Source organism: Hyaena hyaena, unplaced genomic scaffold, assembly GCF_003009895.1.
Source record: "Hyaena hyaena isolate Hyena2069 unplaced genomic scaffold, ASM300989v1 scaffold_34, whole genome shotgun sequence".
Lineage (NCBI taxonomy): Eukaryota > Metazoa > Chordata > Mammalia > Carnivora > Hyaenidae > Hyaena > Hyaena hyaena.
The window spans coordinates 4,262,389-4,406,176 of record NW_024080665.1 but is presented as its reverse complement, the minus strand read 5'-3'; the positions used below and the strand labels follow the sequence as shown (position 1 = coordinate 4,406,176).

Genomic DNA, 143,788 nt, shown 5'->3' with positions numbered 1-143,788 from the left:
AGGGAAACAGAAGCAAAAATGAACTATTGGGACCTCATGAAAATAAAAGGCTTCTGCACAGTAAACAATCAGCAAAACTAAAAGGCAAATGACAGAATGGGAGAAGATATTTACAAACAACATATCAGATAAGGGTTAATATCCAAAGTCTATAAAGAACTTATCAAACTCAACACCCAAGAAACAAAGAATCCAGTGAAGAAATGGGCAAAAACATGAATAGACACTTCTCCAAAGAAGACATCCAGATGGCCAACCAACACATGAGAAAAATGCTCAACATCATTCATCATCAGGGAAATACAAATCAAAACCACAATGAAATACCACCTCACGCCCATCAGAATGGCTAACATTAACAACTCGGGCAACAACAGATGTTGGTGAGGATGTGGAGAAAGAGGATCTCTTCTGCACTGCTGGTGGGAATGCAAACTGTTGCAGCCACTCTGGAAAACATTTTGGAGGTTCCTCAAAAAACTAATAATAGAACTACCTTTTTACCCAGCTATTGCACTACTAGGTATTTATCCAAAGGATACACGTGTGCTGTTTCAAAGGGCACATGCACCCCAATGTTTATAGAAGCACTATCGACAAGAGCCAAAGTATGGAAAGAGCCCAAATGTCCATCTATGGATGAATGGATAAAGACAACATGGTATATATACAAAATGGAGTATTACTAGGCAATCAAAAAGAATGAAATCTTGCCATTTGCAACTACGTGGATAGAACTGGAGGGTATTATGCTAAGTGAAATTAGTCAGAGAAAGACAAATATCATAGGACTTCACTCATATGAGGACTTTAAGACACAGAGCAGATTAATGTAAGAGAAGGGAAGCAAAAATAAGATAAAAACAGGGAGGGGGACAAAACATAAGAGACTGTTAAATATGGAGAGCAAACAGAGGGTTACTGGAGGGGTTGTGGGGAGGGGGATGGGCTAAGTGGGTAAGGGGCTTTAAGGAATCTACTCCTGAAATCATTGTTGCACTATATGCTAACTTAGATGTAAATTTTTAAAAATAATAAATAAATGTTAATAAAAAAAATCAACTGGACACAGAAGATGAGAGGAATGCACGATACCAGGGACAAGAAAGCTATAGGGTATGTAAAAAAAACAAACGGCACAATGACAGAAGTCCCTCCTGATCCAGTTACTGTAAAAGTAAACAGATTAAACTCTCCAATCAAAAATCAAAGAATGGCAGAATGGATAAAAATACACAATCCAACAATATGCAGTCTATGAGAGACTCACTTCCAATCCAAAGACACAAACAGGTGGAAAGTGAAAAGAAGGAAAAGGATATTCCATGCAAACGAAAACCGGAACAGAGCAGAAGCAGCTTACTAATTCAGACAAAACAGACTTTAAGTCAAAAAAGCTAACAAGAGACAAAGAGGGACTTTATGTATTGATAAAAAGCTCAATATAGTAAAAAGATAATAATTATAAACATTTATGCACCAAATGACAAAACCATCAAATTAGATGAAGCAAACACAGAAAATTAAAGGGAGAAATCAACACTTCTACCATAACAGCTTGAGGCCTCAGTAACCCCACCCACAATCACAGAACAACTAGAAAAAAATAGAGGACTTAGCACAACCACCCAGGTCTAATAGACATAAACAGCAAACTCCACCCAATAGCAGCAGATTATACATTCTCAAGTGCATTGAGACCTTTTCCAGAAAGACTATAAAAGTAGGCCACAAATTAAGTCTCAGTACATTTTAAAATAAAAATATCAAAGTATATTCTCTGACCACACCTGGACAAGCCAAATTCAGTAACAAAGAAAATTAGAAAATTCATGGGGTGTCTGGGTGGCTCAGTCGGTTAAGCATCCAACTTCGGCTCAAGTCATGATCTCACTGTACATGGGTTAAGCCCCGCGTCTGAGCTGGTTGTCAGCACAGAGCCTGGAGCCTGTTTCAGATTCTCTGTCTCCGTCTCTCTCTGAGCCTCCCCTGTGCACGCTGTCTCACTGTCTCTCTCGCGCTCTCTCTCTCTCTCTCTCAGAAATAAATAAAACATTTAAAAAAGTTTTTAAAGAAAAATAGAAAATTCATGAAATTGTGGAAATATGCTTTTTAACAACTAAAGAAAAAGGAAGACATCCCAAGGAAAATTAGAAACTACTTAGATACAAATGAAAACGAGGATACAACATACCAAAATTTATGGGATACAGCAAAAGTAGTAATAAGGGGAAACATAATTATAAATGTTCATATTAAAAAAACAAGCAAGATTTCAGGGGTGCCCGAGTGGCTCAGCCAGTTAAATGTCTGACTCTTGATCTAGGCTCAGGTCATGATCTCAGTTCATGAGTTCAATCTCCACATCAGGCTCAATGCTGACAGCATGGAGACTGCTTGGGATTCTCTCTCCCTGTCTCTTCCCCTCCCCTGCTTATGCTCTTGCTCACTCTCTTTGTCAAAATAAATAAACTTTAGGGTGCCTGGGTGGCTCTGTCGGTTAAGTGTCCAAGTCTTGATTTCAGCTAAGGTTATGATATCCCAAAAAGCATTTGACAAAATTCAACATACTTTTATGATAAGTCTGTTTGGGATTCTCTCTCTCCCCATCTCTGTCCTTTCCCCACTTGTACCTTCTCTCTCTCTCTCTCTCAAAATAAAAAATAAACATTTAAGCAAATAAATACATAAACTTAAAAGATTTTTTTACAAATTAAAAATTAAGAAGATTTTTTTTTACATCAACAACCTAGATACACAACTTAAAGAACTATAAAAAGAACAAACCGAAACCAAAGCTAGAAGGAAGGAAAAGGATTCAAGCAGAGATAAATAAAACAGAAAATGAAAAACAAGGCGGGGGGGGCAGGGAATCAATAAAGCCAAAAGGTGATTCTTCAAAAAGAGCAAAAACATGACAAACATTTAGCTAAGTGGACTAAGGGAAAAAAATACTCAAATTACTAAAATCAGAAAGTAACATGGGGACATTAGTACCAATTCAATTAAAATAAAAAGGATAATAAGAGAGTAATATGAATAGTAGTAGTCTAAACAGACCTAAAATAATTAGGAAATTCAACAGTAATCAATAATCCCCCAACAGATGAGCACTGGGTGTTATATGGAAACCAACTTGACAATACACTATGAAAGAAAAAAAAAAAATCCCCCAACAAAGAAAAGTTCTGGAGCTCACAGCTCTTGAGTAAATTCTACCAATCCTTAAAGAACTAATACCAGTATTTCCCAAACTTTTCTGAAAAACTAAAATGCAAGGAACACTTCCTATTTATTTCCTATTTATTCCTATCAGGTCAGCATAACCCTGATACCAAAGCCAGACAGAGACACTAAAAGAAAACTACAGACTGATACCCTTATGCAAACATCCTCAGCAAAATACTAGCAAACAGAATTCAGTGGCACATTAAAAACATTCTTTTATGTTTTTTAAACATTTTATTTATTTTTGAGAGAAAGAGAGAGAGAGGCAGCATGAGCAGGGGAGGGTCAGAGAGAGAGGGAGACACAGAATCTGAAACAGGCTCCAGGGTCTGAGCTAGCTGTCAGCACAGAGCCTGATGCAGGGCTCGAACCCACAAACCGTGAGATCATGACCTGAGCTGAAGTCGGAGGCTTAACCAACTGAGCCACCCAGGCACCCCACATTAAAAACATTCTGCATTATAACCAAGTAGCATTTATTCCTGGAAAGCAAGGATAGTAAAATGTTCAAAAAAATTAATTATAATATATACACATCACCAGAATAAAGGAGAGAAGCACATGATCACCTCAATTAATACAGAAAAAGTATTTGACAAAATTCAACACACTTTTATGATAAAAAACACTTTACACAATAGAAATTACCACCATGAAATAAAAGCAATAGATTAATAACCCACAGTGAACAAAACACTCAGTGTTGAAAGTCTAAAAGCTTTTCCTCAAGGTAAGAAACAATGCAATGGTGTCTAATTTCACCCCTTCGATTCAAAACAGGACTAAAAGATCTAGCCAGAACAACCACACACACAAATAAAAGTAAAATTATCTGTCACCAGATGATATAATCTTGTATGTAGAAAATCCTAACGACCACAGTAAAAGCTGTTAGAAATAGTAATTCAGCAAAGTAGCAGGATACAAAGTTAACACATCAAAACCAGCTGCATTTTTACACCCTAACAATGAACAATTCAAAAAGGAAATTACGAAAACAATTCCAATTACAATAGCATCAAAAAGAGTAAAATGCTTAGGAATTAACCAAGGAGGTAAAAGATTGCATAATGAAAACTTCACAACAATGCTGAAAGAATTGGAGACATAAATCAATGGAAATACATTCCATGATCATGGATTAAGAATTAATATTGTCAAAATGTGACTATTTCCCAAAGTGATCTACAGATTCAACGCAATCCCTACAAAAATCTAATGACATCTTTTGCAACAGAAAAAAAATTCTAAAATTCATATTGGAATCCCAGGGGATCAGAAATCATGAACAACAATCTTGGAAAAAGATTAACAGAACTGGAGGATTCATACTTCCTGATGTTAAAACCTACTACACAAAAGCTACAGTAATCTAAACACTGGTACTGGCATGAAGACAGACAGAGAGACCAATGGAATGGAAAACAGGTCAAATTATTTTTAACAAAGTGCCAAGATCATTCAATGGAGGAAAGAACAGTCTTTTCAAGAAATGGTACTGGGAAAACTAAATGTCCATAAACAGAAGAATGAAACTGGCCCCTTACCTAACACCATGTACAAAAATCAACTCAGAATGGATCAAGGACCTAAATTTACAACAAAACTCTTGGAAGAAAACATAGAACAAAAGCTTCACAATGGATTTGGCAATGATCTAAGATAGGACACCAAAGGCACAGTCAACAACAAAATTAGACAAACTGGATTTCACAAAAATGTAATAATTTGTGCATAGAGACACCATTCAGGGTTTCACTTCAAGATGGAAGGATCCCGAACTCAACTCCTCTCACAGACACACTAAATATACAGCTACATATGAAACCATTCCCTTTGTAAGAAATCTAAAAACCAGCTGAGCAACTCCTACACATCACATGAAAGAGGAAAAAACCACCATTGGAATGGGTAGGAGAGGTGGAGACAATTTCACCAGAAATCCCACCCCCAGCATGGTGACCCACAATCCATAGGGAAATCACAACCATCAGTTTCTCCATGAGGAGGAAAGAGTTTGAATCCTACATCTGGCACCCTAACTTTTAAAACCTGCACCTGAAGGAGGGCCCCAAGGTATCTATCTTTGAACGTCAATGGGGCGAATGTCCACAGGACCAACAATGATACAGCAAACTGATAAACAGTGTTTAAACGGCTTTCATGGACCAAGCATGGCTAACCTGCCAGGAGCCAGCACAGAGACAGCTGAGTGAATCAAGCCCAGTCTTTCTGGGAAAAAGGTCCATTTGTCTATCTTAAAAGTTCAGCCTGGGGGCAGGCTTCTAATCTAACACACATCTAGGGCCGACTGAAATATTTTCCAAAAGACTGCAGAGGCTAACAGGTGTCATCTCTGCGCTCTTTCTCTGCCTCACTCCAGGTTGCATCTCTGGAGCTTATGCACACATCTGGAGCCCTGTTTTTTGCAGGTGCTACCCAGGGAGCAAGCACCCCTTGAATATCTGGTTCTGTTGGCCAGAGAAGCTTACACATGCAGATCACACAGGGCTGTAACAAATAGAAAACAGCTGGGCTACCATATCAGGGAACAGCAGAGGGGCAGCAGACACAAATGCACAATCTTTCCATTAAAGAGGACTATTAGGTTATCTTCACAGTTAGAAATGCCCATCTCCCAGTCTTCCCCTGAGAAGAGATTTATTTGCATACTTTAAAAGCTGCTACCTGAGGGTCTGGCTTCTAATAAGCCCTGCATTGAGAGGGCCTGAGATCCTCTCCTTTAGGACACTGACAGGTCTTGGCACAGTCTGAACTACCGAGAGCCACTAAGAACAAAGTAGGCTGCTTGGACGATCACAATGGTTTGAGAGACAGCCAAAAAGCAAGGGCTGACTGGGAGACGTGGCTGTTTTATCTAATGCACAGAATCCAACACAGAGAGTCAAAGACAGTGAAGAAACAGAGAACTGTATTCCAAATGAAAGAACAAGATAAAACCGCAGAAAAATGGAGACAAGTGGGATGCCTGGGTGGCTCAGTCGGTTTAAATGGCCAATTTCAGCTCAGGTCATGATCACATGGTTCGGGAGTTTGAGTCCCACAACGGGCTCTGCTTCACATTCTGTGTCTCTCTCTGCCCTCCCCTACTTGTGCTCTCTTCTCTCTCTCAATAAGTAAGTAAACATAAAAAATATTTTTTAAAAAAATGGAGACAAGTGATTTACCAGATAAAGAGTTCACAACAATAGTCATAAAGGTGCTCACCAAGGCCAGGAGAACAGTGCATGAACAAAGTGACAACATGGACAGAGAAATATGAGAAAGTACCAAGTGGAGATCACAAAGCTGATAAACACAGTAAATGTACTGAAAAACACAACAGAAGGATTCAACAGCAGATTACACAAAGCAGAAGAAATCACTAGCAATTCTGAGAAAAGGACAGAATTCCTCCAATCAGATCAGTTAAAAGAAAAAATGAAAAAGAGTGAAGACAACCTAAAGACATTATGGGACAATATTAAGCGGACCAATATTCACAATATAAGGGACCCAGAAGGAGAAGAGAAAGGGATTGAAAACTTATTTGATGAAATAATGGCTGAAAACCTCCTTAAGATCTAGGGAAGTAAACAGACATCCAGATCTGGAAGCTGAGAGCATTCCAAGCAAGTTGAATCCAGAGAGACCTACACTAATATTCCATAATTAAGTTGTCAAAAGTTAAAGACAAAAATAGAACCTTAGAAGTGGCTAGAATAGTGGTATCTCTGCGGCTTAGTCAGTTAAGTATCCAACTTCAGCCCAGGTCATGATCTCATGGTTTGTGAGTTTGAGCCCCACATCAGGCTTTTTTCTGACAGCTCAGAGCCTGGAGTCTGCTTCAGATTCTGTGTCTCCCTCTCTCTGTCCCTCCCCTGCTCATGCTGTCTCTCTCCCTCTCAAAAATAAATATTAAAAAAAAAATAAAGCAGCTAGAATAAAACAACTTGTTACATACAAGAGAACCCTCCTAAGAATAGCAGCGTATTTTCAGGGAAAATTTTACAGACTAGAAAGGAGTCCAAGTGAAATTAAAAAACCTCCTATCAAGAATATTGTACCTAGCAAAGCTGTCCTTCAGAATTAAAGGAGAGATAGTTTTCCATACAAGCAAAAGCTGAAGGAGTTCATCACTACTGTACTGGCTTAACAAAAAATGTTAAAGGGACTGCTTTAAGCTGAAAGGTATAATTAGCGACTGGAAAGTTTATGAAAGTATAAATCTCACTAATAAAGATAAATGTATATTAAAATTCAGAATAATCTAATTTTGCAAAGGTGGTAGATTCATCACTTACAAAGCCAGAGTGAAGGTTAAAGACAAATACAAAGCTAGTGTGAAGGTTAAAGACAAAAGTAGTAAAAAGAATTATAACTACAATAATTTGTTAACAGATATACAAGATAAAAGAAAGTAAATTATGACATCAAAGACATAAAACATGGGGAAGAGTAACAACTAGAGCTTTAGAATGCATTCAAAATTAAGTTATCAATTCAAAACAGACTTATAAATAGGTTATTTTATGTTAGGATAACAACCACAAAGCAGAAACCTACGATACACAAAAGAGAAAAAGAAAGAAATCTAAGCATGCCACTACAGAAAATCATCAAATCACAAAGGAAGAGGGCAAGAGAAGAAAGGAACAAAGGAATTATAAAGCAGCCAGAAAATAATTAGCAAAACAGCATTAAGTATAGGCCTACTAATAATTACTTTAAATGTAAATGGACTACACTCTCTCATCAAAGGACACAGGGTGGCTGTGTGTCCCACAGGGGAGGGGGGGGAGGGGGGAGGGGGAGGGGGAGGGAATACTTCCAAACTCATTTTATAAGGCCAGTGTTACCCTAATACCAAAATCAGACAACACCACAAGAAAATTGTAGGCCAATATCCCTGATGAACAAAGATGCAAAAATCCTCAACAAAATATTAGCAAACCAAATTCAACAATAAACAAAAAGGCTCATACATGACCAAGTGCAATTTATAGAGGAATGCAAAGATGGTTCAACATTCACAAAGCAATATGGCATATCACATAAGAAAATGGATAAAAATCATGACTGTCTCAATACACACATAAAGCATTTGACAAAACTCAAAAAAAGTTGGTATAAAGGAAATTTAACATAATAAAGACCGTCTATGACAAGCTCATAGCTAACAACATACTCGATGAAAACCTGAAAGCTTTTCCTCAAAGATCAGGAACAGGATAAGGATGTGCACTCTCATCACTTTTATTCAACACAGTACTGAAAGTCCTAGCTAATAATTAGGCAAGAAAAATGAAAGGCATCATAATAGGACATGAAGAAATAAAACTGTCTCTATTTGTAGATGACATGATATTACATCTTAAAAAACCCCTAGACTCCCCACCCAAAATACCCTTAGAATAAATGAAATCAGTGAAGTTGCAGGATACAAAAATCTGCTGCATTTCAATACAGTAATAACTATAAGAAAGATAAATTCAAAAACAATCCCATTTACTCTATCAAATTTAATCAAGGAGGTAAAAGACCTATGCAGTAGCCCCCACTTACCTGCAGGAGATATGTTCCAAGACTCACAGTGGATGCCTGAAACTACATAGTACCAAATCCTCTATATACTGTTTTCTCCCATATACACCTATGATGAAGTTTATTTTATAAATTAGGCACTGTAAGACATTAGCAACAACTAATAATAAAATATAATTATAACAATATACTGTAATGTTATATGAACATAGCTTCTCTCTCCAAATATCTTATTGTACTGTATTCACCCTTATTCCTATAATGATGTAAGATGATAAAATGCCTATGTGAAGAGATGAAGCAAACTGAGTGACACAGGCATTGTGACATACGGTTAGGCCACTACCCTGACCTTCTGACAACATATCAGAATGAGGATCACTGATGAAAGAAATTGGAGACACAAATAAATGGAAAAATATTCTATATTGATGGCTTAGAAAAAATAATACTGTTAAAATGTCCATAATACCCAAAGCAACTTAAAATTCAATGAAATCCTTATAAAAATTCCACTGGCATTTTTCACCAAAATAGAACTACCCTAAAATCTGTATGGAACCAGAAGACTTCAAATAGCCAAAGCAGTTTAAAAAAGAAAAAGCTGAAGGCATCAAGATTCCAGACTTCAAACTACATTACAAATCTATAGTTATCAAAACAATATGGTACTGGCATAAAAAGATAAATCAATGGAACAGAAAAGAGTGCCCCAAAATAAACCCATGCTTACATGGTCAATGGATATACAAAAAAGGAGCCAGGAATACACAATGGGGAAAGGACAGTTGTTGGGATAACTGGAAAGCCACATGCAAAAGGACAAAACTGGACCCTTATCTTACACCATACACAAAAATCAACTCAACATGGATTAAAGATTTGCACATAAGACTTGAAACCATCTAACTCCTAAAAGAAAACATAGTGTGGCATGCCTGAATTAAGCATACGACTCTTCATTTTGGCTCAGGTCATCATCTCACAGTTTCATGAGTTGGAGCCCCATGTTCAGGCTCCTTACTAACAGTGCAGAGCCTACTTGGGATTGTTTTCTGCCCCTCCCCCACGTGAGTTTTCTCTCTCTCAAAATAAATAAACTTAAAATTTTTTCAGAAAAAGAATAACATATAATCTATAAGCTCCCTGACATCATCTTGATGATGATTTTTTTTGGATCTGACACTAAAAATAAAGATGATAAAAGCCAAGTAAATAAGCAGGGCTACATCGAACTAAAAAGCTTCTGCACAAAGGAAACCAACAAAATGAAAAGGCATCCTACAGAATAAGAGAAAATATTTGCAGATCACCTATCTGATAAAAGGTTAATATCCAAAATATATAAAAAACTCATACAACACAACAGGAAAAAAGCTATCCTATTAAAAAAAATAGGCAGAAGATTTCAACAACAGAATCTTTAAAGAAGATGGCCAACAGGTGCATGAAAAGGTGTTCAGTATCACTTTCATTAGGGAAATCAAATCCACAGTAAGATATCACCTCGCACCTGTTAGAATCCTACAAGACAAGGAATAATGAGTGTTGGCAAGTATGTGGAACAAAAGTAATCTGTATACAGCTGATGGGAATGTAAACTGATATACCTATTATGGAAAACAGTATGGAGGTTCTTCAAAAAATTAAAAATAGAACTACCTCATGATGCAACATTTCCACATTGGAGTATTTATCCAAAGAAAACAAAAACACTAACTGGAAAAAAATATATGCACCCCAATGTTCACTGCAGCCTATTTACAATAGCCAACATATGGAAACAAACTAAGTGTCCACTGACAAATGAATACAGAAAATACATATAATTCCTTATATGTGTAATGAATATTACTCAGCTATGAGAATGAAGGAAATCCTGCAATTTATAACAATTAGATGAACGTAGAAGGCATTATGCAAGTTGAAATAGGTCAGACAGAAAAACACAAATACTGTGTGATCTCACTCATATGGAATCAAACAAAACAATGATAGATCTAGAGAACAGATTTGTGGTGGTTGCCAGAGGTGGCGAGTGGGTGAAATAGGTGAAGGTGGTCAAAAGGTACACACTTCCAGTTATAATAACAAGTCCTGGGTCATAATGTATAGCACAGTGACTATAGTTAATAATACTGTATTGTGTATTTGGAAGTTAAGAGAAAAAATCTTAAAAGTCCTCACCACAAAAAAGAAAAATTTTAATTGTGTGTGGTGATGGATGTTAACCAGACTTATTGTGGTGAGCATAAGACACACATATATCAGATATATTGTATATCGCAAGTTAATAGAATGTCAAATGTATATCAATAACAAATAAATGCAACTCAACAAAATTTTTAAAAAATATCTGATCATAAAGGCAACACACAGTATGGGAGAAATATTTGCAATTCATATCTGAGAAGAGACTAATATACAGAATACATAAGAATTCCTAAAACTCAACTAACAACCTGATTCAAAATGAGCAAAGGACTTAAATAGAAATTTCCCCCAAAGACGATATACACATGGCCAATGAGCACATGAAAATATGCTCAACATCACTGATCATTAGGAAAATGCAAATCAAAACTACAGTGGGATATTACCTCACACCCACTGGGATGACTACTGTCAAAAAAACAGAAATGTTGGTGAGGATGTGGACAAACTGGAACCCTCGTGCACCGCTGGTGGGAATGCAAACTGGTGCAGCCACTGTGGAAGACCATATGGAGGTTCCTCAAAAAAATTAAAATTACAACTGCCCTAGGACCTATTTCACTTCTAGACATATATGCAGACAAATTCAAAGTAGTATCTCAAAGAGCTATTTGTACACCCATGTTCACAGCAGCATTATTCACGAGAGCCAAAATGTAAAAGCAACACTTGGGTTGCCAGTCTAATAGGGTTGCCAGAGGCTGGGGGAAGGGAGAATGGGAATATGAGAAGTTTATTAAGTATACAGCTTCAGAGGCGCCTGGGTGGCTCAGTCGGTTAAGGGTCCGACTTTGGCTCAGGTCACTATCTCACTGTTTGTGGGTTCGAGCCCCGTGTTGGGCTCTGTGCTGACAGCTAGCTCAGAGCCTGGAGCCTGCTTCAGATTCTGTCTCCCTCTCTCTCTGACCCTCCGCTGCTCACACTTTCTCTCTCTCTCTCAGAAATAAATAAAAACATTAAAATTTCTTTTAAAAAAAGTATAGAGCTTCAGATTTACAAGATGAAAGTTACATGAATGGATGGTGGAAAGCTGCACAATGTGAATGTATTTGATACCACTAATCTGCACAATTAAAATGGTTAATACGGTAAATGCTATGTGCATTTTAAATACACACACACACACACACACAAATTGTAGGAAAAAGAGGTCTACTTCTGTGGCTTAAACATTAAGTGATTTTTAAGCAAGCCTTAAGTTGAATAGGTAGCCATTGACAAAAAAAGTTTTGTTTTAGTAAAGGGAGCAGGGGATGTCTAATACCGGGATAAATGGAAGTTCTATTCAGGAAGACACAACCCATCCAGTAGAAAAATCAGTGATGTTGACCAACCCTGAGCAGAACCCATTCCAGCCCCAGAAGTCCCATCTCAAGTTCCAATTCAGTCTTGACCTACTGCCTTGGCAATGGCCTGGAGCCCACTGGGACTTCTCACCTGCCCCTTCATGTACCCACAGACCTCAGGGGATTATGCCATCAATGCAAACCAAGACCCACCCTCTCCAAACCTCTGCCCCCACCCCATTCACGAGGGAGCCCAAAGGAGAGAAGCAGGGGCAGACAGGAAACTTGAATGCAGCACCTACTCAGAAGCCATGAACAAGGCTTGAAGGATGCTGTTCACGTAGCATGTGTTGCCCAAATTGATTAAACCAATCTTGCCCGTGTCTGACTTGGCCATGAGCCTGGGGTAGAAACCAGCCAGCTCACTCTTCTGCGAGGTCCAGGCATCCTGGCCCAGCAGCTGCTTGATGCGGTCCTCATTGGGAACATGGAGGTCCTGAGGAGAGAACAAGTAAGCAGGATGGTGGGGACCATGGTCAGCTCTCAAACTATCACTTCCTCTGGGAAGTCTTCTGGACTATAGCCTACCCAAGCACACTGCCCACAAATGTTCTTGATATATGCTTCCAACCTTACTCTAGGTTCTCATTTTGACATGTGGGCCTTCTATGTGACCTTCCATGTCACACTATCTTAGGAAGGTATAAAATTCCCATATTATAGATGAAAAAACTTAGACCTGGAGAAAAGAATTTTCCGGGGACAAACAGGCAGTAAGTGAAGAATCCTTATGTTCTTAGAGGGGCCCAGGGTACAGCAGACTCTAAACAATGAACACACAGGCTCACCAGTCAATAGATTCAACAGCATCAAGATCTGAGTCCTACTCCTGACTCTTGTGCTAACTAGCTGCCTGGTCATGGTCAGTAAGCCTCTCAGACTCGGTTTCTTCATATGCATCAAGTGAGGCATATCAATTTGGCACCAGATTCTCACTGTGCTGGCACACAATGATGCTCCCACTTCTTCTACTTTTAGGTTTGCCATCAGGTTTAATTAGTCACCGCCTCCCAGCAAGATCCCACAGACAGGATGGTGGAGGGGCCGGGGGCCTGAGGTATGGGTCCCAGTCACAGACAGGATGGTGGAGGGGCCTGGGGGCCTGAGGTATGGGTCCCTGGTCACAGACAGGATGGTGGAAGGTTCTGGGGGCCTGAGGTATCAGTCCCTGGTCACAGACAGGATGGTGGAGGGGCCTGGGGGCCTGAGATATGTCCCTGGTCAACAGCTCAGGGATTAGCATGCTTTCTTATTTATTCTCCTTTTTTAACATTAAAACAGATGCACCTAAAGGAACATTACCCAGCCTGGATTCTAATGATAATGTATTTTAAAAGAAAACACCTAGGCCTAATACGGGAGTTAACAGATTTAAGTGACATTCCTCAAAGTCCTATCATTTCCAGATCCTGAGCTCAGTCCCTAGATGTGTCCACGCCTCCAGAGTTTCCAACCAGCTGAGCACTGAAAGCTCTGGTCTCCCCAGCGCACATCGTCTGACCACTGCCGAAGGTCCAGCTCAAGCAGTGGTTTAACACTTCTCCTCACTCATTTCCAAAGAACGTTTACCAGACCAGTCAATCATCTCTCACAAATAAAAAAAAAAAAAATATATATATATATATATATATATATATATATATATATATAGGAGCCTCCAGAGCCAAGATAAAAAGGTACAGACTCATTATCTTCTTAGTCCCTTCTTTTTTCTTCCTATTATCCCCTTTTCCTATTATCCCCCATTCAGTTCCCAATCCACACACAACATAAATAGGGACAAAAAGGCGAAAAAGAGCTTCACGCATTCTCTCTCTCTCTCTCTCTCTCTCTCTCTCTCTCTCTCACACACACACACACACACACAGACACACACACAAAACTATCCACACTAGAGAAAAAACATCAAATGCCCTTTTTCCCCAAGAAGGTAACTTGGTACTCTTAGGAACATAAAGCAAAACCATAAAGTAAGTTTCAAACTCCTAATGTTACTGGAAATTTACATACAAAAGCTCTCTTAGCCAATAAATACATATTAGAAAAAAAAATTTTTTAATCCTATGGATACTTTGTGGTCTTGCCTCTGAAACTAGCTTGTACCAAGAGGTATTCAAAGCCAGAGGACAGGGGCACCTGGGTGCCTCAGTCACTTAAGCATCCAACTTCTGCTCGGGTCATGATCTCACGGTTCATGGGTTCAAGCCCCGCATCAGGCTCTGTGCTGACAGCTCGCTCAGAGCCTGGAGCTTGCTTCAGATTCTGTGTCTCACTCTCACTCTGATCCTCCCCTGCTCATGCTGTCTCTCTCTCTCTCTCTCTCTCAAAAATAAAACATTAAAAAAATTTTTTTAAAAAGCCACAGGACAAATATAGCACATCTCCCTTGGAGCTATTTTCCCTAATATTCAAGGAATAAAAATGTTTACACTAAAACAAATGTTTGTCATTACAAAATCCATACTTGCATCCCTGAGATAAAATGAGATTCTAGAGAAACACAGCTTGTGTCAGGCTGCATGGGCAACTCCCTTTTCTGGGCTCAAGGATTCAGAGGAAATGTTTGAGAAGCCCCATCTGCCAGATTGAACAGTCAGTCAGGTTTAAGGCCCTCCAGTCTGATCTTTCTGATGTCCATTCCACTCCGTTGACAAACTGTGCCTTCTCCCACACCCTTCCCTCTGGCACTTCTGGACAGACTTCATCCGGCCAGTCCCCATCCCTCAAAGCCTAACTCCTATATCCCCTCTCTAGAAGACTTTTCGGATCTTCTCAAGTGGCATACACATGTTTCTATACCTTTCTTATAAAGTCTAGCTGCCTGCACCTAGCAGTAAAGGTGTTTACAGACTCATTGTTCCCTGGATCAGACCACAGCCCCTAGTGTGAAAAGCCTGGGTCTCGCTCAGTGTGGGTTTCCCTCCGTACCCAGTGCAGGGCCATGCTCCCTCCTCTTTGTTTACACCTCCAGGACAGCACCCTCCATATGCTCACTCAGATATTTGCAGGGCACAGAGATCAAAACATGGTCCCTGCCCTCCAGAAGCTCACAAGCTAGCAGGAAACAATAACAGTCACTCCCAACAAGTCAAAGCCCTGTCTTCTCTGCTCATCTACCTCCAGTGACAGGCAGCTCATGATCCAGCAAGGTAGCCACTTCTGTTCTAGGCTGGCTCTCTCAAATTCTCATATGAGGTTAGAAAAACTGCCAAGACCCAAGTAAATGGCAGAAGTTTTGTTTATTGCATCTGCTCTCTCTCACTCATGGTGGATTGTTCCCTTGTGTGTTTTGTCATTTTTGGATTATAAACTCATCTTTAGCTTTTTCTTTTCAACAAAGAACTTTATCTTTGTTGAAACTTGAAAGCACTTTCATTTCTGTTTCTGTAAGGCAACTCTTGGGTATTAAAAGTTCATAACTATTTTTAATGTTAGTGCCTAAGATTAGGAGTCCCACAACCACAAAGACAAAGAGAACTCAAACCCTAAACCCGTAAGAGAGCAGGCCAAGGATTACAAATTTCCTTTTTCTCAATCCAGAGTGCAGACCAAGCCGGAAAAGTTTCCTTGACAGCTACTTGACTTACATGTATTTTTTCTAGGTCGCTCATTTGCCAACAATAAAGCCTTTCTTGGATCCTGGTGTATATGGGCCCCTTAGTGTTAAAGCCTTAGTGGCAGCAGGCCCTAATAAGCCTCACCCCCTGTCCCTATAAGCTCAAGCCACCTAGTGACTAAGGTTTCACCCTCCCTCACTCCCTCCCCACCCCAGGGCAAAAATAGCATCATCTCTCACTTACCATTCTGGATTCCAGTTCTGGCTTCCTTTTTGGCCCCTGGGGATTCCCCTTTACTTTCTTGCAAGCTCAGCTACGTACTTAAAAAGATGTTTGTTATATTTTAACAAGCATTTCTAGGTGTTTTGTAGTGGGACGCTTTTCAGGTTATCTGCTGTGACTACAGAAAGTCAGATCAGAGGGTCTATAAGGGCTGCCAGCTACCTAGACATCTTTCACCCACACCTGGACCTGTCCTCTGTATCAAGCAATGGGAAAGGGCTCTGCAACCAAGCACCCTGCTTATGTCCCTCACTCCCTCCTTGATTTTGCACAAGTCACCAAAGCCTCCCAAGTCTCATTTCCCTCATCTATGAAATTCAGGTAACAACAGTACTTGCTTCTGGTTTCTTGTGGGCATTGAAAAACAAAATGTATGGAAAACACTGTCAAATGCGGCACTACCTACAAATGTTACTGTCCCAGCAACCTAGCAAGCCCAGGTCAGAATGCCCTTCTTCCTGGTAGCCTCCCCCTCTAATTGGATGACCCTTCCCACCTCTGGTTCCTCAGAGGTGTTTCCTAAGACGCTTAGATCAGAGGGACTGCTAGGCTGCAGGCTCCTCAGTGGAGGAGACTTGGTCTGTCTCGAGCCGTGTGCCCAGTTCCCAGCCTCGGTCTGGCACAAAGCAGAGCATCAGTAAAACCATGTAAACACTTGAAAACAATCAGTGCTCTGGAGTGCCACAGCTAGAGGGAGACAAACACACAGATAGTGACAACACGTGACACTGGGATGTGGGAGCTGTGGAAGCCCACAGAAGTCCTGACCCAGCCTGCGGTGGGGAGAGGGTTATCGAGAGTTGTCAGGGAATGCTTCCTGAGGGAAGTGACATTTGAGCAGAGCCTTAGTGGAGAAGATTCAATGGATACAGGAGCTATCTGTGCAGATCAAGAGAACAGTTTATAGTTAGAGAGAAGATAGAACAGTATATGCAAAGGCTCGGAACAATCAAGAGAGGTGGCCCATCCAGGGAAATAGCAGGTGGCTCAGTGTGCTTGAAGCACAGGTGGGCCAGGGGAGGTGATGGGAGACAGGCAGAGACCAAATGATGGGGGGCTGTCACTAACCTGTAGTACAGTATTGGGCAAGGCCCAAACCAGCACCCTTTATGGAGCAGGGCAAGGGAGCAGTGGGAGACTGTCACTCACCTTAATGGCCTCCATGACAGGCTCGTACAGATCTGGGAAGCCTGGGAAGCGGAAGACCATGCAGTGGACCAGCTCCGCAAGCTGCTCCAAGCAGCTGGTCCCGGAGTTGGAGTCCTCCTTGACCAGAGAGGCCACCATGGGGGGGATGTGAGGGAGGAGCTGTGAGAACAGAGGAAGATGAGGCTCGATACCATTTACCACTAACCTAAACCATCGGCTGGTGGTCAGTATTGAAAACACCCAGAGCTCCCTGAGGCAGGGACATCTGTCCATCTGCCACTGTCCCCTTATCTACATGGGGCTCTGTGCCGTGCAGGCAAGTGACTCTTTTTACAATACACATGACCTTGGACATCCTGCCACAGTCTCTTCATTTGTCAAATGGGATAAATAATTCCTTCCCCACACTTGACAGGAGGCCTGAGCCCAAGCCCCGGCTGTTAAGCTTCAGCCAAATGGCCTTCCAGGGGAGCCTAGCCTGGATGGCCAGGGCTACTCTTCTTTCTACCAGGATTCTTTCTCCAAAGAATGCTTTGGAATGCTTACGGGTCAAGCCCTTCACCTCACGATGTCTTTATTCGGCAATTATTACCCCCATCTTACAGATGAAGAATTTGAAGTTAAAGAGATTATAGAATTTACCAAGAACTTCCCCCATGTGTTACAGGAGAAACTGAGGTGTCTGTCTGAATCCAAAGCCTGTTTCTTTCCTCAGTGCTACAGAGTGCTAACTTTCAAACCATGGGGGTGCTCTACCATAATGTCCCAGAGATGGACAGAGTCAGCCCACAGGAACTGGGAGCAGGGAGCTTAGGAGAAGGATGAAAAGAAACACAGATCTATCTGTCCAGGCCCTGGGAGGCACCTGTGGCAGGTTCTTGACAAATATCACCTCATATAATGCTCTCCCACCATCCTAGGGAGTTAGCCTGTTCTAAGACCTCAGAGGTAATCACCTGGCCCAGTCACCACATCTGACAAACGGCAGAGATGGGACTCAATCCCAACTACCCCAATCCCTGGTTCTGTGCTTTTCCTGCTGCAGAAAATTACGAAGTGTGAATTTATGCCCTGACCAGGAGCCATCAGTATCTAGGGACCCATCTACAGGTCTGGGGAAGGAAGGCAGGAGCATCCCGCGCCCCAAGGACTACAGGCTGTCCTTCCCAAGGGATGGCCCCAAAGATGGCAGAAAGGGCCCAGAGCTGGAGACTAGCTCACCCAGGTGCTGGTTGGCAGCAAGGTATAAGAAGGACAACAGGCCAGAAGTCAGACCAACTCTGCTAGAATCTTCCCAGTACCACTCACCAGCTGTGTGTCTGGGACAAGTGATTTAACCTCTCTAAATTGCAGTTTCCTCAACTGAAAAATGGAAAAAAAGGACAGACTCTCCCTTAGGAGAATTAGCTATTCTGAGAGCTAATATACGTCCTGTGTTTAGTACTGTGCCTGGCACACAGCAGGCACCCAAAGAACATTAACTGTCATCATTCTAGGGCTGTCACTCTACTATGGGCCTGTTGGGAGGCCATGCAAATTCTCGGGCCTTAGTCTCCTATACAACTCCTGCAAAATGGAGTCTCAGGTCTCCTCCAGTCCTAATGTCCTGGATTTTAAGGTCTTGGGCTTCAAACTTCCGACACCAATAGAGACAGCACGTCTGGTCTCCACCCAAACCAGTGGGGGATGAAGAGCCACCCATACTCCCCAAGCACACAGGGTCCTTACCAGGTGGAAGGCTTCATGGGAGTGCTGGAAGGTCAGGAGCATGTACTTGAGGACAGACAAGGCAGCTCCCCGGACAATGGGGTACAGAAGCTTGGAGAAAACCTAGAAGAAAGTCCCTGGTCAGGAGTCCCCCATGCCCCGGTCCCAGAGGCCAAGTGTAGCCTCAGACCTGAGAGGTAGTCAGAGATGCCAGAGTTGAAGCAGCAGACCCCTGAAGGATCACGAACACTGATATGTCACAGATCTAGTCGATGGACAGATGGGTAGCAAGACAGATACCTGATGGGAGGGATGGATGGACAGACAGACCAAAAGTGAGATACATATTCTCGAATGAGTAGAGAAACCGTTGTGGGAAACCTGAGGCCCACAGAAGGGCAGTGAATTGTCCCAGGTCACAGTTAGCTTAGGTGGGAGCCCCAGTGCTCTGCCTCCCAGACCCACAACTGCCCCTGGCAAGAGAGAGTGGGAAGCGCCGGAAGCCAGGCCTAGGACAGGGGCCCACCAACCTTCTCAATTTTGGCGAGTGAAACCTCAATCAAGATGCTGAACTTCTTAACAGCGGCCAGCCCCTTCAACAGTGCGATGATCCACTTGTCAATGTTCTTGCCCAGGGGCCACGACACCCAGTCGATCATCCTGGTGAGGGGAGTGACAATGACACAAGGGCGGCGGAGGCCCTAAAGCCTGGGAGGGGTAGCCCAGGCACTAGCCATGATGTCCTCAGACCCCACACTGATCCACACCTGCACAGAGCAGCCCTGGGGTCCATGGGATGGACAAGACACCTCTGAGAACTACAAATGAGCCCAGCACAGGCATCTGGCAGAGACTGGGACTCCCAGTGCAGCAGAAGGTGGGGCAGGCCCTCTCGACAGCCCAAACCTCACTCGCCCCACGCACACAAGACTGCAATGGCAGAACAGGGCTTTCAGCGGTCTCTGCCTGGACCATGGGGCCCACCTGCAGGAGCGCTGTCCCCAGGTTGGAAGCTTTGGCTCCAGCAAACCCTTGCCTATGACCTAGACCAAATCACTTTCTCTAGCCTCAGTTTCCTCCTCTGTAAAATGAGGACAATATCTACCTCACAGGGCTGTGGTATGGATTAGAAGAAGTAACAATAGCTAGTTCTTGTAGTATTAATTCTGCACCAAGCACTACTCCATCTGCCTTATATGTATTAATCCATCTGACCCCCACAAGATAATGCTTGTATGCACACAGCATGAAGCTGCCACACAGAGGCACTCAGGAAAATGTCACTACATCATTACTTTTGGACTCAATAAGTAGACTATGCTATAAAGGGGTTGAACAATTAAAGAGTAAAGTCATAATGATTGTGATGATAGTAATTATCACCACTGCTCTAAGCACTTTATACATGTTATTTTATTTAATCCTTGCAACAACCCCATAAAATGGGTTCAATTACACATTTTATAAATGAAGCGGAGACCTACAGAGGTGGAGTAACTTGCCCAAATTCACACAGGCTAGAAGCAGTAGAGCCAGGATTTGCACCCAGACAACTTACCTCTAGAGCCCCACACTCTTACCCACTAAATACAAGAAATTCAGGAAGGCCCAATGGAGATGGTAGATCTATACACAGGTATGAAGAGCATGCGAGGTGAATGGGATCTACAGAGCCTAAAGCCTGCAGGCAGGGGGGTAGGCAGTATATTCTGGGATCATTGTACCAGCAGGTGGGGCTAGATCATAGGTGCGATGACATTCAAATGAGGTGAGATATCCAAAAGCCATGAGCTGAAAAGCACCCAAACTCCTGCCAAACTCGGAATGCACTTCATAATATACTTTAAGCTTCTAGTGTGACCCCATGGAAGCCTAACAACTTCTGACACCACCCTTGCTATTACAGAGGGAGAAACTGAGGCTCAAAGAGTTTATTGACTTGTCCAGGGTCATACAGTTGCCAACCACCCTGACAGCATTGCTAGGGAAGGCTCTCTGCATCTCCCACATCCAGTCCTGGGCTGGGCACAGAGCAGGACTCAAAAAAATATGGATGAATGAAAAAGCATGAGAGCCTGGACCCCCTAACACTAAATCTAGCCAAGCAACTGCACCCAGTCGAAGAAGGGAGACCTGACCACCACCCAGCCCTCAGCCCACCTGCTGATGGCCGTCAGCATCTGAGAGTCTGTCACACTGTCATCATTGCTGAGGTTCCGAACGACACCATCCATTAGCTCCAATGGAAGGTGCTGGACCACGCTGGCCAGGGCACTAGACGGAGGCTCCTCCTCTGGAATGGGGGGACTGGGATGAGCTTAGCAAGACAGGTAGGCCCCTCACCTCCCCCAACACTCCATACCCTCATGATGCCAAGGAACTAGCTAGGCTTCTGCAAGAAGCACAGTGGGGCCACCCCCTTACCTCCTACAGCATCACAGCCGCCAATCCCACCTTAGCTTATTCACTCAACAAACCTTCACGTGCCCTGTATGGGCACAGAGAAAGCACTGACCACCCACCACCACCACCACCACCACCACCACCACCACTTGTGCCTATACAGGCAAAATCTGTAAGAAAGGGTAACACTGGGACTGGCAACAAAAGATAGAAGGGCTGTGCGACTTGAGGGAGGACATTCCAGGTGGAACCACACAAAGGATTCGAGGTGAGAAGAACATTTAGTTATAAAAATCTGTTGTCCAACTGGATAAGGGCTTTTAAACCTGACCTTGCTCTTTGTCCCACCAGGTGAGTTCCTTTCCTCTCAACTGAACAGCCCTGTTATCAGGGAAGGCAAAGATCTTATTTCACTCGTGTATACTGTAGTCCAAGTACCACAATGGCCAATGGAGGCCCAAGTGTTTACATTTCAGAATTGAGATGTTCAGGCTCCATCGCATCTCTAGAACTTTGCCTCTGCCTGCCCAGGACACCTCGCGCCTGCTGCTGCCCAACGTGAATCAAAAGTCACCACTTCTACAAAACCCATCTGACCCAAAGGGCTTGATGACACCCATCCACCCCACTTCCTGTTGTCCGCTCAGCCCCTGGTCCTGCTTCTGGACAGCATGCTCTGAGTCGGTCCCTCTCCTCACCCAGCAGTCTGCTCCTCGGTATGTGCCCATCACCCACCACAGGACAAAATCCACAGCAGGACCCCAGGATAGCCCTGTTACCCTAAGGAACATCGCAATCTCCCACCTGCGCATTAGCCCCTTACACACACCAGGCAGACCTCCCCACGGCCACGCCAAGCACGGGAACCCGCACGTACAGCCACGGCGCGCACGAGCTCCCACGCCACCCGCAGAGCACACACACCTGTGCAGGAGATGACGGCAAACAGCTCCTTCAGGCAGGGCAGGATGGCAGCGGGCTGGGCGCGCCACAGCTGCGCCAGGAGCCCGCTCACCTGCTGGGCCTGCTCCAGGAACTCCACCGCGCCCTCCTCGCCCTCGGCCGGGCAGCGGAAGCGACCCAGGCAGCGCACCAGCTGCTGGCAGAAAAGCAGGCGGTGTGGGCCGTCAGGGACGCAGCGCGGGTGCCTCGCCAGCAGCCGGGCGACTTGCGCGCAGACAGCGGGGCCCGGGCGCTCACACACGGTGCGCAGCACCTCCCGTCGGAGCAGCGCAAACACCTCGTCCGCCGCGGGCCCCTCGGGCAACAGCTGCAGGCCGAGCTGTACGCAGGCGAGAGCACGGGCGCCCGGTGGGCCGGCGCCCCCCTGCAGCAGGCGAAGCACGCGGCGCGCGCTGAAGAACTCGGCAAAGACTTCCGGGTGGTGGCGGCCGGCCACGTGCAGCAGCTGGCAGCCCACGCGGCGCGGCAGCTCCTCGGCGCCGCTCACGTAGAGGCGCGCGCCCAGCGCCAGCAGCGCCAGGCACTGCTCCCGCTCCAGCGGCTGCCGCGCCGCCTCCAGCACGCGCCGCACCAGCCCCTGCTTCACGCTCGCCGGGTACGAGGACGTCACCACCGCCTCCAGGATCTTGTCCATGGTGCCGCTCTGCAGGGAACAGGGAGCAGGGTCACACTCTGCCCAGCAGGTCAAGTTTCCCAAGCGGCCCCCTGCACCAAGACTGGGGGCGAGCAACCATCGTTCTGGACCTCGGTTTTGTCCTTTGTGAAATGGGGCGAGGATACCTGCCTCAAGGGGAGGTGTCGAAATGAGGTAAAGCACATGAATGGCATGTAACGAGCCCCAGGGAGTTGTCGTTATTGCTGATGAGCGACTTTAATCTCACAAAGGCAGGGGCACGTGGGTGGCTCACTCGGTTAAGTGGTTAAGCGTTGGGCTCAGACCATGATACCAGTTTGTGAATTCAAAGCCTGCATGGGGCTCTGTGCTGGCAGCTCAGCCAGCACAGGCCTGGAGCCTCCCGCAGATTCTGTGTCTCCCTCTCTCTGCCCCTCCCCCACTCGTGTTCTCACTCCCTCCCTCTCATAAACACTAAAAATTTTTTTTTAATCTCACAAAGGCATTATCTGCAGCTTCCACCCCTTCCCCTACTCTTCTGCCCTTCTCTCCCCAGGCCTCCCTGATGACCTCATCCACTCTTGGGGCAGGTAGGAGCTGGATATAGAAGCTGTTGTGCAGAACCTTGGCCAAGTCCCATGGGGGGGGAGGGGAGTTGAGAGGGTACACACACACAATCACATCTCCAGGGAGGGAGGGCTTAGGGTCCTAAGGAAGAGCCAACAGAGAGATCCTGGCATACTTTATTCTGCCCCAAATCCACTTTTTGCCGTTTCTCAAGTGCTCGACACCTTTCCAAGACGCCACTTTTTTCTGTATGCTGTGCCTTTTGCCTGAAACCTGTCTCCCAAGACCTCCACCACCACCACACACTCACACAGCCAGCCAAACTCCTATTTTCCTTCAGAGCTTACCTCAAACACCCTGTCTTCAGTTAGAATATCCCTGGACCTCCAGGCCTGAATTCACCCCTCACCCTCCATTCCTGCAGCCACCTGTAGCCTCTTCCTCCATTACAGCTGGGGTCACGTAATTCCCTCCAATAAAGCAGAGCATTTCACGTCTGTGCGGCCCTGGTTCCACAGACTTGCACGCTCAAGGCCCCGCCGCCTCCCCAGCCTGAGCCCACACCAGCCCCTCACCTTGATTCACTGTGTTGTCCCGGACACCACCGGGCCCTTTGCAGATGCTCCTCCCTCCTTGCTTGACTCACCCTGCAGACTTCAGCTCAAACTCACTTCCTCAAGGAAGCCTTCCCTAACCTCTTTGTCTGGGTCGAGCACCCTGTCCTCCTTTATAGCACTTATCATGAACACTTGGTTCAAGTCAGCCTCCTCCACTGTACTCTATAGACTCCTGAGGGCAGGAACCTTGTCAGTTCTGTTCTCTCACTCAGCCCAGTGCCTGATGTATAGTAGGCATTTATTGAAGAAACAAATGCAAAATACAGTGAATTGCTGCTACCTTATTCCTCTGAGCCACAATAGCCTTCCCTTTGCCTTTCTCCTCCCTTTGGGCAGTTTCCTGGAAGCCTTTCTCCCAAGCTGACCCACTTTTCTCCTGCTTCTCATGCCGGTTCACAAAGGTAAAGCTTCTGCCCCTAATATCCAACTTTCAGCTCCTAGAAGACAGTCATTTCTTTACTGCTTCATATAATCCCACTCTAGGCAGGACCTGATACAAGGTTCAGCGTACAGGAGATGTTTAAACTTTTTGGCTTGGTAAAAACTAATCTTGAGAGCTGGAGTTGGTGTGAAGACTAGCCAGACATTTACTAAATGAGGGGCCAGAAACTCCTATTCACAACCACAGATATTGTGGGACCCCGACTCTGTGCCAGGCCCTATGGAGACGCTCCCTTCTCTGTTCTGGCTCTTGACTGAAACCAGGTTTCCATCATGGCATGTGTGACCAAGCAATGGGCCCACTTGTTTAAGTCTCTGTCTCTCGCACCAGGCTGTGAACTCTGCGGAGCAAGGACTAGGGCTTATTTCTCAGTGGCTGGCATCTCTGAGATTACTGGGGGTGAAGCCAGAGTACAGATCAGTGGTCCCCAAACACTGGTTTGTCTGCCTCAGAAGCACCGGGGCACTTAGTACAAATTCAGATGCCCAGGGCCCACTCCAAGCCCCCTGGTATAATGTGTCAAACTCTTTACTCCAAATGAGATTCATCCAGAAATGAAGTCTTCTTACCATCACTGCTCCTTCCTCTCTGAGCCTATTTCCACCCTGCAGGGTTGTTGTTAAAGCAAATATAAAGTCCTCAGCACGGTGCTGGGCACAGAAAAGTGCTCAGAAAGTATCAGTCTCCTTTACTCTAGAAGTAAAGTCCATGTCCTTAGGAACTTCTGATCCCCAGAAGCCTGGGGGTGGAGGCAGACACATTGGTCAAAAGTGCCAGTGCCAGGCATAATCTCCAAAGACCTCTTAAAACTGGTCTCCCTTCATCCCCGGTCCTCTCTTTCCTAGGCAGTGCTTGTGTCCAACCTCCCTTGTACACCATCCTGCAAAACTCTCCCCCTTGCTACTCCAGGGGACGTAATATGCTCTCAGCCCAGGCAGCCAAGAAGAAGCCCTAATTGATGAGATATTGACATCACGTGTGGAGGAAGAGAACCTGAGGGCAGGCAGAAATGGAGTTCTGGAGCTAGGGAAGGTTCTGGAAGTAGAAAAACACTAGGAATGAGGAGTCCTACATTCTAGTGTGACCTTAGGCAAATATTAGTCTTGCAACTCATTATGTGTCCTTGAGCAAATCACATTCACGAGCCTCTTTTCTACAAATGGGGATGAATGATACCAGGTGGAACCACAGGAAAGCAAAGGGTCAGATGTTGGCAATTTCCTATCGTTCTACCTGAAACCTACCACAGAAGATGGTCTGCACCTGGCAGCTGGAAGATCGTCAGTGATGCCATTCTGTGAGGGCTGTGATCTCTGAGGCCAGCCACGCAGCCTCTGTGCAGTCCATGGCCTGGCCACTCCAAGCAAGCCCTGCCCCAACTCCCACACAGGCAGTCTGAGGTCAGCTGTCACCATGGTCACCAACTAAACCCACTCAATATCTTGGGTGCATTCATGCAAAAGGGTTTTAGAGGCTTGGAGCTCACCTGACCTCATCACAGGCCACAGAAGGCAGGCAAGACGAGCCATGATCTCCCTAGGACATGGCTGGGAATGCGGAGGATCGACGAGAGAGGGACACAGCCTTAGCAGGGTGGGATAAGAACCTGCGCTTGGTCTCCCTGGGGGAGGAGGCAGCAGACCGCCAGCACTCCTCAGGGGAGGCTGGATTACCCCTCTAGGCTCTGGACAAGGAGACGGCCTGTCGATGCTGGCTCTGACCCAAGAGACAGCTGCCCCGCACCAAATGCAGCAGCACACAGCAGCCAGTTCCTCCCTCAGAAGAGCCTGCATTAAAAGCACGAGGCCCAGGTTCTCTGCTTCTGAATCACCAGGTGACCTTGGGTGAGTCCCTGTCAGGCTCCTCAGTTTCTTCACTTGCAAAATGATGGCCATTTCAGCCCTGACAGGGAATGGGACAAGGTGTAAAAAAGATGAGGGCTGGGGCCGTCATGAGTCTATTCTCGGGCTATTTTGCACTGAGGGGGGAAACAGACACTGTCCGGGAAGAAGACAAGCAGACACACACTCCGGAACTTGCTGCTTCTACCAGGAATTTTATCCATTAGTCCTCACTGCCAACTTAGCATTTCCATTATCTCCCCCTGAGCTCTAGCAGCACCCAAGATCAGCTTCTCTTTACTTCTTGCCCAGACTGGTGCAGTAGCCTCCTAACTCATCTCCTCATTCCCTGCCTCAATCCATCCTCCAATAGAGGTACGTATTCTGCAGGATAGAGTCCAGGCTTCAAATCTAGCCCAGGCACTACGCATAGTGCCCCCAGCCTTGAGGCAGGTGCCTCTTCATCGCTCTGAGCCTCTGAACCCCAAAATGGGCAATGACCGCCTGACCACCCCTTAGCCTTTCCCCGCCAATGCTGCTGCTCTTCCCCAAGCCCCTGGCTTATACCTCTCATTGCTGGCATGACAGCCTGACAGTCCCAGCAACACCCAGTCTGCTCCAGGGCACACACTAAGCATCACAACCCCTCCCCTGGAAGGCTCAGATCCCTTTATCTGTCCCTCTCGCGTGACCTTCCTCATTTCCACGGTGTATTGACAGGTCTCTGTTCCTGGATGGTGAAGCCTGACTCATCTCCACCACCCCAAAAGCACTGGGTCTGGGTGTGTGTGCACACGTGTACACAATGCCTTGCCCCCACACCCTGGGCCCCAATTCAGGCTTCCTCATCCCTTCCTCGTCTCTCTGACCCACCTACCCTGCTAACATCCTTAGATTAATCTCATTAGATGATAATCTCCATCCTGCCTTGCCCAGAACTCAGGGCCCCCCGGCCCCTTCAGCATAAGATCCAGCTCGACATTCAAGCCCTTTCTGTGATACCTGGCTGGTGGCGGTAAGGGATGGACATGAACTTGACAAACACTGTTTGGTGACACATCTGAAGAATTTTCACAGTGGGCTTTTCCTGCTGGCCGCTTTTTGGTGATGTCTTCTTGCTGGGAAAGGCTTCTCCCTTTTCTCTCCTGGAAAATTCTGACTCATCCTCCAATGCCCAGGTCACATGCCCCCCTCCTCTGGGAAGCCTGTCCTAACACCCCTGCAGTCCAAGTCTCTCTGCTTTTCTCAGCCCTCAGCAGCGCCACTGGATTCTAGGTCTGTCTCCCTCACCAGGCTAGGATCTCCTTTGGAAACAGGTCCAATCCCGTATTCGTGCCCAGCACAAGACCAGGCACAGAGGTGAAGGAGTACTAAGTGCCCAATGATAAACATGTGACAACGAGATGAGATACAACTCAAGATATAACCAGAAAAGCACCTTCCAGAAACTGCCCTCTCATCAGCTGGGTCTGGTCTTTCATATCTAAAACCCTGAGACTCAAACATCAGCCAAGAAGGTCCCTACAGAGGTCACTGGACAGGACCCAGTGAGGCTTTAGCCATTTAAAAATGACTCAAACAACCAAAGCAGAAGAAAAGAAAAACATAAACTGTTTCTGGTTAACCCTCAGGTCAAAGCTCACAGAATCCAATGGAACAGGGGAGGAGGCTTCAGGAAGGTCTCAACTTCTCCCTACCTCAGAGCACAGACAACCCTCCAAGCCCTAACCCAGCACCAAGGAGTAGAGAAACCTATTTCTTCTATCTCTGACCCTCACACCCAGTCTTCCTCCTCTGACTCCCCTGGGTGCCAGAGCTGCCTGGGGAGCACTAAGCTGACCCTCCCAGCACCCTCACCGGCCCTCCATCCAGATCTCTGGACAGCAGCACCTGTCTCTGAATTTTTGTAACTTAATTTCTTCTACCTAAGGCAGCCCTGGAAAGGATCCCCTTGCCCTATTACTGGGAGGCCCTTGTGTGGGCCACCAAACTGTCTCCTAGAAAAAAAGGGGAATAAGAAGGATTTTGCTGGAAAAAGCAACAGCTCTTTTACTGAAGGGAAATGGGAGGAGAGAAAAGAAGGGGGTGGGAGCATATATTCCCTTCTCAGGAACCCACCATAATCACCCATCCCTGCTGGGGCCACCCCTCACATACTCCAGATAGCCATGTCCCTACCCCCACCCCCACCCCAGGCTTTCTAGAAGGGCGGGCACCAGGCTACCACACAAGGAGTCTCATGTCTTGCAAGGGGAGTACGCCGGGGCGAGGATGCTGAGAACAGCAGAAGCCCATTCCAAGCAGTTGCGACCTCTTGCCCGCCCCCCCCCGCAGTGTGTGCCCCATCTTACTCCCCCCCCTCCTTCCAGTTACACCGGTGCACTGACGCCCAGCCCAGGCTGGGGCTGCGGACCCTACGAAAGGCGGTGAGCTTCATGGTTGAGGGGGGAGGGCGGGATCACCTCCAAACACAATTGATGAAAGAGGTTGAAGCCCAGAGAGGGGCAGCTACTCACCCAAGGTCACACAGCGAGGCCCAAGATGCACCTAGACCTCCCTTCTTCCAGCCCCAAACTCTCAGAGCCTTTCGCGCGTGCCCAGGGCTCTCGAACCGCCAGGGTGCGGACACTCCCCACAACCTGCACACACGCCCCGACCTCCTTACCTCTGGGACCCCGGTGGCCCCTGCCTCAGAGCCAGCTCCTGGATGGGGCGCTCAGGCCTGGCAGGACTAGGCTAGGCCAGGCTAGGTCAGGGCGAGTCCTCTGCTCCCCCTGGAGTGGGGACGCCCTTCGCCAGGTCCCGCTCAGCCGGCAGGGATGCTGCTTCAACTGCAAAGTCCAAACTCCCCACCCAGCTCTGTACAAGCTTCTATCCAGCGAGCCCGACTCAGCCGCGCGGGGGCTGGGCTGCGGGGCTGCGGGGCTGCTGGGCTGCGGGACGAAGCGTGGGGAGGGGCGAGGTGCGGGAAACGGGGAGGAGCCGGAGCGGGGGCCACCCTGGGAACCACCACTCAGGCCGCGTCCCCTTTAAGGCCAGCCGGTCTGAGCTCTAGCGGGGGCGAGGCGGGGAGCTGGACGGCTCACTGCAATGCCTCCTGGGAGATGGAGTTTGCGCTAGGCGTGCCGAGCCGCAAAGAGCCCAGGGAGAACTACAAATCCCGGAGCGCAGCGCGCGGGTCCCGGGCCGCCACGCCCCTGGGCTGGGCTCCGGCCCTCCTCCCCCCCCTCGCAAAGCTGCGCTGGCCGCCCGTGGAGGGGAGGCTGCAGAGCGAGGGCAGGAGGTGGGTGCGGTGCGGCGCGGCACAACCGGAGACTCGGGGCGCAGAGACAGCTGGTGAGGGGACGCGGGCCCACCTGGCACCTGCCCTACTATGAGAGGTCGTCTTGCCTATCCTAGCCTCGCCATTCTCATCTGTGCAATGGGGACGGCAACCCCGGAGGTTGCGGGGGAGGGGGCGCTTTTGGGGGAGAGGGGGCGGAGCTGGTGGAAAGAGTCTAGCTGGGTGGGGAAGGTTGGAAAAGCCCGGATTACGAGGGTCGAGACTGTGGGAGGAGTCTGGTGGGTGGGGCAAGGAAGGGCGGAGTCTCTAGGTGAGGACGGGACCTCGAGTGAGATCGGAGGAGCGGGTGGCCAGGGCTGGGGAGTCAGTACTGAGAAAGCCGATAAGGCAGGCCTGGGTTAGACTGGTTGGAATGGGCCAAAAAGCATTGGGGAAAGAAGGGCGGAGACACAGAGATGGAAAGGATCCTTCCCAGCCCTGGAAAGCCCAGGGTCGGCTGCGCGCTGATACGGTTTGGGTACAGTGGTGCCCGAGTGGGCAAACACCCATGAATGCACAGAACAAACACCTTCCTTTCCTTGTGATAGAAATAAAGAGCCCATCCCTTGAACTCAGTGCGTCACACACATGATCTCATTCAACGCTCATACCCTGTAGAGGCGGCACCGTATCTGTTTACAGGTGAGGAATAAGAGGCTTGCCCCAAACCTTGCAGGACTCCTTTCTCCATAGACCCGGCTTTATTTGCTGCACCTCACCGAGGCAGAGGTTTGATCTGGACTGGATGGCAGGGAAGAAACAAACGTTTAGGTGTCCTGCCCTATGCAAGTTGTGTGACAGGACCAGCTTTAGTCTTTCTGAATGCCAACCTGTAAGGCAACCCTCCTATGGGTATTGTGAGGATGAAATGAGACGGATTTCAAAGCCCTCTGTGTATACGTTATAATGGTTGTGAGAAGCAGAAAGACCTCAGGAAGAGAGTGGTTGAAATGGAGTGCTTATGTCTGAGGAAAACCACAAGAGGAAGCCTGAGAGTAAGCTGAGAGGATGAAGGAAAATTCTGGAAGAGGATGGGGGATGGTGGTGGTTGTTGAGAGTTTGCACCAGGTAAGAGAATACTTTGCTGTGCAAATGGGGAGGCTGGGTTGTCAGGTCAACTGGCTTCCCTCCAGCTTGCCTTTCCCTGTCTGTGCCCTAACTGGGCAGCTCACCGCAGGGCACCTGTGTGTCACTTGAGTTTAGAAAGCACCTTTTCCCCCTATAGTGTGGGCTGTGGGGTATTGAGCAGCCTGTGGGCTTCTTACAGATATGAACTGCGCAAAACAGAGCTGAAGAAGATAAAGCTGTTGGGTGTGGGGACGCCAGAAACAGGGAGGTGAAGGGTGGGGCTCCCATATGGTCCCCAGGGCTGTGAGCCAGTCTTTATCTTGGTGGACTGAGTAAGGGGCAGGGGGGAGGGCACGGAATCTCATCCAGTTTACTGGGAGACACATTTCTCACTCTTAAGTACTGTCACCCTTGAAAGTTACCCAGCCATGTTCAATCTATCTCCTACACAGTGGGAACTCCTCCATTTACTTTCAGGCAGGCACCTGGGCTTGGCTTAGATTCTAAACTGAAACGTCAAGAAAGTGTTTTTGAAATAGTAAGTTTTTAAGATTCTGGAGGTGGTGACAAACCTCCTTATTTGTAGATGTCAGTCTGGGATGAAGAAAATGGATCTAAGCAGGGGAAGAAATTTCTTCCTCTTCCCCTACTCTGCCTGCTTCTGGGGGGTACAAAAAGGCAAGATCTCAGCCCCAACAGAGTGGCCAGGCACTGTCTACGGAAGCAAAGCAGGCTTTTGGTAAGGGGTGAAAATAAAATGTTCTGAAGATATAGAGAAGGAAGAAAGGAATTGCATCTGAAAATGGGATTTTCCTTCAGAGTGCAGGCAGAAGGGATGGCAGATAGCAACTTGCAGAGATCAGAGAGGGCCTGGCGTGGATAATAATAGTATCTACTTCATCTATGAAATCAACATGCAGAAGGTGCCTAGCGCAATAATAACTGCTCAATTATTCTTGCCTCTTGTTGCGATTGCCATCTATTCGGAATTGGTCCAGGCCCACACAGCTAGTTAAGTGTCAGAGCCTAGTTCAAACATAGATGTAGGTGATACCAAAGTCCCTCGGAGCCTTTTTGCCCATCCACAACATTCCTGAGGCCCAGAATGGGCCCCACTTTGTGAACATGACAGCAGTTTCTTTCCTGCTGTAGGAAGAAAGGCTCTGGAGGCGGCAGGGGGAAAAAGGCCTGAACAGCCATCTTCTGCCAGCCTCGACCCCAGCTCAGAGACCGGCAGGCCTAGCGCTGTGGTTTCTGTGAGCGGTGGGTCTATGGAGGGAGACCACTCAGGTTTAAATTCTATCCCCTCCACCAGCTGTGAGCTATTTTAGCTTAGCCCTGGTTGGCTCCCTCATCCTCCAAAGCATGGCAACACATGGAGAGGAAAATTACCAAATTATAATGCTCCTTGGTAGTAGTAATAACAAAGTATTTATTGAACCTGGCTGGTTTTGGGGTCGGGCACGCTGGCTGGAATTTTAGATCTATAGTCCCATGAGGGAAGCATTCTTTTCCTCCCTCTTTCAAAATAAAAATATTTTTAGAACTCTCAAGGCTACAGATAAGTTTAAAGAATAGCCTTTCACCTACATGCACCAGTTCATCCTTTGCTGATTTTCCTTTTACACACACAAACACACATACTTTTTTGCTAAACTGTTTTACAAATTACAGTTGTCTTGACACTTGACCCCTAAATTCGTCAGCGTGTATCTCCTAGTTACACAATTCTCCTACATAACCATTATACTAGTGTCATGGTATTATGAAAATTTGAAAAAAGTCAATATTATCTAGTAAACAGCATACTCACATTTCTCCAACTGCCAAAAAATACCTCACATAGTTTTTTTTTGTCAGATGTAGTCAAGATTCATCATCATATTTAGTTATATCTCTTTAAGCAACTAACTCATTTACTCTAGATAGAGCCTCTTCTACCTGTATAAATTTGGTTACTTTATAAATGATTATGCAGGGCTTTGTTTTGTTTTGTTTCCCCCTTTCTGGCAATGTTGTGTACTTCTTATTGCATCCCATCAGGAAGGGTGTGATATCAGGGTCCTACTATCCATGAATGCTAAATTTGATTGCTGGTTAAGGTCATGACTGCCTGATCTCTCCATCGGTGTAATTTTCCCCCATATCATCAGTCTTTGCTGTGATTCTTTGAGACTGTCGAAATTGTGTGTTCCCAGTAACCTTTCACTACATCCAGTGATGATCCTTGCCCGAGTTGCAACATTGAAAGTTGCAAAGTGGTAATTTTCTAACTATGCCATTCTTTTCTATTTATTAGCTGGTATTCTTTGTTATAGAATAATTTTTTGCACTGTTTGTGTGTGTCTTTCTCTCCTATCCTTGTCTTTTTTTGGAGTAACACAGAGTCATGATTTTTTTTTTAATTCAATGTGTTATAACCCGTTATCATCATTAATTTTTTTGGTATTCAAATTATTCCAGATTTGGCCAAGGAGAGTTCCTTCAAGCCAGCTCCTGTGTTTTATTTTGTTTTAATTGAGATATGATTGACGTGTAACATTGTATTAGTTTTAGGTGTACAACATAATGATGTGATATATGTATATATGTGAAATTATTACCACAGTAAGTTTAGTTACCATCCACCAGAACACATAGTTATGAAAATTTTTTTTTTCCTTTGAAGATCTTTGAAGATCTTCTGTGTTGTTTTGACAACATCTCATTAATCTTTAATTGCTTCTTTGCTGTCTGGCAGGAGATGTTCCAGGCTCACCTCGTATTCTTTCTGTCAAAGTCCTGGAGCCGTCAATTTCCCCAGGAACCCTGGTTTCTTGTTGTAAGAGATGACATTTAGAAACCAAGATCTGGAGTCAGGTGTGCTCATTGATGCTGGGTTGCTACTAGTAGGCTCTTTGAGCAGAGCTAAGAAATGATGAATGGATGGAGGACAGATAGAGAAGTCATTATCAATAGATTTATTGTTGTTACAACTGGGCCTCACTGTGTAGAAGGAATAGATTGCATGGCAAGTAGTTTCCTTATGGAAGCTCAGTGGGCAGTAATGTAGGAAATTGAACAGAAAGTCCATGCCTATTCTAAGACTCTATGAGTGTACAGACTGTTGGCTAAAACCTCTGTGGCTGGGTTCAATCTTTTGCTCAAGACCCAGATTAGAGGAGACCCCAGGCTGCCTCCGAAGGACTGTTCTCTGAGCAATGTCCAAGCTCGGAACTTCTTACAGGCCATGACTCAGAAATCAAGAATGCACATGCAGCCCTGGGCCATGGATTCATTCACTGTGCATGGGTGAAATAAAGATAATGTGATCTGTTCTGCCAGGGTCCCAGAGTTGTTGTAAGGATCAATATATATTTTTTTGTTTAACTGCTGATCAGTCTTTTCAGTACATGTATTACAAATTTCCTTCTCCTTTTTATTGTTTTAATACCACAGCTTGTAATGCCATTGCTTTTTAATCCTGTGTAATTAGGTACTAGTAGTTACTAGTTATCTTAACCAGCACTTAAGGTGATTACTCTTTTTCAAATATTCTTTCAAGTTGTCACTCATCAATTTTTCCAAAGTAAGATCTTAATCTTTTTTTTTTTTAATCCTTTGAAAAAATACTATTGGGATTCGGACTAGGACAGCATAACAACTGTAGTTAATTTTAGAACAAGTTTAAGATATTTCATCTCTTTCAGTAGCATTACGATTCTCTATTCAAATCCTCTTTATGCTCCTTAACAAAATATTATGTCTTGTATTACTGGAAGGGACACAGGCTTAGGAGAAAGACCTCATTTGGAATTCTAGCTCTGCTGCCTCTAGCTGTGCGGTCTTCAGCAGCTATCTTCACTACTCTGGGCATCAGTTGTATAACCCTAAAAGTTGGGACAACACTTGTACCTACCTCAGAGCAGCAGTGTGGTGTTTTAATGAAACAAGATATAGGAAAGTGCCTCACATAGCATAAGGCATGTCCACCGTTCTCAGGAAACGTTGAGTCTCTACACCCTGGTCTTTATGGAGGTCAGAATCAAGTTGAGGCACCTGGTAGGAGATAGGAGGGGCACAAGTGACGGAGTCCCTCCAACGGCCTTTGTTTACAACCCAGACTTTGCAGTTAGACAGGCCTAGACTTCAATCCTGGCTCTGCCGCTGTTTGGGGCAAGTTCCCTACCTCTTAGAGCCCGAGGTTCTCATTTGTAAAGTGCAGATAATACTTTTCTTGAAGGGGTGTTACAGGGCTTAAATGAGCTCATATGTGTAACACAGCTAGCAGGTATGGTACACAGCAGGTACTCAGTGAGCATTAGCTGTGTCCTGCATGAGGACAGCAGGGACACGTGGGTGCCTGGACCGCGTTTTAAAGCAGGACTCTAGAGCAGTGTCTCGGCTGCACTTCCTCACAGGACATCTGCTCTCAAAGACTTCTATTTTCTGTGACACAGAAAGGTACAGGTTGCAGCCAGGTCATTTCCAGGCCCCAGACTGGAATTGTCCTTTACTTGGTACCAGGCTGGGTCTCAAGGCCCCCTCTCATTTGGGCCACAGACCCATTCTGGAGAGGAGAGAACTCCAGCAGCAACTCCCACGGCCCCCTGGCCTCCCCTCCCCAACTCAGTCAGGCAGTCTGGGGATCCACCTACCATGATTTCCTGGTTGATGGTTTGATACCAGACCTTTTCTCAAACAGAAAAATAGGGCTGATCTCTTTCTTGGTTTTTTAGTCGAGAGGCAGTCTTGGAAAGCCTCCTGCTGAAGAAAAACAATTTGTTCAGAAATGGTGGTGGGATTTCTTTTATCTCCCTTCTGGTCCTGTGTGAGTTCTCATTCATCCTTTCTAACCTGGCTTTGAAAAGCCTGGGTTTTTGTGTTTTGTGGCTTTGTCATTAGACATCATCAGCTGCTGCTGAAATAGAAGGGCTTGGGCTTCTCAGTGGACTTGTCTTGTGTCAGCCATGTAGGCGCTCTGGGCCGTCCTTGGGTCCTGTCCCCACTCCATCGATGGGAGCGGCAGAGCCTGAGGCTGGCCGTGGACCCACCACCCGAGGACACTGTCCCTCTGGTCTGGATGGAGAATAGGGAATGTGCATCTCTCACTCACATTGAGACCCTGTGGTAGGAAGGAGGAATGATCACAGGTGTTCGACCCACAAAGAACTAGATTCAGATCCCAGCTCCTCCACTGACTCCTACATTTTCTGAGCCTCAGTTTCCTCATCTGTAAAGTGGAGATGAGAACAGTCTGTCTCACAGGGTGCTTATGAAGACATCGCATGAGGAAATGAGAGAATGCATGTGCGGCATTTAGCACAATAGTATCATTTTCTGTACTTTTCTATATGTTTTTATTGCAAATAAATAAAATGCTACTGAGTGTTACGGGAAGCTCCTCACATGGTGAGAGCAAGAGGTGTGCGTTAGGGAAGTGGCAACCGTCTTGCCAAGCAGGCTACAGAGCGGTGTTTTAAAGGCTGTTTCAGAGATTCCCAAACTTGTTTGAAGCTCTTACAGCCTTGTGTTGCTCTTACAGCTCTGCAGCCTGGGTGGGCTGAGAACGGGCTCTCCGCCAGCAGGCTGTTGTGTCCCGAGCAGTCACCGGTCTTTCCGAGCCCCCTTTCCTATCTGCCGAAAGAGTGAGAATGATGCCTACTTTGTAGGATCCGTCCAAGAATTTAAAAGGCTGACGAGTGTAAAGGCCTTGGATGTAGTAAAACGCCCAGTAAATGTTCATCCGTTCCCTGTCTCCATCCCTCCCCGCCGCCCACACCCCCATCCCCGCGTCACTAGCACCCACTGTACCCTAGGCAGTGCCTGTGCTCTCAGGAAGATCACAGCCTAGACAGTGGTTTTCACAAACGTTTTTTGTCACAGTCCACAGTATGAAGACATACTTTAGATCACCATCCAGCTCATGCACAAATGCACACAACTGAAACAAAAGTTTCCCAATAATATGTGTAGCTGGTCACAACCCACAATATTGATTTCATGACACGATCCCAATCTTGATTCTTTTTCCAGTTTAGGAAGTCATAATTTACATACAGTGAAACTCACCCTCTTGAGGTCCACTGTTAACATGAATTTTCAGAACTTTTATAACAAGTCATTTGACTACCACCACATCTAGACATAGGCTATTCCCATCACTCCAAGATATCCCCCTTACCTCTTTACAGCCAATCTTTTCCCCAGTCCAGGCCCTAGCAATCATTGGTCTCATTTCTGTCTCTATAGTTTTACCTTTTTTAGAATGCTACATAAATAGGATTACATACCACATAACCTTTTGAGGATAGGTTTTTTTTTTATTTTTTGTACAAGTAGATTTTTTTTATTTTTTTAATGTTTTATTTATTTTTGAGAGAGAGAGAGACCATGAGCAGGGGAGGGTCGGAGAGAGAGGGAGACACAGAATCCAAAGACAGGCTCCAGGCTCTGGGCTAGCTGTCAGCACAGGGCCCGACTCAGGACTCAAACCCGTGAACCGTGAGATCATGAGCTGAGCCAAAGTCGGACACTCACCCTACTGAGCCACCCAGGTGCCCCTGAGATTGGCTTCTTAACGTAAAGCTTTTGAGATTCTTCTGTTGCGGTGTATGTCAGTAGCTAGTCCCTTGTATTCATGAGTCATACTCTGTTATATGGTTGTGTGACAATGTGTTTACCATTTACATTTTAGTTGTTTCCAGGTTTGAGCAATTAGGAATACAGATGCTATAATTATTCAGGTACAGGTGTTTGCACAGACATATGTCCTCATTTCTCATGATGAGGAGTGGGATTGATGGGTCATGTGGAAACTGAATGCCAAACTGCCTTCCAGTGTTGTACCATTTTGCATTCTCACCAGCAGTGCAGGAGATTTTCACTGCTCTGTGTAGTCAGCAGCATTCAGTATGGTCAGATTTTTTTTTAATGTATTTATTTTGAGAGACAGAGAGCATGGGGGAGGGGCAGAGAGGCAGGGAGAGAATCCCAAGCAGGCTCCGCACTGTCAGCACAGAGTCCAGTGTGAGGCTCAAACTCACAAACCATGGAGATCATGCCCTGGGCAGAAATCAGGAGTCGGGTACTTAAACGATGGAGCCACCCAGGTGCCCTGCTTTGGTCAGATTTTTTATTGGAGCCATTTTAATAGGTAAGCAGTGGTATACCTATTTGTGGTTTTAAGTTTCATGTCTTTCATGACTACTGCTACTGAGCATTTTTTTCAAGCAGTTACTTGCCATCAATATGTCTTCTTTGGTGAAGTGTGTGTTCAGACCATCTGCCCATTTTTTCATTGGGTTGTCTGTTTTCTGGGTTTTGAGAGTTCTTTCTATATTCTTGTTAACAACCTTTTATCAGATCTATGTTTTGTAAATACTTTCTGCCAGCATGTCTTATTTTCCTTTTCTCAACACTGTCTTTTGAAGAGTTTTTCATTTGGTGAAATCCATTGTGTCAATTTTTTTTTACGGTTTGTGCCTTTTGGGTCCCATGCAAGAAATCTTTGCCTAACCCAAAGTCACAAAAGTTTTCTCCCAGAAGTTTTAGTTTTCAAAAGATTTTACCTATAGGTCTATGATCTGCTTGGAGTTAATTTTTCCTACGTGGTATGAGATATGGGTCGAGGTTCTTTTTCTGCATGTGGATGTCCAGTGATCTACACCTTGGAAGAGGGCCATGTGCAAAGCAGTTCATAACATAATGGAGTGGTGGGCACAGCCAGGTGGGCTCTACAAAGGACTAGGAAGCCCCAAGAGGAGAACTGTTAACCTAGTGGAGATCTGGGGATGGCTTTACAGAGGCGGTGGTTCATAGGTGGGGCCTTCAAGTTTGACTGCAGAGAAGGTGGAGAGGGTGGTGTAGGGAAAGCAAAGGCCCGCGAGTGACAGCATGAGGATGTGTGCAGTGCCATCTGGAGTGGCAGAGCATGGAGTAGGGGAGGGGCTGGAGGTGAGCTTGGAAGAGCAAGGTGGTCTGGGCCAGCAGCAGTGCTCCAGTGGAGAGGAAGAAGGCAAGGAGCCAAATAAGGATGTAAAGAGAGCAGAAGTGAAGCCAGAGCTCTGGGAGTGGCTTCAAGGAATGCGTTCAAGGAGACAGACTGAGAAAAATTTTAGGGATGAGGACTCAGAGCTGCCTCCCAGATCTTGGGCTCAGGCAGTTGGGTGGCTGAGAAGAGTTCACTGTGGGTTTGGGGGAAGAGGAATTCTGTGTCAGGCGTTCTGGTACCCGTGGAACATCAAGGTGGAGGTGCCCCGGAGACCACTGAGTATACACAGGGGACCCTAGCTCAGCGACGAGGGCTCATCCCCACCTGACCACAGACCCTTCATCACACAAAGCTTCTCAGTACCCTCCCCCTGCCTCCCCCCTGAGGTGCCAGCTCCTGTCCTCATGTGTCCTTGTGCCATTTACATTGAGGCCTGTACCCCTGTGATGGTGGACACACTGGCACTGCCACTAGAAAATGGGGGCTTGGAGGGCTGAGCTCTGTGACTTGTGGGCATGGGAAACATACCACAGAGAGCACCGTAGACTGAGGGAGGTGCAGGAAACCTAACTTCTAACCAGCCTCCACTCCAAATGTCTATGCAGCTCTCTCCCCGATGATGACAGAGAGTCACACAGCTCGGGGACAGAGGTGGGAAGGTGCTCTTGCTACTTTTGCAAGCAGAGAACTAGTTTGGATACCCACCCAAGAGGCCCTAGGTACACCAGGTGTGTCCTGTGGCTCCTGTCTCCCCCCCCCCCGCACCCCCCCCAGCACTGAGCTCTTCAGCACTAATGTACAGAGGAGATACAGGGTCTGCAACCCACAGAACCATCAGCAAAGACAGCCCAACCTCTCCGACACCTGAGCCTGCTCTTTCCATGAGCTACTGGATAGAGCCTGGGCCTTAAGTCAAGGAGATGGGGGGGGGGGCACCTGGGTGGCTCAGTCGGTTAAGCTTCTGACTTTGGCTCAGGTCATGATCTCATAGTTCGTGGGTTCGAGCCCTGCATCGGGCTCTGTGCTGACAGCTAGCTCAGATCTTGGAGCCTGATTCAGATTCTGTGTCTCCCTCTCTCTCTATGACCCTCCCCTGCTCATGCTGTCTCTCTCTCTCAGAAATAAATAAAAACATTAAAAAAAAAGAGATGGGGCACCAAAGCATCTGACTTTGGCTCAGGTAGTGATCTCACAGTTTGTGAGTTCCAGCCACACATGAGGCTCTCTGCTGTCAGCACAGAGCCTACTTTGGATCCTCTGTCCCCCCCCCCTCTCTCCCCCTCCCTCACGCTCTCTCTCTCTGAAATAAACATTTTTAAAAATTTTTTTTAAAGAAATCAAGGAGAGAGACTGAAAACTAACATATGCAAATTACTACCTAGTAAGAAAGGAAGATTCTGGAATGAGGAAAGGGTGTCACTGGCTCCTGGGTCCGTCTCCTGCCCGGGCTCTCTGCAGAGAGAATTGACCAGTCTCAGCCCTGAAGCCAGAGCAGCTCCCTGCAGTCTCCACACAGCAGCCGCCCCTTCCTCAGCCCTGGCCCCACCCCTTCAGCTGGACCTCCCCGCTGTCTTGCAGCCCATCTGCTCCAGGCTTCTGCTGCCGGTTTTGTAACTTCACCATGGCTCGTTTCTCTTCAGACACTCCAGATGGTTAATGCCTTTCTGCAGTATCAAAGTGTCTTCCCCATTAGATGAGGAAGGAATCATGAGGTGACCCCCTAGATGGTAGAATGGGGCAGCTGAGTCTCCTCCTCCACCTTGTGGCACAAGTCTCGAGCCTCTGGAGTAAGGCGGTCTTGGTGCAGCTAGCCTCCTCAGAAGGTAGGCATGGTAAGGGTAGGAAGTGCTCTGGCCTTCTCACCACCCTTGCTGGGTGACTTTGGGGAGGTTTTCCCATGTGGACAGTAAGCATGCCAGAATTCATTCCTGACCTACTCCCACAGCTCTTGGCCCATCTCCCTGGTCACAGCACCCTCACTGCCCCTTGTCTTGGTCTTCTGCCAGCCTTTTCTTTTTGAGGGCAGCCAATTCTCTGTGGCCCTCACACCCAGCATCAGGGAAGGATTGCTTAATCTGTTTCACAGGTGGGATCTTGGAAAAGTATGTTGGAAGCTAAGAGGGTACATCCCCTCCTTTCTAGAACCTTAAAGAGAAGTTAGACCCCACGACTTCAGGTTGAAGGTGGGGCACCTGGTGGCTCAGTCAGTTAAGCGTCGGACTTCGGCTTAGATCATGGTCTTGCGGTTCATGGGTTCAAGCCCCATGTCGGGCTCTGTGCTGACAGCCAGTTCAGAGCCTGAAACCTGTTTCAAATTCTGTGTCTCCGTCTCTGACCCTCCCCTGCTCACGTTGACTCTCTCTCTCTCTCTCTCAGAAATAAAATTTAAAAAAAAAAATTAAAGAAAAAAAAGACTTCAGGTTGAAGGAGACTCACCAGCCTTAGACACTAGAGGCTGTAAGATCGGAGGGAGAGGAGCCTTGTTAAGGAGCGGGTAGAGAACGGGTGAAGGGTGCTCTGCGCATAGTCCCACATTTGCACTAAAACTCACATTTTTCAGAGGTGGCTGGGGTGCCATCATGATGGGAAAGGGCAGGCCACCAGGAGCCAAGAGCATCTTCATGGCAAGGCTAGTTGTTACAGGAGGATGAGAGTCCAAGAAAGGGTGTCAGAGTCCAGAGGGCTGAGTGGCCCCTTGTAAGCCTTGGAGATTGTTGGAAATGGCAGTAATCATAGCTATTCATTGTAAATTCCTTGAGACAGAACAATGATGAGAAGACATCATTGGTACAGCAGCAGGAATGTGGGCTTGGAGAACTAAATCTCAGAGCATTGGCTAGGTACTTAGAAGGTACCAGTATTTGGTTAGTAAGCATTTACGTATTTTTTGCTCTCACATAAAGGAACCTGGGTTTGAAACCTGGCATGGCCCTTCACCTCTCTGAGCATGGGAAATGAATCCCGAAAGTGTTTTTCATCTGCACGATAGGGATGGATGGTGGTATTATCTAAGTCAAAAGATATATGACCATTATGTAAACAAATGTGTGTAAGAGCAGGTAATAGAGCATTTAGTCCAAGCACATTTTCTTTCCTATTCCTTAGAACAGTGGTTCCGTGTCTTAACTGAACATTTAGAATCACCAAGGGTGCTTTTAAAAAAATACCAATGCCTGGGGTATTAAAGACCAATTACAATAATCTCTGGAGAGTAGAACCCAGGCTTTGTTTTTTCTTTTTTTTTTTTTAACTCCCTAGTGAACCTGCTATGCTTAGATAATGTGGCAATTATCAACCATCCATTTGTTCATCGAACATTCATTCATTTTGACCTCTAGGACTGTAGGCTTGATCTACAATAAGGAGTTGAGAACTGTACGTACATTGATGTTATGGTCTGAATGCTTGTGTCCCCCAGGTTTCTGTGTTGAATTCCTAATCTCCACTGTAATGAATGTAGGACCTTTGGGAGTCTGCATCTAGGCTATGAGAACAGAGCCCTCATGAACAGGATTAGTGCCTTTAAAAGAGACTTCAGAGAGCTCCCTTGCCCCTTCTGTTACACCAGGACACAGTAGGAAGACGACCCTTACCAGACACCAAATCTGCCTACACCTTGATCTTGGACTTACTTCCCAGCCTCCAGAACTGTGAGAGATAAATGCTTAAGCCACCCGGTCTATGGTATTCTTTTATAAACCCCTCAACAGACTAAGACACCAGATATGGTTGGGTAATTTCTCACTTTTCTCCCTCTCTAGGACTACTTTCCAGCACCCCAGCCTCCTGCCATGTCTGACCCCATCACACTGAACGTCGGGGGGAAGCTCTATACGACCTCACTGGCAACCTTGACCAGCTTCCCCGACTCCATGCTGGGCGCCATGTTCAGTGGGAAGATGCCCACCAAGAGGGACAGCCAAGGCAACTGCTTCATTGACCGTGATGGCAAAGTGTTCCGCTACATCCTCAACTTCCTGAGGACCTCCCACTTGGACTTGCCTGAGGACTTCCAGGAGATGGGCCTGCTCCGAAGGGAGGCTGACTTCTACCAGGTGCAGCCCCTGATTGAGGCACTGCAGGAGAAGGAGGTGGAGCTCTCCAAGGCTGAGAAGAATGCCATGCTCAACATCACCCTGAACCAGCGTGTGCAGACAGTCCACTTCACCGTGCGGGAGGCCCCTCAGATCTATAGCCTCTCTTCCTCCAGTATGGAGGTCTTCAATGCCAACATCTTCAGTACCTCTTGCCTCTTCCTCAAGCTCCTTGGCTCCAAGCTCTTCTATTGCTCCAATGGTAATCTCTCCTCCATCACCACCCACTTGCAGGACCCCAACCACCTGACTCTGGACTGGGTGGCCAATGTGGAGGGCCTGCCAGAGGAGGAGTACACCAAACAGAACCTCAAGAGGCTCTGGGTGGTGCCAGCCAACAAGCAAATCAACAGCTTCCAGGTCTTCGTGGAGGAGGTGCTGAAAATTGCTCTGAGTGATGGCTTCTGCATCGATTCTTCTCACCCACATGCTGTGGATTTTATGAACAATAAGATTATTCGATTAATACGGTATAGGTAAAAGGACCCCAGCAACACTAGAGGGGGGGCTCCAAAGAAGCTCCATGTCAGCCAAGGTCCTGGAGAGTGTCTCACCAGTGGCGTGAGGCAGGGCACTATACTAATACGTATTAATCGCTTAGCAGGACTTGATTCCCCCCACAGTGCAGTCTACCTATAGGAATCCATGTGTCCTCTCAACGGAGCTCCCTTTTTCTTTGCCACTTTTGAGCTACAGATGGGCATTTTGTCATAAGTGAAATGTCTGCCAATGTGTCCTAAAGGAGGCCACAGGAGGGCTTTCTGGCTACAAAGGAACGGCAAGTTTTCCACAGTCTGCAGCTCCCTCTGTACCACTAGGTAGTGACTCACTTAGCCATCTGTGAAAGGAGCCAGCCCCTGGTGGAGGGGAAGGGGTGAAAATAAGAGGCTCCCTTCAGTTTCCCAGAACGTAAAGTAACCAGGGATTCCCACCCTGCCTGCTCCTCTGTCCCTAGGACGCAGCCGGGACCTTAGCCTTGTTTGCCCAGGGGCAGCCATGTTTGGCTGGCTTGGAAATGCAGTAGGATTTCAGAGCTGCATTTTGGGCCCCCACTGTGGTGCGAAGAGTGGAGCTGTGGCATGGCCTAGAGGAGTAGGCGTCCAGGCAGTGTTCAGAAGCTGGGGATATCCCTCTGGACTGGGCCAAATGTAAACATTCGGGGATTTCTCACTTCACAAGTGAGCCACTGTCCCTGCGAAGATTTTAAAGTACCTGGAGCCAGTGCAACGAAAGGTGTTTCATAACGTGGACTGTTACGTGAACCTGTAATCCTCTCCCCAAGAATTTGAAGTATCATTGAAAGAGATCATTTTAAACAAATAATATGATGGACTCTCAGGGTTGGAAAATAATTTAGTGGTTGCTTAGCCCACCCTGGCCACCAGCATGCCCCAACCTATTTGGGGCTAAGCGCCTCTCCCCAGCACCTTCAAGTGATCACATCCCTGTTCGCATACTTCCAGCAACAGGAAGCTCATCAATCCCAAGCCAGCCCCCGCCATGGTTGGCCAGTGCTAGCTATCAGAAAGCCCTTCCTTATATTGAACCAAAATCTGTTCTTCCCCTCCCATTTTCTAGTCTTGGATCCAGACCTTCCTTGTCACCCAAATATGCATTTACTCTTTCAGAATAGTCACCTTAAAAGGCCACTTATTCTGAAAATATTACTCGGAATTAGGATTCCCCCTGGGATTTGTCCAGAACCAAGGTTAGCCCCCTTCCCATCCCTTGTAAGTCAGTCCCATTTTGTGATGGCTTCGCTTTGTTTTGTGACCCCTGTTTCACCCACCTCCTCACCATCTGTGGCTCCACATAGCTTCTGACCACCTCCTGTTGGAGGACAAAGATTTGTTGCTCCAAGGAAGTGTTGCCAGAGGAAGGAGACCGGGATCTGGCAGGGCGGATTGCATCAAGGAGCCCCAGAGTCACCATAACACTGCTCTCAGAGTAAGTGTCCAGGCCCTAGGACGTTGCTCAGAAAGACGTGGCCTTCCACTGTGGTACTATTTCTAGTCATAACCAACTTGTGGACCTCCCTGGGATAAGGTCCAAGGCAAGACACCCCAAGCCACCACTTCCGAGGGGGTGATGAACAGTGCAGGCCTCAAAACTGCCCATTATATGATTCATCCCTGAAGTATGGCCAGGGAAGTCCCAGAACCTTCCCCATTGGGCAGGGCCCTTGGACAAAACCAGGGAAGCCTAGTGACACAGGCACCCACAAGAGATGGGCTGAGGAAGGGGCTTCCTATAGTTACATCCTGGGAGCAGGGAGCTTGTCTACTGGGCCGTGGGTAAGGCTGTACCCGTTAGGTAATAAAGGCCTTTTCCCCCTACAGTGGGACCCAGGAGTCTCCAACGGCTGTCCTAGGCGACCAGGCCAGTGGTACTCGGGAAGATCACTTAGGAGAACCCAGGTTAGAACAGACACAGCAGAAGCTGTGACCACAACAAAACAGTTTAAGGAAGAAATCTTGTAAATCACCACTGCCCTTTTCCTTCTCCATAAAAAGTAACTTTCGCCATCTTCTCGGTGCTTCTTAATTCACACGGCTTGACGTTAGAGAAAGTAAAGGACTTGTGAAGCCACTAATGTGCTGTGTGACTTTGTGCAAGTCACTCACCTCACTGAGCCACCTCCATTTCTTCATCTGTGAAATGGGCATAACATAATACATAACCCTACCTACCTCACAGGGCTGTTGTGAGGATCAAATGAAATAATGTATGTGAGAATACAATATAAATGATAATTGGTGTTACTATTTTGTGTCTGCTTATAAGGGGGAAAAAATACGCTGGCCTTGGAGTCAGGCTGACCTGAATTTGAATCCTGGGTCCATCACTTGCTGTGGAACCCCGGACCAGTCACGGGGCCACTCTGTTTCCTCATGAGATAACAACCCCACCTCCTGGTGTTATGTGACTTAAATGAGCTGGTGGCTGTGAAAATTCCTAGCGAGGCCCAGCATACAGGAACTCGGTAGATACTTGCTCTTTCGGGGAGTAATAATGGTGGGCTGCCATGCAGGGAGCACCTTGAGAGGACAATCTGGCAAGCCCATCTGGAGCATCTGGTGTGTGGGCCCTGAGAATGGAAACAGCCACAAGTAAGTTCAATCTGCAAAAGGCTCAGAGGACCACAGAATGTGCTGTGGGAACTTGAAAGCAAGCTCCGGTCTCACAAAGGGCTTAAGGGACGAACAAGTGAGGCATCTGAGGGTAAGTTGGGCTGTGACAGAGCTAAGCAGGGTACCGTGGGTGCAGGAAACAGCACGAGCAGACAGCCGGGAGCCGAGTGGGAAGGGTGAGCCCTCACGACTCCAGCACAATGGGGTGACAGGTGGTGCGTTCAGCACACTCACTGTGGACGCCTTTCAGGTGCGCGCAGCCGTCCGCTTAGCAAAACTGAGAAAGCACATGGGGTGGGAGAGACAGCATCGTGCCAGAGGATGAGGGAGTCAGAGTGAGTGTGCACGGGGAAGCAAGGATGTGCATCTTGCCAGCCCTCCACTGCCCGATGGTGATCCATGATCTCAACCAGACAGTTTAGTCTTTTGCACAGCCAAGAGCTTTGTTCCAACTGAAGGGCAATGCTAGGCACACGTGAGCTTGTTCCCAAGCAAGTAGATGGACAGTCAGAAAGGGAGCCGGCGGGACCCTAAGGCATCTTGGTGTTACTACTTCCTGAGGCCAGCCACTAAATAGGGCCCCTGCATGCTTGAAGGCCATCTCAAGCACTGCTTCCTCTCCCCTTCCTACGACCTCACACCCTCAGGACCATCTCAAGCCCTTTGCCCTTTTATGAAGGGCATGCCTTATGATGCTCTGTTCTGCCTTCAGGCCAGAGCTCCATGTGCAGAGGTGGCCATGGTTCTGTTCCCTCCCCCATAAGTGCCCAACACAGCCTCAGGCCAGGATTGCAGTCACTCTGCTCTGTAAACAGATGTGTGGCCTAAAACACAGGACTTTTGTAACTGCCCCTTTGTTCACCCCAAACGTCCAGCTTTCTTTTACAAATCACTCTTAAAACATGCTACTGTGGTGGAGGGCTTAGCCAAGGTCAGCCTTAGATTTCTCAGCTCCTGTATCTAGACAGCCAGCCCATCCCTTTCCAGCGGTCTCTACCCCACCTGAGTCTGTCTGTGGGGGGAGGAGAGGCAGGGGTGGCCTTCAGGCTGATGGGGTGGCTGGCAAGGAAACGAGGCCCCGAGGTCATCTTGCAGAGCAAAGCAGCCTTGATAACTAGCCGATCAAAGCAAGGGGCGGGGCTTTTTTCCGGGTCCTGCAGAGTCCGGGCTCTGGCAGCTCCATGAGCCCAGTGACCTCAGTCTCCTCTAGAAGCTTCAGGGCAGTGTGGCACCTAGCGGAGAACCATGGAGATGGTGTGATGCCATGTTCACCCCGGTCTGGGCACGGGGACCAACGGGGAAAAGTCGGCCTATGGAAGCCAGAGGTTCACTGAGCAACCCACAGCACCCAGAACCCCAGCCGACACAAAAGGTAACAAACAAGCTGTGTGGTGGTGCTGTCTGGCTTTGATTTCTGGGCCGGAAATGCGTGCCCCGCCAGATGTGTCTGACCCTCACTTAGCCTGGGCCTCTTTCCCACCAACTTCCCTGGCCCTCCAACCCCAACACACAAGGCATCTCAAAGCTTTTGTCAACATTTCTCACTTTACTGGCAGCCCTAGAACCAGGGCCTAGAACAAGTGTCTCCATGGACCTGAGAACTGGATCATCAGGATATTCATATATTCTATTAAGCACCTGCCACATTCTAACCCCAGAGGTGGGCTCTGGGAAATCGAAGCTGAACCCAAACATTCTCCCCTCGGGGAGTGGGAGAGAGACAAATCCCAGTATCATGGGCAGTGCTCAGGTGGAAGTCTGCTCCAGGCGGAGTAGACCTCGAATAGGATGGCCTTCGCAACAACCCCTCACTGTACGCCTCACTTTACAGTTTACAAAGCACTTTGCTTCCTTTTTCTCATTGAATCCCCACAGCACAGCTCTGAAAGAAGCAGCATAGGAAGGGCTTTCTTCAAAGATAAGGAAGGGGCGCCTGGAGGGGCACCTGGGTGGCTTAGTCGGTTAAGCGTCCGACTTTCGCTTAGGTCATGATCTCGCAGTTCGTGGGTTCGAGCCCCGCGTGGGGCTCTGTGCTGACTGCCAGCTCAGAGCCTGGAGCCTGTTTCAGAGTCTGTGACTCCCTCTCTCTCTGACCCTCCCCTCCTCACGCTGTCTCTCTCTCTCTCCTAGAAATAAATAAAAACATTTAAAAAAAGTAAAAAAAAAAAAGATAAGGAAGCTGAAGTGCAGAGAGAAAATTACTTTCCTGTGGCCACACTGCATGTAAGTACATGCCTGGCATATATTAGGCCCTTGGCTATTGAACTAAATGTCATTTAATTCACATTAAATGGCCAAGTGGAGGAGAGAACCCAGTCTGAATCTCCTTCAGGATTATTTCTACTCAACTATGAGGCCAAGAACAGAATTGGTTTCCAAGTGGCAGGATTCTGATTCAGGCTTTTCCACCAGTGTTCTAGGTGACCTTCGGCAAATCCCTTCACTGTCCTGGCCTGAAAGCTTTTTTGGCAAAATGCAGCAAGGTGAAGTTCAGCTCTTCTAGCCAGAGCTGGAGAGAAAAATGATCGTCCTGGCTTGGAACTATGTGAGTAGAGACTAGAAGTCCCTGGATGGTGCCTCAGGGACTGGCCCTGCGTGTCTTCTCCCAGCCTTTCGTCTTGTGAACGGATACTTGGTGATGGAGCAGTCCTGAAACTTTTGTATTTTCCAGTGTGAAATGATGGGACTCTAGTAAGCACTGGGGTTAAAACAACCAGGCAGAGTGAAGTCACTTGGATGGCATGTCACACTACTGGCACTCCCCTGACTGAAGTCAGAAAGCTTTTGTGAGGGTGAGGCTCATTCCCCTTCCTCCTTAGAAGAGGAGGCAGATCAGATGAGATGAGTGCCTATCATTCCTGAGCAGACAGTGGGGCTCCCTTACTGGTCGGTTGAGAGGACTCTTAGAACATGACATCCATTGTCTATTTTTTGGCATAGAATCTGAGAGCGTTGTACTAGAAGGAAACATAACTGACCATCAAAGGCAAAGAGGAAAGAGAACTGGCCTTCAGTCAAGCAGACCAGTCCAAATCTTGGCTCTGCCGTGTGACCTTGGCAAGCACTCTGTCTCAATGACTCCATCTACCAAGTGGGGATAAAAATACCTGAATTACCTACCTGACAAAGTGATTATGAGAACTAAGTGGGGAAACGCATGGAATGTGCCTGGTTCCCTCTTCTTCCCTTCCTCTCTGCACTCCTCACTCTCCACCCTGGACAGAACACTCCTAACTCAAAAACCGCACCTCTCACACTTCTATATCCTCAACCTTGAGCACACTGCCTCCAAGGGGAGATTCTCGGTTCATGTTTGTTGAATGAATAAGTGAACTCCACTGCCTTACCCATGTCACTGCAGATCCATACGCCATTCTTCCCCTGGGCTATTTGGAGGTTTACTTCCCTCTGAGCTCTGCTCCTGGCACTTTCCAATGGGGAAAATGGTCTGGGCCACAAAGCTGGTCAGTGGCAAGCTGGGTCAGCCTCCTGTGGGCTGGACCTGCTCCTCCCCACCTCCCTCCCCAGTGCCCAGCATAAGGCCCTCATTTGATGCCAAGAAATCCGACTGACAACAATAAGGGCTAACACTTATGAGCCAGCAACATTCTAAAGTACTTTATTGTCATGAATATTTTTAATTCTCAGCAGAGCCATGTGAGGTAGGAACAATTTACTGTCTCCGTTTTATAGGTGAGTGTTAAATGATCTATCGTGTCTCCTCCAAAATTCCTATGTCAAAGTTGTAACTCCCAACACCTAACAATGTAACTGTATTAGAGAGTCTTTAAAGAGGAAATTAAGTTAAATGAGATCATTAGGGTAGACCCTAATCCAATATGACTGGTGTCTTTATAAGAAGCAGAAATTTGGAGGCACCTCGGTGGCTCAGTCAGTTAAGTGTCCAACTCTTGATTTCACCTCAGGTCATGATCTCATGGTCATGAGACTGAGCCTGTGTGCTGTGCTCTGTGCTGGACATGGAGCCTGCTTAAGATTCTCTCTCTCCCTCTCTCTGCCCCTCTCAAATAAATGAATAAATAAATAAAATAAGAAGAAATTTGGACACAAACAGACAGGAGGGAACACCCAGTGAAGACACAAGGAGAAGCCACCTGTAAGCCACAGGGGAGGCCTCAGAAGAATACAACCCTTGCCAACACCTTGATTTTGAACTTCTAACCTCCAGAACTGTGAGGAAATGTATCTCTCTTGTCTTAGCCACCCAGTCTGTTGGAGATTTTTAGGGCAGCCCTGGCTGACCAGTACAGTGAGGGAGCTGAGGCACAGACAGGTAAAATGGCCAGGAAGAGGCAGAAGGGGGATTTGTAGGCACCACCACCCAGGCTCTGAACCACCACCTCCCCCACGGCTCCAGCCCAGAGCAGTGCCACTCCCCAAGGCTGCTGCTGCTTCTCAGCCCCCAGGCAGCCTGTCCAGGCTCAGTGGGCTCCTGGTAGCCCCTCCATCTCAGATTCCTCTGGCCGAATGTGGTGAGTAACACTGGGGTGGCCTTGGGGCAGAGAAGAAAAGATGAACCATAATGGTGGGGCTGAGAACAGAAGACACACACACACACACACACACACACACACACACACACAGCGCCTTGTTCCCAGGATCCTTATCTTCTAGAGCACTGTTCTTCTGCCTCTTCACACTGCCTTGGAATTACACCATAATGCAGACACAGTCTGATGCTCAACTCTGGTAGGTATCCTGTCATTAAAAACCCAGTGCCAAGTAACAACTACCACCGGCCAGGCACCATCGGGAGTGTTACCTGTGTGATCTCATTTAATCTTAACCACAGTCTGAGAGGTCACTAGCATAACACCATTTGCAAGTGAAGACACTGAGGCCCACATCGGTTAGACGGCCCATGGGAAGGAAGCCAGAAAGTGGCAGAGCTAAGGTTTGAGACCAAGTCTGTCTGATGCAGAGGCCAGAGCCACCTCGTCACATGACTCCAGGGGCCCTGTTCACACAGAAGAATAGAATACAGTGTGACTACTGCGCCTGGGAATCGTGCAGTTCCCAGCCCTGCAAGCTCCCCTATTCCCAACCTCCTCATGTTTCTAATCTAAGGATGGAGATGCCACCTCCTAAGGCCCAGGGACCCGGACCTGAGTCTGTTCTCCTGGCTGACAGTACCCACTGGGGAAGACAGGCAGGGAAACCAATGATTTCCATCCAGTGAGATTCCTGTTCCATTAGAAGGGCAAAGACGAGAGGCGCGCGGGAGAACTTAGACAACCAGGGACCACACTGGAGAGGAAACAGAGATGAAGATGCCTCGCCAAGTGGGACATCCTTGTGATAGGTATTGGAGGATGAGTAGAAGTCTCCTAGGCAGACAAGGCAAAAGGGCATTTTAGCCATAAAGGACATCATGTGCAAATAATAATAATAGCTAATATTGATTAAGCATTTATTAGATATCAGGCACAATGCTGGGCATCGTACTTACATTATCTCGTTCAGTCCTCACAACAACCTAAGCAACAGGTACTTTAACCAGTTTTACAGATAACAACACTGAAGCTCAGAGAGGGTGATTAATCTACTCAAAGTCACAGCTGGGAAGTGGTAGGATCAGGATTGCTACCCTGATCTGCTTTCTCAAAAGCTTGTGCTCTCACCACTTCCCGTATTTATATAGAAGACTGGAGTTGAGAGTTAGTAAAATAAATTTAATGTTTACTTAATAATTTCTCTGATTTTTCCAACTATGATTAATGTTGATCAGCTCTTTCTCCAGCCTTTTCTGGCCAGAGAATGGGGAGAGTTTCACATCCAGGGATACAGTGGACTCAAATTTGGCAGGATGGGGCAGTGAGTTAGGGCAGAGCTGGTTTACATTTGGAAGCTTCTAGGGCCTTGTGAAATTTTCAATGTTTTTTTCTTTGCCTTAAAGAAAATCCAAACAAACTAGAAAACATTTCCTCTCTACAGCCCCCACCATTTTAAGAAAAGGGAGGAAGATCCCTTTAGTGAATTCCATCCAAGTTGATCTGGTGCCCTGCTGGCCAGAGGCCCCAGCCTGAGTTTTGAGTGTTTTGTTCCGCTGTTTTTGAGGACTGGGTCAGCAAAATACAACCCAGGATTGTTTGTCTATTTTTCTCTGTTGCCTCATGACTCCCAGACAAGACTTGCCAAAACTCACTCTCCCACCAGTATTCTCAAAGAGGTCCTCTTTGGGGTGAGATGTAAGACAGAATTAAGAAAGGCTCAAGCATTCAGGAAGAAGGCTTTCCAGATTTTCCATGCACAGACAAGGTTGTTGTGTACTAGAGAGAGTGAGGCTGGGAGTCAGGACCCTGGGGTCTGGCCTTGGCTCTTTCTCTCACTTGTTTTGTGACGCAGACAAGTCCCTCAGCCTCTTTTCAAGGCTTGTTTCCTTGTATGTGAAATAGTGGGCTCAGTTACTCATTCAACAAACACAAACAAAGGACCTTCCACATACAGGCACGCTGCTGAGGGCTGGGGATACCAAGGCATGATATGGGGGTCACTGTTTCAGGAGAGCTCCCAGTACAGTTCTAAGAGCAAATAGTAAAGGGAACAAGAGAAAAGAGGGGTAGCCTCCCTCGCTGGCTGGAGAAGCAGGTGGGGTTAGAGACAGTATATCTAAGCTGGACTTTAAGGAGCAAGTAGAGTTTGCTAGAGCCAGAAATCAGGGAAAGACATTCCAGCAGAGCTCAGGCTCAGTGACCTCAGAAGCAAAGCCACTTCTGAAACAGACACTAGATGGGGAGGCGGGAGGGGGCTAGGAATGGTTGAGGGTCTAGGCACACTGCCTGACTTCAAGTCCTGGCTCTACTACTTGCTGGCTATCTGACCTTCAGCAAATTATTTCACGTCTCTGAGCCTAATCTCCTCATCATACAACTGGGGAGAATAATTCTACTCACATGATTGAGTTCCGTAAGGATCAGATGAGTCGGTGCATATAGACACTTAGAACAACACCTAGCACTTGTTACATGCTCAATGCACAATAATTTTAATTCTTTTTTTTAATATTTACTTTTGAGAGAGAGAGAAAGAGAGAGAATCAGTGCAAATGAGAGACGAGCAAAGAGAGAGAAAGAGACACAGAATCTGAAGCAGGCTCCAGGCTCTGAGAGGTCAGCAGAGCCCAACGCAGGGATTGAACTCATGAGCTGTGAGATCATGACCTGAGCCAAAGTTGGACACTTAACCCACTGAGCCACCCAGGTACCCCAGCAATGCACAGTGATTATCAATACTGCTATTATTCTATGCAGGCAGTTAAGGCTAGAGACTACCCAGACCATAGGCTAAAGGAATAGACTAAAATGTGCCCTAGAACCAGATAGACTATGAAGGATTTTGTATGGTAGATTTGTTCAGTTCAATCACTGCTTCCTATGCATCTGGCACTGGGGATATGGTGCTAAGCCAGAGACATACCCTGCCTCTAAGTCATTGCCACAGAGAAGGGCTTCCAGGGGGTGTCAAGGAAAGGAAGCAGCAGAGGTTAAATGTAGGAGAAGCAATCCATGAAAGCTTGTGCCTTTCGCCATCAGGCAACCTTTACATAACAGAAAGGGGGCCTGCCCTGATGGAGCCTGCATTCAAACGCGGACAGATACCCTCTCTTCTCATAATTCCATGTGGCATGGCTGTGACCACACATGGTCAGTTAAGACTTGCCCTAGGGCTCAGGGGATGGCAAAACTGAAATAAATATTAAGGACAACAAGAGTTAGATCACCTTCAGGTCAAGTCTACTCTTCAGCTTGGAACACTCTATGGGAGGCTTCATCCTGTGCGTGCATCAGAGGCAATCAAAGGTCCTATTGGGCCCTGTGTAGACTGCTCCAAGTCCCAACCCCCGGAAGGAGACTCAGACAGACAGCTAGTCTTTCACTTGCCTGTCTCAGGCATATCCTTCACACCAATTTTTTCTCTTGTACTTAATTGTTCTCTCACAATTGTCTCTCACAAAGGATCGTCACTCCCTCAAAGAAGAGACCTGTCCTCCCACAAGGATATTCCCATACTCTATGACTTCAGGGCATGCAGTTCCTTAGGAAAAGAGATGACAAACTGACTATAGCAGAGGCTGCTAGTTGTCCCTTGGTATCCATTTTTCCCTACTTCTTTCTATAAGAACTCATGAATCTTAGCCAGGCACTTGTTCACCCAAAAGAAAGACCACATTTCTCAGCCTTCCTTGCAGGTAGGTATGGCCATATGACTAAATCTGGCCAACAAGATATGAGAAGTAATGCAGGTTACCTCTGAGGCATGTCCCTAAATTGAGGGAATGTGCCCTTCTTTGTCCCTCCCTTCTTTAGCTGGCTGGAATAGCAGACATGTGACAGGAGTAGCCATCATGGATCATGATGTGAAGGCCACATGCTGAGGATGGTGGAGCCACAATAGAGAAGTAACCTGGGCCATGGAGTGTTCTATCAGCCCAGGACGGACCTCAACAATTCTGTGAAACAGCCCATGGTTTCTTTTCACATGTAAGCAAACATAATCGAAATAAATACTTCCACCTTATTCATATAAACTCATATATAAGATTGTAGAGGATTGTTTCAGTACACCAAGCCAAGCTGTGCATCAAGAACCCCTTTCTTTTATTTATTTATATTTTTCTTTCATAGTTTATTGTAAAGTTGGTTTCCATATAACACCCAGTGCTCATCCCCACAAGTGCCCTCCTCCATGCCCATCACCCCCCTTCCCCTCTCCCCCACCCCCATCAGCCCTCAGTTTGTTCTCAGTATTTAAGAGTCACTCATGGTTTGCCTCCCTTCCTCTCCTCAACTGTTTTTCCCCTTCTCCTTCCCCATGGTCCTCCATTAAATTTTTCCTAATCCACCTATAAATGAAAACATATGGTATCTGTCCTTCTCTGCCTGACTTATTTCGCTCAGCATAACACCCTCGAGTTCTATCCATGTTGCTACATATGGCTAGATTTCATTCTTTCTCATTGCCATGTAGTATTCCATTGTATAGATAAACCACATCTTCTTGATCCATTCGTCCGTTGATGGACACTTAGGCTCTTTCCATGCTTTGGCTATTGTTGAGAGTGCTGCTATGAACATTGGGGTACATGTGCACCTATGCCTCAGCACTCCTGTATCCCTTGGGTAAATTCCTAGCAGTGCTATTTCTGGGTCCTAGGGGAGTTCTATTGTTAATTTTTTGAGGAACCTCCACACTGTTTTCCAGAGGGGCTGCACCAGTTTACATTCCCACCAACAGTGTAGGAGGGTGCCCATTTCTCCACATCCTCACCAGTATCAATAGTCTTCTGATTTGAAGAACCCCTTTTTGAAAGTTCTCTTGCTGCCCCAAGCCTGGTCCAGTAAGCCTACAAGGAGGCTCTGAGGTCCAGCATTCCCCCTTACCCCTGGGTTGGCTCAGTTCTCCTGCCAGGGTCCAAGGCTTCGTCTGAACCCCACCTTCCTTGCCTGGATCCAGAAAACTTCTAGCTCTGTCAGTCCTTCGATCTACACTCTGGCCACTAGAACAATCTCTCCAGTCATAGGTTGAAACTCTGCTTCATAAGGAAAAGTTCCCTGGAGCAAAGATGTTTCTTGCCACCCCCTATGATATGGGCGCTGCAGGCGAGGTACTTTCAGTACAAATTGGGAAAGCTCTTTGACATGGCTTGCTAAAGTGTTGCCTAAGGAGTCCAAGCTCTCCTGGTAAATTTAGCATTAAGTAGTTAGAGCCTCTGTTGCCTGCATTTTCCCACATATTAAATAAGCATATAAGTCAGAACCCCAGATTGATCCTCATCTGTCCCCTCACTTACATTTGGGATGTATGTAATCATGGTGTTCATGTTATTTACAAACATAATCATTCAATCAAATCCTCACAAGGACCTCATAAGTGTTATTATGTCCATTCTATAGATAAGAAAACTGAGGCTGAGAGAGATGAAGTGCTGTGCCCAAGGTCATAGAGCTGGTAAGTGACTGAGTCAGGATTTGAGCCCAGGTGTACCTACTAACCACTGCAGCACATTCTTTCACTAAAAATTAACTCTTCTTGAAACTGCCCTGGCTCTTTATCTATATGTACACCCTCTATTAGGATGGGATAAATTACGATCCATTCCAGCTTTGGCAGCATCTGATTCTGGGATCATTAGAGGGAGCAGTGAAGGGGACATGAGGCCTCCTTGGTGGCTCTTTGTTGCTGGTTTCACTTCTAAAAGAGTATCTTCTCCCTCCCCCTTCCCCTCAGCCCTTTATGCAGGGTGCAGCTTTAGAATTCCTGGACTCAGCTTCTGAATATCGATTGTTTGCAGGAGCAAGTCAGCAATTTGTGGTTTCCCGACAATGGCCCTGTGTTCTATAATAGAACCCGTCTTGTTTGCATTTCTATCATCAGGCAAGGCACAGGCCTGGGGTCTGGACTGCCCTTTAGCCTGGTGACCTGCAATTATTCTGTCATCTGCCCCAACCCTTCACAGTGGTGGATGCAGGACAGGGCAGAAGGCTGAGCTCTGCTATCCAAAAGCTAAAACCCAAATAAAACTGCAGCTCTTGCCTAGAAATGGGATTGTTATGATGCCTGTTCTTTTAAATAAGTACTTGGCTACTTTAAAAGAAAAATGTGGGTTTAAATCCGGGATGGCCATGTTCATACGGGAGTAGGGAAGCAAGCACCTTCATATATTATTGGTGGGATATAAACCAATGTGATTTCTTTGAAGGACTAGTTAGTACCATTTTTTTTATGTTTATTTATTTTTCAGAGAGAGAGAGAGCACACAAGAAGGGGAGGGGGATAGAGGATCCCAAGCGGGCTCCGCACTGACAGCAGAGAGGCCCCCAACACAGGACTCGAACTAATGAACCACAAGATCATAACCTGAGCCGAAGTCAGACACTCAACAGCCTGAGCCACCCAGGTGCCCCTGGCTGGTACCATTTATTGACATTTCAAATGTGCAAACTCTTTAATGCAGCACTTACAGTTCTAAAAATTTATCTTACAGGCATTCTTGTACATTATGCAAAAGTATATGTACAAAGATGTTTTCTCTTGTATTATTTATAATAAAAATGTTAGGAATCTAACTGGCCATCAGCTAGGGACTTATTAAATAAATAAATTATTGTTTAACCACACAGTGGAACACATTGTGGCCATTTTTTAAAAGATGTATATTTGTATGTGAAGAAAGGAGCATCCTCCAAGATAGACTATAAAACTAAAACAATAAGATTCTTGGTGGGGGTTGGGTGGGGAGAACTGTGTGTGAAAAAGTGTGTGTATGTGCGCACATATAGAAAAAATCTGGGAGAGACATTAGGAAACTATCAACACTGATTATTTCTGAGTAAAAGGCCTGACCATCTGGAGTAGAAGGGAAAGTTACTTTTCAATGACTACCAAGTTGAACTGGTTGGACCCTTTTCCCACGTATTTACATTACTTTTACTTAAAAAGCATCCAGGGGGCACCTGGATGGCTCAGTCAATTAAGGTTCCAACTCTTTTTTCTTTTTTTTTAAAGCTTATTTATTTATTTGAGATACACAGAGAATACAAGAGGGGCAGAGAGACAGGGAGAGAGAGAATCCTAAGCGGGCTCTATGCTGTCAACACAGAGCCCGGCACAGGGACTTGATCCTACCAGTAGTGAGATTATGACCCCAGCCAAAATCTAGAGCCAGAGGCTTAGCTGACTGAGCTACCCAGGAACCCTATAGCCGACTCTTGATTTCTGCAGGTCAAGATCTCATGGTTGGTGAGATCAAGCCCCACACCCAGCTTTGCACTGGCAGTGCAGAGCCTGTTTGGGATTTTCTCTCTCTCCCTCTCTCTCTTCCCCACCCCTTACACACTCTCTCTCACTCTCCTTCTCTCAAAATAAATAAATAAACATTTTTTTAAAAAAGCAGTCAGATTGGAAACGTATATTCTTATCCAAACCAAACCAAATCCTGCCTTTCTAACCTGTTGCTAAGTGTTCCTCAATTATTCCCATAAACTGAGCTGTTACTACATCAAGCGCTATGCCCTCCTTTATGTAAAGTTCTGCTTTCTGTATATTTTCATGTATAGGGTAAGTAAGGCTCAGTATCTCAATTTTATAGCTAAGGGAACTTGAAATTAAGTAAATTCCTAGGATGGCTAGTTCTATGTGCCAATTCAGCTATACTATAGTACACAACTATTTAATTAAAAACGAAATCAAATCAGTGGTGCCTACATAGCTCATTAAGTTGAATGCCAACTCTTGATTTCAGTTCAGGTCATGGTCTCACAGTCTGAGAGTTCAAGCCCCAGGTTGAGCCCTGTGCTGCCAGTGCAGAGTCTGCTTAGGAGTCTCTCTCTCTCCCTTTCTCTCTCCTGCTCGCATGCTCGCTCTCTCTCAAAATAAATAAATAGACTTAAAAAATTAAATCAAATCTAAGGGCCGATGTCAAGATATTTTGTAGATGTGGTTATTAACTTATAATCAGTTGACCTTTAGATAATGGAGACTATCCTCAAAATCTGGATAGGCCCTATCCAATCAGTTAAGGCCTTAAGAGGAAACCTGAGGTTTCCTGGAGGAGGAGGAAATTCACCTCTGGACCATTGCTTCGGCTCCTCCTACTTGAGAATTTCCAGCCTACTGGCCTGCCCTACAGATTCCAGACTTGCCAGCATCCATAATCCCAAAAGGCAATTCCTTGCACTACATCAATCTCTCCCTCCCTTTCTTCCTCCCTCCCTATCTCCTCCATTCCCTCCCTGTCTCGATAGATAGATAGATAGATAGATAGATAGATAGATAGATATGTATATTTGGCTACAGAGAATATATGCATATATAGAGAGATATAGGTTCTGTCTCTCTGATAGAACTCTGACTGATACACTTCCTGAAGTCACAGAGCAAATAAATGACAGAGATGGTGTTTAAATCTATATCCTTCTGTCTTCAGAGTATCTGCTCCCCACCACATACCAGAGCAAGCTTGACAAAACACAAATGGGTTCATGTCACCAGCCCCTGTGAATCCTTTCATTGAATCCATCACCTACAAGATAAAATACAAATTCCTAGCGTGACCACCTCAAAGCCCTTTTGGTTGCAAGTGACAGAAGATGCAACTGGACCTGGCTTGAGAAAACTTACGGCAGAGTAGTATGCCTCACATACTGAGAAGTTAGAAGTGCTGGTTTTACCAGGACTAGTTTCTCTCCAGTGCTTAGCTTTGCTTGACTTTTTTTTTTTTTTTTAATTTGTAATCTCCTTCTTAGTCATGCTGCCCCTTCATAGTGGCAAGACGGTTGCTGTTGCTCCAGCCTGCACACTCCTAGGTCCAATCCTAGGGAAAAAGGGAACCCATTTCTCCCGTATTAAAAGTATAAGGTATAGGAAAAATTGAATTTGGGGGGCCCTGATTGGTCTGATATGACATGTGTCATTGTCAGCAGTGATGTTCTACACATCAGTTGGCCTGGGTCTGCACCATGTGTATGGATGGAGTCTGCCCTACCTAACCATATTGCGCTGAGAATAAGGTAGAGTAGATCCCCAAGTGAAAATCAGGGATTGTTACTGGAAGTAGATGAATGAATGCTGAGCAGTCCAAAATGTCTACTTCAGTGACACCCAAGGTTGGACATCACCTTGCCCTTACCCAACTCCTTCTCATACCTCAAAACTATGCTCAGGCTTTACTCAGTCACTTGCCATTCCTTGAACATACCTCAAACCCTCCTTACTCTATGCCTTTTTCTTGCTATTCTTTTTGCCTAGAATACTATTCCTTCCCACCCTCCTTCTAAAAAAGATTACCTATTTTTAAAGACCATCTCAAACAATAACTTCTCCAGGAGACCTTAGTGGATGCTGCAAAATTAAGTACTCTCTCCCCCTTCTTTGCTATTGTAAACAGTTTTGTCTTTATATAGAAGCATTAGCACATTCTTTCTGACATTATGATGATTTAAGCACCTATCTAGTTTCTCCTAGTCTGTAAATTCCTTGAGGGCAAGGACAATAAATCAATCATGTTCATAACTCAGATAGTGCCTATAATAGAATATTGAATATATTTGTTTGTTTGAGCAAATGTTTATAAGACATCTCTGTTCTACAGCAGGTTCTTTGTTGGGTATTGGAGAAAACACTATAGAAAAACACAACTGGATCACACCTGCTTCTATCTCAAATTGAATGGCAATTCCTTTTGAGAGCCACTTAGGTAGGCATGATGGTAATAAGTGACAGTAAACAAATCCAGAATTTCAACAAAGACAGTCTGACACTGAAGTGTATGATCTCAACCACTGTGTAATACCATCTTCCAATGGTTAGAGTATAGGATATGGAATCCCACAAACCTGGGTTCAATTCCTGACTCCCTCAATTCCTAGAGTATAGCCCTTGGTAAGTTGTTACAGCTTTCCAAAACTGCAATGTCCTCCACGTATAAAGTGGGCATAATAGTTATATCTACCTCATAAGACTGTGGTGAGGATTAAGTGAGTTGATCTACATAAAGCATTTAGCACAGTGCTTGGCACAGAGTAAGTGTTAGGTAAATGTTTCTACTATGACATTTCCCAGAAAATTTGAGCCTCTCATGTATGATTTGGAAGGAAAAGTCTAAACAGAGATAATATAAAATAAGAATTAAATTTTGGATCGGGGAGAAGTGAGAAGAGGAAGAAGGGAGTGAAGGAACTGTGCAATGGAGTGGGAAATCTGAGGAAAAAGTTAGCCAGTGAGAAATTCTGACTGATGGTATTGGCCAATATATAATGATGATGATAATAGTAATCACAGTTACAAAATGTTTACCATGTATGAGGCAATTCTAAGTATTTTCTATATAGTAATTCAGTTCTCAAGACAATACTATGAGATATATACCATTGCTTTCTCATCTTATATAAAGAAACTGAGCTATAGAGAAGTTAAACCACTTGCATGAAGTTTAACAGCTAGTGACTGGCAAAGCCAAGATTGGAAACCCCAGAGCCTGATTCCTAAGTTTTTCTTCTTTTTTTTTTCTTTAAAGATTTTATTTTAGGGACACCTGGGTGGTTCAGTCGATTAAGCATCCATGATGCCAGAGTCATGAGATCAAGCTCCATGTCAGGCTCTGTGCTGAGTGTGGAGCCTACTTAGGATTCCCTCTCCTCTGCCCCTCTCCCCTGTTTACACATGCTCTCTCTAAAATAAATAAAAAGAGAAAATATGTTTAAAAAAAGATTTTATTAAAAAAAATTTTATATATATTTTTTGAGACAGAGAGACTGCGTGCAACTGGGGGAGGGGCAGAGAGAGGGAGACACAGAATCTGAAGCAGGCTCCAGGCTGTCAGCACAGAGCCCAATGCAGGGCTCGAACCCACAGACCGGGAGATCATGACCCAAGCCTAAGTCAGACACTTAATCAACTGAGCCACCCAGGTGCCCCTAAAAGAAAGATTTTATTTTTAAGTAATCTCTATACCCCAACATGGGACTTGAAGTCACAATCCCAAGATCAAGAGTCACATGCTCTAATGACTAAGCCAGCCAGGAGCCCCCCACCCCACCCCAGCAAGTCTTTCTTCTTAATCATTATGCTATACAGCAGAGGGCAATTGGGGAAGTAAAAAAAATTGAGAATTCAATAAAATCATCCAAAATGGGGACCAAGTTTCCTGCAGAAAGATGTCCCATCACAGTGTCATTTATTGAACACCTGCTATGTGCCAAGAGCTGCTTTTGGTGTTTATACCTATCACTCAATCCTCACAGAAACCTTAAGAGACAGGAACTGTTATCCCCATTCTTATTTTTTTAATTTTTTATTATTTTTTAAGAGAGAGAGAGTGTGTGTGTGTGTGTGTGTGCACATGAGAGTGAATGGGAGATGGGGGACAGAGGGAGAGGGAGAAAGAGAATCTCAAGCAGGCTCCATGTCCAGCACAGAGCCCAATTCAGGACTCAATCTCATGATCGTGAGGTCATGACCTGAGCCAAAATCAAGAGTCAGACACTTAACCAAATGAGCCACCTAAGGCACCTCATCACCATTTTTAGATGATGAATTTGAAATTAAGTAATTTACCCAGGGCTACACAGGTAGTAAACAGAATCAAGACTGGAACTCAAGTATGTGTGACTCCAAACCCTCACCCCTGCCCTTACAGAAAAATTTGGCAACAACTTAAATACCCGATAATAGAAGAACAGTTAAGTAAGTTTGGCTTTATCGACTTCTGCAAATTCAGCTACTCAAACCTAGGATTTTAATAACATTGGAAATTTTTCTCATGTTAAATGAATATTTTAAGTGAACAGATAAAATTGTATTTATATGTAACTTCATAGGTTATATAACTCATAGGTTACAATATGCATCAAAAAAAGATGGGGGTTTCAGTATGTAGGTAGCACAGTCCTTTGAGTGGCAGACTTCGGCTCAGGTCATGATCTCATGGTTCTTGAGTTCAAGTGCCACATTGGGCTCTGCGCTGACAGCTAGGAGCGTGAAGCCTGCTTCAGATTCAATGTCTCCTGCTCTCTCTCTCTCTGCCCCTCTCTGCTTGTGTGCTTGCTCACTATCTTCTCTCTCTCTCCCCCTCCCTCAAAAATAAATATTTTTTTAAAAAGACTGGAGGAGCACCTGGTTGTCTCAGTTGGTTGAGCATCCTACTTGACCCTTGATTTTGGCTCAGGTCATGATTCCAGGGTTGTGGGATCAAACCTGCATCTGGCTCTGTGCTGAGCATGGACCCTGCCTGCTTAAGATTCTCTCTCTCTCTCTCTCTCTCTCTCCTTCCCTCCCTCTCTCTCTCTTTCTCTTTTTCTCTCTCTTCCCCTCTCTCCCACTCTCTCTTTCTCTCTAAAGAAAAAACAAAAACAAAAAGGACTGGAAGTAAATATGCCAGTTGCCTCTGGGTAGTATAATTATAGGTGATCGTTTTTTCCATGCCTTTATACTTTTTGGTATTTTTAACTTTTGTACAATGAGCATGTAGTATCTTTATAATCAGAAACTAATAAAGAAGTACTTTTTAAAACTAGGCTCCACATTTTATTTTTTAAAACTTTTTTAAACTTGATTTATTTTGAGAGAGAGAGAGAGAGAGAACGAGCAGTCAGTGGAGGGTCAGAGAGAGAAGGAGAGAGAGAATCCCAAGCAGGCTCCCCGCTGTCAGCACAGAGCCTGACAGGGGCTCCAACTCACGAACTGTGAGATCATGACCTGAGCAGAAATCAAGAGTTGGATGCTCAACTGACTGAGCCACTCAACGTTTTATTTTTTGAGGGCCACCTATTTGCACTGGTGGCAAAGCTGCGAAGAAGACTACATGCACAACCTCTATAATCTCCTATGGGGATGCCAGAGTCCCAGTAGAAAAAGAACAGGACACTAATACCAGAGACAGGGACATTTTAGCAGAGAGACCTTGGAACCTGAAACTTCCAGATTCCCCTTTGATCTCTGTTCCAGCAGAAGCAGGCCGTTCTCTTGCCAAAAGAAAGCAGTCTCCTCATCTGGAGACGCTACGAAAGCTGAACTGAGGCAAGTACTTGATAAGATGACACCTGCTCTACTCAGTACCTGCCTCATCGCCCTCTCGGCCACCAGGATAACACCAGAATCGGGTACTGGCCTGGGCTGGAAAAGGAGGGGTCTCCCTCCTCGGAGGATATGATTTCTATACCAAAGTATTGCAGGCCCTGGCTGATGCACGCCAGAAGGGAGCAGGGGAACATGTGTGGAGATGGACCTTGAAGGTATTAGATGGAGGGGGAGGAACACAGCGTTGGATAGGAGAGAAAAGACCTCTCAGGACTGGTGGATCTGGAGTGTAACCAGACACTGATTATACCAGGAGCCCCAAAACACCATTAAGAGCCTCTGGTTAGAGTGAGGAATATGGAAGTCAAGTGATAAAAGGACTTCTGGGGCACTGGGTGGCTTAGTCGGTTAAGCGTCCGACTTTCGCTTAGGTCATGATCTCGCGGTTCATGGGTTCGAGCCCCGCATCAGGCTCTGTGCTGACTGTCAGCTCAGAGCCTGGAACCTGTTTCAGTCTGTGACTCCCTCTCTCTCTCACCCTCCCCTGCTCACGCTGTCTCTCTCTCTCTCCTAGAAATAAATAAAACATTAAAAAATTTTTAAAAGGACTTCTAGCCCAAGCCCATTTCACAATGGTGAAATACATTCAGAGACCTACCCTGTAGTTAAGCCCTCAATTTTTCAGAGTACAGGTTGGTAGATATATCTTTAGCAGATATCAGAATCTTTGCGTTAATTTTTTGACCTAAGGAGTAAGAGACTTTATAGTGAAAGGACCAACTGGAAGCTCTTGATATTACCCAGCCAGCCCACTCCTACATCCAGCCAACAGGGCAAATGAGAAGCAACACTGCATCTAGAAGAAATTGCAGAGATTAGTACCATTATAAAGACTTGGAAGATACAAAAGTATCCATCCCATTATATTCCTATTCATGTCACCCATCTGACCTCTGCAAAAAGCAAATAGGCCCTGACTCATGATAGTGAACTATAATAAACCTACAACTTGTAACCTTAATTGCAGCTGCCATGCTGAATGTGGTATTCTAGCTGTAATGCATTCCCTGGCACTTGAAAGCTGACTATTGATCTGACAAACATGTTCTGCTCAACCCCCATTGCTGAAGAGGATCAAAAACAGTTTACCTGGGGCTCCTGGCTGGCTCAGTTGGAAGAGCATGTGACTCTTGATCTCAGGGTCATGAGTTTGAGCCCTCTGTTGAGTGTAGAGATTACATAAACAAACAAACAAACAAACTTTTAAAAAAAGTTTACCTTTATCTGAAAAGGATGGAAGTCCATATTCACTGTGTTGCCCCAAGTCTAGGTCAACTCTCTTGTTCTGTCACAGAGTGGCCTATAGACTCCTTGATCATCTTCTTATTCCAGAAAACATAGAATAGTCCCTTACTAGTGGTCCTGGTAGATGAGACAAGAAAGGGACTTTAGATGCCCCAAGAAGACTAAGTATTCCAGAGACTAGGAGATAAACCCCCATGAAGATTCAGGGGCTTGCCATGTTAGAAAAGTTTTTAGTGGTTCAGTGGCCTAGGGTATGTACAATATCCCATCTAAGTAAAGGATGAGTTTTTGTATTAGCCTTCCTATCACTGAGAAAGAGCCACGGTGCTTGGTAGATTTTGGAGATGGCCTATCTTGGGCTATAAATGTTGCTCTGGTCCACTTATCTGCTGACTTAGAAGCCTGCCAGTTCTATTTGAGCTCAGAGAAAGGGAAGGTTCTATAGCAGATTCAGTCTGTAGTGTAAGTTACCTTGACACTCGGGCATATGACCCAACAGATCTATGGGACATAAGGATACTATGCAGCACCTTTAAAAAACTCTCTAAGGAGGGGCGCCTGGGTGGCTCAGTCGGCTGAGCGTCCGACTTCGGCTCAGGTCATGGTCTCACGGTTCGTGGGTTCAAGCCCCGCATCGGGCTCTGTGCTGACAGCTCAGAGCCTGGAGCCTGTTTCAGATTCTGTGCCTCCCTCTCTCTCTGATCCTCCCCTGCTCATGCTGTCTCTATCTCTCTCTCAAAAATAAATAAAATATTAAAAAAAAAACTCTCTAAGGAGAGTTACAGGTATCGAGTTTTGGGGCAAGACCATGCCTTCTGTGGCAGAGAACGATTCATCATTTAAAAACAGATTGCTACGAGGTCCTAGTAGAGAGCAACTGCTTGACCATGGGATCATGTTTGGTAGGCTGAATAATGGGCTCCTAAAAGATATTTATGTCTTAATCCCCAGAACCTGTGAATGCTACCTTACATGGCAAAAAAGGAGTTCGCAGATGTGATTAAGTTTGAATCCTGAGTTGGGGGAGATTATTCTAGATTATTCAAGTGGGCCCTAAATACAATCACACATATCCTTATGAGAGGGAAGCAGAAGCAGATCTGACATGCAGAGAAGAAGAAAAGAAGGCAAAGTGACCATAAAGGCAGAAACTGAAGTGATGCATCCACGAAGCCAAGAAATGCTAGTAGGCACCAGAAGCTGGAAGAGGCAGGGAATAGATTCTCCCCTTAAGCCTCCAGAAAGAGCATAGCCCTGTTGTGACCTTGACTTCAGCCCACTAACCTCTCTTCCTTAACTCACATTATGGATTTTGTGGGGAAGGGGATCAGCCCACATAATATACTGACAGAGAAGGAAAAAGCTCAGACCTACTTCAGAGACGGGTTGGTGCAATTTGTTGGTCCTTGCCAAAAATGGACAGCTGCTTCATGGCTTAGGGGTGACTGTAAAAGTTAGTGATTAAGAGAAAATCCTCCCAATGGACAGAGCTACAATCAGTACTCTTGGTTAATCACTTTACAAGGAGAGAAATGTGGCCTGAGGTACATTTCTACATGTTCTCTTGAGCAATGGTAAATGACTTGAAGTGGGTGGTTAGAGACTTGAGCAAAACCATACTGGAAGATTGGACTAAGGAAATCTGGCAAGAAACAGGTAGGTAGACCTGTGGGAATCAGTATGTATGTCAATGTATCCCAAGCTAACGTCCACAAGTGAGTATCTACCATAGAGAAGGTGCTGAAAAACCAGAAGAGAGGATGACCCTGCCTCTGATTATCAGTCAGCTTCTCTCCTCAGCTACCCCAGTGCTAGCACAATGGGCCCATTTGTTGAGTGGCTATAATGGCAAAGATAGAGGCTATACATGGGCTCAACAAGATGGGCTCCCTCTTGCTAAAGTTGATATAGTTGTGGTTTTTGCTAAATGTCTAAAAAGTCAGTAGCAAAAGCCAGACATGATACTATATATAGAAAGCCCTTGGGGTACCTGGATGGCTCAGTCAGTTAAGCATACATCTTCAGCTTAGGTCTTGATCTCACAGTTCATGGGTTCGAGCCCCAAGTTGGGTTCTGCACTGACAGCTCAGAGCCTGGAGTCTGCTTCAGATTCTGTGATTCCCTCTCTCTCTGCCCCTCCCCTACTTGTGTTCTCTCTCTCTCTCTGTCTCTCTCTTTCTCTCTCCCAAAAATAAAGAAACTTAAAAAAAAATCCTTAAAGACTCCACCAAAAAAAACCTGCTAGAACTGATAAATGAATTCATTTAAATCACAGGATACAAAATCAGTGTACAAAAATCTGTTGCATTCCTATACACTATTGTTATAAGAAAATAATCCCATTTGCAATTAAACCAAAAACAATAAAACATCTAGAAATAAACTTACTAAAGAGGTGATAGACCAAGACTCTGAAAACTGGAAAATACCAATGAAAGAAATTAAAGATAATACAAAGAAATAGAAAGACATTCCATCTTCATGGACCGGAAGAATGAATAGTATTAATGTATCTATACTACCCAGAACAATCTACAGATTTAATGCAATTCCTATCAAAATACCAACAACATTTTGCACAGAACTAGAGCAAATAGCCGTAAAATTTGTATGAAACCACAAAAGACTTCAAATAGCCAAACCAATCTTGAGGGGAAAAAAACTGGAGGTATCACAATTCCAGATTTCAAGTTACCTTACAAAGCAGTAGTAATTATAATGGTACAGAACTGGCAAAAAAAATTGACACACAGATCAATAGAACAGAAAACCCAGAAATAACCCCACAATTATATGGTCAATTAATCTTCGACAAAGAAGAATGAACATACAATGACAAAAGGAGCCTCTTCAACAAATGGTGTTGGGAAAACTGGGCAGGCACATGCAAAAGAAGGAAACTGGACTACTTTCTTCACCATACACAAAATAAACTCAAAATGCATTAAAGACCTAAATGTGAGACCTGAAACCATAAAAATCCTTGAAGAGAGCACAGGTAGTAATCTCTCTGACACTGGCTATAGCAACATTTTTCTAGATATATCTCCTTGAGACAAGGGATATAAAAGCAAGAATAAACTCCTGGGACTATAACAAAATCTAAAACTTCTACACAGAGAAGGAAACAATCAACAAAACTAAAAGGCCACCTACAGAATGGGAGAAGATCTTTGCAAATGACATATCCAATAAAGGGTTAGTATCCAAGATATATAAAGAACTTATACAAGTTGGGACACCTGGGTAGCTCCAGGTTGGTTAAGCGTCCAACTCTTGATTTCTGCTCAGGTCATGATCTCATGCTTGTGGGACTGGGCCTAGAATTTGGTTCTGTGCTGACAGGATAGAGCCTGCTTGGGACTTTTCTCTCCCACTCTCTCTGCCCCTCCCCCACTTGCACTCTCTCTCTCAAAATAATAAAAACTTTTTTAAAAATTTTTCTTTAATGTTTATTTTTGAGAAGCAGTGAGAGACAGAGCACAAGGAAGAGAGGGGCAGAGAGAGGCAGACACAGAATCCGGAGTAGGCTCCAGGCTCTGAGCTGTCAGCACAGCTGAACCCACAGACCGTGAGATCATAACCTGAGCCGAAGTTGGATGTTCAACCGACTGAGCCACCCAGGCACCCCATAAAAACTTTTTTAAAAGAACTTATACAACTCAATACCCAAAGCAAATAATCCAATTAAAAAAATGGGCAGAACACATGAACAGACATTTCTCCACAGAAGACATCCAGATGGCCAGCAGACACATGAAAAGATATTCATCATCACTTACCATCAAGGAAATACAAATCGAAACTACAATGAGGTATCACCTCACACCTATTAGAATGGCTAAAGCCAACAACATAAGAAACAATAAGTGTTGACCAGTATGTGGAAAAAAAGGAACCTTCTTGCACTGTTGGCAGGAATGCAAACTTGTGTAGACACTATAGAAAATGGTACAGAGGTTTTTCAAAAACTTAAAAATAGAACTACACTAGGAAGTCAAACTTTCACTCTTCGCAGATGACATGATACTCTACATCGAAAACCCGACAGACTCCACCAGAAGCCTACTAGAACTGATCCAAGAATTCAGCCAAGTTGCAGGGTACAAAATCAACGTACAGAAATCGGTTGCATTTTTATACACCAATAATGAAGCAACAGAAAGAGAAATCAAGAAACTGATCCCATTCACAATTGCACAAAAAACCATAAAATACCTCGGAATAAACCTAACCAAGGATACAAGAGATCTGTATGATGAAAACTATAGAAAACTTATGAAGGAAATTGAAGAAGACACAAAGAAATGGAAAAACATTCCATGCTCATGGATAGGAAGAATAAATATAGTTAAGATGTCATTACTACCTAAAGCACTCTACACATTCAATGCAATTCCAATCAAAATTGCACCAGCATACTTCTCAAAACTAGAACAAACTATCCAAAAATTTGTATGGAACCACAAAAGACCCCGAATAGCCAAAGTAATACTGAAAAATAAAACCAAAACGGGAGGTATCACCATCCCAGACTTCAGCCTCTACTACAAAGCTGTCATCCTCAAGACAGTATGGTATTGGCACAAAAACAGACACATAGACCAATGGAACAGAATTGAGAACTCAGAAGTGGACCCAAAAGTATACAGCCAACTGATCTTTGACAAAGCAGGAAAGAATATCCAATGGAAAAAAGACAGCCTTTTTAACAGATGGTGTTGGGAGAACTGGACAGCAACATGCAGAAGAATGAAACTAGATCATTTTCTCACACCATGCACAAAAATCAACTCAAAATGGATAAAGGACCTGAACGTGAGACAGGAAACTATCAACACCCTAGAGGAGAAAGCAGGAAACAACCTCCTTGACCTCCACCGCAGCAACTTCTTACTTGACACATCCCCAAAAGCAAGGGAATCAAGAGCAAAAATAAACTGTTGGGACCTCATCAAGATTAAAAGCTTCTGCACAGCCAAGGAAACAACCCAGAAAATTAATAGGCAACCAACGGAATGGGAAAAGATAGTTGCAAATGACATATCAGATAAAGGGTTAATATCCAGAATCTATAAGGAACTCACCAAACTACACGCCCGAAAAACAAACAACCCAGTGAAGAAATGGGCAGAAGACATGAACAGACACTTCTCCAAAGAGGACATCCAGATGGCCAACAGACACATGAAACGATGCTCAGCATCCCTCCTCATCAGGGAAATACAAATCAAAACCACACTGAGATACCACCTCACGCCAGTCAGAGTGGCTAAAATGAGCAAATCAGAGAACTCTAGATGCTGGCGAGGATGTGGAGAAACGGGCACCCTCCTACACTGTTGGTGGGAATGTAAACTGGTACAGCCCCTCTGGAAAACAGTGTGGAGGTTCCTCAGGAAACTAACAATAGAACTCCCTTATGACCCAGCAATAGCACTGCTAGGAATTTACCCAAGGGATACAGAAATGCTGAGGCATAGGAGCACATGTACCCCAATGTTCATAGCAGCACTCTCCACAATAGCTAAAACATGGAAAGAGCCTAAGTGTCCATCAACAGATGAATGGATCAAGAAGATGTGGTTTATCTATACCATGGAATACTACATGGCAATGAGAAACAATGAAATCTGGCCATGTGTAGCAACATGGATGGACCTTGAGGGTGTTATGCTGAGCGAAATAAGTCAGGCAGAGAAGGACAAATATCATATGTTTGCACGTATAGGAGGATTAGGAGGAACTTGACGGAGGAACAAGGGGGAGAAGAAGGGCGGAAATGGTGGGGGAAAGGGAGAGAGGCAAACCATGAGAGACTCTTGAATGCTGACAAAAACTGAGGACTGATGGATGTGGGGGGGAGGGGGGGATGGGCATGAAGGAGGGCACTTTGGGGATGAGCACTGAGTGTTATGTAGAAACTAATTTGACAATAAACTATTTGTAAAAAAAAAAAAAAAAAATAGAACTACACTATGACCCAGCAATCACACTACTGGGTATTTACCCAAAAAAATGCAAAAACACTAATTCAAAGGGATACATGTACCCCTATGTTTATTGTAGCATTATTTACAATAGCCAAACTATGGAAGCAGCCCGTGTTCCTCATTAGATGAATAGAGAAAGAAGATGTGGTATAGGGGTGCCGGGGTGGCTCAGTAGGTTATGCATCTGACTTCAGCTCAGGTCATGATCTCATGGTTCACAAGTTTGAGCCCCACATTGGGCTCTGAGGGGCTCTGTGCTGACAGCTGGGAGCCTAGAGCCTGCTTCGTGGATTCTGTGTCTCCCTCTCTCTGTCCCTCCCCCATTCATACTCTGTTTCTCTCTCTCTCTCAAAAATAAATAAAGCATTAAAAAATGTTTTAAAAGATATGGTATATGTATTTACAATAGAATATTATTCAGCCATAAAAAATGAAATCTTGCTATTTGCAATGAGATGGATGGAGCTAGAGAATGCCAAGCAAAATAAATCTATCAGAGAAATACACACACCATATGATCTCATTTGTATGTGGAATTTAAGAAAGATAACAAACAAGTAAAGGAGAAATACAAAGAGAGAGGCAAACCAAGAAACAGACTCTTAACTATAGAGAACAAACTAATGGTTACCAGAAGGGAAACAGGTGGGGCGATGGGAAAAATGGAAGATGAGGATTAAAGAGTACACTTATTATGGACAGAGCTAGAGAGTATTATGCTAAGTGAAATGAGTCAGTCAGAGAAAGATAAATACCATATGATTTTACTCATATGTGGAATCTGAGAAATGAAACAATGAACACAGAGGAGAAAAAAGAGACCAACCAAAAAACAGACTCAACTATAGAGAACAAACTGATGGTTACCAGAGGGGAGGTGGTTGGGGGAATGTGTTAAATAGATTATGGGGATTAAGGAGGGCACTTGTGATGAGCACTGGGTGTCATATGTAAGTGATGAATCACTAAATCCTACACCAGAAACCAATATTACACTGTATGTTCAATAAATGGCATTTGATAAAAACTTGGAAGTAGAAAAAAGATGAAAAAAAAAAAAAAGAACTCCAGTCAATAAAAAGTGTTTGAGATTATTCTGCTTGAATAAGTAAGTAAGTAAGTAAGTGGGGGTGGGGGGGAAGCCCAATTGATTCAGGTTGTGGCTCTGGCACTGTGGATGGTGCTCCTAGGGAACCTGAGTAGAGAGCATATGGGTCTGTCTTGCCTCTAACAACTGCAAGTGCACCTAGTTATTTCAAAATAAAACATTTCATTAAAAAAAAAAAAGCCAGTAGCAATGACCAATCTGAGCTCTCAGCATAATATCATCCTTAAGGAAACCAGTCAGCCTCTTTGTGGCAAGTTAATTACATTGAACCTCTTTGGTCCTGGAAAGAGCAGTGAAATTATGCCCACCCGGATATGATTTTGCTTTCAGTGCTTATACTAGAACTACCATCTGAAAGCTTCCAAGGCTCCTGAGCCCACACAACATTGACTCAGAACAAGGGACCCAATTTTAGCAAAGGAGGTACTGATTATAGGGATCAACTGATCATATTGTATACTTCATCACCTAGAAGGAATGTTACCGGAAGAGCAGAATTTTCTTTTTTTTTTTTAAGATTTTCTTTTTTCTTTAATGTTTATTTATTTTTGAGAGAGAGTGAGAGAGAACAGGCAAAGGAGGGGCAGAGAGAGAGGGAGACAGAGAATCTGAAGCAGGCTCCACGCTGTCAGTGCAAAGCCAGTCTTGGAGCTCGAAAGGGGGCTCAAACCGAGAGATCATGACCTGAGCTGAATTTGGATCCTCAACTGACTAAGCCATCCAGGTGCCTCAGTGGAATTTTCTGTTAAAGCTCAGTTAAAAGGAAGCTCAGGAACAAATCCAGTGTATGATTTGTTGGACACATTTGAACAGGCAATTATAGGAACTATGATGTCAAGGGTAAGGCAATGATAAGGACTGCCAGGATAAAGGTCATAGCTCCCCCAACCACCACCATCAAGTAAGAAGCCAAGACCAGCCAAAGTGCTAACTAAGAGTAAGGAAAATCTAGACTGGATGGTAGAGGAAAGCAATGATGACTATCAGTTACAGCTTTGAAACCAACTGCAATTGTAGGAATTGAGATCTGTTTTACTAATTCTCTTGGATTATCAAGTGGTTACAAAGACTGCAGCCAGCAGCCTCCCTGAAGAGGACTCTATGATCAATTGGACTTAGAGGATGGCATAAGTGGGCCTGAAGGTGCACAGCCAGGGGGTGGGAGTGGGGGACCGACTGTGTCCATCTCATCTCTTAATCTAAAAATGGCTACTTTCATGCAGCTGCAACTTCGAAGTACCTGACCACATGCCTCTCATTTCCAGCCTCAGTGTAGTGCCACAAGGGATAAATGTGTGAGTTCATTTAACACTCATTTACATGACACCTAAATGTTCCCTAGGGCCACTCCTGACCAATGAGAGATAGACACTGACAGATAACTATTTCCCTCTTTCTTCCCTGAGCAAGATGGTCCTTAAATGCATTTCACAGAGCTTCTCAGGTCTCCCATATTTGAGTAACCAGTTGCACTTAATGGTCAAGTCAACGTCTTATCCTTATATTTGCTGTTTCATTCTCTTTTTCCTTTGCTCCCGTTTCCTGGAATAACCATATCAAATCAAACTTCTCACATATAAGCCTATGTCTTAAGCTCTGCTTTCAGGAGAATCTAGGCTAAGACAAACGCTTTAAGGCTTTAATCAGAATTGGGAGGCTATTTAACAATGTTATCATTCATAAAATGTCATATATGTTTTCTTCCAATGAAATCACCTCACCTGGTGATAATCAGCAGTTCTTCTGCTCTTAGAATAGCTTGCTTTCAGGGCACCTGGGTGGTTCAGTCAGTTAAGCATCCAACCTTAGCTCAGGTCATGATCTCATGGCTTGTGAGTTCAAGCCCCACGTCGAGCTCTATGCTGACAGCTTGGAGTCTGCTTCAGAATCTGTATTGCCCTCTCTCTGTCCCTCCCCTTTCATGTTCTCTCTCTCTCTCTCTCTCTCTCTCTCTCTCTCTCAAAAATAAACATTAAAATAATAACAGTAAAAGTTTTAAAATTTTTTAAATAGAATAATAGTTTCCTTTTATCTTTCTCCCAGTTGATATCCAGGGTCTATATAATGTTAATATTGGTATGATCTTCTGACGTGGATAAGGGGAAGGATCCAAACATTAAGATACTCAATGAAGGGGCGCCTGGGTGGCTTAGTCGGTTAAGTGTCCGACTTCGCTTAGGTCATGATCTCGCGGTTCGTGGGTTCGGGCCCCGCGTCGGGCTCTGTGCTGACTGCCAGCTCAGAGCCTGGAGCCTGTTTCAGTCTGTGACTCCCTCTCTCTCTCACCCTCCCCTGCTCACGCTGTCTCTCTCTCTCTCCTAGAAATAAATAAAACATTTAAAAAAAAAAAGATACTCAATGAAGTCTGGTTCTTCTGGGCTTACACTCAGAGTTCTACAAAGCATGGAGCACTCATGAAGACAAGTTTGGAAGAGACCCCATGGCAAACACTTCCAAGTCAAGGACAAAGCTCTGGGGCTAATATGGAAAGAGGTTTTTTTGGTTTTGGGGGGTTTTTTCCCTTATATAATTCTTCTTCAGAATATCAAATTGAGAGCTGCAAGAAAAAAAGTAGTGTTAGTGCTTAGGAATGCAGATACTAACATCTGATGGACTGGTGTGAATCCCAGCTCCATCCACAGCTATGGATACCTAAGCAAGTTTCTTTTCTTTTCTTTTTTTTAATATTTTATTTTTAAACAATCTCTACACCCAATATAGGGCTCAAACTTATAACCCTGAGATCAAGGGTTGCACACTCTACCAACTGAGCCAGGCAGGCGCCCCACGTGAGCAAGTTTCTTAACCTGTCCAATGCTGTACTCATAACATTTACATAAATATCTTTGTCTCACATTTAGCTTGATGTTTAGCATAGGTAAATGCATGCTAATAATAGGATAATTGTCTTTAATCGTGTCCTAGTCACATGGAGCCGGGCACCAATCAAATATTCTAAGATTCTGTGGGTTATACCTTTTTTGCCTTCTTTTAAGTTACCCCACAACACCTAAAGGCAAAGATAACTGAAATAAGGGTCCTGGCAGTAACAACAAAATACATTATAGAAAAAAATCCATTGGATATCCTTTAACACTCAAAAATATAAGTTGCTGGCACAGTGGCTTAGTGACATCAGTGAACTAGAAATAAATGAAAACTGATCATTTAGCTCTCACAAACTCTTGCCTCTGAGGACTCATGACAGGTAGCTCAAGTTGTAAGGTCCCAAACAATGAAGAGGCAGTGATGACCAAAGCCTTACCAAGTATATGACATGGGGTCCTTAATCCCTTCAGAAATCCTACAGAAAGTTTCAAGAAATTCCAGAGACAATAAACCTGGTTAAGGAAGCAGGTGTGTACAGATGCATGCAGGATGTATTTGTGCACATGCAACACATGCACACCTGCTTGAGGGCTGGGAATAGGAAAGGATGGATGGGATTTAATACATAAAGCTGGTGAGGGATAAAAAGCAGCTCATTCATCATCCAACTTGCTAAGGCATTAGAGGAGGATGAGGAATGTGCAGGTAGGGAAACCTGGCATCGCTGAATAAGAACCACGGGCTAGAACAATTCTAGGCTGGCCTTCTGCTTTGAAATCACTTCTTGTGCAGTGGCAGTATCATAGCCAATGAAGTTTATCCAAGGCAAGCTTATGGCTAATTGAAAACTTTTCCCAGTATCCCCCACCCCCACCCCAGCCCCGCTGCAATAACTTGAAAGCACTTCTTAGCCAGGCAGGTGAGTTTTAATAATAAGCTACCCAGCAGGCCAGCCAGGTCCCCAGTGTGAAGCTTCAGATATCAGGTGGGGATTAGAACAAAGTGTGGTTGATGGAACACAAAGGAATAATTAGAAGCCACCTCCTCATCTTGCAGCCAAGGTACAGAGAGGAAAAGACACCTGCCCATGGATACACAGCAAGTTAGAGGCAACCCCAAAACTACAGTTAGGGCTTAGACCCTGAGTCAGCCTCTTTCTTTTGCACTGTAAAGGTCCTGGGAACCATCAGATCAAATTAACATCAACCTCTTTGTTCTTTTATTCCATTTTTTCAGTCAATCATTCTCATCAATTGTCAATTCATTTACTCAAGAATGTTACTAAGGCCCCTGTGCAGGGAGCTGGGATAACCAAAATGAACCAAATAAGACCTGATTCAGACCATGGGAAAAACACTCACAAACACACAGTTAGGGAAAGGGATGTGGAAATTACTATCCTAACTGCTAGCTCCAGAATTTCTTTTTGGACAGGACTTGACTTTGTTTGGGAAAACACTTTGAAAAGCTCTTGGGTAGAAGGAGAGGCCATGAGGAGAAAGTGCCCTAGAACTGCTCTACGTGAGAAAAGCTCTGGAAGCCCTTTGTTGCTTCTGAGAGTAAGGGAAGATCAGAGAAACTGGGGGACTGATACTGTATCAGGAAAGGGAAGAGGGGGGAACACCCCATGGCCAGGTAACCAAAGAGGACTAAAGAGGGTCAGGGTGATTCCCAGGGACTTTAAAAGATTTGCTATGTGAACCCCTCCCCCCCACGCCGGCAGCTCTTCAGTAAAGCCCTCTGCTTTCATAAGTACTGTTGTGTGAGCAAATTTTGCCTGGAAACCACTGAAGGAGCAAAATTCTTCAGCTGGATTACAAGGTGAAAATACAGGCCAGAGGTGAGGAAGTAGGAAGTCCAGGAGAAAAGAGGTGATGTGAAAATGTAAGTCTGAGAATCTACAGAAGGATGAGAGAGGGCTTCGGCTCATAAAGCTGTCAAATTGGGAGGAAATGTTTAGGCAAGGTCAATTTTACCTAGATTTTAAGAATCTTGGAGGCCATAGCTGCCATTGGGGCTACAATTACAAAAGCTACTGGTACATTCTCTAAAAGAAGCCTGCCCAAAGTGCTCTGGAAAAATTTCAGACTATTTGAGATGGGTCATGAAGGAGTTGTGGGAATTTGTCAGACTAGAAGAAAGGGCATTTTGGAAAGCAGAATGACCTATGCAGAGATACAGATGTATGAAGAGTGCAGTGCATCCAGAAAAGAGTGAGAAGTTCCATGTGGCTAGGATAGGTTTAGTGGAGGACATCGGATGAAGCGAAGCTGAAGCAGCCAGCAGGGACCACCACAGGAAGGTCGGGATGACAGCTTCAACTTTTACCTACAGATAGGAAGACCCACACTGTAGAAGATGGCTCTGTAGGTGATGCACCACCAGGCCTGGGATTTGGTTATTCCCTCCTTTGTGCACCTTTACACCTTGCACACACCTCTAGTTGCTACAATCATCACACGGTACCAGCAATTGACCATGTGTTGTGTGCTTTGGGAGATCTTGAGCTCCAGAAAGGTGAGAAACACTTAGATGTCAGGATAGACAGTCCTGAATGCAAATTCTACCTCCTCAACTTACTGAGTGGCCCTGGGCAAGTTATTTAACAGCCATGAGCCTAAGTTTCCTCACCTGCAAAGTAGAGATCATCATAGTACTTATCTCAAAGGATGGCAGTGAAGATAAAAAGAACAGAAATGCTTAGCATGATGCCAGCATACATTAGTCCTTAAGCAAGGCAACTCTTATTCTGATTCACCCTTGAAATGCATAGCCTAACATATGGTCTGCATACTTTAGGCAGAAACATAACATGAGAGGGCAACCGCTGATAAGGAAGATGAACTAGACATGATAAATGAAGGGCCCTCCCACAAGAGTCTGGGGATTTTTTTTTCATCTAGATATAATCATGTTCCCAATATCCTAAGAACATGGCTGAGGCATCTATGGTAGTTTTAAAACAGGTCAACAAATTCTTTGATATTCTTCCCTTCAAGAGGGCGAGTCTAACTGCCCTCTGAGGGTGGGCTGGATTTAGCAGGTAGGTTCTAACAAACCAGAAGCGACAATGTACACCTTCAGAGACTGGGTCACAGGAGGCATTATGACTTGCTCTTACTGGTTCATGAATCACTCCTCTAAAAGCAGCTAGTTGCTGTGTCCTGAGGACACTCACACAGCCTAAAGGAAGGTCCACATGGGGAGGAACTAAGGCCTGCTGACCGTGGAAGTGTATCATCCAGCTCCAGTCAAGCCTTCACTCGACCACAGCCCCAGTGGCGTCCTGACTACAACCTCACAAGAGACCCTAAGCCAGAACCACCCAGCAGATCCACTCTTGAATTCCTAACCACAGAAGCAATGAGATAATAAATGTTTCTTGTGTTGAGCCACCAAGTTTTGAGGTAATTGGTCATGTAGCAATAGGGAACTAATACAATACCCAAATGTAATACTGCTCATTTTTATTTTTAAACTTAGAATTTGATTCTTTCTTTCTGATTTTAATGACCCTTCAAGTGACATAATGTACAATCATCCTGAGGTATAAAAACATATAATTTATTAATCATTATCTTTGTTTTGAGTTCCAAAAAATACGAGAATTAAAAACAAAAACAAGAGGTCAGCTGGAAAGACGGTAGAGTAGGAAGACCTTAAGCCCACCTCAACGTACAGATACAATGAGGTAACACCCATATCAGTGTAAATAACCCAGAAAATGACCCAAAGCCTGAAGAACGAACTCCACAACTAAAAGCAAATAAGAGGCCACAATGAAAAAGGTAGGAAGGGCAAAGACACAATCTGGGAGTGAACAGACCATGACTTTCAGCAGTGGGGAGGGGGCCCCTCACCTCTCACACCTCAGAGCCCATAAACAGGGAGGAGGAAACTCAGTAACATTTGCCTTTGAAAATAAGAGGAGGACTGGGGCACCTGGGTGGCTCAGTCGGTTGAGCGTCCAGCTTCAGCTCAGGTCATGATCTCACGGTTCGTGGGTTCGAGCCCCACGTCGGGCTCTGTGCTGACAGCTAGCTCAGAGCCTGGAGCCTGTTTCAGATTCTGTATCTCCCTCTCTCTCTGACCCTCCCCTGCTCATGCTGCCTCTCTCTCTCTCTCTCTCTCTCTCAAAAATAAATAATAAATTTTAAAAAAATTTAAAAAAATTAAAAAGAAATTAAGAGGGGGACTGAGTTCTTAAAATCAGTAGCACTTAAAGCCTGGAATTTAAAAAATCAGCTCTGAACATGGATGGACCTTGAGGGTGTTATGCTGAGCGAAATAAGTCAGGCAGAGAAGGACAAATATCATATGTTTGCACGTGTAGGAGGATTAGGAGGAACTTGACGGAGGAACAAGGGGGAGAAGAAGGGGGGAAACGGTGGGGGAAAGGGAGAGTGGCAAACCATGAGAGACTCTTGAATGCTGACAAAAACTGAGGACTGATGGATGTGGGGGGGAAGGGGGGATGGGCATGGAGGAGGACACGTGGGGATGAGCACTGAGTGTTATGTGGAAACTAATTTGACAATAAACTATTTGTAAAATAAATAAATAAATAAATAAATAAAAAATAAAATATCAAACACTGGAAAAATTAAAAATAAAAAATAAAAATAAATAAAAAATCAGCTCTGGGAGAGCTGGGAAGGCATTAGGAAGCAGAGTTCCCTCCCTTAAAGAGACAGCACTAGAAACAGCAGATACAATAGAACAAGCAAGTTGGAAAATGCCAGGGGCAGATGGGAGGGAGAGTGATTTGTTCATCTCAAAGCATAGTCCAGAGGGTCAAGAATCACTGGGAGACCCCTCCAGAATTAAAGGAGCTGGCAGGTGCCATTCCCCCCTCCCACCTCCCCAGCATAAACTGCCACCTGTAGGAACCAGAGGTGCCCACGCTCCTTACCAAGACCTGCCCCCCACCCCCAATCCCAGGCTTCACTAGATCTGCCTTTCCCAGGCACATGAGTCTAAGTCTTGGTGCTGTGGCCCTCTCTCCCTCAGAAGACCAGTGCAAATCCTAACAACACCACATCTCCTGACCCACGTGTTTTGCAGGACCTCAGTTCTGGTGGCAGCAGGAATACATCTCCTTTTGCAAGCAGATCACTGCACACTTTGCTGCCCACAACAGGCAAAGAGAGCCTCTGCAGACAACTGGACTGAAGGAAAAAGAGACCAAGACAACAGCAGAGCACATGCAAAACACAGAGGAGACACTTCCTGAAATGTCAGGCACTAGGGTACAGGGGGACACAGGGACACTGTACTGCAGGGCACTACAGGACCTCTTCTTCATAAGGCTGTTATCGTTAACAGCAAGAGAAGTAGCTGACTTTACTAACACACAGAAACACACACAGACACTCACACAAAATGAGGAGACAGAGACATACATGTCAAATGAAAGAACAGGACCAAACCACAGCAATAGACCTAAGCAAGATAAATATAATATGCCTGATAAAGAATTTAAAGTAATGTTCATAAAGATACTCACTGGACTTGAGAAAAGATGGGGGACATCAGTGAGACAGAAACAAAAAAAGAATCAATCAGAGATCAAGAACACAATAAATGAAATTAAAAATATAGTTGATGGAAAAAATAGCAGGTTTGATGGAGCAGAGGAATAAATTGAGCTGGAAGACAGAGTAATGGCAAGTAATCAAGCTCAGCAAAGGAGAGAAAAGGAAATTATGCAAATTGAGAATAGTCTGCGGGAACTCAGGGACTCCATCAAGTCTAATAACATCTGCATTTTGTAGACCAAAGTAGTGACATGATATAGTCAAAGTGCTAAAAGAGAAAAATCTGCAGCCAAAAATACTTTATTCAACAAGGCCAGAATAGAAGGAGAAATAAAGAGTTTCTCAGACAAACAAAACTAAAGGCGTTCATGACCACTAACCCAGCCCTACAAGAAATATTAAAGGGGAATCTTTGAGTGAAAAAGAAAGAATATAAGTGAAAGTATGAAAAGTAAAAAACACAAAACCAGTAAAAATGAATTTTTCTGGAAAAAATCAGTCAAGGAATTCATACAATAAAATGATATAAAATATGACACCATATACCTAAACATGAGAAAGAGAGGAGTAAAGAATGTGTTTAAACTTAAGCTTCCATCAACCTAATATAGATGGCTATATGCAGAAGATGTTATATACAAACCTCATGGTAACCACAAATCAAAAATCAGTAATAGATATACAAGTAATAAAGAGAAAGAAACCTAAATACATCACTAAAGAAAGCAAACAAACCATGGAAGAGAGCAAGAGAAGAAAGGATCAAAGAAAATCTATAGACACAACTACAAAACACATAACAATGGAAATAAATATGTATCCATCAATAATTACCTTGAATGTAAATGGACTAAATGCTCCAATAAAAAAGCATTAGGATGACAGGGTGGATTTAAAAAAACAAAAAAAAAACAAGACTCATTTATATGCTGTGTACAAGAGACTCACTTTAGACCAAAAGACACCTGCAAATTAAAAGTGAGGACATGAAGAAACATTTATCATGCAAATGATGCTCAACGAAAACTGAAGCAACAATATTCATATCAGATAAAATGGACTTTAAATATTTTTAAGTTTATTTGTTTTGTGTATGTGTGTGTATGAGAGAGAGAGCATGCAGTGAGCAAGGGAGGGGCAGAGAGAGAAAATCCCAAGCAGACTCTACACCCAGCACAGAGCCCCATGTGGGCTCAATTTCACAGTTGTGACACGTCACAACTGTGAGCTTATGACCTGAACCGAAACCAAGAGTCAGATGCCTAACTGACTAAGCCACTTAGGCACCCCAAAATAAACTTTAAAACAAAGACTGTAACAAGAGACAAAGAAGGACACAATATATAATAAAGGGGACAATCCAACAAGATGATATAACAATTGCAAATATTTATGCAACCAACATGGGAGCACCCAAATATATAAGACAGTTAATAACAAACATAAAAGAAATAATCAACAGTAGTAACATAATAGTAGGAGACTTTAATACCTCACTTACATTGAGGGACAGATCATCCAAACAGAAAATCAATGAGGAAACAGTGGCTTTGAGTGACACACTGAATCAGATGGATTTAACAGATACATTCAGAACATTCCACCCTAAAACAGAATACATATTCTTTTCAAGTGCACATGGAACATTTTCCAGAATAGATCACAGACCACAAAACAAGTCTCAAAATCGAAGTCATACATTGCATTTTTTTTACCACAGTACTATGAAACTAGATGTCAACCACAAGAAAAAATCTGAAAAAGAAAAAATCTGGAAAGAGCACAAATGTATGGAGGTTAAATAACATGCTATTAAATAATGAATGGGTCAACCAAGAAATCTAAGAAGAAGTCAAAATTACATGGAAACAAATGAAAATGAAAACACAACAGTACAAAATTTGGGGGCTATAGCAAAAATAGTTCTAAGAGGGAAGTTTATATCAGTACAAGCCTACCTAAAACAAAACAAGAAAAATCTCAAGTAAACAACCTAACCTTATACCTAAAGGAGATAAAAAGAGAACAAACAAAACCCAAATCAGCAGATGGAAGGAAATAATAACAATCAGATCAGAAATAGAGGATTACGAACCAACAACAATAACAACAACAGCAACAAAAAAAAACCCACACAGTTGAAAAGATCAATGAAACCAGGAGCTAGTTCTTTGAAAAGATCAACAAAATTGATAAACTTCTATCAAGACTCATTTTAAAATCAGAGAGAGAGATAGGACCCAAATAAACAAAATTACTAATGAAAGAGGAGAAATAGCAACCAACATCACAGAAATACAAACAATTATAACAAGATATTATGAAAACCTATATGCCAACAAATTGGACAACTTACAAGAAATGAATAAACTCCTAGATATGTATCATCTACCAAAACCAGACCATCACCAGGAATGAAATTGAATCAGTAAAAAAAAAAAAAAAAAAACTCCCAAAAAACAAAAATCCAGGACAAGAGAGCTTCACAGGTGGATTCTACCAAACATTTAAAGAAGAACTAATACCAAAAAAAGGGGAGGGGGCAATAATACCCATTCTTCTTAAACTATTCAAAAAATACAAGAGGAAGGGAAACTTCCAAATTCATTCTATGAGGCCAGTATCACCCTGACACCAACACCAGATAAAGACATCACCAAAAAAAAAAAAAAAAACTGCAAACCAATGATTCTAATTAATATAGATGAAAAATCCTCAGCAAAAACATTTGCAAACTGAATCCAACAATATATTTCAAAAAATCAAACACCACGTTCAAACAGGATTTATTCCCAGAATGCAAGATTAGTTTAATATTTGCAAAACAATTAATGTGATATGTCACATCAATAAGAGAAAAGATAAAAACCATATGATCATCTCAATAGATGCAGAAAAAGCATTTGACAAAGTGCATCTATTCATGATAAAAACCCCTCTGCAAAGTAGGTCTAGAGGGAGCATATCTCAACATAATAAAGATCTTATATGAAAAATGTACAATCAACATCATATTCAATGGTGGAAAACTGAGGGCTTTTCCCCTCTAAGGTAGGAACACAACAAGGGTGTCTACTTTCACCACTTTTTTCCCCTTTTTTTAAGTTTATTTATTTATTTTGAGAGGGAGGGGAGGGGCATAGTGAAAGAAAGAGAAAAAATCCCAAGCAGGCCCTGAGCTTGAGCGCAAAGCCCAACATGGGATTAGATCCCATTACCATGAGATCATGATCTAAGCTTAAATAAAGAGTCAGATGCTCAACCAATTGAGCCACCTAGTTGCCCTCACTTTCACCACTTTTATTTAACATAGCACTGGAAGTCATAGCCACATCAATTAGACAATAGAAAGAAATAAAAGTGCATCCAAACTGGTAAGGAAGAAGTAAAACTCTCACTTCACTGTTTGCAGATGACATGATACTATAGATAGAAAACCCTAAAGATTCCATCAAAAAACTACTAGAACTGATGAATTAATTCATTAAAGTCACAGGATACAAAATCAATGTACAGAAATCTGTTGCATTCCTATACACTATTATTATAAGAAAAGAATCCCATTTACTGACAATTGCACCAAAAACAATAAAACATCTAGAAATAAACTTATTAAAGAGGTGAAAGACCAGGACTCTGAAAACTAAAAAACACTGATGAAAGAAATTCAAGATGACGCAAAGAAATAGAAAACCATTCCATGCTCATGAATTGGAAGAACAGATATTATTAAAATGTCTATACTACCCAGAGCAATCTACAGATTTAATGCAATCCCTATCAAAATACCAACAGCATTTTGCACATAACTAGAACAAACAATCCTAAAATTTGCATAGAACCACAAAAGACCTGAAATAGCCAAATCAATCTTGAGAAAGAAAAACAAAACGAGAGGAATCACAATTCCAGATTTCAAGTTACATTACAAAGCAGTAGTAATTAAACTAGTATGGAGTTGGCATAAAAATAGACACACAAATCAATAGAATAGAACAGGAAACCCAGAAATAACCCCCAATTATATGGTCAATTAATCTTCGACAAAGGAGGAATGAATATACAATGGCAAAAAGAGTCTCTTCAACAAACGGTGTTGGGAAAACTGGGCAGCCACATGCAAAAGAAGGAAAATGGATCACTTTCTTCACCATACACAAAAATAAACTCAAAATGTATTAAAGGCCTAAATGTGAAGCCTGAAACCATAAAAGTCCTTGAAGAGAGCATAGGGAGCAATCTCTCTAACATCAGCTATCACAACATTTTTCTAAATAGGTCTCCTGAGGCAAGGGAAATAAAAGCAAAACTAAACTATTGACTATATCAAAGTAAAAAGTTTCTGCACAGTAAAGGAAACAATCAACAAAACTAAAGGCAAACTAAAGAATGGGAGAAGATGTTTGTAAACAACATATCCAATAAAGGGTTAGTATTCAAGACATATAAAGAACTGATACAACTCAGTACCCAAAAAAACAAATAACCCAATTTTTAAAATGGGCAATAGACATGAACAGACATTTTTCTAAAGAAGACATACAGATGGCCAGCAGACACATGTATAGATGCTTAACACTATTCATCACCAGAGAATTGCAAATCAAAACTACAGTGAGATATCACTTCTTCACACCTGTCAGAATGGCTAAAATCAACAACACAAGAAACAATAAGTGTTGACCAGGATGTGGAGCAAAAGGAACCCTCATGCACAGTTGGTGGGATGCAAACTGGTGCACCTACTATGGAATACATACATACTGCTGTATGGAGGTTCCTCAAAAAGTTAAAAATAGAACTCTCTACAATCCAGCAATCACACTACCAGTTTTTACCTAAAAAATACAAAAACACTAATTAATTCAAAGGGATACACGCATCCCTATTTTTATTGCAGCATTATTTACAATAGCCAAACTATGGAAGCAGCCCAAGTATCCAGTGATAGATATATGGATAAAGAAGAAGTGGTATATACATAATGGAATGTTATTCAGCCATAATAAAGAATGAAATTTTGCCATTTGCAACAATATGGCTAGAGAGTATAATTCTGAACAAAATAAATTAGTCAGAGGAAGACAAATACCATATGACCTCATTCAGATGTGGACTTTAAGAAACAAAATTGAGTGGAGGCACCTGGGTGGCTCAGTCAGTTAAGCGATGGACTTCAGCTCAGGTCATGATCTCATGGTTCATGGGTTCAAGCCCCATATTGGTCTCTCTGCTGTCAGCTCAGAGGCTACTTCAGATCCTCTGTGTCCCTCTCTCTCTGCCCCTCCCCTGCATGTGCTCTCTTTCTCCCTGAAAGAAAGAAAGAAAGAAAGAAAGAAAGAAAGAAAGAAAGAAAGAAAGAAAGAAAGAAGCAAGCAAAGGGAAAAAGAGAGAGAAGAGAGAGAGAAACCATGAAATAGACTCTTAACTATAGAGAACAAACTTATGGTTACCAGGGGGAGATAGGTTGGGGATGGGGAATAAAGAGTACACTTACTGGGGTGTCTGGATGGCTCCATTAATTGGGCGTTCCACTCTTGATTCAGCTCAGGTCATGATCCTAGGGTCATGGGATTGAGTCCTGCATTGGGCTCCGTACTGAGCATGGAGCCTTCTTAAGATTCTCTATCTCCCTCTGCACCTCTCCCCTGCTTGCAAGCTCTCTCTAAAATAAAAAATAAAAAAAACTTTTTCTAATTTAAAAAAGAGTATACTTATCATGATGAAAATAGATAAAATATTTTAAAAATAAAAAATAAAAATAAGTCTCTAGGCACTCAGAATCCACAGAGCTGCTATGGTTTGTGGAATAATCAAAATCTGAGCACCTTCTAAGAAGCTTGTTACAGTGGCCGGGAGAATTTTCAGACACCAACAATGCACCAGAACTGAGAGCATAATGAATTAACTGTTTAGAAAAGAGAGGCCAGATCATGTGGTTTATCAAAACCTTCTTCATCAAGTTGTGTACTGTTCTACCTGCTCAGGTTTTCCAGCCTGAAGACCCTTAGGAAACTGAGATTGGCCCTTTTCAGCAATTTCTCCCCATGCCCCAGGTCTATTCATTCTGGGTGGTATACCATAGGTAAAAAGGAGGGACTCAGGGGTAGGAGAAACTCAAGCTAGAATCCTGTTTAAGACACTCACACCATTCAACAAATACTAAGCACATAGATTGTGCCAGCTGCTGCTGCTACCATGGTGAGTAAAACCAGACAAGTTCCCTGCCCCCATGGAGTGAATTCCTAGTAGGGGAATTAAGTAATCATGCAAATAAATGTAAAACTGCACTCAGCTGACTGGTGCACAGGGTAAGACAGGACAAGTCCAGGGAAGACTTTTCTGGGGAAATGGTGTTTGATCTGAGAGCTAATGGATTGATAGTTAAGTAGCCTAAAAGGATGTTAAAAACGAGACAGCAGGCCCAAAATGGAGTCACTTATGTGAAGCCCCACACTGCCAAACCAGCACTCATTAGTGTCAGCTCTCCCAGAAATAGAATCTGAAACTAGTAAATCAGCAATTGCCTAATCAGCACTAGGTAGGTAATTTGCCTACTAGACCCTTGCCATTTCCTAAAGGAAAGTAACCTAGCAATGACCAACCTGCTTTTTTGCCTAGTACAACCTCTTGTTGCTGCTCCCACCTGCCTCTGAAAGTCTTTCATTTTGTACAGCTCTCCAGAGCTCTTTCCAATCTGCAAGATTGGATGCTGCTTGATTCATGAATCACTGTATAAGAGCTATATAATTTACTGAGTTGAGGGGCACCTGGGTGGCTCAGTTAGTTATGCGTTCAATTTCATATCAGGGCATGATCTCACAGTTCATGAGTTCAAGCCCCACACTGGGGCTTACAGCGTGGAGCCCACTTCAGATCCTCTGTCTCCCTCTCTCTCTGCCTCTCCCCTGCTCACGCACATGCATGCTTTTGCTCGCTCGCTCTCTCTATTTCCTTTACTGAGTTGAATTTTGTTTTTTAATAGGGCGAAGGAAGAATATTCCAGATGAAGGAACAGAATGCATTAAGGCATGATGACAGGAGAGAATGTGTGTTCTCCTGTGCCACAGCCTGAAAGCAGACCAGTGACATAGAGTGAAGAAAGTTTCAGAGGGGATGCATGTGAGAGAGATGAAGCTCAAAAGACAGGACAATAGCAATTAGCAGTTAGAAATAGGCAATAGCAGTTAGAAATACTTCCATGGAATGAGCAGACAAACTGACCAACAGTGGCTTAAACACATAAGAGTGGTGTGTACATGTATGTGTGGGCACATTTCCTCAGATAAAAAGTTTCCTGAGACAATAAAAAGATTGTAAGAATTCGAGAAGTAAGAGGGATTTGTGTGGCAGTTCAGTGACGCCAGGGCCAACATGAAGCTCTTTTTCCTCACAACTGAATCCAGCTCCATGCTTCATGATCAAGTCCAAGACAGGAAGAATTGCAAAAAGGGACAAAATTCAAGACAACAGTCCCTTTCCCAAACCACTCTCCTCCCCCAGCAGACATAACTGGCTCACATAAGTGGCCTGATGGGAAAGCTGGAAGATCAACTGTTTAGCTTTTGTATGCTCTTTAGAAAAAAAGTGGAAAAGGGAGATTGGGAATAGATGTCAAGTTAGTCAACTCGCAGTGAGTTTACTGGTACAGGGCGAGGGAGGTGAATGATTGGATGGTTGATATCGTTCTGACTGGAAAATATCGCAACATAATGAGCTCAGTTTGGGGAATATTGAGCTTGAGGTATATGGTAAAGTGAATCCCTGAAACCTGTGAATATTACTGCATATGGCAAAAGGGACTCTGCAGAAATGATTACATTAAGTACTGAGACAGGGAGAGTATCTGGGATTATCCAGGTGGGCCCGAGATGTAATCACATGTATCCTTACAAGAGGGAAGCACAGGGAGATTTGACCCCAGAAAAGCACTACATGTGACAATAGAAAGAAGAGGTTACAGATGTGAGGAAGGGGCCAAGGAATTCAAGCAACTTCTAGAAGCTAAAAGAAAACAGATTCTCCCCTCAGAGCCTCCAGAAGGAATCAATGACACCTTGACTTTAGCCTATTGAGATTGATTTTAGACTTCTGACCTCCAGAACTGTAGGAGAATAAATCTGTGCTGTTTTAGGCTTATGCTTTAAGTTTGCGGTAATTTCTTACATCAAGAATAGGAAACTAATGCAAGTTGCCTTTAAAACATCAAAGAGAGCTCAGTTAGGCAGTTGGATATAAGGGTCTGGAGGTGAACGAAGAGGGCTAGGCTTGAGGTCTACATTCGAGGTCATATTCCGGTGGGTAGCATTTAAAGATGTAGGAGGGCATAAGCTCCTATGAGGAGAGTGACACTGTCACCTACATGCTGTGCATCTGCCAGCAAGGTACTTAACTTCTCTGAAACATTTTTTTTAACATTTATTTTTGAAAGAGAGAGAGACTGAGCGTGAGCTGGGAAGGGGTAGAGAGAGAGAGAGAGAGGGAAACACAGAATCCGAAGCAGGCTCCAGGCTCTAAGCTGTCAACACAGAACCCTATGCTGCACTCGAACCCACAAATGGCGCTGGAACCCACGAATCGTGAGATCCTGACCTGAGCCGAAGTCAGATGCTTTACCAACTGAGCAAGCCAGATGCCCATCTGAAACATTATTATTGAGCCTTCATATTATCCTGGCACCATACAGAGCTATTTGCGTGCACTCTCATTCAATACTCTCAGCCACTTTATGAGGTAGACACCATTTTTATCTATTTACAGAACAGAAAACCGAGGTTTAGAGAGATTAGTCGTGTGTCCAAGATCAGACAGTACATGGTGTAGTGAGACTAACTCCATTCCTCGTGCCCTGGTCCTTCTGGCCCATGCACCAGCAGCACTGGCACGATCTAGGAGCGTGTTAGGCCTACTGAATCAGAATCCGGATCTTCACAAGATCCCCCAGTTATTTATACATTATGTGACAAGCACTAGACTCTAGCCTGCCTCCAGAATGGGTTCCGCTCTGGCAGGTGCTGCACCGAGAGCCTAGCTCCAAGTTCTAGAAGCACAGACCTTTTTCACCCCTGTATCTTTGCTCACACCATTCTCCACCTGGAGCTAACACTTCGGGTCAGGTGCCTGGATTAGGCACCTCCAGTACTCGCAGGTGCTTTAGTCTACAGTAACTCTCGGGTTACAATGCTGTCTCCTCCACTACGTCTCCAGGGCACGATGCAGTCCTGTCTCGCCCAGGTACCCCAATGCCAGGTTTTCCAGTCAAAACGCGGGAAACGCCAGAGCAGACACCCAGCAACATTTAAAGGTAAGTATGAAGCAGCTAACGAAACTTAGCTTGTCACCGTTAAGAAACCCGCGCAGACGCTGTCACGCCCCGCCGCGTCCTGGAGCGAGACGGGGCGGTGAAAGGGCTGTTCGCGGGAAGTTTAAATGACAGAGCTCCGGAGTCCTACGCAAGGACTGGCTGAGCGCATGCGCGCAGCAGCTTAGGCGCCGCCTCAGATGGTCTTCCCCGCATGCGCGGGAGCCCGGATGCGGATCCAGTCGGTTGGATGCGTGGGGCGCTACAGTAATGGCTGCTCTCGGAATTGCGATGGGTGGTGGCAATTGGTTTTCGGCTTTGGCGCTCGGGGTGACTCTCCTCAAATGCCTTCTCATCCCCACCTAGTAAGGGACCCGCACCGCGGTTGGTCAAAGCGGGAGAGAGAAGCGTGGATGCCCGTGGGTGGTAGGAGGAAAGGGAACCTCGAGCGCTCATGTGGGCGCCGCTATGCCTTTGCTAAGCTTCCCGCTCTGCCGATTCGTTGTTACTTGACCTGAGAACTAGATCACAGCCCTGGGCGGATAGGTTCAGGCTTGGCGCTGACTGGCTTAAATGATTTTAAGCCTTGGGTCCTCGTCGTTAATATGCAGGTTAAGAACACCCGCCTCCACCATTCGTTCAGCTGTATTTAACAGTTGTCTGCTAGGCTAGGGACAAGGTCGTGGAGATACCGTGGTGAGAAAGAACATTTCCGGTTCTTGTTCTCGATAAATTAGTGGGGGCAGACAGACAAAAAACGAATGTTTTAGATTGTGATAGGATGTATAAAAGAAAGAGCGACTACAGGTCAAGGCTTTACGCTTATTTTAGGAGGTGATTTTTTTTTTTAATGTTTTATTTATTTCTAGGAGAGAGAGAGAGACAGCGTGAGCAGGGGAGGGTCAGAGAGAGAGGGAGTCACAGACTGAAACAGGCTCCAGGCTCTGAGCTGGCAGTCAGCACAGAGCCCGACACGGGGCTCGAACCCACGAACCGCGAGATCATGACCCGAGCGAAAGTCGGACGCTTAACCGACTACGCCACCCGGGCGCCCCTAGGAGGTGATGTTTGAGTTAAAATTTAGAAGGATGAAAGAGAATAAGCCATGTAAAAATCAGTTCAAGCATGGGAAACAGTGTAAATGCCTTGTGGTAGGAAAAAAAAACTCAGAGCCTTCTGGGAACAGAAAGTGACCATTGTGACTGAAGGGCATTATGGGAGGAGGAGAATGGCCCAGGATGAGGTGGGCAGTGGCCAGGTCACACAGGGTTAGATTGCTGTTTGAAAAATAGGGGGCAAGACTGAAAGCACGGAAACCAGTTAGGAAGCATCCACGAAGTAATGGGTATACTGTGGATACTCATTTCAACATTAGCTTCCACCATCTGTTCATCCTTCCTAACTCTTGTCCCATCATTTATCCTTTCATTCCTTGTCTCCCTTCCCTCCAGGTCTCCCTACCCCTCCCCAGTTTAGGTTTTGGTTTATTGGTATGGTTTGGTTCAAGTTCTTGGTGATACCCTGTTGGATATGGAAGAACTGTATATGGAGAGTGTACATTTATACTGTGTTTTTATAGGTATATAAGCAATGAAATGTTTGTAGGTTTAGCAAAATAACTTCCAGGGACTTAGAAAAAGGAGTTGTTCAGTTGAACTTTCTGTGTAACTGAAAATAAATAAGAAACATCTCTCCATTTTAAAAGCAAATTGGAAAAATCTTTCTAAAATGTAAGAAATTCCTGGGGCACGTGGGTGGCTCAGTCGGCTAAGCATCTGACTTCAGCTCAGGTCATGATCTCACGGTCCGTGAGTTCGAGCCCCTCCTCGAGCTCTGTGCTAACAGCCAGCTCAGAGTCTGTCTTCAGATTCTGTGTTTGCCTCTCTCTCTGACCCTCCGCTGTTCACACTGTCTCTCTCTCTCTCTGAAATAAATTAAAAAAAAAAAAACATTAAAAAAAAGATAAAAATAAAATGTAAGAAATTCCTTTCAACTCAGAGTGAAAGGGAATTCTTTTTTTTTTTTTTTTAACTGTAGATCTGTGTATATAAAGTGATGTTTCTTGCATTGGTTACTTCAGAGTTGTTACTTTGAATAATGCTCTTAGTCCAGGATTAAGAATGTATATAGTTGTAGTTAATGTTCTGTTTCTCAAACTATAAAACCCTGGGGTGTGAGAGGGAAGGATCACAGTGTTACAGGATAAATGTAAATATAGTCAATAAAGTGTTTGTTAACCGCTTTTTATATACCAGGTACTGGGCTAAGCACTACAGGGGAGGACAGTTCTAGACACAAATCAACGTAAATATGTGATTACACAACTACACTTGTGTTAAGTGTTATGAAGGAAATTAGTAATCCTGTGGGAAGATACTGTATGATCAAATGTTTAGTCATATAAATAGAACGTATGAATAACTGAGCACTGTTTTCTAGTGTATCAGAATTCTTTTATTTCATCATTCACTTCACTGTGCTCTTGTTATGATGTGTTGAACAGGGAATATGGTTAGTGAAAGAAGATAAACCTGGCTATTACTACAAAACTTAGTTTAACAGATGTTTAAAGAACTCAAATTTTATCTGTCTCTCTTGTAATTTGGACCTCTTATGTATATAGTGCTAATAACATGAAGACCTTTCTCTGCACTATATGCAAATAGTAACTAAACAAAGCACTTTCAATCCTTAAAGGTATTTCCAGGTTGATGACAGTAATTGTGTTTACATTTTATGATGCCTAGTATTGACACAATGTTATATCCCTATATTAAACAGATGAATCCATTTTTTAGAAAGTATTATAAAGAAAAGAATGGTATTCTATAAGAGAACTAACTTAGGCTTACTTAGATTGGGTGTCAAGAAAGTCTCAGGAGTTGACATGTAATTGGAGGCCTGAAGACATGCCTAGTACATGTCTTTTGATAAACATGTAAATCTATTTCTGTTGAGTACTGAATATACTTTAAAATGCTAGGTCACGAGATAAATTTTGAATTGTGATTTTGAGGAATACGTAGGATATTAAGGGGACATTGTCACCAGGAATTTGGGTATGTCTGTCTTTAGAACTCAGGAAAGAGATCAAGCTTGTACTGTGGTTTGGAAGTCATCATTATACTGTTAATATTGGAAGCAATAAGAATGAATAAGATCGCTGAGAGTAGAATAAGTTGCATAAAAAGAGGACGTTGTATAAAACATTGCGAAGTGTTAATCAGGTTTTGCTGTGGAACTCGTTGACTTTGATGAGTGGTTAACTCAGCAGGAACGTGTTGAGCCCTTCTGTATATCAGGTGATGTTCAAGATGTAGAAGGGAAATACAGCAGTAGACAAATGGGGGGAAAAATTCTAAAGAGGGGAGAAAGGCACAGAATGCCACCCCAAAATTATCTCTTTGGCATAAAGGTTATTTGGGGCTGATTATTTGGAGGAACTGTAGACAGGAGAAGCTCTGAAAACAGTAGAAATTACCCCTTTTATAAGATTTGTAAGTTTTTCCTTTTCATAAGGAAAATTTACGTGAGAAAGGAGGCCTGTACCAGAAAGAGAACTGTTACCAGAGATCACTTTTCCACCTGAGAGACTTATCTGCTGGCAGGGCAACCTTTGTGCAACAAACATCATCTCACTTGAATTGCCTCCCCCCCCCCCATTTGAAGCCCCAGGCCCCTATCCCTGTCCTCAGTTCAGGGTGGCATATAAACCTTAATCATTTGGCCACTGTCTAAGCCTTATGTCTTTCTCATATCTTTTTGGGCTCCCATATATACATATATTATTAAAACTGGCTTTTCCCCCCCTCCTGTTAATCTGTCTTATGTCAGTTTAATTCTTAGACCAGCTACAGAAATTAGAAGGGTAGAAGAGAAAATGTTTCTTTCCCTGCAGGGGAGATTCTTGACTATATTTATACATAGTGAAGAATTAGGAGACATGGGAAAGGCAAATCAGGGGCCTTTTCCTACCTTTTCAGTCTGCTGAACTCCTACTCATCCTTGAAGATCTAGCTGGTGTGTGAAGCATTTTGCAGATAATGAATATTGTTAGAATTCTTGTGAATGAGAGTAAGTTACCTCTGACCAGTAGCCAGATGTCCTCCCTTAAAAAAGAGTATGGGCTTTTGGTCAGCCCTTTAGATAACTCCCAAGAACCTTTTCACTTACTTGTAGATCCCCAACTTTTCCAGAAGGAGGCCTGGACTTCAGATAAGTGAGGTGTTTCAGGATTATGTAATGCCTGCTTATGTTTTTATAGGATCATGAGCTGTGGCATGTTGGTCCATTTAAAAGCATAATTTTAGAAATGTGAAATTGATAAATGTGAAAAAAATCTCATTTTTCTCATCTGATTATTTTGAGTAGCCATTCCACGGATTTTGAAGTACACCGAAACTGGCTTGCTATCACTCACAGTTTGCCAGTATCACAGTGGTATTATGAGGTAAGTTTTAATTTTCACTTTTTGGGTGGCTTGTCTTTTACAAAGGTGTGTGAAATCATATAAGTGTTACTGATATTAAAAGTTTTCTGTGTGATTACAGCTCTAATTAATCTTTATTAAAAGATTAAAAGAATTGTGCTTTTCCCTAAGTTCTGTCTCTGGCACTATTAGGGAATCCCTGTACTTCAAAATGAGTTTCCCAAACAAATTAGAAATTATAATATTTGCCACACCCCCTTTGAAAGAATTTGGAATTGGAAAAGAGGAAAAATTAGATTCCAGACCTGGCTCTGTGACAACATAGAAAATATATTTCATTTCTCTGAGACTTAGTTTCTCATCTGACACATAAAGATTTGGAATGAATTATTTCTAAGATCCTCTCTGTCCCCAGTATTTATGAAAAAAATGGAATAATCAAATGTGATATATAAGCCTCTGGTAATATAGAAACCATTCTCTTCTATTATGTATAAAAACTATATATTTTTATTTCTGGTATGAATTACTAAGTTGCATATGATATTCCATGAAAAACTGACATCAATTCAGAAGTGTCTTGATCAAAAATAGCACTCTGCTGCAAGGAGGTTTTTTTAGACAATCTGTAAAGTTTTCTCTTAATTCATTGTTGCTTTTTGTGTTTATTTGTTGTCAGATCAGAATAGTCCTTTGTACCAAAAAAGCTTAAGAACAATTAACCTAAGGAACCAAGTTCCTCCTCACACAATAACATAAGTATTTGATAGGAGTGCTCAGGATCTTTAAGTAATTACTTTAGTATAAAGTATTTCAGTTTGCATGTATGCATATACATTAGAAGACATTTTGTGTGGCCTAGTGGTCAAGAGCTTGGGCTGTGGTTCCAGACCACCTCTTTGTGACTTTCCGCTCTGCCACCTAATGCCCATGCTAAGTGACCATGAGCAAACTGCTTGACCTCTCAAAGCCTCAACATCCCTAACTATTAAGTGATAATATGTATTAGAGTGAAATGAATATAATGCTTATAATAGTTAGCACAGGGGCGCCTGGGTGGCTTAGTCGGTTAAGCGTCCGACTTTCGCTTAGGTCATGATCTCGCGGTTCGTGGGTTCGAGCCCCGCGTCGGGCTCTGTGCTGACTGCCAGCTCNCGGGGCGCCTGGGTGGCTTAGTCGGTTAAGCGTCCGACTTTCGCTTAGGTCATGATCTCACGGTTCGTGGGTTCAGGCCCCGCGACGGGCTCTGTGCTGACTGCCAGCTCAGAGCCTGGAGCCTGTTTCAGTCTGTGACTCCCTGTCTCTCTGACCCTCCCCTGCTCACGCTGTCTGTCTCTCTCTCCCTCCTAGAAATAAAAATAAAAAACATTAAAAAAAAAAAATTAAAAAAAAAAAATAGCACAGTGCTTGGAACAGAAGTGCTTAGTAAACATTATTAAGGGTTATTAATAGTTAAAATTATTCATATCATGACGCTTAGAATGTAAATTAAAAGGCAGCCCCCTTTCTTCCTTTTGTCTCCCACCATTCCTTCTTTGTCTCCTTTGTTAACTCTTCCTCCTCTGTACACCCTTTAAACAGCTGGTACTCTCTAGGGTTCTCTTCGTGGTACAGAATTTCAATTCTGTAATTCTTTCTGGATGTTCTCTCTCATTTATTCCTATAACCTTCACCACTTCTTGATTTCAGGGTTGTGAGTTCAAGCCCCACATTGGGCACAGAGCTTACTAAAGAAAACAAAGCATTCTAGTAATGGTATACTTCTTTGTTCTTACTGCTCTCCTCAAAAATAACCACAAGAGCCAACAAGGAGCAAAACTCATTTATGGGCAAGGCTTGACTGTATGAGAGAAGAGCCTCATAGTAGGAAATAGGGCTGGAGAGGCACATGAGGTCAGGTCTGGAAGAGTCTCTCTGCCATGGTAAGGAGAGTAGACATGTGAGCAGTGGACTACCTAACTGTGACTTCTAACCTGCCTTTCTGCTCTGGCTTCAGCTTAAATTGATTGGTCGACTGGTTGGGAAAGACACCAAAGAGACCCGCAGTAAATACTTGTGGAATGAACACAGTTATTTCGAATCTTCATAGGAAGAAGTTGGTTGTTTCTTTTTTTTTCTTTAAAGTTTGTTTATTTTGAGAGATAGAGAACATGAGTGGGAGAGGGGCAGAGAGAAAGGGAGAAAGAGAATTCCAAGCAGGCTTCAGTGCTTTCAGTGAAGAGCCCAGCATGGGGCTCAGACTCACAAACCTTGAGATCATGACCTGAGTCAAAATCAAGAGTCAGATGATTAACCAACTGAGCCACCCAGGCACCCTGAAGTTGGATGTTTCTATATTTGAAGAAATAGCTCTTGTTGAGAGCAAGATAGAGTCAGTCATGTCAAGCAGTATGGTAAGCAGCCAAGGGCGTTGCACCTAACGCCAGATATCATGAAACCAGCACAGGCTGACAACTCCCTAGAATTGATAACCAGCAGAACCAGAAGAAGCCTGCAAAGACCCAAGACTGATTAAGCTCCTTTAAAAAGGGAGGACTTTTGCAGCAAACTGCCAGACTCTCCAGACGTTGAATACACTGAAAGGCTCAATGGGTCTTTGCAGGCTTCTTCTGGTTCTGCTGGTTATCAGTTCTAAGAGTTGTCAGCCTGTGCTGGTTTCATGATATCTGGTCTTAGGTGCAACGCCCTTGGCTGCTTACCACACTGCTTGACATGAGTGACGCCATCTTGCTGTCTATAGCTTACTGAGCTAATGGATTTGGAGTCGGACGACCCAGATTTTAGTTCCACCTCTGCCAAGTATTTTAAGTGATGGAACTGTTTACTTAGGAGAAAATGATAGCTAATAGCTTAACTGGCTTCCCAGAAGCTGTTGAGGTAAGAAAATGGCCCCAGATGGAAATCCTTGAGGTCAAGAGAACCTTCTGAGCTAGATTTGGAAAGTCTTTGTGTGGGAAATAGGAGCAGCATGTAGAGAGCCTCTGAGTGGTATTGGATTGAGAATAGGGACACTTTGTTTTGGAAAAATGGCAATCTCCCAGGCAGCACCTCTCCCTCCCAGTTTTTTTCAATGCTTTTCCTAGTCCCCCTTTTATTTAAAGTAACAAGTGTGTCGATAAGTAGGAAAAAACCTTTTACACTTCTGTAGAGTAAATGGCTCTTTCAGGGTAGTGTGAACTCTGACATAGAAACTGCAGCTGGGAGTTAATAAAGTCTAAGTTGATGTTGACTTTCTTGGAATTACATGGAGCAATAATTTCTAAAAATTTAAATTAATTTAAAAATAAATTTCTAAAAAATTTCTTGTTTTTTAAATATCTATACCCTAGCAAGAAAACATCTTTTTTAAGTTTATTTATTTATTTTGAGAGACAGAGAGCACACACAAGGGAGGGGTAGAGGGGGAAAGAAAGAGTCCAAGCAGTGGGATCTCAGTGCGGGTCTCCAACTCACAAACTGTGAGATCATGAGCTGAGCTGAAATCAAGAGTCAGACGCTTAACCAACTGAGCCACCCAGGCGACCTGCAAGAAAACATTTTGATCATTTACTACTCCATGTGAGTTTGTTTATAAATTATAAAAGTACTGCCTTATTAATACACAATTTCAAGTAAAAATTAAACAGGATGAGATTAAAAAATAGAATTTCTAATTTTTCTTTCTCCAGTTTAATAGCTCATCTTGTTTACACTCCACATTGGAAACTTGGGATTAGGAAAGGAACTTTTCATAGAGGAGAACGTAATGGGTGTATTCATAGATGGAGACGAGAGCCTCTGGGTTTGCCTCAGACCTGAGGCTTCTACATGTTAGTACCTGTAGGGGGAGTAAACAGGCTACTTCTTATCTGGACCCAAAGTTGACACTTATCCTTACCATGAACAAAGAGCTAACAAGTAGTTTGTCAGAGTCTTTCTCACCTCATATCACAGAGCAATCCTAAATAGTAGTCCCTATGAGCACCCAGTTAGTACCCAGTGAACCCTCAGTGCAATTCCAGAAGGAAAGGAGTATCCCATTGAAAAGAGCAACAGATATACAGAGTAGGGAAATTATTATTACCATCTGAGCTCTTAGAGGTACAAAGTCTGGGTTTAGTTTTAGGGACATCCTCTGGTAATAGTAATAATTTTTTAAACAATAAATAATATTTACTTTGTTTCTGGTTCAATACTATATAAATAATATTTGATATGGATATTTAAAATTTAATGCAATAACCCATTAGGTAGGTTCTACCATCCCTGTTGTTTGGGTGAGGAAACGGAGACTTGGAGTAATCTAACAAAACATAATATCTTGAAGTTATATATTTCATACACTATTTCATATGATCTGTATTTTCATTTACTCATTAGTGATTGATCATTCATTTAACTAATGATTATTTCACTTAATATATCAGACACTAAAGTTTCAGAATACACAAATGGTGAGGAGTGGGTTTTGCTCTCTTAACCTCAGTATCTGATAACCTATTGGAACAAAAAATAAATAGCATTTGTGTTGTATTTTGTCATTTATAACTGTTTCATATGTATTCTGTCAACCCTCACAATACCTCATTTTACAAATAGAAATTGAGTCTCTGAGACAGAAACTGAACCCAAGCTAGTGAATCATTTGTTATACTATAGCTCCCTTTTTTACTTAGATGAATAGCACCATGTCAGAACCAAGTTCATTACTGCAAGTTTTATTAAATTGTTTGAAATGTAGTTAATTGTATTTAAGGAAAATTGAAGACCATATTAAATAACTTAGGAGCCAGATTTTGGTGGTCTTCTCAGTCTTTCGTAAGAATTACTCTGTAATTTAGTCATTTTTTTTTTAGTAGTCTCTGTACTCATTTTCGGACTTGAACTCATGAGTCCAAAATCAAGAGTCACACACTCTTCCAACTGAGCCAGCCAGGCGCCCCTAGGTCATATTTTGAATGCAATTTTATTTCGTTTGCTTTTTTAAAGACTAGAGAATGAGGATTTTCAGTCTTTACATGCACTTTGTTGATTCAGTTATTTAGGATATGTTCTTTTTTCAATTTTTACAGGCAACTTCAGAATGGACCTTGGATTATCCCCCTTTTTTTGCATGGTTTGAGTATGCCCTGTCACATGTTGCCAAATATTTTGATCAAGAGATGCTGAATGTCCGTAACCTGAACTACTTCAGTGCAAGAACCTTACTTTTCCAGAGATTTTCTGTCATCCTTACAGATGCACTCTTTGTGTATGCTGTCCACGAGTAAGTCTAAGAATGTCATTTTGTGTAGAAGGTGTCGAGGACATAATGTAGTATTAAGTAGTATTAACTGGTTCATCATTTGGGGGAAACAAAGTTCATATAACGGCAAATGCTAGAACAGTCCCAAACTTTGTTGCTGTGTTTTAAACTGTACAATGAGTAATTACACTAGGCAGTCTAGCTAAATCTTGTGAAAGACAATGGAATAAGGTGGGACTACATGGCAGGGGTAGAATGAGAGATTTTGAGTGTCCTGAGAAGTAGCACAGTTCCATGACCATTTCTCCTGCTCAGAACAGCTCCATATGCTTTGCTTCTCTTCCTTGTAGCCAGACCCCAGAGGCTTCTGTGACCTACCCTTTTCTTTAGGATACACACACACATACATACAGCACACACACTCATGTACACATATTCGTTGTGTGGACCACCAGTGGGGTGTCCATTATAGTAAACTCAGGAAACCTTGCTGAGTGCTTTTAGTTATTGTTTCTGGACTCTTACCTTCATGAAGACTCTTCACTAACTTAAAAAAAATTTTTTTTTAATGTTTATTCATTTTAGAGAAACAGTGCAAGCTGGGGAGGGGCAGAAAGAGAGGGAGACAAAGAATCCAAAGCAGGCTCCAGACTCTGAGCTCTCGGCACACAAGCCATGAGATCATGACCTGAGCCAAAGTTTGACACTTAACCAACTGAGCCACTCAGGCACCCTGGACTCTTCACTAATTTTAAGTTATGCTTATAGTTTATATTTTTATGCTTTGCATATTTTACTTATAAATTAAGTTGAATACACATACATACAGTGTCTTGCAGAGTGACTTCCAAGTAGTAAATTCTTTGTTAATGTTGGTTCTTATTCTGTCCCGATATGTAATTAAGCATGCTGGTATGATGTGAAAGACCACTAACTATGTCCCTTCATGACCCTTGTCACAAATGGTTCATTTCTATTTGTGAGGCCCTCCACACTGAACCCCTACCCCATTTAGGAAAGAGTCCCTTGGCAATATTTTTTTTTAATGTTTTTATTTTTGAGAGAGAGAGAGAGAGACAGCATGAGCAGGGGAGGGGGGTCAGAGAAAGAGGGAGACACAGAATCTGAAGACAGGCTCCAGGCTCTGAGCTGTCAGCACAGAGCCTGATGCCGGGCTCGAACCCATGAACCGTGAGATCGTGACCTGAGCCAAAGTTGGACGCTTAACCAACTGAGCCACCCAGCCGCTCCCCCCTTGGCAATATTTTAACCCCTGCTAATTCTGAAGGAGTCATTCCCACTTGGCACCTTAACTTTCAATCTGTTTATGACCTACCAAGAGTTGAAGAAGAGGGTGATTTGTGATATACTCCTTTAAATTCAAAATGTTTGAATTGAAGCTTCCAGAGAAGGTAATAGGCAGAAAGGGGAGGGAATAGAATTCATTTCCACCTGCAGTGTAGAGGGAGCAGTTAAATAAGATATAAATTGTTGAGATCTATGTGCCAATTCCCAGAATCAGGCACAAAGTATAGCAATGAACCACGGGAATCTACCCCCAAAACCAAGAGCACACTTTACACGCTCTATGTTAGCCAATTTGACAATAAGTTATATTAAAAAAAGAAAAATGAAGTGTAGAGAGTAACTTACTTAAATTTTTCAATTACCCTGTAAGGTTACTGTCCTCGTTGATGAGAAAACAGGCTCCAGAGAGAAAAAGCAGAACACCTTTTGCTAATCCCTCTTTAATTGCATCTTTATTGTCTATTTTTTTTGGCTTAGATTTCTGTTTTTGGGATTTGCCAATACTCATATTTTTTAAAATCCTTTTTATAGGATTATACATCTTCATCAAAATTTTGGAAAACAGAAAACCACACATGTACACAAAGTAAAAGTGACCCAACTCCTCCACTTACAGCTTTCACTGTCACCATTTTGGTGTATATTATTTCAGCCTCTTTTCTGTGCCTGAATATAATTTTTATAAAATAAAAATAGCATCATAATTTTTTGTCATCTGCTATTGTCACTTAATAATAGATCTTGACCTTTAAATGATACACATTTTTAATAAATTTTTAATAAATCTTTCTGAAATTTGGACAGTCAGGAGCTGAGTTCGTGGCTTTATTTTTTTTTTTTTTAAGAGGATGTTAGGTCTGATATGATTTATTTATTTATTTTTAATGTTTATTTTTGGAAGCACGAGCAGGGAAGGGGGAGAGAGAGAGACACACACACACACACACACACAGAATCTGAAGCAGGCTCCAGACTCTGAGCTGTCAGCACAGAGCCCAACATGGGGCTCAAACTCATGAGCTGTAAGATCATGACCTGAGCCAACATCAGACACTTAACCAACTGAGCCACCCAGGTGCCCCGGCTCAAATTTTTTTCAAATGTTTACTTATTTTTGAGAGAGAAAGAGAGACCAAGTAGGGGAGGGCAGAGGGAGAGGGAGAGTTTGAATCCCAAGCAGGCTCTTTGCTGTCAGCACAGAGCTCAACACAGGGCTCAAACCCACAAACTGTGAGGTCAGTTATAACCAGAGCCAAAATCAAGAGTTGGACAGTTAACTAACTGAACCACCCACGCGACCCTCATAGCTCTATTTTTAATTTGGCTGGTATGATATTATAATTTAGAGGAGCATATCATTCTGGTCTGGACTTTTTTTTAGTATAGTTGATATACAATGTTACATTGTTATGTTAGTTTCAGGTATGGTCTGCATTTTTTTACACTTAAATAGTGTGTGCCCTCTCAATTTTCAAAATCCTTCCCTTTGAGTTTATGGTGGCTGTTTATCTTTCATTTTACTTAATGAAGACTTTGTTTCAGATCAGCATAGCTGAGAAAGATGTGGAACTGACCCTGAGGTATTTGTTTCTGCGGTCACCTTTTTAAGCAGTCAAGAACATCATGGACAATTTATCAGGAACAGCTAATAAAATGTGTCTGAGTGTATCAGAGTGTACTCTCTAGAAGTATTGTGATGTTCTCATGAAGATAAAAGCTCTTTCTGCTTCCTTCCTGGTGTTTACTGTAGGTGCTGTAAATGCATTGATGGGCAAAAAGCAGGTAAAGAACTTACAGAGAAGCCAAAATTTATTCTCTCAGTGTTACTGCTGTGGAACTTCGGGTTGCTAATTGTGGACCGTATCCTTGACATTGTCTGCACTATTTCCTTACTTACTCTGATATATACTAAGAATAAGATTAATTATTTCTTCAGTGGTAATTCTGAAATGTGAGCTACTTTTGAAAATGGGTGTGTGTGGGTCAGTGGGTCCCCAAAACTATGGTTTTTGTGGGTTCTCCAACTGTTCCAGACACTGATTTTAAGAGCACTTTGTTTCTGAAAAGCTTGTGGTGATCTTCAAGAACCAGTTAAACCACCAGTAAAGCAATATACTGGGATTCGTTAACTATCTTTAGATTAATCAAATACGTATATCTTACATAGTTTTATAACACATTATTCTAAATACCTTGTCTTGGAAAGAGTCTATATCAGTGTTACGTATGGGACCAGATAGACCTTCGTGCTCTTCTGCCATCTTAGATTACCACATATTAACAGGCAAAGTTCTTAAATCCAAAAGGTTTAAATAAAATTGAAACCTTAATGATAAGAGCCTAATATTTTACAATTTTCATAAAGGTAGACATGTGAGGAAAACACCCAGACTTTGGTTCAAGTGGGACCTGGACTCAGCTCTTAGCTATGGCATTGGAGTAGCTTTATGCCACGTGTAGATTAATGGCTCTGAGCTGATGTCCTCACGGGTTTGTTGTGAGGTTTACTAAGATTGTGTATATATACTGTAAGCAAGGGGTTGCTGCATGCCAGGGGCCTTCAGTAGCTGTTAGGTATGTTCCTTTCTCATCCGTAATTCAAAACACAAAACCAAGAAACTCCCTGCCCTGTAGCTGCTGGGTCTTTAAAAGGTAGAAAAAACATGGGAAAGTTTCCTGGTTTTCTTCTTAAACATAATTTTTTTAATCTCCTATATAATCATTGGCACTATATACATTTTAATTAGAGTTTGTCTGAGATTTGTCTCTCTTTATAGAAAGCACATTTATGAGAAGTTCCAACTGGGAGAAATATTTTTGTCTTTAGTTTACCTGCTAGGAAAGCTTTTGCATTTTTATACTCAATCTGCTGGCATAGTTCAATTTAAATTTAATATCCTCTGTTGTCTTTCCTTAACCTAAGTCCAGATATTCATTTCCAGTACAATGGTTTTTTATTTGGATTAATGCTACTCTCCATTGCACGATTATTTCAGGTAAATACAAATAGGATGATTAGATTTTCCCCCTCAAGTCCGACTTTAAGCTTTGAAAGGCAACAATATAGTGGGTGATGGGTAGACTTCTTTGATGAACAGTTTTGAATTGTCAAGCAGTATACTTTTATTGAGTATTTCTCATAAATCCCATCTTCTCTTTTGACAATAATTTCCTTCCTTTTACGCATAGACTCTAGAAACTTGTTAGAGGATGGCAGGCCTGAAGTAAACTTGAGTTGCTGTATTTGATTGGAATCATTTACCTAGGAATGAAATCTCCAGTTTTTACATGATAACTGATGGTGGGGTTTCACCGTCAGAAGTATATAGCATAGTGTAATGGAAAGTATGGAATTTGGAATCAGAAGACTGAGTTGGAATCCTGACTGATCCTAATAAACTGTATGACTCACACAGGGCTCACACAGGTGCGTTGGCTACTTTGAGTTAGGTACATTATGTATAATATCTTATTGAGTAAACCTCACAACTATTCTATGAAATTATTGTCACTATTTTCCTCCTCTTTATAGAGGAAGAAGTCAGAAGTTCGGATTTTTGGGCCACCTCTCTGTATACTGGATCAGAATCCTTAGCACGGGGTTTAGGAATTTATAGGGAATTTTGATTCACAGTCAGGTTTGGGAACCAGTAACCCAAAGCAAGCCAATTAACTCCCTCAGCTTCAGTTTTTACATCCATAAAATGAAATGTAGCCCTTGTTATATTATTTGTAAAATGGGGGCTCCCTACCTCACAGGGACTTTGGAAAGGTCAAATTTGATAATCTGCTTTAAAGTTCTTTGTCAACTATAAATATCTGGATAAGTTTTTGTCTTTTAACCATAAAAAGCCACATAGCGTATAGAGCATAATTGGCATTCAGTGAATGATTGTTGAACAAATAAAGTTTAGCTATAGACCCAGCTAGACTTCTGAATCTTAAATTGAAAAATGGTGACCAGAGATCTGGAAGGAACCCATTATTTTTCCTTATTATTCCTCACTCATCTATTCTAGAACACACCCTGATGAGACAGTGAGAGAAGGAATCTGGCCTTTCCTGGTGCCTTTGGTGGCTTCCTTGCTGAACCGCAGGAACATTATCTCATTTGATCCCAAAATTCCTGTGAGGTAGGTAGAATTCAGATTTATTTAGCTGTAGTCAACTTGGGGATTTTTTTTAAATGTGTTTTAAATCAGAATACCTTTAGTTCTTGTAGGTAGCTTGTTAGGATCAAGTACTGTACTGGTGCCTTCAGCCTGATAGTACTACGTTACCCGATCTGTAATACCAGATTTAAGTGCCTCTTTGGTAGATAGCATCATGTGTATTCTTTCATACTCTCATCCCCAGGTCCTCCCTGGAGATCAACTCCAGCTGTTGTAAAACTGTAAGGGGGTGAGGGTGATTGAATTCTCTGGGCTTCAGATCTTTAAGGAGAATCGGAGTGTGTTCTTATGATAATGTGTCCTATACCTTAGCATCAAGCTTAGTATTGAATAAATATTTGTTGCAGTAATGAACTAGGCTCAGTATAAAAACTAACTAAAACTGGGGCACCTGGGTGGCTTAGTCGGTTAAGCGTCCAACTTCCGCTTAGGTCATGAACTCGCGGTTCGTGGGTTTGAGCCCCGCGTCGGGCTCTGTGCTAACAGCCAGCTCAGAGCCTGGAGCCTGTTTCAGTCTGTGACTCCCTCTCTCTCTGACCCTCCCCTGCTCACGCTGTCTCTCTCTCTCTTTCTCTCCTAGAAATAAGTAAAAACATTAAAAAAAATTAAAAAAAAAAACTAACTAGAACCACTTGCCTGTTTTCTCTTTATATTACATGTAGAATATTTGTCTGAAATTTAAAAACTTTTTATTATAGCAAATTAAAATCATATACAAAAGTAGAGAAAACAGCACAGTGATCTACGCACGTGCACACACACAGGATTATTCTGAAACATAGTTTATTTTTTTTTATTTTTGAGACAGAGACAGAGCATGACCAGGGGAAGGGCAGAGAGGGGGGAGACGCAGAATCTGAAACAGACTCCTGGTTCTGAGTTTTCAGCACAGAGCCTGATGCGGGGCTCGAACCCACCAACCGTGAGATCTGACCTGAGCCGAAGTCGGATGCTTAACTGACGGAACCACCCAGGCGCCCTGGATTATTCTGAAACATATCCCAGATGTAATAGTTCATTCATTAAGCATGCCAGAATATATATTTTAAAATATGTGTTTTTAAATTGTGTTGAAATATACATAGAATTTACTATCTTAACCATTTTTTAGTGTACAGTCCAGCATTGTTTAAGTATATTCACATTATTATGCAACCAGTCTCCAGGGATTTTTTATTTTTTAGTAAACTTAATTTTTAAAAATAGTTTTAGGTGTACAGAAAAGTTACAAAGATAGTACAGAGAGTTCCTTTGCCCCTCACCCATTTTCCCCTCATGTCACCATCTTACATAATTGTGCCACTTCCATAGTTCATTCTTTCATCAAGACTGAAAAACACTATCGTACACCTAAATCCAGCGTAACACTGTATGGTTAACTAACTGGAATTAAAATTAAAACCTAAAAAACAAAAAAGACCAAAAAACCAACATTGGTACCGCACTCAGATTTCCCCAGTTTTCCCACTAATGTTATTTTTCTGTTCCAGGATCCAACCAGGATACTGCATTACTACATTTAGTTTACCCTGAATTTTAAAGTGATATTTCCCTTTTAAATCTCCTAGAAAAGGCATATGGAAGGAGCATTTCTCTTCACTGTTCTTCTACACTTCAAGCACATCTACCTCTATGTCGCACCAGCTTACGGTATATACCTGCTGCGGTCTTACTGTTTCACTGCAAATAAACCAGGCAAGTTTTAGTGATAATAACGAAACCTTTATTTTCTTTTTCCTTGACTTGGTAGCTTGCTTCATGAGAGGATTTTATGAGGCACAGCAGATGCCTCTCATTTATTGATCCTATAAACCCTTGACCATTCTGACTTCTCTGTGCTCTTGTCACATCGTGAAGGTTAGTGTACTGTCAGGGGATACTTCTGGCTTTAGCACATTGTATAAGGTACAGTTTTCCATGTTCCGAGTAATGGTAATGTCCGTTTTCTGCAGATGGGTCCATCCGTTGGAACAGTTTCAGCTTTGTCCGTGTTATTTCTCTAGGACTGGTCGTCTTTTTAGTTTCTGCTCTTTCACTGGGTCCCTTCCTAGCCTTGGTAAGTCTTATTTTTTTAAGTAGTACACTTTTCTTGTTGCTGCTGTTGTTATTTAGAAAAAAAATAATAAAACCAAGAATGTATAAAAGAAGCAACTCTACTTTTTCTTATTCTTCCCCAGTAGGACTCCCCAAAGACAGGATGGTGTTCTTTCAGACATTTTGGTTCATATTCAAATACGTACCTGTGTGTTTATGTGTTTAATTATATCTCTCACAAACACACACACACACACACAGAATTGATGATCATTGTTCGCAAATTTCCTTATTTGCTAATTTGCCAACTTGCGATAATTTATTTGTAACTCCAAAATCAGTATTAATGGTGTTGCATGGTCATTCACTGACAAGAAACATGCAAAGTGCCTAGCATAGTATAGATGTTCGATAAATATTTTTCATCTTCCCCTTTTTCCCTCACTCTGGGGTTTCCTAGTCTTCACTAGACTTAGATAAGCCATACTCTGTATCTTCCTTTGTACCTTGTAAGTTCTTCCCTTATTATACTTATAACAGTACTGGACTGGTATTCAGCGTATCTTGTCCCACTCAGCAGACAAGAAGGTTAGATGAGAGGAGGTTCTGTGAACTGCTCAAGATCACACAACAACTCGAAGGAACAAGGACTGGAACTTTCTACACACCATGTCACAGATGGTTCCTTCTCTTTTTGCATTTCGAAAAGATTGGTCACTGTTTAATCTCTTTTCTACAGAACCAACTGCCTCAAGTCTTGTCCCGACTCTTCCCTTTCAAGAGGGGTCTCTGCCATGCATATTGGGCTCCAAACTTCTGGGCTTTGTACAATGCTTTGGACAAAGTGCTCTCCGTCATCGGTATAGTAACCAGCCTTCTTACTTAGACAATGGATTTGGAAAGGCCGAGTCACACTGAGAGATGGAAAATCCTGCTTTGTGTTTTGAATGTGGCTGAACTGTTTGTTGTCTGACTGTGTGTTTCAGCTTGCAGAATCAACAGGGGAGCAGTTCTAGGGACTAAGGCTTCAGTGCAGTAAACAGACTATTCCTTATAAAAGCCATTTGTGGCAATGAGGTTGATCCTTTTTTCAACGAGGATGGAAAAAAATAGAATATTTAGACATTTTTAAAAGGTAATTTTTGCCTTGGGCAAAATGTTATTCAGCAGTTAACCCTGCTTCTAAACTTAAATATGTGCGGAAGGAAAGAAGAACGTGTAAGCTGTAACTCTAGGTGTTCTGTCAGTAAGGAAAACGATAGCCGTGCATGAGATGAAAAGAAATGGGAAACCTTGGCTAGGCTTTTAAGTTTAGGTTGTGATAAAAAAAAAATAATGTATATCTTAAGATGGTTTTACTGAAAATAATTCACTCTGGAATAACTCACAGTAGTTTGTGAATCTAGCCTCACTTGCTGGGAAATGGTAAGATTAAGAGAAAGGTCACTAAGCTTTATCTTAAAATGGGCCAGAGAGTAAATAGTTTAGGCTTGGCAGATCCCATAAGATGTTTTTGTTTGTTTTACAACCTTGAAAAATATAAAAACTCTTCATAGCTTCATGCTGTGCAAAAATAAGTCACGGGCTGGGGATTTGGTTCTCAGGCTAGAGCGTGCCAAGTCCTGATCTAGACTCTCAGGATTTGGTTGGAGGCCCACCTGCATAAACAGTGACTGTGTGGCATTGATCAAGTCACATGATTCTTCCAGTGACTCTAATAAGAGGATAATGTAAGTGACTGTATGAAGGCACCATGTTGTAAGAAACATGTAATAATAAAGACATGCTGGGTTGTTTTTAGTAGCAGGGACTTTGGAGCCAGACAGACCTGGGTTTAATTCTACTGCCTGTCACTTGTATGACTTTGGACAAGTTATACATCACACTGTGCCTCACGGGTCTGAAAATAATGGCTATAAGGCTCTTGGCACAAGTAACTGCTATTACTGTTCTGGTGCATACTTACAAGAAATTATAATTTGGTATTATCCCTCACCAACTGTGAATCCAGCCTTGATGTCCAAGGACTCTTAAAATGAATTTGTTAACATTTATATTTCAGAAACCTTAAATAACCAGCATGGTATGAGATATAAAGGCCACTTTCCTTATCTGAGTGAGGAAACTAAGCTGTACATTACCTTACAGATCTGTGTCCTCATAGATGTCTTGGTCAGGGGCACCTGGGTGGCTCAGTCGGTTAAGTGTCCAACTTCAGCTCAGGTTATGATCTCACAATGCATGAGTTCGAGCCCCGTGTCGGGCTCTGTGCTGACAGCTAGCTCAGAGCCTGGAGCCTGCTTCTGATTCTGTGTCTCCCTCTCTCTCTGACCCTCCCCTGCTCACACTGCCTCTCTCTCTCAGAAATAAATAAAAACATTAAAAATTTTTAATTTAAAGAAAAAGATGTCTTGGTCAGTGGCCGTAGCTTTAAGAGAGACTCATCAGACTAAAGAGAAATGGAAAGAGGTTAATGAATACTAAATATTTTGGTAGTGTACACCTTCTCACATTTCACTCATTTTTACCAGTATTAGGGCCATGCTCAGACTGTCCTTGGCTGTCCTACTAGCTTATTTGGGGTGGGATTTCCATCATCATCCTTAGAGTTGTTTCATCTAATAAGTATTCCTTGAATATTTATGTGCTGGGGATAAAAGTGGATTAATCATCATTTCTGCCTTTAAGAAATCCAATATAGTGGAGGAAATGAGTGCATAAACAGATACAGGGCAGAGAAGTGAGCACTAGATAGAGACATGTACAAGGTCCACATGTGTGTATCTAGCCCACAAGAAAATCAGCTCTACTTTTTTATTTAAAAGCTTTCTCAGATGAGGGAGTGAGTTAGGAGTTAAATTAGAGAAGTGATTAGGCCATTCTAAACTAAGGGGACAAGTGTCAAGAGAGTGCTATGTCAATTCATTGTGGCCAAGCCACATGGAATCAGGCAGAGGAGATGAGGTTGGAGAGGAAGGGACTAGATCATAGAAGACAGTCTATGCCACGCTTGGGGATATGACTGTACTCTGTAGGCGATGAAGGGTTCCAAGCTGGGGTGTGATATGGTCATGCTTGCATTTTAAAAGCCTGCTTCATTTTAGAGGTGAGAGCAGATTGATGTTCATGCTGTTTGCATGAATTCCCTGTTCCAATGCAAAAAGCTGCTTTGCATCCTATAGTCTCAAGATCAGAGGTACTTTAGGTAGAATAGTACAGAGTTGAGTTAATACAGCTAGACCTTGAAGCAGCAATAAGATTTAGTAGATTGTTTTTTCTCAAGGAGTTGGTTGGCAAAATATTGATTAAAGTAAAACAAAATATCTACTTTTCTGTAGGTTTGGAATTGAAACTACTTGATCCCAACAAAATTCCCAAGGCCTCAATGACAAGTGGTTTGGTTCAGCAGTTCCAACACACAGTCCTTCCCTCAGTGACTCCCTTGGCCACCCTCATCTGCACCCTGATTGCCATATTGGTAAGAATTCACCCACGGTACTCATTTCTTGAGTTTTGTTGGCTTTTCTTTTGTGTGGCTAGTTAATTTCATCTTTCAGGTTATTTCCAACTATAGAACTGATACCATGGCTGCCGTCCTGCTGCAGACTGAGGTGTTTCATAGCAATTCTGAGAGTAACTATGAACACCTTAAGGAAAGATGACTAGTAAAACCTCTGTGAGAGAAATCCTTGCTGTGGCTGTTAGACCATCTGTTCACAATCTGATGAAGAAGAAAGAAAAGTCCAGAGAGGAGGGGCCAAGAACTGCACTGTGGAGAAGGAGGAAAATATAGTGAAACATCCAGGCTTCTGTTGTTGTTTTCATCCATGGCTAACTGGTCAAAAACCCAAAGTTGCCTGGACTGCGTGGATATTTTGTCTTGATGAGACAACGTTTGAGCATCAAACGTTGAATCTAACATGTCTTGGATGCTGTTAGAGGCTTCATTCATAGCTGTTCTTACTTGTTAGTGATCATGATGCCCTCAATTTCATGATATAATTTTAATGGCATTCAATATAAATAACTCAATCCTACTTTAATTACACTCAGCTTTAATTTTGGTTTCTAAATGTTCCAGCCTAGTAAGACACCTGACCCTGCTTAATTGGCAGTGCTGATGGGTAATTAAGCTCTGCTGGCCTACTTGTTCCCGTGTTCTAACTGACTAAAACTTTCTAAAATGTCAGCCTCATAAGCTGTCTATGGATGGCCATGGTTTTATTATAAATTGCAATCCAGCCCACAGAGCTAGGTATGTATTTATTAATATGGTAAAATCTAATTTATTATTAGCCTCAAAATGTTTTTGAACTTTTGTAGTTTGACCTGATATGTTCAGTATCTACTAATTCACTAATTCTGAAGATGTGACGGAGGGTTATACTGGATATGCTAGAACTTAATTTTATCATTCATTATTAATTCTGATGAACAGAATTAATTTTTTAAGTTTGTTTATTTACTTTGAGAGAGACAGAGAGACCATGTGCAGGGGAGGGGTGGAGAGAGGGAGACAGAGAATCCCAAGCAGTCCCCATGCACAAAGCCCAGCGCGGGGCTCAGAGTCATGAAACCACAAGATCGTGACCTGAGCCAGAATCAAGAGTAAAGTGCTCAACTGACTGAGCCACCCAGGCGCCCTGAACAGAATTAATATTAATAAATTAAGTGTGTATTTCCAAAAGCCTTCTTTTCTTTTGGTTTTTTGTTTTATTATTTTTTATAGTTTATTTTTGAGACAGAGAGAGACAGAGTATGAGTGGGGGAGTGAATCCGAAACAGGCTCCAGGCTCTGAGCTGTCAGCACAGAGCCTGATGTGGGACTCGAACCCACAAACCGTGAGATCTGATCTGATCTGAAGTTGGACGCTTAACCGACTGAGTCACCCAGGTGCCCCTATTTTTGTTTATTTTTTTTTTTTCAGAGAGAGTGTGCACAAGCCAGGGAGGGGCAGAGGGAGAAAGAGAATTCCCTAGCAGTCTCTGCGCTGTGAGCACAGGGCCCGACATGGGGCTTGATTTCACAACCATGAGATCATGACCTGAGCTGAAATCAAGAGTCAGACACTTAACTGACTGAGCCACCCAGGTGCCCCCTGAGTAGTTTTTTTGAACTTCTGGTGGAATGTTCACAAAGTGATGAATTAGCCCAGTGTAAGGGAGAGTAGTCTAAGATGTACTGGGTGCAGAGATGATATAAATTGTATCCGCCTGAACATTGTTTCTGTAAAGCTTATTTTGAATGATACTGAAGTTTTATCTTTGCCTGTTGTTTCTAGCCCTCTGTTTTCTGTCTTTGGTTTAAACCCCAAGGGCCCAGAGGCTTTCTGCGATGTCTAATTCTTTGTGCCTTGAGCTCCTTCCTGTTTGGATGGCACGTCCATGAAAAAGCCATACTCCTCGCAGTTCTTCCGATGAGGTAAGCACATGACTTAGTCAGCTGGGATTTGTGGCAGATTTCGTAAAAACCCTGTTGTTTTCCATTTGACACGTTCAGTGGTGTAGGCAAAGGCAAAGATGTACAGGAACAGGTTTATACTAGGGCCGGACAGGGATGCTTAACTTGGGATTGCTGGGCCTGTGAAATTGCATGCATAGTCACTGCAGTTTTTTGTTAAGGGTAGTAGAGCAATTAAGAATCATGATACAAGGCTGTTAGAGCTGGATATTGAATGGCAGCATGGTATAGAAAAGCATAGGCTTTGGTGTCATCGCATCGGTGAAAATAAGATTCCATGGTTTCTTGTTAACTGTTGTTAGAGTAATGATTGAGTCCGTTATAGGGTAAAATTTATTATTTGTACAGCACCCAACATTTTGCAGAACTATTGTCAGGGTGTTTTTTGTCAGGGAGAAAAAGGGTTTGGTGTTTTTTTTGTTTTTGCATTTTTTTTCTTTTGAGCCTCACAGCAACCTTTAAGGTAATTAGGATAAGTGGATACCATCCCCTGCTTTAACGGCTACAGAAACTGGGGCTCAGAGAGTTTAAGTGACTTATCCAAAGCCACACAGCTAACAGGTAGCACAGTTAGGACTTAAACCTGAATGTTATGATGTTGGTTCCTATGTTCTTTTCACTGTACCATGCTAAAAAAAAAAAAAATTAAATGCAGTAGTGGTGTCCGTTTTACGTATAATTAAAACCCGATAGATAATGATATTAGAATTAACCTTTTTTTCCTTGAGATTTTTCTTAGATCCTGAGAGAAATCATTAAGCTCTGAAGGGAGCTAAAGCAAATTTGTCATGTCAGTATATGGCTTATCTGGATTCATTCAGCAACTTAGAGTTTCCAAATTAAGAAATAGAGCAAAACTTCTAATATCTTTAATTAGCAATCCTACTAAGCACCATCAGGCCCAGGGCACTGCCCAAGAGAAGAGCTCCAGGATGGAAATTAACCTCCCAAGCCCTGTCTCCCTGGCTACCACTGCTAGACAGCTCCCAGTCCTACCATATCCCTTTCTGTGGGGAAGGGAGTTACTCAGGGAAGCAAGACTCTTTCTGATTACTGCCCAATTCAGTGTGGTACATTCTTCTACCAATTGCTTAAATTTTCCCACCAAATTAATGTTCTCAATTAAATTGGATTTGTAGCAAAGATCAGTATATTAGCTTCTGCTTAAGCCAGTTCTAGAAACAATAATCGATGCTGTTTATTCAAGCTGTCTGCAAGTGTGTTTCAGTTGTTTTAAGGAATTATTATAAGAACTTTTATTTTTAGCCTTCTGTCTGTGGGAAAAGCAGGAGATGCTTCAATTTTTCTGATTCTGACCACAACAGGACATTATTCCCTCTTCCCTCTGCTCTTCACTGCACCAGGTAAACGGCTTTTTATTTTAGAGATATTTGATTGCTAGGCCCTTTTTATCAGGGCCTAGAGATCAATATATCTCATTTAAATAGCCTTAAAATCTCTTGGAAGGAAAGAGCTCCCCCATGCTCTTAATAACCCCTCTAATTGTCCCTAATCCTCAGTATCTTTAAATGTCACAAAGATGCATAGTTAAGCTCAAAAAATATTGCTAGCACTATATAGTTGTGTCGGTGTGCTTATTATATTGCCTTGAGTATCATATATCTTTCACTTATCAACTGAATTATCACCTGTATTTATTTTTTATTCTTTTAACAGAACTTCCCATTAAAATCTTACTCATGCTACTATTTACCATCTATAGTATTTCCTCACTGAAGACTCTGTTCAGGTAATCCAGAAGAGTACATTTAAAATTGTTTGCTCGTGTGAAATGTTTGTTCCTAAATGGTTAGTTAAGCCTTTTAAGAATACTTTCTTAAATGTTTATTTTTGAGAGAGAGACAGAGTGTGCAAGCAAGGGAGGTACAGAAATAGAGGGGGACAGAGGATCTGAAGCAGGCTCCACACAAACAGCAGAAAGCCCAATGCAGGGCTCAAACTTGCAAACCATGAAATCATGACCTGAGCCCAAAAAGCTGACAGAATTTTTTTGGGGACAGATTACCCATGATCCCATTACTCTGTCATGACAACATAATTCATGTCTTTAATTGAAGGACTATTTGAGGAGGCACTACCTAGCTTAAATTAAAACCTTATATGAAAACTAAGTATTGGATTGTAAAATATGCATTATGAGTAAAACCACATAAATATAGATGCATAAAGCTAAAATATATGTAGGGGTGCCTGGGTGGCTCAGTCAGTTAAGTATCTGACTCTTGGTTTCAGCTCATGATCTCATGGTTCGTGGGTTCAAGCACCACATCGGGCTCCACACTGACAGTGCAGAATCTGCTTGGGATTCTCTCTCTCTCTCTCTCTCTCTCTCTCTCTCTCTCTCTCTCTCTCTCTCTCCCCCTCCCTCTCCCTCCCCCTCTACCCCCTCCCCTGCTTGCTCTCTCTGTCTCTCAAAATAAAAAAATAAATTTCAAAAAAAATTTTAGTAAATATATGTAGGGACACCTGGGTGGCTCAGTCGGTTAAGCGTCTGACTTTGGCTCAGGTCATGATCTCACGGTTCATCGGTTCAGGTCCGCATCGGGCTCTGTGCTGACAGCTAGCTCAGAGCCTGGAGCCTGCTTTGGGTTCTGTATCTCTTTCTGTGACCCGCCCCTGTTCATGCTGCCTCTCTCTCTCAGAAATAAATAAATAAATAAATAAATAAATAAATAAATAAAATATAGATATATATATGTAAAAATTCTTGTTATAGAATTATGGGTGGAATTTTTTCTATTCTAAACTTAATATAATGTTATCCATGTAGTTTTTAAAGCTTCTTTATGATTCATATCCGATTATGTCCATACCCTTCATATACTTAATTATATTACAGCTCAGCTCTCACCGTATGACCTAGCAGTTCTACTCTTAGCGTATACCCAAAGGAACTGAAAACAGGGACTCAAACAGATATTTGTACACCAGTGTCCAATGCAGCTTTACTCACTGTAGCCAAAAGGTGGGAACAGGCCCAAGTGTCCATCAGTAAATGAAGGGCTAAGGTGGTGTGTACCTACACTGGAGTACTGATCACCCAGAAAGAGGAAGGAGGTTCTGACGTGTGCTACAACGTGGATGAACCTTGAAAACTTAGGCTAAGTGAACTAAGCCAGGTACAAAAGGACAAATACTGTATAACTGCTGTAGAATAGGCAAATTCATAGAGATAGAAAGTACGTTAGAGGTTACAGAGTAGGGGCGCAGGAGGAGGCATGGAGAGTGATTATTGCTTGATGTCTGCAGAGATTCTGTTGGGTTGCTGAAAATGGTTTGGAAGTGGGTAGTGGTGACGGAGGACAGCACTGTCGGTGCGCTCACTGGTACTGAATGGCATACCTAAAAATGGTTAAGTAGCAAGTTGTGTGTTATTTTACCAAAACAAAAGCATCCTGAAAACCATATTGTGTAGCATACTCTTACATCAGTGTCGCAGCATCCAGCTCCCTCTCCTCTCCCAGGTGCATAGCTCGTTCTCAGCAGCTTCATCCGAGGTGACCGCGTAGGTAGATGACGATTGGGTAAATTTGGATTGTTGAGCTAATGCAATGGTATATCATTATCCATTTTTTTCTAAATGTGAAATCGAATGCACTCTTTTGACTATGGCTTTGGCTGCCATTCACATCAGGACAGTGCGTGCAGGTGGGAAGCTTCAGCTGAGAAATGTTTGCTAAACCAAGATGACTTGTTTAAAATGAGACTTTTCTCTCCTTTTGTCTTCAGAAAAGAAAAACCTCTCTTTAATTGGTTGGAAACTTTCTACCTCCTTGGCTTGGGGCCTCTGGAAGTCTTCTGTGAATTTGTATTCCCTTTCACCTCCTGGAAGCTGAAGTACCCCTTTATCCCTTTGTTACTGACCTCAGTGTATTGTGCAGCAGGCATCACATATGCTTGGTTCAAGCTGTATGTTTCAGTGTTAACTGACCCTCCTTCCGGCAAGACAAAGAAACAATGAATAAAGAAACTGCTTGGATGTATTCCAAGCAATTATTTCGTGGGAAATTAATCAGAACTTGAAGAAAGTTGCTGGTGGCACGAACCATTCATTTCAGTAGTTGTTTGGAAGACCATTCTTCTCAACTGGGCCTTTCCCGGCCTAGCAACATGATTGTCACCATGGTGAGAAGCCACTTACCCTCCATAAGCAATGAAGCACATTTGAAACAAATCTTGCCTTGCCCTGTTCAAGGCGTCTGAGATATTCAGACCGGTGTGCTTGCTCACAGCAAGCAGGGAGTCTACCAACAGCTTGATTATTTGTAGCCTACGATGACCATTGTCAGGCTATAAAGCATAATTAGAATCATGTGCTAAGGGAAACAGAAATAAAATGCCATTTTGTATTTCTGAACAAGAATGTTCTGGATCATTATCCACTCCTCTTTTTTCCTACTGGTGTGTGCACACGAGCAGATGGTGTTCTGTCTCCATTCTGTACACCTTGTTCCAGGAGATGGTGTTTGGTGGTGGTGGTTTTTGTTTTTTCCATTGAAATTAGACAATGACAATACTCACAAAGCCAGGGGGGAATATTTAATGAACTGGATTGGCCTGTCAGCAAAGGCTGTAAACCACATCTATGCTTGCACTGACTTAAGGACATCTTGTACAGTTCATTTATTCTAACAGCAAACTCTGTGGTTTTGATAAGTCTGCCACTTCTTAAACTTTCATCATATGAACAGACTTAAGTGGTTTTTACAGCTTGGCTTTGTCTTCTCTCTTCTAGAAGAGTCCTTTATACACCCTTTTTATCCAGGACCCCAGTTTGCCTAATATCTGCTGCACATTCAAATTCAGCCAACCGTTTATCTAGCAAACACCAGGACCTTTCACACATTTTATTTACCCCTTATCCTTTAAGAAGATCAGAGCCCAAATCAATGGCATCCTGGGCTGCTAATCCAGCTATCCCACCCCTTAAATCCACTCAACTTTCCGAGACTTCTTTTGAGTCTCATTGCAGAGAGAAAGATGGGGATTTTGCCAAAGGGGGAGAGAAGCATAGCCCCTCTGGCCTATTTTCCTCACCACAGTCCCCTTCGCACTTCACGTTCCAGCTGTCCTAACAGCTGCAAACTGCCAGTGTGCCCTGCTGCTTTGTGCCTCTCCCTCCTTTCATCCACTCTGCTTCCTCTCTCCTGGCTGACTTTCCTACCCTGTCATCTGATAATCAAACTTCGTCAAGATTAAACTTAACCGCTACCCTATGTATGAATATGCAGGTAGTAAGGTGTAGTGAGTAAGAGTAGGGACCCTGGGGGCGCCTGGGTGGCTTAGTTGGTTAAGCGTCCGACTTTCGCTTAGGTCATGACCTCGCGGTTCGTGGGTTCGGGCCCCACGTCGGGTTCTGTGCTGACTGCCAGCTCAGAGCCTGGAGCCTATTTCAGAGTCTGTATCTCCCTCTCTCTCTGACCCTCCCCTGCTCACGATGTCTCTCTCTCTCTCTCTCTCTCTCTCTCTCCTAGAAATAAATTTTAAAAATATTAAAAAAAAAAAAAGTAGGGACCCTGGTGTCACACGGCCTGATTTTAAATCCTGCCTCCATCATTTTTTTTATCTGTAGCCAAGTTATTTAGCCATCCTTTGCCTCAATGCCCTTGTCTCTAAAATGATCACAAAAGATTTAGACTGCAGCCTGCCACATGAATGCTCAATAAATATCACTTGATATTTTTATGAATCCTTTCCTCTGCCTCAACCTTCTCTCCCCATCCCCCAGAACTGAGTACCCTCACCATGTGTGTGCTCCCATGCTGGAGAGTCTACATCTACTATTAACGTGTTTATCTCTTTCCCCCAGGACGTGCTAGCAGCTTGAGAGCAGAGATCACACTTGTCTTAATAGCCCCAGTTTTTGGCACAGTTGAATGAGTGAAGGATAGCACACGAGCCATGATTAAAATCTAAGTGTTTACTAATACCAGCATTAATGCAAGAGACTCAGTGTAGTTCACATCTGGGCCAACTGATGTGCAAGCAAAAGAAAGAGAGAAAGAAAGAAAAGAAAGAAAAAGAAATTAGGCATTGAATTTGGATGCATATCAACAAGGCCAAATTTAATTGTACTTTGTAGATTTTTCTGCGATGTCAGAACTGGAAGAGCTTATGTGGTACAGAGATTTCCAGAATATTCTGGAGAGCCTGGAATGTTCCTGAGAGTTGCCTCAGAGGCTCTGGGCTCTGTACCGTCTTCCACCAAAGCAAATATGTTTTCATCTATTTCATATATTAGGTTTCGCATAAATTTATGTTTGACCAAAGAGTTCAAAGCCCAAATACAGTTTCTTTAAATCAACTCAACCTCAAGGGGCATCTAGGTAGCTCAGTTCGTTGAGTCTCCAACTCTTGATTTTGGCTCAGGTCATGATCTCATGGTCCATGGGATTGATTGAGCCCCATGTTGGTGTCCTCACAGCATGGAGCCTGCTTGGGATTCTCTCTCCTCTCTCTCTGCCCTTCCCTCTGCTTGTGCTCTCTCTCTCTCTCGTCTCTCTCAAAATAAATAAACATTAAAAAACAAAGCAATTCAACTTCTTATGTTACCAGGTGATACATTGCTCCAGAGACAGGAATATCTTGTTGGTGCCACACAGACTAGAACCCACACTCCTGCCTGTGGCCAGGACTCTCCCAAGTACTATGTATTCATATATGTAAACTTTGCAAGATGAGGCCGGTTTTCAACAACAAATTCCTAGATTTCAGCAGTTCCTAAATAAACGGAAGTGCTGTTTCAAAATGTTTTGAATTAAGTCTAGAACATGCTAAGGTTACTATCAAAATTTAAATAGGATGGGGCGCCCGGGTGGCTCAGTCGGTTAAGTGTCCGACTTCGACTCAGGTCATGATCTCACGGTTCATGGGTTTGAGCCCCACGTTGGGCTCTGTGCTGACAGCTAGCTCAGAGCCTGGAGCCTGTTTCAGATTCTGTATCTCCCTCTCTATCTGACCCTCCCCTGCTCACGCTGTCTCTCTCTCTCAGAAATAAATAAAACATTCTTAAAAATTTTTTTAATTTTAATAGGATATATAAATCACTCCTTTTTTACCTGCTGTTTAATTTGTATGCAGTGTGCCAAGGCTTAACAAGATAAAGGAAAAGAAAGATGGGAGGGTCTTGTACTATTGGTCCCAGTATCTTTACCCAGGCAGGGGGGGAAGAGCCAGAACCGGCAGGGAGCTACCAGGAAAATGCACTGCCTTTCCAGCCTGAAACTGGTATGGTGTCCTTGTTAATAACCTGACCTGAAGCTACTCCTGCTGAAGGAAGGACTTCAGTGTCAGAGAACTGCCCCCTACGTATAGTCTATGTGACTGTTTGCAGTTAATGGAGCAGGAAAGCATGCCAATAAAATATGGCCTTTGAAAAACTACTCGAGCAGTTTGATGAAATTACATTTCCATCATGATTGTGGTCAAAAGCAAAGCTTTTGACCCCTCTATCCCATGCTCTCTTGTGTTCCAAAGAGACAGGCTATTGTGCTAATAATGGCAGCTGAGATTAGAACAGACTTATAAACCTCAAAATCTTCAATCAGTACAGCCATTAGTATCTCCCAATGAAGTCCCATATTCAGTATTCCTGTTTAATAGAAAGATTGATAATGTACCAATCTTTTTGCTTTGGTCCCAAGAGTCAGAAATAAAAACAATAGGGGCACCTGGGTGGCTCGGTTAGTTAAGTGTCTGACTTTGGCTCAGGTCATGATCTCATGGTTCGTGAGTCTGAGCCCCATATTGGGCTCCACGCTGACAGTGTGGCGCCTGCTTGGGATTCTCTCTCCCTCCCTCTCTCTGCCCCTCCCCCACTCATGCTCACTCTTCTCTCTCAAAATAAGTAAACTATAAAAAAATATTTTAAAAAAAAAATGCCTATTTCCTTTGAAAAGGACAGGACCCGAAATACACTTAATGTACAGAATCACAGAACGCTAGAACCCTAGAAAGGCTCTCAGAAGATCACTCAGGGCACATTTTTAAGTTTTCCTGACAGCAAATGGTCATTGTGGAAGTGTTCAGCACTTCATAAAACAGCCCCTCCCGTGTTTCTTAGGGTATTTAATGCTGAATTAATCTTTTTCTTTCTCTGACTTTTACTAGTCAGTCTCTGGAGGAATACATAATGGGGTTCTATTCCCATTTATGACAGCCTTTCAAGTGATACACAAAGGGAAAATCCCATATTGTGTCCTCTTTTGTTGAGTGCCAACAAAACGAGGCATTACCTCTTTTACCCTCCCTAAGACTTTTGAAATCAAATTTATTATTATTCCCTCAAAAAAAAATTCACTGGAGCGCCTGGGTGGTTTAGTCGGTTAAGCATCCAAATCTTGACTTCAACTCAGATCATGATCTCACAGTTGGTGAGATCGAGTCCTGCACTGGGCTCTAGGTGGGCAGTGAGGAGGCTGCTTGCAATTCTCTCTCCCTCTCTCTCTGCTCCTCCCCCACGCATGTGTATGCTTGTTTTTGTTCTCTCTCTCAAAATAAAACTTTTTAAAAATTACAAAAATATTCACTGGATTCCTACTGAGTATTTTGTACTATACTAGGTGCTAGAGATCAAAAGTAAACAGAGACATATTCCTGCCTTCGAGGAATTTATATTCTAGTGACTGGACAGTCCTGAAAGCCAGAAAAGAGCGGCATGGGCTGAAGGTGGAGAGGTAGGCAAGGCCCAACTCATGCAGGGTCTCTTAGGCCATTGTAAGAAATTAAATTTTATTTTGAGTACAATGAGAATAAAAGGGCTTAAAACTTTCTGAATTGCTTGTTCATGTACATGGATCAAAATTCAAGAAGTCCATAGCCACCCAGTTTCCCTACCAACAGGGCAACCATTGCTATCAATATCTTATATCATTCTAGAGATACCAGACATATTCTATGCATAGGCAAGTGTCTATATATGCACAAACAATACCATTACACACACTGTTATGACCTTGTTTTTTTCTTCCTTAATATATTTTGGAGTTCATTCCATTATCAGTGTATATAAAATTGCAGCATGCTTTTAATAGATGCATAATATCTGTATCAGTTATCTCTCACTGCATAATAAACTCTGTGGCTGAAAACAAGCACATCTCTTATCTCAAAATTGTAGGTCAGGAATCCAGGCCCAGCTTCTCTGGTCCTCTGCTTTGGGGTCTCTCACAGGCTCTAGTGACACCTTGGAGCTATGTTCTCATCTCAGGGTTTGACTAGGGACAGATCTGTTTTCATACCCACACAGATGTTGGCAGAATGCAGTGGATTGTTGAACTGATGGCCTCAGTTTCTTGCCGACTGTTGGGTGCAGGCGACCCTCAGCTATTTGCTGCGTAAGCCTCCCCATAAGGTAACTCACAACAGAGCAGCCGACATCAAAGTCAGCAAGGGAGAGAGTCTGCTAGCAAGACAGACATATGCTTTGTGATGTAATCATGGAAGTGACCTCCTGCACCTTTGCCCTGTTCTGTATATTAGAAGGAAGTCACATGTCCCACGCACACTGAAGGGGAGAAGATTACACTGGGCACAAGTACCAGGAGGCAGAGATAATTGGGGGCCATTTTCATGTCTGTCCATTAAGGTATCCATTGTATAGCTCGACCATAATTTATTTAACAAGTCACCTCTTAATCGACCTTTAAGTTGTTTCCAGTATATATGCTAGTGTAAATACTGCAATAAATATCGATACTTCATTCTGCACATGTTCTAGGATTGCACATGTTACAGGATTAAATTTCGAGAAGTGGTTTCTGAGTTGAAAGCTATGTGCATTTAAAAGTTGGTTGAATATTAGGGGCACCTGGGTGGCTCAGTTGCTTAAGCATCCAACTTTGGCTCAGGTCATGAGCTCAGTGAGTTCGAGCCCCGCATCAGGCTCTGTGCTGACAGCTCAGAGCCTGGAGCGTCTCCCTCTCTCTGCTCCTCTCCTTTTTGCACTCCATCTCTCTCTCTCTTTCTCTCTCTCTCTCTCTCTCAAGAGAATAAATAAACATAAATTTTTTTAAAACAAAGAAATAGATTGGAGCTCTTGGGTGGCTCAGTCGGTTAAGGTCACGATCTCACGGTTCGTGGGTTCAAGCCCCGCATCGGGGCTGTGCTGTCAGCTAGCTGAGCCTGGAGCCTGTTTCAGATTCTGTGTCTCCCTCTCTCTCTCTAACCCCACCCACCACTCATGCTGTCTCCTTCTCTCTCTCTCAAAAGCAAATAACACATAAAAATAAATAAATAAATAAATAAATAAGTAGATTTAAAAAAAGAAAAATAATAAACTGATAAATTTTACTATATTAGAATTATAACTTCTGTGACTTCTAGCCTTATAAACAAAGTTATAAGGCAAACAACAGATTAGGGAAGAGTATTTTATATATAACAAAGGATTCATATTATCTCACACAAGAAGTTTCTACAAATCATTTTTAAAAAGACAGTTCTAGAGAACACCTGGGTGACTCAGTCTGTTAAACGTCCCACTCTTCATTTCAGCTCAGGTCATGGTCTCATGGTTTGTGAGATCAAGCCCTACATCAGGCTCTACACTGACAGCATGGAACCTGCTTGAGATTCTCTCTCCCTCTGCCCNCCCCCCTCCCCCACATTCCCTCTCACTCACCCTCAATCACCCCCACTCTCACCCCAAAAAAAAAAAAAAAAAAAAAAAAAAAAAAAAAAGACAACTCTATGGGCACCTGGCTGGCTCAGTTGGTGCAGACTGTGGATCTTGATCTCAGGGTTGTGGGTTCAAGCCCCATGTTGGATGAAGAGATTACTTAAAAATAAAATCTTAAAAAAAAAAAACTCTAAAGAAAATAAAGTATATGAACAAGCAACCAAACAGAAGGAAATCCAAATGGAAAATAACTATTTTCACTGGATAATAGGGAAATGCAAGTTAAAACATCATTGAGCTCCCATTTTCCATCATCAGATTGGCAAAAATTAAAGTGTCACAATAGAAAACATTGCTACTTTCACATATATTGTGAATGGAAATGGAAATTAGATCAGTCTTTTTATAGAGGAATTTGGTGGTATCTAGTAAAATTGAAAATTAATATAATCTGAAACTCTTTTACATGGACTTACAGATATATAATATCTATGTGGAGATAATACATACAGAATGTGTAGGTATGACTGGAGTCATCAGTATATACATGATAATTAAGGCTAAGGAAGTAGATATGTCACCTAAGGAAAGAGAAGAGATAGTAAAGAGAAGAAGACCCAGGATGAGTCTTGAGGAAATCTAACATTTGCAAGCTGAAAAGAAATAGAGGCGATATCAACAGAAACTGATAAAATGAAACCAGTGAAGCAAAAGAAAAATTAGGAGTATCTGGTGTTCTGGAATCTAAAGGAAGAGAGTGCTAATTGAAAGGATGGAGAGAAACTGTGTCTAATGCTGCTGAGATGTTGAGTAAAATTATTATCAATGAGTGTGGTAATATGGAGGACATCGGTATTCTCATTAGGGTAATTTAATTGAAGGTGAGAACAGAAGAACATTGTCATCGGTGAACAAGATTTCTTAGATGAGACACACAAAGCACAATCAAAAAGGGGGGAAATGGATAATTCTGACTACATAAAAATGTAAATTTCATCAGTGTTGTGAGTATCTGTAGAATTGCTACAAATCAGCCAGTAAAAAAGATGATCTGAAAGAAAAATGACTAAAAGACAAACAATCAACTAATTCACAGAAGAGGAAACTGGAATGGTCAATATTTTGAATGGTCAAAATATTCATTTTCAATAAATATGAAAAGAGATCCAACTTTACCAATAACCAAGGAATGACAAAACAATAATGAAATAATATTTCTACCAATAGGTTGGCAAAATCGAAGCTGGCAATGGCAACAGGCAGGGGTTACCAAGGATGTGAGGAAACCAACAGAATCAAGTAGAAAACTATTAGAACTAGTAAGAGTTTAGCAAAATGCTGGACATAAGAGCGATATCTTAATCAACATTTAGAAAAGGAAATCAAATATAAGCTATCATTCCCAATGGCAACAGAAACTATACATACCTAGAGACAAACTAATAAAAATGTATAATAGTTTTATGGAGAAAATTATAATGTTTTCATGAGGGATATAAAAAGAAAATTTGAATAAATGGAGAAATATATACAATGTCCATGCATGAGAAGGCTCAGCGTTATAAATATGTCAATTCTCCTTACATTAGTTTATAAGTTCATTACAGTTCCAATCAGTACCCCCAGTGAGATTTTGACAAGGTGATTTGTTTTTAATGAGGAAGAATAGAGGTGTACAAATAGTAATAACCACGAACATTTAATGGGAGCTAGCTTTTGAAAAAAAAAATGTGGGTGACATGCCCTACCAGAAATAAAAGAATATTACAAAGTTGTCATTATTAATGATCCAGCAATTGCACTATCGGATATTAACCCAAAGGATACATCAATATAGATTCAAAGGGGCACATGCACCCCGATGTTTATAGCAGCATTATCAACAATAACCAAACTATGTCAAGAACCCAATGCCCATCGACTGATAAATGGGTAAAGACAATCTGGTATATATATGCAATGGAATATTACTCAGCCATCAAAAATAAAGAAATCTTGCCATTTGCAAGAATGTGGATGGAGCTACAATGTATTACGTGAAATGAAATAAGTCAATCAGAGAAAGACAAATACCATATGATTTCACCCATATGTGGAATTTAAGAAACAAAACAGATGAACATATGGGGTAGGGGAAGAGAAGAGAAGGAAACAAACCACAAGAGACTCTTAATGATAGAGAACAAACTTGGGTTGATGCAGTGAAATGGGTGGGACATGGGCTACATGGGTGATGGGTACTAAGGAGGACATTTGTGATGAGCACTGGGTTTTGTATGTAAGTGATGAATCACTGAAATCAATATTGCACTGTATGTTAACTAAAATTAAAATATAAAAGTAAAAATAGACAAAGTTGTAGCTATAATGTGACATAGGTACAGTAATTGGCAAAGAAATTTGAAGAACAAAATAGAGTTCAGAAATAGACTATCATTGCTAACCAACCGTTTTGTGGTAACCATTTCACAATATACACATGTATCAAATCATCACATTTTATACCTTTAATTTATATGTTACAGCACAATAATATCATGAAGCTGGAGATTTTTAATTTTAAAAAATAAATAGACTCTAGCATTTCTGATAGCATGATGTATAATAGAATTGGAGTCGATTATTGGTGGGGGAACATGATGAACTATTTAAGAAATAGTATTGGGCCAGTTCTCATGTGTAACATTCCACACACTCAACACGAAAAGAAAATCCAAATGGATTAAAGACTTACACATGAAAAATTAAAACTTGGGGAAAAAATAGGGTCATATCTTTATGATCACAGAATAAAGATTTCTTTTTTAAAAAATGTTTATTTATTTGGGGGGTAAGAGGAGCAGAAAAAGAGGGAGAAAGAGAATCCCAAGAAGGCCCCAAGCTCAACATGGAGCCCTATCTGGGGCTCGTTCCCACAACCCTGGGATCATGATCTGAGCCAAAATGAAGAGTCAGTCACCTAACCGACTGAACCACCCAAGTGCCCCTTCTGTTCTCTCCTTTCTTTTTTTGTTTGTTTGTTTAGTGTTTTTATTTGTAAGAGAGAGTATAAGCAGGGGAGGGGCAGACAGAGGGGGACAGAGGTTCTGAAGTGATCTCTGTGCTGAGAGTTGAGAGCCTGATGCAGGGTTCAAACTCACAAATCGTGTGATCATGACCTGAGCTGAAGTTGGATGCTTAACCAACTGAGCCACCCAGGAGCCCCTTCTATTATTTTCCTAACAGACATTTAGGATGTTTCCAGTTTGGGAGTATTATAAATGGCTATTACTCCTGTCAATATTCCTTTTTTTAAAATATTGTAATGTTTATTCATTTTTGAGAGACAGAGAGAGAATGTGAGTGGGGGAGGGGCAGAGAAAGAAGGAGAAACAGAATCTGAACCAGGCTCTAGGCTCTAGGCTCTGAGCTGCCCTGATGCAGGGCTTGAACCCATGAACCATGAGATCATGACCTGAGCCAAAGTCAGATACTTAACTGACTGAGCCACTCAGGTGCCCCTACTCCTGCATATATTATTGTACATCTCCTAGTTCTAGTAATTGTATTCAAGTTTCTCAGGACACTAGAGTATAGGCTTAGAGTATAGACATTCAAGGAATTGAAAGCAATCTAAATATTCATCAAAAGGGTAATGGATAAATTAAATGTGACACATTTATATGATGGAATATTATACAGTAGCCAAAAGGAATGAATCGGGGTGCCTGAGTAGCTCAGTTGGTTAAGCGTTCCACTCTTGATTTTGACCATGTTCTTCTGGTCAGTGAGAGCAAGCCCCATGTCAGGCTATGTGCTGATAGCTTGGGATTCTCTCCCTTTCTCTCTCTGCCCCTGCCCCACTTGCCTGTGCACTCTCACTCTCTCTCTCAAAATAAATTAGTAAACTTTAAAAAAAATGAATCATTACAGGGAATGATAAAAGTGAGAGAAAAGAGGAACAATAAATTATACTATTTGGGTAAAAAAAATAAGAAACACACATAACACAGTACTAAATATATGTAAAAATATAAAAAGTGAATTGGACATATAGACACTAAACTCATGATAGTGGTTCTCTGGGGAAGAAGAGAGAAGGGACTTCAGCTTTATTTATAGTGTTTCACTTCCTTTAAAAAAAAAGTTAAAAATAAATATGATAAAATATTAATGGTTGTTAATTCTGGGTGGTAAAATACAGGTATTTGCTCATGTTCCAAATTGGACTCAGAAGAATGTGGGGAAGAAGAATGTGTAAATATCATTTAAATATTTTTAAGTGTTTGCCTAAGAGTTCATCTAGTATTTGAAATTTACATAATCTTACTATGGGAAATTTTTAGTGGTTTTATTTCTTTTGATGTAGTTTTAAAAATAAATACGGTGTTTTGGTTTTTTTTTTAATTGTAAAATAGCTTTATTCTATTTCCGTAAGACTGATTTACAGCGATGTAATTACTGGATCAAAGAGCGTGAAACTTTGAAACATTTGCTGCCTTGCAGGAAACTCCCAATATACATACGATACCTAAGGAAATCCTAACTTGAAATATTATAGATCTGGGAGTGCTTTTTATAGTCACAAAACGTCCACTCTTTATTTAATCATTATTTTTCTTTAAATGTTTATTTTTGAGAGAGAGAGAGAGAGAGAGACAGTATGAGTGTGGGAGGGGCAGAGATAGAGGGAGACAGAGAATCCGAAGCAGGCTCCAGGCTCTGAGCTGTCAGCGCAGAGCCCAATGTAGGGCTCCAACTCACAAAACCATGAGATCATGACCTGAGCCAAAATCAGACGCTTAACCAACTGAGCCACCCAGGTGTCCCTATTTAATCACTTTTTAAAAAATGTTTTGTTTATTTCTGAGAGAGAGAGAACAGGGGAGGGTCAGAGAGAGAGAGGGAGATACAGAATATGAAACAGGCTCCAGGCTCTGAGCTAGCTGTCAGCACAGAGCCCGACTGGGGTCCGAACCCACAAACCATGAGATCATGACCCAAGCCCAAGTGGGACGCTCAACCGACTGAGCCACCCAGGCGCCCCTATTTAATCATTCCTAACTGATATTTAATTCTTGCACTTTGGAGCTCAATACGTTTGATACATATACCTTTGCATTAACCTCTGGTTTAATTAGCCTTTATCTAGGTAAAATGTTGATCTCACTAATGAATGAAGACGAAAAGAAGACATTGTCACTCAAATCCGGAAAGGTTTTCGAAAGAGAGCTGTTCAAAGGTAGAAGCTCCTCATTACTGGAGGTAGGGAAGCAAAGACTCGATGAGTGCTTGGCATAATGTTATAAATCCCTTCTTTCTTTCCTCATACCTGTAGGGAACACCTCTTCCTTCAGCCACGTGCATGGACCTAAAGACTCAGAGGTGAAAATTTTTAGGGTGCTGCCACCCAAGCTGAATTTCAATAGTTTGGCTAAATGATCCAATCCTGGTGTTCTCTGAATTCTTTGTTGCTGGCTGGACCTTAATTTTAGGCTTTGGAAGATGTGCCTGTGAACAACGGAAAATCCAGCAAATGAAGCTAACTTTCATGAGATTTTGATTAATTAGGTTTCTTAGAACGCTCTATCAAGCCTACTTGTGGGTGTTGGATACAAACATAAATTCGGCCTGAATGGGGTATTCAGGGGCGGGGGAGAGAGAGGCAATTCGGGGGGGGGGGTGAGCGAGAAAAAGCAGTATCTACCAGTCTTCCCGTTCTGCTCCTTTGATGTACCCTAGACCCCGCAGGGCCAAGTCCGGGAAACCCCACCAGCCAGAATTAGCGCCGGCGAGAGCGCAAGCCGCGCGGACCATTTAGAAACCCGGAACTTCTGTGCGGGGTCTCTGCAGCAGCGCGTACGGGGAAGCGTTTGGGCGCCGTACCGCCCTGCGCCATGCCCTTCAGCCGGGTTCACGGAGGAGAAAGCTCGCGGCTTGGGCCGAGGCGGTGGTCCTGGTGGTTTTCTTTGTAATTGGCGGTCCGAGGCTAGGCCTCCACTGGGAACGGCATCACCATGATGAGCGGACGGCCGGGCCGAGTGCCCTTACAGTTCCTGCCGGATGAGGCCCGGAGCCTCCCCCCGCCCAAGCTGACCGACCCGCGGCTCGTCTACATGGGTTTCTTGGGCTACTGCTCCGGCCTGATTGATAACGCGATCCGGCGGAGGCCGGTGATGACTGCCGGTGAGGGCTGCGCGGGCGAGATCGGCTGGGAGGAGAGGGGGTCGCAGGGCTGTGGGCTGGTTCCCCCCATAAGCCGCTCAAGGTGCTTTCGCTTTTCCGGGCCTGTTCACCTAACAGGCCCCGCCTCGCCTCCCTGGGGCATTCGTGTCCCGTGAGCTCCAGAACCCGATAGGGCCAAAGTGCTATTTGAATTTAAGAACTGAGGACAGTGAAACCCAAGGCCCCACAGTGAGTTTGTGGAGAACCTAGGACTGGACTGCCAGGTCCTGGCTCAGTTCGCGCTTTGGTGTGTGCGAGAACGAGCGTACACTTTGTGCCATGCTCTACTGACACTACGTGCGTTAAATTCTCAAAATACTTTATAGAAAGGTATTATCCGTAATGAGGAAATAGAGCTTTAGGGGGAATTAACGCAGCTTGCCCAAGGTAATATGGTTGTTAAGTAGTCTTGTTTTCATTTTTTTTTAATGTTTGTTTATTTTTGAGAGAGAATCTGAAACAGGCTCCGAGGTGTCAGCACAGAGCTCCCTGCGGGCTCGAACCCACAAACCGGAAGATCATGACCTTAGCTAAAGTCGGACACTTAACTGACTTAGCCACCCAGGGGTCCCTGAGTAGCCTGTTTTTAGGCCTGAAGTCTATATTCGAAACTAGTGCTTCTCAAACTAATTGTACATACTAATAACTCGGGGATCGTTTAAAATGTGGATTCTGATTTATCAGGTCTGGGGAGAAGCCTCATGTTAACAAACTCCCAGATACTGCTGATGCTGCTGGTCTAGGGACCCCCTTGAGTAGGAGAGGATAAACCAATGGGCTGTATTTTCTAGTAGCGTGTCAGTGGTCTCCGGTCAGATAATGGCTGACAAGGTAGCTGTGCTAAGGGCAGTGGATTTCCAAAGGGAAAGAGGAGGGAAGCTTTGGAAGAGATGTCTTTGAACTTAGCTTTGATTTATCAAATTCTAGGAGTCTTTCAGGCCTATGAGAAGCTAGTGGAAGTAAATGGAGGTAAGGGCCTCTGAATGGGGAAAAATTTGATGATTGAGTGTATAGAGTTGGATAATAAGGGTAAGAAGGATAGGAGATTTAGGTAGATCATGGCAGAGATTAATTACTCTCATTTTACAGTTGAAGACAGGAACCTTTTTATCTTTTGAGAGCTGTTAGGGGATGGGGAGCGGAGAGAAGCAGTAAGCAGGCCTTGTGTTTTGTTTTTAAGTAGGGTCCATGGCCAGCGTGGGGCTTGAACTCATGACTGTGACATCAAGAGTCAGAATGCTCTATGAACTGAGCCAGCCAGGTCCCCCAGGCCTTGTATTTTGTTTTGTTTTTCTTTTAAATATTTATTAGAGAGAGAGAGAAAGTGTACATGAGTGGAGGAGGGGCGGGGCAGGGTAGAGAATCCCAAGCAGGTCCCTGGCAGTCAGCATAGAGCCTCAACGTGGGGCTCGAAATCAGGAACCCTGGAGAACATGACCTGAGCCAAAATCAAGAGTCCGATGCTTATCCAGCTGAGCTTCCCAGGGGCACTAGACCTTGTGTTTTAAAAGGAAGGTTTACTTTTTCAGTGCAGAGCACTGATTGGAGCCAAGGAGATCAGTTAAGGAGAAAGCTAATACAGTGAGTGGTTCAGAAAACCAGGAATCACCTCACTTGTTCCCCTTTTTGCCACCTCCAGCTGTCTGTCGTGCCTGAAGGCCAGCTTTCAGCTCACCAAATCTTAGCATTTCCGGTGCTCAGATAGTATTGAGATCCCATCTCCCTTAGACCTGACCCTCCTCCACAAAAAGGAGTGGTCTTTGTCTATTTCTGCCTCTGGGGAGATGAGGTTTACTCCCTTTTCATCCCCACTGCACATCTGCCTATCAGAGCTGCATTTTGAAACTCAGTGTCCTTGCTCCACTCTTTCCTATCTGTGTTAGCTTGGACAAGTCACTTGGTCGGGCCATTCAGAGGCAAAGTTTCTTCAACTATAAAATGAGAGTAATTAATCTTTGCATATTTTTTGTGAAAACTAAGTGAGATTTATAGATAAAATGCCTGGCTCACAGAAGGTGCTAGACAAAGTTTCTATTCCTTAGCTGTTCTTATGCAAACAGTTTACCATATATTTGTTCAGCATTTACTTATGTCTTTCTGTGCCAGGAAGACATACGGGGCATATGGTGTGAGGAATACCATCCCTGCCCTTGAAGAGCTCCTAGTCGAGCCAGAGAGACAAGTGAACAGTCCATTATGGGTCTAGGCATGACAGCTAATATGTTTTCATAGAAGTAGGTGAGCAGAGGGCACTTTGGGAGCACAAAGGAAGTACAGATTGGAGAGATACTGTTCCAGAGGAAGAGCATAGTGGTCAAGAGCACATGATCTGGGGTTTGCCGCCACCTCCATCCTACTAGCCATTCCATTCTGGGGAAGTTACTTATCTCTGTGAGCTTTAGTGTCCTTACATATGAAATAGAGATAATATCTACCTGTGTTTGGCTGTGAGAACTAGATGAGATGGTGTATAAAGCCCTTAATCTAGGGGCTAGGGGTCAGAGTTCCTGAGTTTCCCGGGTTTCCTAGGTCTTGAGAACTTTATTGAAATGGTTCTCAGCAGCATTTACTGAAGCACATTGTGTTTGTCTAGTTTAATGACTGTCATATAGTAGTATTCAATAAGTATTTATTGAATAAATAAATATAGGTAGACTACAAGGAAGTCTAAAACATAGTCCCTCCCCTCCAAAGACTCACAAATCAGACAAGCATAACCATTTAAAAGGCCAAATGGTGTAAGTTTATGCATGTTGGGTAACAGGTGTGACAGAGGAGTGGAGAAGGAGAAAGATACAGTGGGTTTTTAAACTACAGCCCTGGAAAGTATCTGGCATTCTGTGGGTAGTGTTAGAATATTCTTTAAATGAAATCATATCCTGTAGATCTTTTTCAAGTTAGAAGAAAACTATTAAATAGAATTTTGTCTTAAACTTTTCTCCCATCTCAAGTTCTAAACCACTGATGGTAGTTACCACTTACCTGCCCTAAATTTATAGTAATTTGGTATCTAAATGTAGCCAATATATTTATTGATTTCTAATTTAATGTATCAGTAGTTACTGGTGTTCTGCAAAGAGCATCATGGCTTCCAAGTTTAGATTCACTTAATAGAGAGAAAATGATCGTGGAGGGGCTGCGCTTGTGTTGAGAAGGAGGCCAGCACTGAGAGGAAGAGAAGAGGTTAGGGAAAGGGGGACTTGGGAGGGGCCAAACCATGCCCTTAAGGGCTGGGATACTAACATCACCATTTGAAACATTCCGGGAATCTTTTTCTATGAGGGATGTGCGCGAGCGTGGATCGTCTAGGTCTTTATGTCTGTTGTCCAGGGGCGCACAGACCCCCGGCACGCTTTGCTTTGCTGTACTGCAGGTGGTCCACTAGGGGGAGTGATGGCTGTTTGGTGTGGGGAGAATGCAAAAGAGCCTGAACCCTGTTCAATCCCAGGTCGTAGTAGTGTTTTGCATTTTTATTGTTTCACACATTTTTCCAAAATATTTTTACACACATTTTCTTTTGGTTTATATAATACTGCCACAAGAATGATAGGATAGGTATCATCTTTGTTTTAGAGGTAGTAAATTGACTTTCCCAAGACTATTTATCCAGGCTTTGCATGGTAGTAGATGGAAATAATTTATATATCAGCTTACATATTAGTAGAGAAGACTTCACCCTGTTTTAACCCTGTTAAAGAAAGTTCTGGGATGACTTCTTAGCGGAAGTGATGTCTGAATTGAATCTTGAAGGATGGGGGCAGAGAGTGTCTGAGCAGAGAAATAACCAGTGGGTGTTATGAAGAATTAAAAGTTATTCAGTATTGGGGCACCTGAGTAGCTTAGTCCGTTGAGCATTCTACTTCAGCTCAGGTCATGTTCTCACAGTTCATGGGTTCAAGCCCTGCTTTGGACTCTGTACTGATAGCTCAGAGCCTGGAGCCTGCTTTGGATTCTGTGTCTCCCTCTCTCTCTGCTTGTACTCTGTCTCTCTCTCTCTCTCTCTCTCTCTTTCTCAAAAATAAATAAAATTAAAAAGAAAAGTAGTTCAGTATAATGGGGCACCTGGGTGGCTCAGTCAGTTAAGCGTCTGACTCTTGATTTCTGCTCAGGTCACAATCTCATGGTTGGGGAGTTAGAGCCCACATCAGGCTCTATGCTGATAGTGAAGAACTTGTTTGGGATTCTCTTTCTCCGCCCCTCCCTGCCTCTAAAAATTAATTGAAAAAATAAATACATAAAAATAAAAGTAGTCCAGTATTGCTGGAGCACAGTGTGCATATCCAGGAATGTCAGATGAAGATGGAAGAGTTGGCTCATGAAAGGCCTGGGAGGTCGTTATCTAGGAGTTTGGTCTCCTGTTGGGTATAACTGAAGGAGAAGGGGCTGACGAACTAGGTTTGTATTTTAGTTAAAATTCCTCTAGTGACATGTTACAGACTGGAATAAGTGCAGAATGAAAAATGAAATGAAAGGGAGACCAGTTAGTGTGAATGAGAGATTGAGCTTCCTGAAGCAAGGCAAGGAAATACAATGTAAAATTGACAAGACTCAGCGACTGGATGTGGGGGAAGAGGGTTTAAAAAAAGGGATGATTACTGTGATTCCTCAGGACTTGATTTGCTGGGTGAATGGTCTTAAAAGAGGTGAATAGGAAGGAAGGAAGTTCGTTTGGGGGCATTCAGGTGAACATACCTGTCAAACATTTGGATATATCTGTTATTCATCTTGGGTATCTGAGTCAGACATACTTGCAGATCACTAGAACGTGGACAGTAAGTAAAACTATAGGAATAAAAGAATTCTTCAAAGGAATATACGTGAGATAAGAAGAAGAGGGCTGGGCATAGAATTCTGGGGCATAGCTAGAAACTCCAACCTGCAGTTAGATGTTTCTGTATATGAAGTTCAGACCTTTACATCTCCCCTTCAGACTTTAAATTTTGACTTTCCCTAGATCACATGATTTGATCCTCCCCAGTCTCCTTATAATAGGATGATTTTTTAAATCTAGTTTTTGAATAGGTAATCATACACCTGATACAAAACTAGAAGGTAAGAAGAGAATTGATGGTGTAGCTGGGTGCTTTGGTAACCAGTAAATATCCAAATACAAATTGGTATATGGAAACAATCCAAGCTGCTTTCTGAGCATTTATAAAAGACTTCATCTCTGTCACATCACATCCTGAACAGGTCCAGGAATACAAGTTAGTTTAGATCTTCAGGATTTTGTACTTAATCCACCTTTTCCCATGAAGAAATTTATAAAACCTAAATTTAAAAACTCTTGAGTTTGTTTTGCATAAATAAATGTTATTTTTGTAGATTTAATGTTGGCTTTCATAATTGCTAGATTTCTTTAGGAAGATATGTCAGGGTCAAGGGTATTTTTGGAAAAGAGCCATGTAGAAAAGCCTTTTTCTTAAAAGAATGGTGGAAGAAAGAACAATAACAATAAATTATATATCTGAACTGCAAAGCTGTGATTTTATATTTATATTGACAGATTTTTGCTTTCTTTGGAATTTATTGTTTGAATTTCAGGTTTACATCGCCAGCTTCTATATGTTACTTCTTTTGTCTTTATTGGATATTATCTTTTAAAACGTCAAGACTATATGTATGCTGCAAAGGACCTTGATATGTTTGCATATGTAAAATCACATCCAGCGGACTTTCCTGAAAAAGGTATTTCATTTATTTAATCTATTTAGTTATTATTTTTTAAAAAAGGTATTTCAGGGGCATCTGGGTGGCTCAGTCAGTTAAGCATCCGACTTCATTGTCTCATGGTTCATCGGTTCAAGCCCCGCATTGGGCTCTGTGCTGACAGTTTGGAGCCTGCAGCCTGCTTTGGATTTTGTGTTTGCCTCTCTCTCTGCCCTTTGCCCACCCACACTCTGTCTCCCTTTCTCTCTCAAAAATAAATAAACATTTAAAAAAAGAAAAGAAAAAGGTATCTCAAGTTCCCTATAGTGAACCTCTTTCTTACCCTGTATCATTTTCCCTACATGCCTGTGGCTTCAGGTACCTTCAGTTTTCTATTGACCCTCACATCGTTGCCTATGGATTAGAATTCTCTTGAATTTCTATATCCAGTTTCTAGCCAAGTACCTCTGTGTCCCTCAGACAGCAGACAGATTTTATGTTCCCTCTGCCTGTGCAGACTACTGTTCTGTGCTCTGCATCTGTGAGTGGCACTGTCGTCCACCTGGCTACTCCAGCCAGAAGTCTGGGAAGTGTCTTCCAGTCTTTCTGTGACCTCTCATTCGTCCTCAAGTCGTCTCACCGTCCTACTTCCTAACTATTTCTCAGTCCTGAACTCCCATCTCTCCCCCACTGCCACGACCCCGGTTCACGCCCTTGTGATCTCTTGCTTCAACTCTTGTACCTGCCTCCAGCTCACCTCTGCCTCAGTCTTCCTGAAGACCATGTCTCTGGATGAATGTGGCTGTGCGTAATAGGCCTCGCACCGATACCCACGCCTATCGGACAAAATCCAGACTCTTTAGGAGGGCTTATTTCCCCAGGCTGAGCTCATTGCCTGCTAGAAAGACCTTGCCCCTACCTTTTATCTGCCGCATAACATACACATGTCTGTCTCCCTCACTGGACTGTAGCTTCATCTTTGTTTCCCCAGCCTCCTGGGCAGAGCCTGTACTGGTAAGCAATAAATAACAGCTGATCTGATCTACACAAAAACCTGCCTCATCTCCTGTCAGTCGTCTCCTGCCATGTGAAATGCTATGTCCTAAATCTGCCCTGTATCACCTTGTACACTCTGTACCTTCTTGATCGTCCTCTTCCTCCATTTTTACCTGTCCACCTAGCAAATTCCACCCTGAGACTCTTCGTCTCAAAGAAGCCCTGGCCCAGCTACAGACAGGAGTTTTCTCATCACAGTCTACTTACCACTCTTCAACTATAAATATGATTGTAATGTAACTGTTGTCTTGTTTGTATTTTACATGCATATGCATAATACAGATGTGCACATAAGTGAATGAATGAACGAATGTAGAAAAATTTTGAACTTATATAGATTTTAAAGAGACATTTAAGTATTTACATATTCACATAAAAGTGTAATATTAAGCATTTAAATTTCATTATACTGAATGATGGTCTCTAAGCTCCTATTTAGCTCTAAGATTTTACTACTCTATTGAACATTCCCATAGCCTTCAGTCACATATGTGATGTTCATGGTGGATCAAAAAGGTATAGCTTTCTTTACCAATGAGGAATTCAAAGGCTAAAGTAGAAGGCCGTGAATAATGGATGTAGTGAATGAAGAGTATGCAGAACTGTTACACGTTAGCGTTGGAATCTTGGGAATAGTGACTCCTAACCGTGAGACCCAGGGGCAGAGCAGTCCTCAGTCCCAGGCCTCTGGCTCATTGCCTCCTGTTTATACTAGCTCCTTACAGACTCCTTCTGGCTCTGAGCAGCAGATCAGTGGCAGGTGTGCTGAGAGCCTCCTGCACTGACCTCAGGGACATGGAAAGCTTGGCCACCTCGACTCCTGGTCCTCCAGCTGAACTGTGCTCCCCCCTGTTTATTCCTTCCTTTACCCCGTCAGCCAAGACCCCCCCTGGCAGCACTTTGTACCTCTAGGCAGCCACCTGGATATCACCACAGAGTCTTCCAAAGTCACCCTTCATCCAGTGAAACAGTGTCTCAGGGATTGCCAAGCTGTGGTTGAGGCTAAGAACATGAGAAAATTCTTACGAGTTTCTGTCTATGAGAATATTAAGTGTTAATTTTTCTTTAGGAAATAAGAATCTTAAGACAATTTAAAGGGCTTCTGGGGACTTAATTGGTTAAGTGTCTGTCTTCAGCTCAGGTCGTGATTTCACAGTTCATGGGTTCAAGCCCTACATCGGGCTCTGTGCTGACAGCTCAGAGCTTGGAGCCTGCTTCAGATTCAGTGTCTCCCCCTCTCTCTGCCCCACCCCGATTGACTCTCTCTCTCTCTCTGTCTCTCCCATCTCTCAAAAATAAATAAACATCAAAATAATTTTTAAAAAAATTAAATGTAATTTAAAAATAAATTTTTTTGTGATCTTTCCTTTATAGATAAGAAAACTTATGGTGAATTTCTTGAAGAGTTCCATCCAGTGCGTTGAAGTCTCCAACATGCTTACTTTGGTTTCACTTATACCAATTATTTCTGAATTTTGTGAAACACGTTTCCATATCTGAAGTTTATGTTAATTTGTGTGTTGACACTTTGTGATTAAAATGGTCATCGTGAACATTCTTGACTCCTTTTTGTCATAAGAAAAATAATTCATCAGAGAATGATCAGTTTCCATTCATCCAATTTTAAGAAGACATCTGGCAGATTTAAAATGGAGTTTAGGTGGAGGCTCACTCGATTAAGCGTCCAACTTCAGCTCCAGTCATGATCTTGCATTTCATGGGTTTGAGCCCCATATTGGGCTCTGCTGACTGCTTAGAGCCTGGAGCCTGCTTCAAATTCAATGTCTCCCTCTCTCACTGCCCCTCCCCTGCTTGCACTCTGTGTCTCTCTCTCTCTCTCTCAAAAATAAAGATTTAAAAAAATTTTTTTAATAAAATAAAATTGAGTTTAGGGGCACCTGGGTAGTTAGTTAAGAGTTAAGCGTTCCTGACTCTTGATTTCGGCTCTGGTCATGAGATGGAGCCCCATGTTAGGCTCCACACCAGGTGCGTAGCCTGCTTAATATTCTCTCTCCCATTCTCTCAAATAAAAAATAAAACGAAGTTCCGTTCAGAGTTCACCAACTAGCCTGTGGGCCAAATGTTGTCTGCTGCCGGAGCATTTCATTGGAATACAGCCATGCTTATTTGTTTACCTGTCTGTGACTGCTTCCGTGCTCTAATGGCAGAGTTGAGTAGTTGTGACAGAGACCTGATGGCCTGCAAAGGCTAAACTATTTAATATATGGCCTATTACAGCAAAAGCTTACATGTTCCCAGTGCTGGTACAAAGCAAAATAAAGTAAGCCAGATTATGGAGCATGTTCTGAATTTGCAGAATAATTTGGGCTTAAGTCTATAGGTGCTAGGAAGTCACTAAAGGCTTTTTAGTGGAATGGTACAGTCAGGTTTGTATTTCTGAGCTCTCTGCAACAATCAATATAGAGGGTGACTTATAAGGAGGAGACTCAAGACCAGAAGAATGGTTAGAACACTGATACTGCAAGGAGTCTGCTTGGGATCGCCCTGGAGAAAGTGGGCTCAGCAGCTAACACTGTCTACAGAGTTTGATGCGATTGAGAGTAAAAACCCTGCCTCACTGGAACGAAGTTACCCTTTATGACTTCCCAGGTCCAAATGTTTATCCAAAAGGTCTTTGTTTCCAAGCTCAGATTTTATAATCAGGTTAGTTTGGGGAGATTAATAAAGTTACTTCTCAATACATTATTTCAAATTAAAATGAATATAAGTACATGGTTTCCGGACAAAATAAGATGAGTTCCATCTATCTACCTGGGTCTCACTTGTTAAAAATGAAATCATGTCTGAGAAATTACTTTAGAAGCTAATGAAGATAGGGACCCCTGGGTGGCTCAGTTGGTTAAATGTCCGACTTCAGCTCAGGTCATGATCTCACTGCTCGTGAGCTTGAGCCCCATGTCAGGCTCTGTGCTGACAGCTTGAAGCCTGAAGCCTGCTTCAGATTCTGTGTCTCCTCTGCCCCTCCCCAACTCCCTCTTTTAAATATAAAATAAAACAAAACATTTAAAAAGCTAATGAAGATACATACAAGTACAAAGTTTTGGGGGTTTTTATTGCTGGAACACATATCTTATAGTTCACTTATGCTTGGCAGGTACAAGAGTGCGAACCATTCATCCCAAGGGACTTTACTACCCTTTAGTTCTGGAGGGTAAAAAGCAAGGGCTAGAGCAAACACATGGTAAGGGTCAGAGAAAGTCAACCTATAGCATTAGCACTCACAATGCCAGGTGTTTTTGATTCATCATCATTAATTTCTATGAGTCTTGTGAGGTCATACTATCCCATTTTATAGATGAGGAAATTTAGGGTCCAATGAGTTAAATAAAGATCATGTGGTGAATGACTTCCCGGAGAAAGGATATGAATTTCGGTCAGGTGCTAAAACCTACATCCTTTCTACCATACCACACTGTCCAGGTAATATCTCGCCCCTCATGAAGCATCGGCCACCACCCTGAGCTGGTAAGAGGGTGAGGGGAGCTGTGAATAACAACAAGCATCCTAAGGGTGACCTGGTGCCAAGTCCACAAGCCGGTGCTCAGAGGGAGGGAGGGAAGCATCCCAGAGAACCAAGTCGCCTTTGCTTTTCCAGCTGCAGGTCCAGGCCCCTCTGGTCTACATCAGAGCTAGTGAGCTGTTCCGTGGCCTCATCAGAGTCTGCCCTCTGTCACTTAAAGAGATCTGTGGAGAGTTGAAATTTTAAAAACCAAGTCAGTATAAATTCATACAACGCACCTACTGAGGTAGGAAAAATAATGCAGCAGCTGTTGCTGTAGGGAAATCTGGCAATGCAGTTAGCACTGTAAGAGTGGGGTTATCAGAGCCCCACCAGCGGTACTAGACTAGCGGTAACAGCTAGTCTCACCTCCATGTCTTACTCACAGGGGAACTGCAATGCAGACAGGTGAAGTTGTCCGGGGCCATACAGCGTCAGTGGTAGAACCAAGACCAGAGCCCAGATTTTCTAACTTCTGCTGTACCAGATAGCCTCCACGAAAATCAGGTTATGGTGTGCTCAGACACGGTGCAGAATGGCTGCTCTTGTCTTTGAAGGAGTTGGGCTGGTCAAAGGGTGCAGTTTCTTTTTTGTTGCTGAAGTTGATACTAACAAGTTGGATTTTTGTTCTAGCTTTTTAAAAATTTGTTTAATGTTTATTTATTTTTGAGAGAGAGAGAGAGAGAGGAAGGGGCAGAGAGAGAGGGAGACACAGAATCTGAAGCAGGCTCTAGGCTCCATGGTGTCCGCACAGAGTGTGATGTGGAGGCTCGAACCCATGAACCATGAGATCATGACCTGAGCCAAAATTGGAGGCTTAACCAACTGAGCCACCCAAGTGCCCCTGTTTTGTTTTGTTTTTTAATTATAGTTGACACATATAGAGAGGGTTTCTCTCCAGCCCAGGCTGCAGTGTTCTAAGTTGCTAGGTCAATCCACTAGCACAGAAGGGAACTGGATTTGAGTTAAGCCAGGGTTCATTCATTTCATGAGTAACCTGGGACTCTTTTTACTTCTCAGGCCCCCAGGTTTTTATCTGTAAAAGGGAATGATAGTTCCATTAGAAAATTGATATGCAAGGGGCGCCTGGGTGGCTTAGTCGGTTAAGCGTCCGACTTTCACTTAGGTCATGATCTCGCGGTTCGTGGGTTCGAGCCCCACGTCGGGCTCTGTGCTGCCTGCCAGCTCAGAGCCTGGAGCCTATTTCAGAGTCTGTATCTCCCTCTCTCTCTGACCGTCCCCTGCTCACGCTGTCTCTCTCTCTCTCTCTCTCTCTCTCCTAGAAATAAATAAAACATTAAAAAAAAAAAAAGAAAATTGATATGCAAGTGATTTTTTTTTTTTTAATTTGAGAGAGAAAGAGAGGGAGAGAGTGCCATCAGGGTGAGGGCCTGAGAAAGGGAGAGAAAGAATCCCAAGCAGGCTCCATGCTTAGCTCAGAGCCCTACACAGGGCTCAGTCCCAGGACCCTGGGATCATGACCTGAGCCAAAATCAAGAGTCAGAGCCTCAACCAACTGAGCCACCCAGATGCCCCATATGCAAGTGATTTTTAAACTATAAAACTATTCAAGTGCCAGTAGTTATTTTTACTAATACTTTTATTATTCAGTGAAGAAACGGAAACCCAGAGAACTGAGCCAGTGAAACCAAGCCTTAGTGGTACAGTCAGAACTTGAACCAGAGCTGTTGACCCAAGCATTCACATACTTACTAGTAAATCTACCCATGCTCAAACACATATATGTGCACAGAAGGTATGCATTCATGGGCCACCTTTCCTATTATCACTGTGCAGTTCATGGCCATTACTTACCAATTATGGGTCCAGAGAGTAAGACAAGTCTGGCCTTGAGCCCTCCCAGGTCATGGTCTCAATACCCTGCGGTGAGGGTGCCCGTCTGAGACCCAGGCTCTCCCCCTCCCACCAGTTTGTGCACTGCTCCAGCTCATCTCCCCTGGACTATCCCTCAGTGGACTCTGACACCCACCAACGGAGCCACTTTTACCTTCCCTAGAGTCCGAGGCCTACTTGGCCTGTCCTATTATCTCCTGGTATGTTCTTGTCACCTCCTCAGCTTTCAGGATAAGGTGGGTGAGGATGTGATGAAGGCTGGAAAAGTGCAGGCGGAACTGGGCTTCCAGGTCCAGCTGCCCCAAGATCCTCTCCTCCTCAGACTCCTCCATCTTCGCAGCTTCATTCTCAGCCTCACTGGCCCTGTCTCTCACCACCTTGGACCTCCACTCCTCTCGGGGCAGCAGCCCGTGGTCCACATCCATGCGGATGGCCTTGAGCATAGTGAAGCAGTTGTAGAGATCAGGGGCCCCGTCCTGGGCCTGGTGCCCGTGCACACTAAACTGCATGTCCCGCAGGAGGCTGGGGATCATCACCACCTGCTCCATGTTGCGCACCACGGCCGAGTACCGGTCCATGACAGTCAGCAGGCAGTCCTTGGGGTAGTGCTTGGTTTGCACCTGCATAACGGCTGCTGCTTCCATGCCGAGTCCAGCAGACTGCCCCAGCACTAAGTTGAGGCTATTTTTATGTCTGGAAGTGACAGCAGTTTGACAAGATGCCAAAGCCCAGCCAGTGGGTCAACACAAACCTGTTTTAGACCAATCCCAGGGCTTGGGCACCAAGCGATATATCAGGCGATCCATCTGCCCAGAGACAGACCTGCCAGCCCTCTGTCTGTCATTTTAGCACTCTATGACTGCCTCAGCGGGAGCCCGCCTCCTCCTTCATCAGCTCCTCGGGCTTGTGAGAGGGAAGCTTTTCCCTTTGGCAACCAGTGTGCTTGACCCCAGGGCAATCAGTCATGAGTTCTTTTGGGTTATCTGAGACCAAGCTGCCTCTTCACTGCCTGCCTCCTCTTTTTTTTTTTATTTTTTTTTTATTTTTCTTAACATTTATTTTTGACAGAGGGTGAGTGGGGGAGGGGCAGAGAGACACAGAATCCGAAGCAGACTCCAGGCTCTGAGCTGTCAGCACAGAGGCCAGCATGGGGCTCAAACCCACGAGCCGTGAGATCATGACCTGAGCCAACATTGGACGCTTAACCGACTGAGCCACCCAGGTGCCCCTTCACTGCCTGCCTCCCCTTGCACAAGTTCACTTTTTCAATCTGGGGTGCCTTAGATGCTAAATGAACTAGAGAGGACAGTCATGAGATGAAACAGCTCAGTATGGGGCAAAGAGCACTGACATAGGAGCCAGAAGCCCAACCCTGCAACTTCCCAGCTGCATTTTCTGGTTGTTTGCCAGCGAACATTTATTGAAAACATACTTCACGTCAAGTTCTACGCTAAGTTGAAGTAACTTGCCCATGGCCCCATTGGAGCTGGGATGCCTGCCCAGGACCACTTCTCTCCCACCTCCAGTCAGCGCTCTAGACCACTGTGTGAGGTTGTTGAAGTTGTACAAGTTAAATGGGTCCATATCCTTGTCTGTAAATCTGAGGTGCTGTGAGAATTGCATGGGATAAAGCCAATGAAAATGCTCTGTAAACCACAAAGCACAGTTCCCAGATGCATTATCTGTTCAGATGCTAGATGAATGCAGGGCTCTCTCAACTTTAACCTACAATTCCACCAGTTACAATGCTTCTTCTTCACCATCTATCTAGTCCTTTGACAGTTGACACACTGCATTTGCTGTATTTTTTTATGGATAACTAGGAAACCTGAGGCCCAGAGAGAGGCTCAAAGTTGTGCAGCAAGTAAGTATTGGAGTCAAGTGGAGAGCAAGAACTTCCAAGTTCTAATTCCGCCACCTGCTCACAACACCACCATGAGTGGAAAGATCTGCTAGATACTTCTGCTCCAGCAATGGGGAGAGAGGAGGAGAGCATAGGGAGGGGATCTTGTCTCACCTAAGCCACCCTCACCCCTACCCCTGGGTGGGAGCCACTTCTGCACGCTCTTGATTCACTCTCTTGGCTCCACTCACCCACTCCCTCCCACGCCTATGGCCAGAGCTACAAGAAAGTTCATCTTTATTTTGAACTGAATTCTACCTGTCTTTAGCCTCTCCCCATTAAATGATAGTATTCACCCCATCCCACTCCAAAGTTGCCCTCCTTAACTATGCTTCTATTAGCACAACAGGGTTGTGTGAAACACCATTTCCCAGTCTTTAACTCGCTCAAGCCCCATGGCAGCCGTATGATGCAGAAAAACATTGGTAGCCCTCTTTTCAGACAAGGAAACAGCTGAGCGGGGGAGGTACTTGTCCAAGGGCTCAGACCTTTGACAAGATGAGCCTCGGTCCAGCTCTCCAGCCCTCAGAGGAAAACCCAGGTCGTTTTCCTCTCTCCAAGTGCCCTTTCTGGGCACTTTGCCGTGCACATAGCCACAGGTAACCTGGGGTCATCCCGCGTTGGACAGGTGGCCTTGCTTCTTCAGGGCAGAGAGGGCAGCCAAGTC

At 43.4% G+C, this 143,788-nt stretch overlaps 5 protein-coding genes, 1 long non-coding RNA gene and 1 pseudogene across 9 annotated transcripts in view; 5 read left to right on the top strand and 2 right to left on the bottom strand.

Annotated features, from left to right (window-relative positions):
- The window catches only part of USP35 (ubiquitin specific peptidase 35), a 67,037-nt gene extending 37,702 nt beyond the window's left edge, over positions 1-29,335 (bottom strand). The window contains exons 1-7 of one of the 2 annotated variants that reach the window (XM_039228799.1): positions 29,139-29,335; positions 22,355-23,036; positions 21,188-21,320; positions 19,558-19,687; positions 19,049-19,150; positions 17,321-17,479; positions 12,575-12,768 (exon numbers count right to left, since the gene is read on the bottom strand). In XM_039228799.1, the coding sequence (XP_039084730.1) occupies positions 12,575-12,768; positions 17,321-17,479; positions 19,049-19,150; positions 19,558-19,687; positions 21,188-21,320; positions 22,355-23,027 (1,391 nt within the window). In that variant the 5' untranslated portion in view covers positions 23,028-23,036; positions 29,139-29,335. Of the gene's footprint in view, positions 1-12,574; positions 12,769-17,320; positions 17,480-19,048; positions 19,151-19,557; positions 19,688-21,187; positions 21,321-22,354; positions 23,222-29,138 lie in introns of those variants that run through there. The other variant, XM_039228798.1, reaches the window with a different exon arrangement.
- A 384-nt stretch (positions 29,336-29,719) lies between these two features.
- Positions 29,720-45,691, top strand: KCTD21 (potassium channel tetramerization domain containing 21). 3 transcript variants are annotated; one of them, XM_039228666.1, is made up of 2 exons: positions 29,720-29,756; positions 42,597-45,691. In XM_039228666.1, exon 2 carries the CDS (start codon positions 42,627-42,629, stop codon positions 43,407-43,409), a length of 783 nt encoding a protein of 260 aa, XP_039084597.1. In that variant the 5' UTR covers positions 29,720-29,756; positions 42,597-42,626; the 3' UTR covers positions 43,410-45,691. The 3 variants fall into 3 exon arrangements, with proteins under 3 accessions (XP_039084597.1, XP_039084596.1, XP_039084595.1); XM_039228665.1 differs by having other exon boundaries at positions 29,727-29,809; XM_039228664.1 differs by lacking the exon at positions 29,720-29,756 and adding an exon at positions 30,779-30,863.
- A 29,919-nt stretch (positions 45,692-75,610) lies between these two features.
- LOC120229655 lies at positions 75,611-75,742 on the top strand (annotated as a pseudogene).
- Positions 75,743-89,894: 14,152 nt separating this feature from the next.
- ALG8 (ALG8 alpha-1,3-glucosyltransferase) lies at positions 89,895-116,674 on the top strand. The gene is made up of 13 exons (XM_039228775.1): positions 89,895-90,033; positions 94,040-94,118; positions 99,149-99,342; positions 102,380-102,489; positions 103,558-103,625; positions 106,370-106,496; positions 106,754-106,857; positions 107,575-107,695; positions 110,174-110,313; positions 112,118-112,257; positions 113,563-113,660; positions 113,974-114,046; positions 116,047-116,674. The coding sequence occupies exons 1-13, from the start codon at positions 89,939-89,941 to the stop codon at positions 116,276-116,278; spliced, it is 1,581 nt and encodes a 526-aa protein (XP_039084706.1). The 5' UTR covers positions 89,895-89,938; the 3' UTR covers positions 116,279-116,674.
- An 11,403-nt stretch (positions 116,675-128,077) lies between these two features.
- LOC120229575 lies at positions 128,078-128,361 on the top strand. The gene is made up of 2 exons (XR_005527780.1): positions 128,078-128,156; positions 128,253-128,361. It is a non-coding gene; the product is annotated as an uncharacterized LOC120229575 (long non-coding RNA).
- Positions 128,362-128,780: 419 nt separating this feature from the next.
- On the top strand, positions 128,781-137,399 carry NDUFC2 (NADH:ubiquinone oxidoreductase subunit C2). The gene is made up of 3 exons (XM_039228678.1): positions 128,781-129,100; positions 134,684-134,827; positions 137,219-137,399. Exons 1-3 carry the CDS (start codon positions 128,932-128,934, stop codon positions 137,266-137,268), a joined length of 363 nt encoding a protein of 120 aa, XP_039084609.1. The 5' UTR covers positions 128,781-128,931; the 3' UTR covers positions 137,269-137,399.
- A 1,497-nt stretch (positions 137,400-138,896) lies between these two features.
- On the bottom strand, positions 138,897-141,862 carry LOC120229634 (thyroid hormone responsive). Its single transcript, XM_039228774.1, has 2 exons — positions 141,373-141,862; positions 138,897-139,549 (listed from the first exon to the last, which is right to left on the bottom strand). The coding sequence occupies exon 1, from the start codon at positions 141,860-141,862 to the stop codon at positions 141,392-141,394; it is 471 nt and encodes a 156-aa protein (XP_039084705.1). The 3' UTR covers positions 138,897-139,549; positions 141,373-141,391.
- Between the last annotated feature and the right edge of the window lie 1,926 nt (positions 141,863-143,788).

What these genes read in the sequence shown, in the direction of transcription:
- NDUFC2 (XM_039228678.1), top strand. Translation starts at nt 128,932, where the DNA reads ATGATGAGCGGACGGCCGGGCCGAGTGCCCTTACAGTTCCTGCCGGAT. An exon ending in GAGGCCGGTGATGACTGCCG is followed by an intron (nt 129,101 to 134,683) that starts GTGAGGGCTGCG and finishes TTTGAATTTCAG; the next exon opens with GTTTACATCGCCAGCTTCTA. An exon ending in AGCGGACTTTCCTGAAAAAG is followed by an intron (nt 134,828 to 137,218) that starts GTATTTCATTTA and finishes TTTCCTTTATAG; the next exon opens with ATAAGAAAACTTATGGTGAA.
- LOC120229634 (XM_039228774.1), bottom strand. Translation starts at nt 141,862, where the DNA reads ATGGAAGCAGCAGCCGTTATGCAGGTGCAAACCAAGCACTACCCCAAG.
- ALG8 (XM_039228775.1), top strand. Translation starts at nt 89,939, where the DNA reads ATGGCTGCTCTCGGAATTGCGATGGGTGGTGGCAATTGGTTTTCGGCT. An exon ending in TGCCTTCTCATCCCCACCTA is followed by an intron (nt 90,034 to 94,039) that starts GTAAGGGACCCG and finishes TATTTTGAGTAG; the next exon opens with CCATTCCACGGATTTTGAAG. An exon ending in CAAAGTGCTCTCCGTCATCG is followed by an intron (nt 107,696 to 110,173) that starts GTATAGTAACCA and finishes ACTTTTCTGTAG; the next exon opens with GTTTGGAATTGAAACTACTT.
- KCTD21 (XM_039228664.1), top strand. Translation starts at nt 30,804, where the DNA reads ATGAAGGAAAATTCTGGAAGAGGATGGGGGATGGTGGTGGTTGTTGAG. An exon ending in TTGTTGAGAGTTTGCACCAG is followed by an intron (nt 30,864 to 42,596) that starts GTAAGAGAATAC and finishes CTCCCTCTCTAG; the next exon opens with GACTACTTTCCAGCACCCCA.